We start from the raw sequence: 115,975 nt of genomic DNA, 5'->3' as shown, positions 1-115,975 counted from the left end.
TTAAAATAAAGAACAAGTAAATTTAAATCAACAAACTGACCAGTATTTCAATGGGAACTATGCTCCTCTCACTGACCACCAATGAAAGAGGTGCCCCTTCCGGAAGTGAGGCGGGGGCCGGATAAATGGCCTTGGGGCCACATGCGGCCCGCGGGCCGTCATTTGGGGACCCCTGGTCTAGGGCAAGACAGCTGGAAGTCTAATAATGGCATGGGTGAGCAGGCACAAGTGGAGGAAGTGGGGATATGGTCCCAGAGGCAGCTCCACCTGGGGCCTGAAGTGTGAGAACCTCCAGCTGGTGGTGGCAGGAACACAGGGCAGTGGCAAGGAAGGGATTGGGGCTGCCATACTGGCTATGCCCAGCAGGCCCAGTGGCCTTGGAGAAGTCATTCTCTCAGGGCCTCAGGTGTCCTGGGGATGATCAGGGTCTTGGGTCTGTGGCCTTCATCTACAGGCCACATTGGCTGCTCTGCAGGCAGGAGCCCCCATGAGGAGGTCCCCGCTTTTCCTGTGGGGATTCTCTTCACACCCAGGGCAACCTGCAGCAACCATGACATATATAACCCTCAAACCCCTGTGACAGCACCCAACCCCTCTAACTCCATGCTCAGCTTGGCCTTGTGCCTGGTCACTCTGTCCTCACTACAACCCTTCAGGAGTGATCACCTCCATTTTACAGATGCAGAAATCAAGATTGCAAGAGGGCTGAGCAGCAGTCTGCCCATGCACAGCTAAGCAGCAGTGAAAGTTTGGGGGAAATACAAAGGAAGATGGCTTGAGTTTAGTCTGGACTGGGCACCCACCTGGTATCAGTCCCTTCTTTCTCCAGACCACAGTTTCCTCACCTGTAAATAGGGGACCATCTTTGCCCTTCACTGATAGCACTGAGGGGCTCAGGGGTGGGGGTGGGAGGAAGATGCAGCCAGGTATTGGAGGCAGAGGTCATGCTGGTGCCTGTGAAGGGAAGGCTACATAAAGTGAGGTGTGCCCAGAGGGAAGGTGCAGGCAGGTTAAAATCAAGGCTTCAGGGTATGTATGTGTATAGATGTACAAACACACTAGAAGGGCCCTATCTTTTAAGACAGTGAAGCCTTAATTTTTTGTTTTGTTTTATTTTTTACTTACTGATTATAGCAAGGGAGGGAGAAAGAGAGAGAGAGGAATCTCCATCTGTTCTGTATGTGGCCTGAAGAAGAAGAAAGAAGAAGAAGAAGAAAGAAATATAACAGGTTGCCAGTTTGAGCCATGGTTATCGCACATACAGAAACATGTTTCAAATCAGCAAACTCTGCACTTTGGGACAATGCTCTATCCAACTAAGCCAGCCAGCCAGGGCTTAATTTTTTATTTTAATAGTACTTTCTGTACAATTCAACTTTTTTTACCCATGTGTATTTTTTACTTTTTAAATGTGAACAGGTATCTAGGCAGTGTAATTATGGGCCATGTGTCCTTTGTTTCTTATACTTTTCGATATGAAAAATGATTTTCTGTCATATAAATACCGTGCACTAACCTACTGCACCACTAGAGCCCCCGAAAAATGACTTTCTAAATAAATCTCTCCTTTAGTATAGACTGGACTTGGACTCACTTCCAAAGGACAGCAAGAAAAGACAACATTCTGCCATAGAGACACTACTGGACCCCACTTCAACCAGGTGATCAAGGTCAACCTCAGGGAGATGTCTTGTGTGTTTTGGGGAATCCTGCTGGGATATGACCAGAGGGCATCTCACACTGGTGTATCCTTCCCAAAAACTCATTATCCCAATTTATTCATGAGAACAGAGACAGGCTAGATTAAGGGACATTTCACAAAATGCCCCCCAAACTGTGAAGATCATAAAAAACAAAGACTTGAAGTGTCCTAGATTGTAAGAGACTAAGGAGACAAAATGACTAAATGCCATGTGGGGACTTGAGTTGGATCTCGACACAGATAAGGATGTCAGTGGAAAACCTGATGAAACTGGCATACAGCCTGGCATGTAGTTTGTGGGAATGCACACAAGTCTATTTCTTGGCTTTAATACAATGTGAACATGAGGGATGCTGGGTGAAGGGTAGATGGGAACTCTATACTGTCCTTGCAACTTTTCTGTAAACCCCAAACGATTCCAAGATGAAAAAAAAAATTTTTTTAAGTGAAAAGAGGGGAGATAGACTCCCCGCATGCGACCCGACTAGGATCCACCCAGCAATGCCCATCTGGAGCCAATGCTCGTACAACTGAGCTATTTTTAGCGCCTGTGGCTGAAGCACTCAGACCAAAGGAGCTATCCTCAGCGTCCAGGTTAATACTTGAACCAATAGAGCACTGGCTGCGGGAGGGAAGAGGGAGAAGAAAGAGAGGAGGAAAGAAGCATATGGTTGCTTCTCTTGTGTGCTGTGATCAGGAATCAAACCTGGGACATCCATACACCGGGCCAACACTATCCACTGTGCCAACTGGGCAAGGCTCCAAGATGAAAATTTTAAACGTGGACAGTGAACATGGGAGTCATTTAATGACCACATGATAGTAGCAGTTTATATCAGAGGCATTTCACAGTCTCATTGCTCTTGTCTGCAGCTTACCAAAACTGTCAATGTTGTGTTCTTTGACCCAGCAATTCCATTTCAAAAGAAGGTACCCAAAAAATATTCATAAAGAAGCAAGTATAAAGCCCTGGCCAGTTGGCTCAGTGGTAGAGCATCGGCCTGGCATGCAGGAGTCCTGGGTTCGATTTCCAGCCAGGGCACACAGGAGAAGCGCCCATCTGCTTCTCCACCCCTCTCTCTCTCCTTCCTCTCTGTCTCTCTCTTCCCCTACCGCAGCCAAGGCTCCATTGGAGCAAAGCTGGCCCAGGTGCTGAGGATGGCTCTGTGGCCTCTGCCTCAGGCGCTGAGGATGGCTCTGTGACCTCTGCCTCAGGCGCTAGGATGGCTCTGGTTGCAGCAGAGCGACACCCCAGATGGGCAGAGCATCGCCCCCTAGTGGGCGTGCCAGGTGGATCCCAGTAGGGCGCATGCGAGAGTCTGTCTGACTGCCTCCCAGTTTCCAGCTTCAGAAAAATACAAAAAAAAAAAAAAAAAAAAAAGCAGCAAGTATAGTGCGTTCTTCCTTCTGGGAACACACCTGTGTTTTTCTCTTCCTCTCCTTCCTCCACAGGCAAGCATATCCTAAACTCTAAGGGACTCCACAAGGCTTGCAATTAAGGGAGAAATGAACAGCAGAAGCTCATCCTGGACTAACTCCCTGAACTTATCTCCAAGGCCCACTTTTCTCTGGCTTTCCAGTGAGCTAAAAGAAGCCCCACCTTGACTCACTTTTCTATAACATTTCTGGAGAGCCAAAGCAGAGCATTGCCGAGGCTCTCCCCTGTTGCTTCTGTCCTAAGCCCTTCCTTGTTTCGCTGTCCTCAACTGGAAAAAGGAGGAGGGGAAGGAGAAGAAAGAGAAGGAGGAAAAAGAAGAAGAAAGAAAGAAGGAAGGAGGAGGAAGAAGGAGGAAGAAGAAGAAGGAGGAAGAAGGAGGAAGGAGGAAGGAGGAGGAGGAGGAGGAGAAGGAGAAGGAGGAGAAGGAGGAGGAGAAGAAGGAGGAGGAGGAGAAGGAGAAGGAGGAGGAAAAGAAGAAAGAAGAAAGAAGAAAGAAGAAGGAAGAAAGAGGAAGAAGGAAGAAGAAAGAAGAAGGAGAAGAAAGAAGGAGAAGGAGAAGAAAGAAGGAGAAGGAGGAGGGGGAGAAGGAGGAGGGAGGGGGAGAAGGAGGAGGGAGGAGGAGGAAGGAGGAGGAAGAAGGAGGATGAAGAAGGAAGAGGAAAAAGGAGGAGGAAGAAGGGAGGAGGAAGGAGGAGGAGGAAGGAGGAGGAGGAAGGAGGAGGAGGAAGGAGGAGGAGGAAGGAGGAGAAGAAGGAGGAGGAAGAAAGAGAAGAAGAAGAGGAGGAGGAAAGAAGAAGGAAGGAAGGAAGGAAGGAAGGAAGGAAGGAAGGAAGGAAGGAAGGAAGGAAGGAAGGAAGGAAAGAAAACAGGTTGCCAGTTTGATCCATGGTTATCGCACATACAGAAACATGTTTCTCTTTCTCTGTAGCTCACTCCCTTCCTCTAAAATCAATAAACTTTTTTTTTAAAGAAAGAAGCAAATATGTATAGTTGCACTATTTGTAATTGGGAAAAAAGAAAAGAAACTCAACATTAGTTACTAAGTTATGGAGAAAGTGCCTTCGGAGAACCAGGTCACAGGACAGAGTCAGTAGGGAAAAACCAGCTCCAACTCCCAAGGAGGCCTGTTCATGTTGTGATCTCTGTTTTCACCTGTATCTGCAATTTGTCCACGGTGGTTACCTCTGGAGGGGCCTGCAAGAACCTGACAGGGACATGGGAGGAGCAAGAGGGGACATGGGGGAGCACACTGGGTAGCACATATCCTGTTCTTCCAACTGCCTGGCATAAGGCATTTGCAGATGTTACCCTGACCACTCTGTGATGGTCCTGCTAGCTGCTCTAGTACAAATACAAAGTCACCCCCCTCATTGAGCCAACATTCCAGCAATGGATATTGGTGACAGAACATTTTAGAGATTAATGCACATTTTCCACTCTCTTAAGGCATGTTTGTTTCCAACATGTGTGAGGCTGCTTACTATGGTCAGGGGATCTCTCACACACAGAAGCTGAGAGCTTGGAGTGGGACAATGGATGAGGCCAGGAAGCAGCCAGCCTCAGGCCAGACCTAGCCAGATGGTGGGCATCTGACTGATTGACTGCTGGCACACCACACAGGATATACCAGTTCCCTGCTCAGAGCTGCTGGGGACAGACCCAGCACCCCCATTCCTTCTCAGGAAGTAAGAAGAGCAATATCTGGCTCTAACCTGGTGTTCCGTTACTTCCTTTCAAGTGGGGATTCCCTCCCCAGAGCTCCTTGACTGGCCCAGTGACCCTGAAAGTAGAAGCTCACAGAGGCACAAAGGGGTTCCATTTGTCTAGCTCTCAAGGACACCTCTGAAACCACCTCTCGCAGGCCCGTGTTCCTCTGGTCCCCACCTGATCTGCTGAAGGAGGAAAGCCAGCTTCAGGATGCCCTCATCCAACACAGGTCAGGGAGAGCTCTACTAGGCACTCTGGGTTCAGAGAACGGCCTCGGCCAGGCCCAGTCCCCTCTAAGTGTCACCTGTATGTGCTATGGACACACACATGGCTGTGGCCTGTGTCCTGCCAGTGCCAGGCGCTGGGTCTGGTGGCTTCATTCTCACTGTCCAGCAGAGGTTTGCCGGTAGCCCAAGACTGTAAGCACTACAGGAGCCCGAGGCCAGAGCCCAGGCAGGGTCCCAGGAACTGTCTCTGGGGGTAGCTTTGCCTGAGCTATCTCCCCTGTAAGTGGGGACAGGGGTTATGGTAAACCCAGCAGCCCAGGGTTTTCATGAGCAACCTAGCATATGGCAGGAGCTGTGAAATGTAAGGGGAGCCCTGATGCTGGACCAACAAACCCATCTGATGAATCCTATGGCCAACAGGTTGGCCTTGCACCCCAATCATGAATCAGATTAAGTGTTGCCCCAGAGAGGAAGGGGGTGCCCACACCTTAGACTGAAGGCCTCATCTCAGGGGCCTATGTCTGAGGTATGCCAAGCCATGACAAAAGGTTCCACGGAGCCATGGGCCACCCTCCTAGAGAAGGGGTTCATGCTCAGGGGGCTACTGGGCAGCAGAATGCCACTACCACTGCCGGTATGGACATGTGTCCGAGAAAACTTACAAAACGGAGAAGTGAAAATTGGCCCCTCTCCCAGGAGCCCTTGCCTATGGACCATACCAAATGAAAGGGGAAGAGCATGTTCTGGAATGTACCACTGGCTTCCCCCATCACTGCCCTTGCATGGTAACCCCAAATCCAGAGAAATGCCCAGGGTGAGCCCCATGGAGAAAGCAGTCTCAGCAGACTGCCTCACCAAGGTCAACATCATACACTGTAAATCAGGGGTCAGGAACCTATGGCTCGCGAGCCAGATGTGGCTCTTTTGATGGCTGCATCTGGCTCGCAGACAAATCTTTAATAAAAATAATAATAACGTTAAAAATATAAAACATTCTCATGTATTACAATCCATTCATTTCCTACCGCTCATGTTCATGGTTGTGGGTGGCTAGAGCCAATCACAGCTGTCCTCCGGGACAACACCAAATTTGGATAATGTGTAATGTACACTGGTGGTTGTATGGCTCTCACATAATTACATTTTAAAATATGTGGTGTGTATGGTTGTCTCAGCCAAAAAGGTTCCCGACCCCTGCTGTAAATAATGGGAGAGTAGGGTGAGGGCGTTGCTCATACTTAAATTTTCAGAATCCTTTCTATCTAGCATTGCATGGACTATGTGCAAGGCATCGACTACTATATTTATTATAAGATGACAGTTTTCTCTCAACGAATCTATAACTCTAAGCAATCCCACTTTCTGCAAAAAAAAAAAAGTCAGAGTGGGGGAAATAAATAAGCCTGCCTAAGGTTGACAACGAAAAACAACCTGCAGGAATGAGGAGAGAAGATGGCCCTCGAGACCTCAGTGATGAAGACAGTGCTAACTGGGATGATAACCTAGAGCAATCCACATGCAGGCAAGGGCTCGGCATGCCATAAAGACAATAAGTACTTCAGTGGGAAAAGATGGCTTTTTCAGGACATGTAGTTGGGGCAAACAATTTGGAAAAAAGCAGTTTGATTCCTAACTCTCTCATTCTGTGGAGTACCTTTTAAAATTAGACCAAATTTTAAATATATATATATATATATATATTTTTTTTTTTTTTTTAAAGAAACCATTACATTTCCAGAAGAAAGTATCAAATATAATCTTGGAATACAGAAAATATTTCTGAGCATGACACAAAATGCAGAAGCCACACATTAGAAAACTAATAATAGCCCTGGCCGGTTGGCTCAGCGGTAGAGCGTCGGCCTAGCGTGCGGAGGACCCGGGTTCGATTCCCGGCCAGGGCACACAGGAGAAGCGCCCATTTGCTTCTCCACCCCTCCGCCGCACCTTCCTCTCTGTCTCTCTCTTCTCCTCCCGCAGCCAAGGCTCCATTGGAGCAAAGATGGCCCGGGCGCTGGGGATGGCTCCTTGGCCTCTGCCCCAGGCGCTAGAGTGGCTCTGGTTGCAACATGGCGACGCCCAGGATGGGCAGAGCATCGCCCCCTGGTGGGCAGAGCGTCGCCCCATGGTGGGCGTGCCGGGTGGATCCCGGTCGGGCGCATGCGGGAGTCTGTCTGACTGTCTCTCCCTGTTTCCAGCTTCAGAAAAATGCAAAAAAAAAACACACAAAAAAAAACTAATAATAGCCTGATCAGGCAGTGGCGCAGTGGATAGAGCGTCAGACTGGGATTCCGAGCGACCAGGTTCGAGACCCCGAGGTCGCCAGCTTGAGCACGGGCTCATCTGGTTTGAGCAAGAGACCACGAGCTTGAACCCAAGGTCGCTGGCTCCAGCAAGGGGTTGCTCGGTCTGCTGAAGGCCCACGGTCAAGGCACATATGAGAAAGCAATCAATGAACAACTAAGGTGTTGCGATGCGCAATGAAAAACTAATGATTGATGCTTCTCATCTCTCTCCATTCCCGTGTTTGTCCCTATCTATCTCTCTCTCTCTGACTCACTCTCTGTCTCTGTAAAAAATAAATAAATAAATAAAATTTAAAAAAAACCCACTAATAATAATTAATAACTTTAAATGCGTGGCAAAAATAAACTTAAAAAAAATTATCCAGCCTGACCAGGCGGTGGCGCAGTGAATAAAGTGTCGGACTGGGATGCAGAGGACCTGGGTTCGAGACCCTGAGGTCGCCAGCTTGAGTGCGGGCTCATCTGGTTTGAGGAAAAGCCCACCAGCCTGAACCCAAGGTCGCTGGCTCCAGCAAGGGGTTACTCGGTCTGCTGAAGGCCCGCGGTCAAGGCACATATGAGAAAGCAATCAATGAACAACTAAGGTGTTGCAACGCGCAATGAAAAACTAATGATTGATGCTTCTCATCTCTCTCCGTCCCTGTCTATCCCTCTCTCTGACTCACTCTCTGTCTCTGTAAAAAAAAAAAAAAAAAAAATTATCCAAGTCAAAAAAAATGACAGATTAGAAAAAAAAACACTTTTAACAGACAAAGGGCTAATTGCCTTTTTTTTTTTGTGACAGAGACAGAGACTGAAAGTCAGAGAGAGGGAAAGACAGACAGGAAGGGAGAGAGATGAGAAGCATCAATTCTTCATTATGGCTCCTTAGTTGTTCATTGCTTTCTCTCTCATATGTGCCTTGACCAGGGGGCTACTGCATGCAGATTGAGTGACCCCTTGCTCAAGCCAGCAACCTCAGGCTCAAGCCAGCAACCATGGGGTCATGTCTATGTTCCCATGCGCAAACCAGAGACCCCGCGCTCAAGCTGGTGACCTTGGTGTTTCAGACCTGGGTCCTCAGCGCCCCAATCCAACACTCTATCCACTGTGCCACCACCTGGTCAGGCCTAAATGCCTTAATATTGAAAGAGTGCCTATAAAAGAATAACAACAACCCAATAGAAAAATGGGCAAAGAATATGAAATACAAATAGCTGTTAAATATAGGGATGTTTACAATAGATATAGATTTTTCCAGTTTCAAAATGGGAGAAATGATCAACATAAAAATATAAATCTTGCCCTGCTCTGTTAGCTCAGATAGTTAGAGCATCATCCAGAAACACCAAGGTAGCAAGGTTTTGATCCCCGGTCGGATGAATGCTTTTCTCTCTCTCTCTCTTTACCTTCATTTCTCTGTCTCTAAAATCAAGCAATAAATAAAAAACAAAAATCTGACAAATGCATTGAGATCCACTGTACCTCCAGGAAACACAAATAAAGTTATAATGAAACACTATTTTATGCTTACCAAGCAATGGGGGACACCATCTGCTTCCTTTGTTGGGAGGGGGACAATTTGGTATGACAGTTGAGAGATTATGTACCCAGTTAGAGATCTGCAGAAAGCATTTTGACTTGCACTTCTGTACCAAGGAATTCAGCTAACAAAAATATTCCTACTTGGCTACCAAGTACAGTCAACCTCGCATTGTTTGTTACAAGACTGAAAAGAACCTAAATTTCAAGCAGCAGGAAACAGGATAAATACACAGTACGAATAAAATATGGTATAGCCATTAAAACGAATAAATCCAAAGAAAACACTTTCCAAAAGGGATCACATGAACAGTGAATGACGTTTTGTACAAACGCTCTAGATATACATGAATAGACTTTCTCTGTTCATACATGACAAACTGGTTTATCTCTGCTCCAGGAGAGGGGGAACCCAGCCTTGGAGGCTAGGGGTAGGAATGACACCCTTCCATGCTCAGTTGCTTTGAGGTTGCTGTATTGTGGAGCCCTGACTCTCAGTATACTTACATTCTGATATAGAGTGAAAAGACAATATGCTCTGTGACAAGTGCAGGGCCAGAGGTCAGTGGATGCATGGGGCTGAGAGGTCAAGGACGAGAGTTGATTTGGGAAAGAAAGCAATTGAAGCACGAGACTGAAAGGAAGCTAGACTTGTTAAGAAAAGTTAGCTATGCTGGAGGCCTCGACAGAAGACCAAGGGTTTAGTGAGGGTATGTCAGACTCAAAGACCAGTCTGTGCACATATCCTGGGGTGAGAAGGGCAACTGAGAACTAGGGCTACAGACGTTCTCTACTCTAGTGAGTACACCTCTCACGTTCAGTTTGGCTTCTAAACGTCCCATATTATCACAAATGGCCCCAGACTCCTAACCAGAGAGACCCGTGGGGCTCGGGAGGGGCGATGGCACCAGCAGCTCCACCGCCCACTCCCAGACCAGAGCACTTTCCAGTGACGAGATTCCGTAGGCTCAAGGGTTGGGTTGCCCAGAGTGGCCAGAATACATGGGCAGGCCTGGACAGACAGCAGTGGTTGGGGTAGGTAGGAGGGACATCTACCGCGTGACCACAGCGAGTTACCTTCGTCTGACAGCGACACTGCAGCGCTCTTTATGCGCCCGACGGACCATTCTAATGAGCACCCAAATCCTTCATTCCCAATTACAAGAAACAAAAAGCTCTGTGAAGGAAAGTACTATGAGGCCTTAGGAGGCCAAACCCAGCCAGACGAACGGGGAGCGATCCACTGCCACCTGATCCCGCTCGATGTCAACAGACCGGAGGAAGCGCCGGAGACGGGGGAAAATGCGTGCCGCAGGATCCCCGCGGCAGCTCGTTTTGTATATAGGGAGGTTTGAGGCGCATGGGGACTGGGGTAGCCGTCCGGAGCGGCAGAAAGGGCAAGGCCCGGAAAGGCGAGGTCCGAGATACCGCCACTTACCGGCGAGGCCACGACCTCTTTCACCGTCTACCGCCTCTTCCGGGTGAGCGTCACACTTCCACTCCCTCCCGGCGCACTTGATGAGAGCTCCGGGTCTCCGCTCCCGCTCAGCGTCATCCCCACCCCTAGGCTGAAGCACCGCCCTCTTAAAGGGACCGCGCAACAGGCTGCCTCATACTATGGCCAGGTGGAAACAAGCAGCCCAGGGTTCTGACCACCACACCGCCCGGTCCTGCCACCCGACCTCGGGGTGGACTATAGGTCACTCTTTTCCGAGGCATTCCCGGCTCTAGGACTTTTCCCCTGGAGGTAGCAGGAGACATTCTGGTTCTGAGCCCTGCCTCCTCCAGCTGGGGTCCAAAAAGACCAGGGACCTTAAGAGCACCCCAGGAGAACACAGCTCAAAGGCCCCAGGGCGTGTTGTGGAAGCCCAGCCTCAGGTGGCCCCTTTTCCTGGGGGAGGCCCCATAGAACTCTCCTGCCACTCTCCTCCCCCCGGGCTTCAGCTGCCCCATTTGCAAAGGAAATAACCTGGCCCAGTCCCCCAGGACCTTTGTGAACGGTATTATTGTCCCACCCTGCAGCCCACCCCCCAGAACAGGTGGGACAGAAAGAACAGCCTTGTGATTACTGCGTCCTTAGCTACCATGGGAGCGACTGCGCAGTGTCCTTAACAAGGGAGCAGAATAAGGGTGCCTCACTGGGACCCCAGTACAGGCTTAGACCAGACCTCCTGCAGGCCACTCACCGCCCCTACCCACAACTGTCATGAAACGACAGGGATCCTACCACCCTCCCAGGAGGAGCGCCCAATCTGGACAGGGAGGGTCCTTGGTTCGAATGCTGCCCACCCTGCCATCACTATCCAGGAAACAAGCTTCAAGGGGTGCTATGGTTGAGATGTGAACCCTACCCTTCTTCCGCAGGAGAGTAATGGTAGCATCTGCATTTGTGCCTAACTTTCCTGGAGGTTTGGGGCAAGCCAAGCACCCTGTGAGAGCTCCTGAGCTTCAGGGAGAACACACATGAACCATAAAAGCGAGGAATGCTAAAATTTTAAATCTTTAATTTGTTTTCATGTTTTTCCTTTGTTTTACTTCCAAAAGGAAAGGAGAGCGTAGCTTTGTCGCTCATACATCGTCCACAGTCCCTGGGCCCGGGCACTTCTGACCCTATTACCCACCAGCTGCCTCAGGAGCCTGGGGCACCCGGGGGTTCACATGCAGCCCCCAGGGCCGGGGCTAGCACTGCCTTATTGCTAAGGTCTGTCTCGGCTTGGTTTGGGACACAGCAGCTCCACTAGGCGCGCTGGCTGGGCAGCTCCTGGGAGATGAAGCGGCGCAGTCGCTCCAGGTACTGGCTATAGAGCTCAATATCGTTGTGCCCAGCGCCCTCTACCCACAGTGGCTCCACCGCCTTAGGGCAGCGCTCATAGAGCGCCAGCCCATGGGAGAAGTCGATCACCTCGTCCTCCGTGCCGTGGATGATAAGCACCGGCGATGTGATCTTGGATACCTTTTCGATGCTGCAGGGTTGGAAAAGTCAGACCCCCACACCCTGCCCCTCCTAGGCCCCTCCCCCGCCCCACCCAGGTTCCCAAGGCACCCAGAGCTCACTTGGGGAAGGCATCGAAGCAGTAGGTCTTCTTGGTGTCTGGGAAGGCAACGCGCATGCCCGAAGTGAGGGGAGAGTGCAGCACCACTGCGGCGCACTCATACCGCGAGGCCAGGTCCACGGTGGGCACTGTTCCAATGCTCTGTCCGTACAGGACAATGCTGTCTGGGCTGATGCCGTACCTGGCAGCGGAGCAGGGTCAGTCGCAACTGCAACACGCCCACAGCCCGCCCTCCTTGGGCAGCCCCCATTCTCCTTGGACAGCCTCTCAGATCCTCCTCTGCCCCTCAACAGAGGTAGTACACTTCATAGAGAGGCAGGGCCTCTGACCCCTGTGAAGGTTGCTGTAATCCTCACCCCATAGCTGTAGTCCCAGGTCACCTGGCTCTACTCACAGTTTCTCTCAACAGGACCTACTCAGTCAAGTGTAGGCAGTACACCTGGTGAGGACCCCAGAAAGGCTGTTGGTGGAGGGTAGACTTGGGGCCTCTCCTGCTCCTCCTGGTCACCCTCTCAACCCTCAACCCTAAATATACTTGACCAAGGCCACACCCAGATTCTGCTTGGGGTTTTCCGGTCCCTACAGTTAGAGTTCCAGATGACACAGCCCTTCCTGGCAGCACTCCAGGAGAGGGGGGAGGGTGTCTTCCTCCCTGCACCCTTCACCTACCCCCTTTGCTGTGGGAAATCAAGGCAACTTTCTCAATGTCTCACCCTTTGGTGTTCCCCATGTCAATTAGGTGCTTAGTACAACACTGGTGAGTAGAATATCCTGCTGCTGTGGGGAGGTGAGTGGGTGCTAACTCCTCCTTGCACCTTCCCTACATAGTGGCCAGGTCCTGGGCTTCCTTCCTCAGCACCAACTCCCACCTTTGATCCTCAGCCCCTCCCCCTGCCCTGCTACCTCCCCATACACCTCCCCTAAGGGTACCCCCCAGCACAGCTGACCCAATTACAAGCCAGCTCCACAACCCCGACATGCCTGTTCCCAACCACACAAGGACCCACTTGCCACCCTCCTCATGCAGGCAAACACAAGGCTGTCCTCTAATACATCCAACCCCAATCCCAAAGGGATACCCCTCTTCCTGGTGGACAGGGACCAGGGCAGTTCTACATCTCATCTGGGGAACACACCTGGGAAACCAGACTCTACCTCGTCTACAGGGGCATCCCCATCTGTCCCTGTTCTGGTAGCATTCCAAGTTAACCCCTGCCTACCTGCAGGCTTCAGGGATGCCACCTGGCCATGTGCCTACCACCCTGGCCACTCCTCCCCAGCCTGCTCCCAGGCTGCCATGGCCATCACTGTTCTGGGCACCAGCACAGCCCTATCACCGAGCTCCAAGCAAGGACCTTCAGCAACCCCTGGACATCTCCACCTGTATAAACAGGTGCCAGACAGATCAGCTCTTCTTCCCCAGGCCTCCCCAGCCTCAGGCACTGCTTGGGCCCAAGCCTCCTGCTGCCTCTAAGCTGTTGGAGCAAAGGACCAGGTTTTTGGAAATCAATGCCAGTGGCAGGACAGGTGGACAGAGTTCAGAGCCCTCACACCACAGTGGGTATGATTCTGTCAGCAACCCCTGGCAGGAACAGGGACAGCAGGAAGGACTGAGGCAGCAAAAGGCAGGCATGTAACTATACCACACCACCCGACAGGTCCGCAGTGCTAGGGACCCTGCTCCCAGGGCCTGGCACAGGGACTGCCTGGTGCATCACTATTGGCTCTGTCTTCCCAGAACAGAATGACTTTTGGCCCTGAAGGAGAGGGTCCTGCAGGTCAACCAAGCAGGACTGAGGTGCAGCATTCCCCAGCAGACAGTGGACAGAGTGCCACCTCCAGGTGGGCAGTGCTAGGAACAGGGTGGCATGCTGCAAATGCTGGTTTAGAGACGGAAGGAATGTAATTCAATGAGGACTAGGGCAGGAGGGGTCTGCCTAGGATCTGGATGACCAGGATAGTAGCAGTCCGGAAAAGGAGTGGCCCAGAGCATATGGGTATATCCTCTGCTTGCTGACCTCCCACCAGCGACCAGAGCTATGCTGGGCACCAAGCTGCCCAACAGAACCTTCTAGGCCTAAAGGAGCCATACCCCACCCACTGACCCAAGAATGAAGTCAAGCTTCATGGCCACAAGTGTCTCATAGGCCCACCCCCCCAAACCTCAATGCGGCCCACAGCCCAGCCCCGTACTCCTCGGCATTGGGGCTCCTAGTTCATTCACACAGCCCTCACAGGCTACCTCTTGGGCCCAAGTCTTCTGCCTACTACTCCCTCCTGAGGGAACCTCCACTCCCCTGGGGACAGCCCCAGCCTGTCCTCGCCCCTGCCTGCACACCAAGCACGCCTGTTACTATACTGAGAGGACATGGGTCAGGACTCACCTTCTGGACCACTGGCCATTGATGGCTCCCTCTCCAGCAGGGCCACCCACCAGGACCTGGCCCAAGCTGCCTCCCTCTTCAGGGAGGCCAGCCCAAGTCCCTGGTGGGTGCCTTCCAACCCACCCAGTTTCACAGGATCTGGACCCCTCCAAGAGGACACTCCAGGTTGGCTAAGTCCCCAGCACACAGCTCACCGGGTACGTAGGGCCTGCCAGGCAGCATCGATGTCGGCATAGAGGTTCTTCTCAGAGGGCCTGCCCGAACTGACACCATAGCCCGAGTAGTCGTAGGAGAAGATGTTACAGTTGATGCGTGTGCCCAGGCCAATGTAGAAGCTGCTCATTTGGCCCAGGTCCACTGCATTGCCGTGTGAGAAGAGGACTGTGTACCTAGGAGGATGGGGGGAAACAAGTCAGAGGGCAAGGGAGGGAGGGGGCTACTCTTGCCTAACCCAGGAAAAGACAGGAATGTTGATGAGCACAAACCACCTGTGCCACAAAGTGGCACAGCTCCTCCCACCTATGTGATCTTGAGCAGGGGATAGCCGGTGAAGCCTCAAGCTCCCCCTCTGTGATAGGGGGCACTGAGACCCTTGCTCACGTTCTGAGCACAGGATGGGCCCAGTGGCCTCTCATTAGGTCTGTTCCTTTCAGAATGATTCCCAACAGCTCGAGGATGGCAGGCAGGCACATGGGTCTGCTGCTCAGAGCCTTCCTGAAGAATGAGACAGCTTCTCTATTGGCAGGGCTGCCCCTTTCCTGACAGCTAGCCCCCACCTCCACCCCACAAGTGAATAAAGCCAACCCGTTTACAATGGTGTGGGTCTCTCTTCCACAGAAAATGACCAGAGCACTCATTTCAGCCCTTGTGTCCCATAGGTAGCCAGTTGTAACAGGGCCTGCCAAGGTCCTGCCAAGGTCCTGCCAAGAACAGGCAACCTGGTGGTTCCTGGGCAATGGACTCATGAAGTCTTCTTCGAGCACCACTGAGTCTCAGCTCCCCACTCTGCCAGCCCAGCCTGGCCCAGAGAAAAAGCAAGAGCTTGTCCTTTGAACTTAGACCAGAAGTATAAATCTGCATGGTCTGAGGCAGAAGCACCTGGCAGGTCTGCCTCTGCCCCACCCCTCAGACTCAGGGTAAAGTTATGCTGGCAGGTCCTGAGGGACCCTGTTAATGGGAAGCCAGACAGCCTGAGTGACCAGCTAGCCTCAGGTACCAAGACTTCACTGGACACCAAGTGCCTGAGAGACCCTGCTCCTTGTTGAGTAGGTGCTGTGACATAGCCACTTAAAGCCACTTCCCTGAGCCTTGCTGGCTCTCCTCATCTGCAAGATGGGGTACTGCAAGGGCTCCTCAAAGCTGCACATTGAAGAGCACTTGGCATTAAGGACCCAGCGCCACCTGACCTGTGGTGGCACAGTGGATAAAGCATCGACCTGGAACACTGAGGCCACTGGTTCAAATCCCTGGGCTACCTAATCAAGGCACATATGGGAGTTGATGCTTCATGCCCCTTCCCCCTCTCTCTAAAAACAAATAAATAAAATCTTAAAATTAAAAAAAAAAAAAAAAAAAAAAAGGACCCAGGACAGCTGGGCAGCAGCCATGAGCAGAGTGAGGCCCACCCTTAGTGGCTCTGCATCTGGTGGCCTTTCATCCCATTCTGGCGCTTCAGGGACCCTCAGGAATAGCATAGGGCACTCCCCAGTCCTGCCCCCCTCCCATCCTTCCCAGCTCCGGGTCTGTCCAGGTTGAGTCCTCAAGGCTCACCTGGCTCCTGGCACACAGCGCACATACATGCAGGCAATGCGGTTGCCCCGGCTGCTCTTGGTCAGGAAGACCTCAACAGTGTCCAGCTCACGCTGGCTATACTGGAAATCAGAGCGCTCCATCAGGTGAAGCTTCCAGCGTCCAGGGGTGCCTGTGGAAGCCCGCAGGGACCCCAACGAGGCAGCCCCGACCCCACCAGGCCTGGGTTCAGGCTCAGGCACCAGTGAGTAGGTGGGCTCCGGTGGTAGAAAGGCGAGCTTGGCGGCAATGCGGCCAGGGCAGGGTGGGCAACAGAAGAGGCAGCAGAGCTCAGTCACCGACAGGCCGTTCATGGCGGGCACCAGGCCCCAGGGCAGGCCTTGCTCAGCAAGGGAGGGGTGGGGGTGCTCCAAGATGCAGGCAAGAGGAGGGCGACCCCCAGCCACTGCCCCAGACAAGAGCCCTGTTAGGAGGCAGCAGCCCAGCCCCATCTCGGTCCAAGCCGAGCCCTCGGGAGCCTCGCAGCCTCACGTCTCCATGTTGTGCACAGGGAAGCCCTGCAAAGAACAGCGACATGTGAGTTCCCCCAGGGCACCACCAGAGACAGGGACCCAATCTCACCCAAACCCTCTCCTGCTCAGACTGCTTCATCCTCCACACCAGTGGTAGTCAGCCTGGTCCCTACCGCCCACTAGTGGGCGTTCCAGCTTTCATGGTGGGTGGTAGTGGAGCAACCAAAGTATAAATAAAAAGATAGATTTAACTATACTAAGTTGTTTTATAAAGATTTATTCTGCCAAACTTAGCGAAAATCCGACATAAAGTACTTGGTAAGTAATTATTATTATTATATGCTTTAACTTGCTGTAACTCTGCTTTATAAATTTTATAAAGTAAAGTTACTTCCCTACTTTATAAATCACCATTACTGTGAAACCGGTGGGCGGTTAGAAAATTTTACTAACAGAGATACAAAAGTGGGCGGGAGGTATAAAATGGTTGACTACCCTTGCTCCACACCATGGACCTACAAGCCCAGCTTGCCCTCTGAGGGGAGCACACACCTCCCAAGTGATATCTGTGGGACCCAAAACTGACCTGTCCCCATCAGCTACCACCCTTCCTCACCTTCCAGTCACGGACTCTTGTCATTTAAGCCCTTTTGTCAGCCTGGCCACAGCCTGAGGCTATGCTGGACAAGCAAATGCTGGCCTTCCCCAGCTCTCCTCCTCCCCCTTCTGCTCTGGGTCCAGTAAAACCTTATTACCCCTCACCTCCCCCAATGCCTCTGTCCATAGGGCTAACCCAGACTCTCCTCCATGCCCATCCCTGCTATCCTTCAATGATTCAACTGCCACCCTCAAGTGACAGAGAGCAGCCCAGGCAAGGGCAGACTGTGGACCAGAGGGACCTAAGTATTGTAGGGGCTGGGCCCGCCTCAGGACATGCGGCAAGACTGTGATGTTGGAAGACAGAGGAACCCAGGCAGACAAAACACAATAAACAAAGGTTCTGGGAACAAAAGCAGGATACATCTCAGACTACTGAGCTGAACAATGGCTCTTCCCAGTGCTGGGGCCAAGCTGCTAATGGGGTGGGGGTCACTGTGACTGAGGCTCCTCCTCTAGCTCTGCCAAGGGTCTGGAACCTTGGACAAGTTGCTTAATGCTCCTAGGGCCTCAGTCTCTTCATCAACAAAGACACCACTCGCCTCACAGGGGGTATAAATGAGATGAGGAGTTTAGTAGTGGGCAGAGGGCACGGCTCAGAGTAGAAGCTCAAATGTTCTTTGTTTTGGCAGCTAATTGCTAAAGCAACTATAATTGTATACAGAGCTGCCAATGGAGAGAAAAACAACAACAACAACAAAAACCAGAGGTTGGAAGAAACCTGACCTCTTACTATGCTTTCCCTACAGATTGGACAAATAGACGGAGACACACACCACTCAGCCTTAGCAGAGAGCAGCTTGACACATTGTTTTGAGGTCACAGCACTCGAAAACCACTAGGCCAGGGACACGTGAATTCAGAGTAGGTCAGAACAGTCTGAGGCCCAGAACACACCTGTTCCCTCCAGACCTGTGACCTGAGACTAAGGACTAGAGAGAGCAATATCCTTCCATCACCTGGATTCAGGGCACACAGGGGAGAGGGAGAGCTGCAAAAGCCAAGCTAGGGACACAGATGGCTTCCAGGAGTCCCTGAATTCCCAGATAGGATGAGTAATTTATGTGAAAGTATTTTTCAGAGAAGAGGATCTATCATACCGGTTCTCAGATGCAGAAAAGTTTGCCTCCGTCAGGGACACTTGCCAATATTTGGAGACATTTTCAGTTATGAGAACTGAGGAAGGAAGCTCCTGGAATCAAGAATGGGGAGCCTGACCTGTGGTGGCGCAGTGGATAAAGTGTTGACCTGGAAATGCTGAGGTTGCCGGTTTGAAACCCTGGGCTTGCCTGGTCAAGGCACATATGGGAGTTGATGCTTCCAGCTCCTCCCCTCGTCTCTCTCTGTCTCTCCTCTCTCTCTCTCTCTCTCTCTCTCTCTCTCTCTCTCTCTCTCTGTCTCTCCCTCTCCTCTCTAAAATGAATAAAAAAAAAAAAAAAAAAGAATGGGGAGGCCAGGGATGCTACTTAACACCCCACAGTACACCCCCCAAAAAAGAATTTTCTGTCCCAAAATGTCAACCAACATTCTCAAAGAGGTCCAGGTTCCAACAGGTCTGCTGGTACAAGGGGGAACTGAAAGGTCTGATATCTGAGCAGCACTGTGAAAGCTGGCTGAGAGCTACTGAGCAGTTAGGAAGCCCCCAGCAACCTTGAGGATAAAGGAGTACATAAAGGTGGCCAAGCTCCACTGACCAATTCAGAAACCTGGATGTGGTCCTTGACTCTTCCCTGTTGGCTTACCCTCTCTTTAACTGCCACCTGGTCCTCTCTTGTGTCATCACCTGGACTTCAGCAGTCTCCTTCCTTGGTGGTCCCCCTTTGGCCACCATCACCCCACTCCAGGCCATTCCCCCCATCAGCAGCTGAAGGAACTTTTCACAACAAAATCAGATGACACCACCTCCCTTTTGGGATGCCCAAGTGGCCTTCCACTATTTTCAGGATTTAGATCAAATCCCTCCCCACATCCTGCCTGGTCAGCAGCTGGCTGGGGCCACCTCTCCAGCCTTTCATCTGGTACCCCACTCATCTCTCCCCAGGTAAGCCACTCTGCCCACTCATAACTCAGAGCCAGAGCCCACCCAGTTTCCTTCCTGAGGAAACCCTCTCCAATCGCAATTGATGGTCCTTGCTCTTGTCCTTTCCACCATTCAGATCTTACTTCGGTGCCCTCAGAGAGGCCTTACAAACCTGGTCAGGTACCCCCCCATCCCTGCACCCACTGTACTCTCATGGTACCTGGCTCCAATCAAAAACTCCAGGAAGGCAGGACCACTATTTGTTTTTACTCAATAAACAATGGCTGAACAAACAGACAAATGACAAAGGGGAAAAAAGGAAATGGAAACCAGGAAGCTACAGTTTGCCAGGCTTAACCGGGAAAGAGGACAGTCTCTTCTCAGTTAGTAGGCCACACACAGCTGGGACCTCCTGCATGTTATTTATTTACAGGTATCACTGAGTGTGCCTCAAGAGCCAGGCCTCAGACTAGGCAGTCCACATCCAGGTGCCTCACTCACTGGCACCCCACCCCCACCACTGCATCAAAAGCCCCAGGGATTCCACCCACAAGCACTTGTTAAGCACCATGCTGCCAGGCCCCATGTGGGCTGGTGGTATTAAGAGGACCAACTAGCTCTGGCCAGGTAGCTTAGCTGGTTAGAGCATTGTCCAGATACACAAGGTTGCAGGTTCAATCCCCAGTCAGCATACATACAAGAATCAACCAATGAATGCACAAATAAGTGGGACATCAAATCACTGTCTCTCTTTCCCCCATCCCTCCTGCCTCTCTAAAATCAACTTAAAAAAAAAAAAAAAGGGCCAATGAGGAGCCAAGGCAATTGGAATACTGAGTCTAGGACGACCTAAATAGAGACGACTGTGACGACACCTTATTCAGGCAGTCAGGGTGGGAAAGCTTCCTGGAAGAAGCAGCAGTGGCCGAGTATCAGGGGGACAGGGCAGAGAGAAGAGCACGGGCAAAAAAAGGTGAGAGCGCGTTCCAGGCACTGGGAGAAAAAAGAGAGCAGACGGGTCACCCAGAAGGCCAGGATCGAGCTGCGCCCCTGAGCCTTGCAGCAGACTGGGCTCCAACCTGGGAAAACAGGGAACCCCGGAGGAGCTTTGGGCCAGGTTAGGGGCTGTGGATGTCCTTTGAACTGAAGCAGAGGCCGCGAAGGGACAGAAGCGTCTAGGAGACGTTTAGAAAGCAGGGATGGCTGCGGGCTGCAGCGGCAAACGGACCCGGGTGTTGGGCTAGGGGGCCGGTTCCGGGGCAGGAGCCGAGTCCGCGACTCGGACTGCGCCTCCCAGAAAACAGGGGCCGCATTCCAGGAGGATGGGCATTCACCGCAATCGGAGGGCTGAATAGAAAGGGGAAAAGAAGTGGAATGGGCGCTCAACCCACGTCGTAAGGCTGACTGGAGGGCATACAGGGTTCTGTCGGAGTCAGGGACGGTGGCCCCGCGGTCCTCGCCCCTGGTCCGGGGTCCCTCAAGAAGGCACTACCGCCGCCCTGGGAATGCCGGGCCTCGGGGGCGTCATACCGGGCTACCCCGGCCTCGCGGCCAGGTCTGGCTCCCCAAACGGCCAGCGGTGGAACAGAAGCCGCCCCACGCCGCCGCGCCCGCCCTTGTTCGGCACTCACCGCCGCGGCCCGCGCACCCCAGCCCCGGGGCCACAATCCATGGCTTCCGGCTGCAGGTCCGTGAGTCCGTCGGTCCCTCAGCGCCCCAGCCCGGCCTCCTGCACCGCCTCCGCCACCTCCGCCGCTCCCCCGCGGGCGGAAGACTGCCTCGCTCCCGCCACCGCCCCGGAAGTGACGCGCAGGCGCGCACGGAGGCCAGAAGGACCCGGGGCCCCTCCCTCCCCGAGCGCGCGCGGCGGTGGCGCGCCTACCGAAAAGGGACTGGGTTCCTGGGGGCGGGTTGGCTTGTTGATAGGATGGGGTCGGGCTTGGAAGCCGGGCTAATCGTAGGGTACGCGGAACCGAGTTGTGGTTGGTCGGGTGGGTCTTGATTGGAGGCAGGGCTGGCTCACTGACTGGACGGGCAGGATTGTGGTGTGCAAGATCCGCAGGGAGTGAGCATAGACCAGGTTACACCTTTGGTTTTCAAGAGTAGAGTCTCCTCGTCAAGAAGCCTCCTCATCATTCAGTCGTTTGGGGGTATTTTTCGTCTTTTTGTTTTTTGTGACAGAGAGAGGAACAGGTAGGGACAGACAGACAGGAAGGGAGAGAGATGAGAAGCATCAATTCGTTGGGGCACTTTAGTTGTTCATTGATTGCTTTCTCATATGTGCCTTGGTGGTGGGGGTCAGGGGGGGCGCTACAGCAGCGAGTGACCTCTTGCTCAAGCCAGTGACCTTGGGCTTTAAGCCAGCGACCTTTGGCCTCAAGCCAGCGACCATGGGGTCCTGTCTTTAATTCCACACTCAAGCTAGCGAACCCGCGCTCAGGCCGGTGAGCACGTGCGCTCAAACCAAGTGAGTGCGTACTCAAGCCCGCGACCTCAGGGTTTCAAACCTGGGTCCTGTGTGTCCCAGTACACGCTCTATCCACTGCGCCACCGCCTGGTCAGTCTGTGGGGATTTTTTTGTTTTTTGTTGTTTTGAGAGAGAGAGAGACAGGCAGGAAGAGACCGTAAAAACATCGACTTATAGTTGATTTCACTTTTAGTTGTACATTGAGTTTCTTCTACATGCCTTGACCGGGGCATGCCAGGATCCCCTTGCTCAAGCCAGTGACCTTGGGCTTTTCATGCCAGCGACCTTTGTGCTCAAGCTGGCCAACTTTGGGATCATATGGGCAATTCCCCCGCTCAGGCCAGTGACCTGGAGATGATGAGCCCTCAGAGCCAGCAACCTTGAGGTTTCAAACAGGCAACCTCAGCATTCCCAGTGGATGTTTTATGCACTGGGCCACCACTGGTCAGGTATCATTCTTTCTTTTACTCATTCCAGGTTGAGGACTAAGCTGAGATGACGTTGTGCAAGTGCAGGGTCAGATCCTGCCTTTATTTAAAATCACAATATTTTTGTTCCTCCTAGGTTCTTTTGCACATGTTTCTCTTTTTTTTAGCGATGGAGAGAGATAGACAGGAAGAGAGAGAGATGAGACATAGCATTAACTTGTAGTTGTGGCACGTTAGTTGTTCATTGGTTGCTTTCTAATAAGTGCCTTGAGGGGGAGGAGGGGGCTTGGCTCCAGCTGAACCAGTGACCCCTTGCTCAAGCCAGCAACCTCGTGGTTTCAAACCTGGTCAGCATCCCTGGTTGATGCTCTAACCATTGCACCATCACCAGTCAAGCATTCACATGTTTCATCTTTTTAAATATTGCTTGAAAATACTTTGAATTTTGGTAGCTGAATTTTTTGGCATCCCTTAAATATTGTGCCTGAGGCAAGTGCGTTGTACTCCTTACCTTAGTCCCCCCCTGCTCTGCTTACACTGCAGGGAGACGATAAGGGTTGGGAACAAAATGAGGTATGGCTAAAAGGTGACTGGGGTGATCAAGGTAGACCTTTCTGGGGAGGTGACAGTGATAGAGACAGAAAGGCTGCAGAGGCTAACAGGGCCCAACTGGAGGAAGGACTGTGAATTAGTTGGATACTCTTGTCCTTCCACGCCTCCTATCTTTACATATGCCTTTCCCCCTGCCTGCATTCCAGCTCAAAGTGCCCTACACCCAGCAGGCAGTACCCATACCCACCCCCACTCTGGCTCCTCAGGGATGCTAATCTTTAGCTTCATTTACAGAGATAAGCTTAAGGCTCTGGGTTCCCTGGCTAGCCCTCTCCCCTCTCCCAAGGCCCATTCCTCCAGTCAGCTGCCTGGAGTCTCCCCATTCCCAAGGTCAGGAATGGACACAGCCCATAACTGGTTTTCAGCTATTTTTCTCTAGCCCTCAGCCCTGGCCCCCTGACCTGGGCCCAGCCATCACTTTCCCCACCATGTGCTTGAGGGCTGTCCAGGGGTGCCCCAGAGTCCCCCTGCCTCTGCTGACCCCCTCAAGATTCCCAGCATCAGCTGAAGTTCTCCTAAGGTCCACAGGTCACAACTTGGTCAGGTTCCTTCTGGTTTTCTTGTGACTTCTTCCAGCACTGGAACAGAAAGATGCCTGTCCACAGCCTCCTTCCACAGGTCCATCTTCCCATCCAGCCCCTCTTTCCCTGGGCTGGAAAGGGCCAGAGCTGCAGCTGCATCAGAAATTCCAACTCCATGTGCACCAAAGGGAACATTGGCAGATACTGTGAAGAGGCAGGGTCCAGGAAGTGCGGAGGGGGCTCAATTCCCATCTAAATATGGCTTGCCCCTGCCCTCACCTAGTTCACCCACTGACCAAAGGGGACTCTGCAAATATAAAGGCACTGTTATAAGCTTCCCACCACCTCAAAACAGTGTCCCACCCCTCCAGCCACTGGTCCATTTTTGCCCCCTCACCTCCCATGTCTTTTCCCCTTGCTTTTTCTGCCTCAGCCACATTGCATTGCCAGGTTTATTCCTACCTCAAGGCTTTTGCACGAGCTGTGTCTAATGCCTGGAGTAACCTGTCCCCAAATAGCTACATGGCTGGCCCCTCATCTTAAAGCACCCTCTCAAATGTCATCTCTTCAGAGAACCCTCCCAGACCACCCAGAGCTGAAATCCCTACTAAACCCACCCCTGTCCCATCACTCTATTTATTTCTATCAGAACTTGCCATCTGCCTGACCTATGGTGGCACAGTGGATAAAGCGGCAACCTGGAATGCTGAGGTCATCGGTTCAAAACCCTAGGCTTGCCTGGTCAAGGCACATATGGGAGTTGATGCTTCCTGCTTCTCCTTCCTCTTTTTCTCTTTCTCTCCTCTCCTTTCTAAAACAAACAAATGGCCCTGGCCGGTTGGCTGAGTGGTAGAGCGTCGGCCTGGCGTGTGGAAGTCCCGGGTTCGATTCCCGGCCAGGGCACACAGGAGAGGCGCCCATCTGCTTCTCCACCCCTCCCCCTCTCCTTCCTCTCTGTCTCTCTCTTCCCCTCCCGCAGCCAGGGCTCCATTGGAGCAAAAGATGGCCCGGGCGCTGGGGATGGTTCCTTGGCCTCTGCCCCAGGCGCTAGAGTGGCTCTGGTCGCGACAGAGCAACGCCCGGGATGGGCAGAGCATCGCCCCCTGGTGGGCGTGCCGAGTGGATCTCGGTTCAGCGAATGCGGAAGTCTGTCTGACTGCCTCCCCGTTTCCAGCTTCAGAAAAATACAAAAAAATAATAATAATAAAAATAAAGCAAATAAAATTTAAAAAGAAAAAAAGAACTTGCCATCTTACATTATTTTATTGAGCTGTTTTCTTGTTTACCATATGTCTTTTCCATATTTCATCTGTTTCCCAGGGCGGGGACCCGAGCTATCCTCCGCTATGTTCCCAGCTGTTCCCCATGCTGTTTGATGAATTGATTGATGCATAACAAACAGGATAGAGATAATCCCTGACCCAGAGAATGATGTTTTTTATGTGTGTATTGTTTTTTGTTTTTGGGGTTTTTTGTTGTTGTTTTGAGAGAGAGAGAAAGAGAGAAGCAGGGAGAGAGAAACAGGAACATGGAGCTGCTCCTGTATGTGCCCTGACCGGGGAATTGAACCAGCTACCTTCACGCTCTGGTTTGATGCTCTGACCTATCCAGTCAGAGCTTAATTTTTAGTGATTTTTAGAGAGACAGAGGAAAAAAGAGAAAGGGGAGGGGGAAGGGAAGCATTCATTTGTTGTTCCGCTCAGTTGTGCATTCTCTGGTTGCTTCCTGTGTGTGCCCTGACCAGGAATTTAACCTGCTACAACCCTGTAGTTTGGTGATGACACTTAACCAACTGAGCTAACTGGCCAGGGCCGGGAATGGCTTCTGTGAGAGTGGAGAGAGCTTCACCCAGCCTTTGAGTGCCACCCAGAACTCGGACTGTTGCAGGAACAAAGGAAGTGACTCACGGAGGACAAAGACACTCAGAAAACATGCTAGAGGAAGAGGATTTATAAGCCAGCGGAGCAGCATAGCTACTAGGCATCACAATACTCTCTGAAGTTAGCTTTTCTGAGCCTTATATACCTTTACAGCTTTAGCTTGCACATGAAAAGCACCTGATTTCGCCTGACCTGTGGTAACGCAGTGGATAAAGCATCGACCTGGAAATGCTGAGGTCACCGGTTCAAAACCCTGGGCTTGTCTGGTCAGGGCACATATGAGAGCTGATGCTTCCAGCTCCTACCCCCTTCTCTCTCTCTGTCTCTCCTCTCTCTCTCTGTCTCTTCCTCTCCTCTCTAAAATGAATAAATAAAACATAAAATAAAAATATTAAAAAAAAGAAAAGAAAAGAAAAGAAAAGCACCTGATTTCTTTGACTGTCTGCAGACCCACAGGACTTTCCTGTCTCCATGAGGGGAAGGGGTGTGAGAGGAGGTTCAAACTGTCCTTGACTATTCACATATCCTGTTTTCCTTGCTTGTGTTGCAAGTTATTTCAGGGAGCTGATAAAAGTACTGCACAGCTGTGGTTTGTTACTTTTTTAAACTAACTCAGTCAGCCCTTCCTCACTCAAGACTTCCTACACTTTCTCCTGATCTGAGACACTCAACCTGTCTGGAAAATAACTTGGCCACAGGAATCAGCAAAAAACCAGTGTCACCCAAAAAAAATTATTGGGTGACACTGGTTAAAATTATACAGGTTTCAGGTGCACAATTCTACAACACATCATCTGTACACTGCATTGTGTGTTCATCACCCCAAGTCAGGTCTCCACCAAAATCAATGGTCTTAGACTGACCTGTGGTGACTCAGTGGATAGAGCATCAGCCTGAAACATTGAGGTCACCGGTTCATAAACCCCAAGCTTACCCAGTCAAGGCACATAGGAGAAGCAAGCAATCAATGAACAACTAAAGTGAAGCAGTTAATGATCTCGTTCCCTCTCTCTCCCCCTCTTTTTGTAAAAAAATCAATTTAAAAATATTTTAAAAAATCAATAGTATTAAAAACATTCCCACCCAGGAGCCATGAATTCCAGCCCCTAGCTGTTCAATATGGAACCATTAGCCCCACATGGCTACTTATTAAATTTAAATGAAATTATTAAAAGTCAATAACATTTTTTTTTCCTTTTACAGAGACAGAGAAAGAGAATCAGAGAGAGGAACAGACAGGGACAGACAGACAGGAACGGAGAGATGAGAAGCATCAATCATTAGTTTTTCGTTGTGCGTTGCAACACCTTAGTTGTTCATTGATTGCTTTCTCATATGTGCCTTGACCGCGTGCCCTCAGCAGATCGAGTAACCACTTGCTTGAGCCAGTGAGCTTTTTGCTCAAACCAGATGAGCCTGGGCCCTGGCCGGTTGGCTCAGTGGTAGAGCGTCAGCCTGGTGTGCAGAAGTCCCAGGTTCGATTCCCGGCCAGGGCACACAGGAGAAGCGCCCATCTGCTTCTCCACCCCTCCCCCTCTCCTTCCTCTCTGTCTCTCTCTTCCCTTCCCCCAGCGAGGCTCCATTGGAGCAAAGATGGCCTGGGCACTGGGGATGGCTCCTTGGCCTCTGCCCCAGGCGCTAGAGTGGCTCTGGTTGCGACAGAGCGACGCCCCGGAGGGGCAGAGCATCGCCCCCTAGTGGGCAGAGCGTCGCCCCCTGGTGGGCGTGCCGGGTGGATCCCAGTCGGGCGCATGCGGGAGTCTGTCTGACTGTCTATCCCCGTTTCCAGCTTCAGAAAAATACAAAAAAACAACAACAGATGAGCCCGCAACTCAAGCTGGCGACCTCAGGGTCTTGAACCTGGGTCTTCCACATCCCAGTCGGACGCTTTACCCACTGCGCCACCGCCTGGTCAGGCAAAAGTCAATAACATTTTAAATTTAGTTCTTCAGTTGCAATGGCCTCAATTTAAGTGCTTAAGAGCCATATGGGACTGCTAGTTTCCATATTGGATAGCACAGATGGAGAATATGTCTATCACCTACAAAATTCTAGAAGCACCAGCCCTGGCTAGGCAGGCAGTTCAGTTGGTTAGAGCATTGTCCTGAAGTACAGACGTTGCTGGCTTGATCCCTGATTAGGGCACATACAGAAACAGATTGATGTTTCTGTCTCACTCTTTCCCTTCCTCTCTCTCTGAAATCAATAAAAAAAAAGTTGTTGTTTTTTTAAATACAGAAGCACCAGGCTAGATGGTGAGTTCCACCAACCATCTGTGTATGTTTTTTCCCAGTTTTGTCCCTAGTGCCCAGCTCAGGGCTTAGTATTCAGTAAGTGCTCAATAAATGTTGATGGACGGAGAGAAGGAAGGAAGGGAGGGAGGTATTCTCCTTTCTTCCCCTTCTTCCTCCTCCTCTTCTTCTTCCTCCTTTTTCTTTCTTTCTTTTCTTTCTTTCTTTCTTTCTTTCTTTCTTTCTTTCTTTCTTTCTTTTCTTCCTCCTCCTCCTCCTCCTCCTCCTCCTCCTCCTCCTCCTCCTCCTCTTCTTCTTCTTCTTCTTCTTCATGCATGTGTGTGTGTGTGTGTGTGTGTGTGTGTGTGAGACAGAGATGGAGAGAGAAAGACAGAGAGAAGGACAGAGAGACAGGAAGGGAGATGAAAAGCATTAGTTCTTCTTTGCAGTACCTTAGCTGTTCATTGATTGCTTTCTCATATGTGCCTTGACCCGGGGGCTACAGCAGACTGAGTGACCTCTTGCTCAAGCCAGTGACCTTGGGCTCAAGCTGGTGAGCTGTGTTCAAACCAGATGAGCCTGCATTCTAGCCGGCAACCTTGGGATTTCGAATGTGGTTTCCTCCATGGCCCAGTCTGACACTCTAGCCATTGTGTCACTGCCTGGTCAGGCTTATTCTTCTTTTTAAAATTTATTTATTGACTTGAGGGAGAGAGACAGGTACATTGATGTGCTTCTCTGCACATTGATGTTTGCCCTGATCTGGGATCGAACCGGCAACCTCTGTGCTTCTGGATGATGCTCTAACCAACCAACCTATCTGACCAGGGTGGAATTCTCCTTCTAAGGATCTAAGTTAACAACATGAAAGACAGCAAGGTCTGTCCATAGATTTTCATCCCTACATTACTGGAAATTTTAATGCACAGGCCTGACCTGTGGTGGTACAATGAATAAAGCATCAACCTAGAATGCTGAGGTCACTGGTTCAAAATCCTGGGCTTGCCCAGTCAAGGCACATAAGAGAAGCAAGCGGCCCTGGCCAGTTGGCTCAGCGGTAGAGCGTCGGCCTAGCGTGCAGAGGACCCGGGTTTGATTCCCGGCCAGGGCACATAGGAGAAGCGCCCATTTGCTTCTCCACCCCTCCGCCGCGCCTTCCTCTCTGTCTCTCTCTTCCCCTCCCGCAGCCAAGGCTCCATTGGAGCAAAGATGGCCCGGGCGCTGGGGATGGCTCTGTGGCCTCTGCCCCAGGCGCTAGAGTGGCTCTGGTCGCAACATGGCGACACCCAGGAGGGTCGCAACATGGCGACGCCCAGGATGGGCAGAGCGTCGCCCCCTGGTGGGCGTGCCGGGTGGATCCCGGTCGGGCGCATGCGGGAGTCTGTCTGACTGTCTCTCCCTGTTTCCAGCTTCAGAAAAATGAAAAAAAAAAAAAAAAAAAGAGAAGCAAGCAATAATTAAAGAAAAGCAACTATGAGTTAATACTTCTCGCTCCACCCCCTCACCCCTATCTCCTTTCTCTGTAAAATCAATAAATAAAAATATTTAATCATAGCCCTGGCCAGTTTGCTCAGCGGTAGAGCATTGACCCTGTGTGTGGATGTCCCTCATTCGATTCCTGGTCAGGGCACACAGGAGAAGTGACCATCTGCTTCTCCACTCCTCCCCCTCTTCCTTCTCTCCCTGTATTTCTCTCTTCCTTTCCTACAGCCATGGCTGGGTTGGACCAAGTTGGCCCCAGGCGCTAAAATAGCTCAGTTGCTGAGCAACAGAGCAACGGCCCCAGATGAACACAGCATCACCCCATAGGGGGCCTGCTGGGTAGACCCCATTGGTCGGGGCATATGTGCATGTCTGTCTCTCTGCCTCCCCACTTCTCATTTAAGAAAAAAATATTTTTTAAATCTTTAATCATAATGCAGTGAAAAACAGAAAAATAGTCTCGAAGTGCTATCTGAAGAGACTAGATATAAAGATTATGATCAACCCAATGTGCTCTCCCCCTCAGGAGCACACCAATGCCTTTCCCATTCCCCTCTTCTTTCCCCCAGGCTCATTACCTTTGCTTTTCCCTCTCCTAAACCCCAAGGGCCCTTCTTTATCTTCTGTAACTAGTTCCCTGAGCCACCTCAGCCCAGCTAGCTCATTTCTATTATCTCAGTAACTTTCTAAATAAACTTTGTCTTAAAATTTGAAAAAAAAAAGGCTCAGATCCTGTCATCAGCATTGCAGAGGAGAGGCAGCCAAGATGGCGAACTGCTGAAGGAGAAGCCAGTTTGTGCAGAGAGGAGGAGATGGGAAACAGAGGTGAATAAGGCTGGTGGGGCCTTTGATTCTAGGAATACTTGAATGAGTCAGTGGCTTTGGGAGCTCTGAATGGAAAGAGAAGTGTTTTCCCACTGTGTTTTGCTCACCTGCCAGGTACAAGCTAGGATTAAAGCTAATGGCCCACCAAAAAAAAAAAAAAGAAGAAGAAAATTTGAAAGAAAAAAAGATTATGGTTAACCCTTGATAGAAAAAAATGCAGCCCTGAGGTATGGAGACAATACAAGCTGTTGGTTCTGTTATTTTCTTTTTCTTCTTTATTCAGTGAGAGGAGGGGAAATAGAGACAGACTCCCACAAGCGTCCCACCTGGGATACTCCCAGCAAGCCCACTAGGGGGCGATGCTCTGCCATCAGGAGCATTGCTCTGTTGCTCAGCAACCAAGCAAGCTCTTCTTAGCGCCTGAGGCTGAGGCCATGGAGCCATCTTCTCCACTCATCCAACTACCTCCAATCGAGCCATGGCTGCAGGAAGGGGAGAGTGGAGGGGGGGAGGGGAGAGAAGCAAGAGGGGTAGGGGTGAAGAAGCAGATGGGTGCTTCTCTTGTGTGCTCTGACCAGGATTCGAACCCAGGAAATCCACATGCCAGGCAGATGCTCTACCACTGAGCCAACTGGCCAGGGCTGGTTCTGTTTTCAAAATAGTTTTACTGGCCTGACCTGTGGTGGCGCAGTGGATAAAGCGTCGACCTGGAAATGCTGAGGTCGCCGGTTCGAAACCCCGGGCTTGCCTGGTCAAGTCACATATGGGAGTTGATGCTTCCTGCTCCTCCCCCCTTCTCTCTCTCTCTCTCCTCTCTCTCTCTCCTTTCTAAAATGAATTAAAAAAAAAAAACCACACACACACACACACAAAAGTACCCTTTAAAAAATAGTTTTACTTTTATTTATGTTTTTTATTATAAATATACTATTTACATGGTTTAAAATCCAAAGCATCTAAGAGGGTGTTCATCAGGAAGGAGACGACCCCGTCCCAAGGGTGCCAATATCCCCAGTAGCTCCTGATTCAGTGCTTTGAAACCCAGCATCTGTATAGCCAGAAACCCTTTCAACAAACTCCATGCAGATATCACTTCTTCTGCTTTGGCCCATCTGTGATGCTCTCATGAAACTCCTAGTGCTGATTTACTGCATGCATCCTCAGTCCCCTCTTTTCTCCTTTTTTTAAAATTTATTGGTTTTAGGAAGAGAGAGGGAAACATCAACTTGTTGTTCCACTTACTTATGCATTTATTGGTTGATTCTTGCATGGGCCCTGACCAGGATCAAACCCGCAACCTTGGTATATAGGGATGATTCTCTAACCAACTGAGATACCTGGTCAGGGCTACTCAGTCTCCTCTTGGTGGACACGGAGATTGATTCTGGCTGGGGCCAGAACAGAAATGGCATGTGAGGCATTTCACCCTTGAGGGAGGGGACTTGTGGTTCCTGGAACCAGAGGCTTCTAATGAAAAGGTCTACCCAGTTGCACCCAGGAAACAAAAATCATAGGTCCTCTTTCTGAGAAAATCACACCACAGTGGGAACGGATCACATGGGGGAGATGAGAAGTCGGGTGAATTTTTCTCTTTTTCAGTTTGACATCTGAGTTTGTTCTGGCTTTGTTTGGCATAGAATGTGTTGCACTGCTTTGATCAGGCAGAGGCTGAAATAAAGCTACATGGCTAAAAGAAGGCTGGCTATGAAAAATTCTGCTTATGCTTCTCAGTTGGTTCCCAAAAGAACTGAAAACAGGGACTCAAACAGGGACTTGTACATGAATATTTGTAGCAGCATGATTCAAGATAGCCATGGATAGATGAACAGATAAACAAAATCTGGCCTGCCCACACAGTGGAATATTATTGAACCTTAAAAGGATGGCTAGGCCCTGGCCAGGTAGCTCAGTTGGTTCGAGCATCGTACAGACATGCCTAGATGTGGGTTTGATCCATCAGGGCACATACAAGATTACAAAATTCAACCAATGACGGCATGAATAAGTGGAACAACAAATTGATGTTTCTCTCTGTCTCTCAAAACAAAACAAAACAAAACAGAAAAACGGATGGACAGCTTTGGCCAGGTAGCTCAGTTGGTTAGAGCATTGTCCCCATAGGCCAAAGTTTGGGATTCTTTTTTTTTTTTTTTTTTTTTTACAGAGACAGGGAGTGAGTCAGAGAGAGGGATAGACAGGGACAGACAGACAGGAATGGAGAGAGATGAGAAGCATCAATCATTAGTTTTCCATTGCACATTGCAACACCTTAGTTGTTCATTGATTGCTTTCTCATATGTGCCTTGACCGTGGGCCTTCAGCAGACCAAGTAACCCCTTGCTGGAGCCAGTGACCTTGGTTGGGTTCAAGCTGGTGGGCTTTTGCTCAAACCAGATGAGCCTGCGCTCAAGCTCGCGACCTCAGGGTCTCGAACCTGGGTCCTCTGCATCCCAGTCCGATGCTCTATCCACTGCGCCACTGCCTGGTCAGGCAAGGTTTGGGATTCTGATCCCCACTGGAGGCACATACAAGAATCAACCAAACCTAACTAGGCAGTGATGCAGTGGATAGAGCATCAGACTGAGATGTGGAGGACCCAGGTTCGAGACCCCGAGGTTGCCAGCTTGAGCGCGGGTTCATTTGGTTTGAGCAAGGTTCACCAGCTTGGACCAAAGGTCACTGGCTTGAGCAAGGGGTTACTCGGTCTGCTGAAGGCCCGCGGTCAGGGCACATATGAGAAAGCAATCAATGAACAACTAAGGTGTCACAATGCACAATGAAAAACTAATGATTGATGCTTCTCATCTCTCTGTTCCTGTCTGTCTGTCCCTCTCTCTGACACTCTCTCTGTCCCTGTAAAAAAAAAAAAAAAAAAAAAAAATCCTGACCTGCGGTGGCACAGTGGGTAAAAGCAGCAATCTGGAACACTGAGGTCGCCTGTTTGAAACCCCGGGCTTCCCTGGTCAAGGCACATATGGGAGTTGATGCTTTCTGCTCCTCCCTCCCTTCTCTCTCTGTCTCTCTGTCTGTCTCTCTGTCTGTCTCCTCTCTCTAAAATGAATAAATAAAATCTAAAAATAAATAAATATAAATAAAAATAATTAAAAAAAAGAATCAACCAATAAAAGCATAAGTGGAATTGACCAATGAATGCATGTATAGGTGAACCAATAAATCAATGTTTCTCTCTCTCTCTCTCCCTCTCTCTTTAAATACCAATAAATAAAAAACATAGTTTTTATTAAAAAAAAATGAAATGGCCTGACCAGGCAGTGGTGCAGTGGATAGAGCATCAGACTGGGATGCAGAGGACCCTGAGGTCGCCAGCTTGAGCACGGGCTCATCTGGTTTGAGCAAAAGCTCACCAGCTTGAACCCAAGGTCGCTAATTCCAGCAGGGGGTTACTCGGTCTGCTGAAGGCCCGCGGTCAAGGCACATATGAGAAAGCAATCAATGAACAACTAAGGTGTTGCAATGCGCAATAGAAAATTAATGATTGATGCTTCTCATCTCTCTCTGTTCCTGTCTGTCCCTGTCTATCCTTCTCTCTGACTCACTCTCTGTCTCTGTAAAAAATAAATAAATAGGCCTGACCTGTGGTGGCGCAGTAGATAAAGCGTTGACCTGGAAATGCTGAGGTCGCCGGTTTGAAACCCTGGGCTTGCCTGGTCAAGGCACATATGGGAGTTGATGCTTCCAGCTCCTCCCCCTTCTCTCTCTCTGTCTCTCTCTCCTCTCTCTCTGTTTCTCTCTCGCCCTCTCTCTCTCCTCTCTAAATAAATAAATAAAATTTTTTTTAAAAATGAAAAGGATGCATGACCAGTGGTGGCACAGTGGACAGAGCATTGACCTGGGACGCTGAGGTCCCAGGCTTGAAACCCCAAGGTCACTGGCTTGAGTGCGGGTTCCCCAGGTTGAGTGCAGACTTGCCAGCTTGAGTGCGGGGTTGCTTGCTTGAAACCAAAGGTCACTGGCTTGAGCAAGGGGTCACTTGCTCAGCTTGAACTCTCCAGTCAAGGCACATTTGAGAACCAATCAATGAACAACTAAAGTGATGCAACTATGAGTCAATGCTTCTCATCTCTCTCCCATCTTGTCTGTCTGTCTCTCTAAAAAAAATAAAATGAAAATGATGGTCATTCTGACACCTGCTACAATGTGGATGAACTTTGAGGACATTAGGTGGAATGACATAAGTCAGAAACAGAAGGACAAATACTGTGTGATTCCACTCATAGGAGATTCCTAGAAAAGTCAGATTCATAGAGACAGAAACTGGATGGTGACAATCAAGGGCTGGGAGAAAGGGATGGGACAGAGTTCCAGTTTGGGAAGATCCTGGAGATGAGAAAGTTTTAGGTATGAGAAATTCTGGAAACAGATGGTGAGGTTAGTTGCACAACAATGTGAGTGTACTTAATACCACCAAGTTGTATACTTAAAATGGTAAATTTTATGTTATGTATATTTCACCATAATAAAATAAATTAAAAAAAGTTTATAAAACCTTGAAGTGGGGCAAGAACCCCAGGTGCTTGGGGAAGTGCCAGCTTCACGGGCTGTGACCTGTGCAGTCACCCAGGACTCTGAGCTCAGAAGGGCCCCACCCATGACTTACTGTCCTTTGGCTGCAATCTTAAAATTCCTAATGATTTTTTAACAAGAGTTTCTGTATTTTCACTTCAAACGGGGATCTGCAAATTATTGTGGCCAGTCCTAGTTTAGAGAGAGGATAGGGAGGCCCAAAGTCGGGATCTGGGCCCCTGGGGCTGTTGGAGAACCATCCCAAAGTGCAAGTTGTCTGCCTCACCCCAAGGGGAGAGAGTGAGACCTAGTCAGGAAGTGGGCTCCTGACACAGCCAGGAAGGAAGTGGGGGTGGAGGGCTCCTAAAATAGCATTTGCTAGCTAGTTGGATTGGGGTGAGTAGGGGAGACTGGACAAGAGTAAGCCAGCCCCAGGAGGCATAGGACTTTCCTGAGGAATCCTGCTCCTCAACCCAGACCCTCTTCCATCTACACAGCCAGAAATGTCTTTTTGTTCTGTTTTGAGAGAGGGAGAGAGAGAGAGAGAGACAGAGCGAGAGAGAGAGAGAGAGAGAGAGAGAGAGAGAGAGATATGAAGCTGTTCCTGTATGTGCTCTGACTGGGGAATCAAACCGGCAACTTCCATGCTCCGGGATGACACTCCAACCAACTGAGCTATCCGGCCATGGCTTAATTTTTGATTTTTCAAAAGACAGAGAGAGGAAGAGAGAGAGAAGAGAGGGGGAAGGGAAGCATTTGTTGTTCCACTCAATTGTGCATTCTTTGGTTGCTTCCCCTGTGTGCTCTGACCCAGGATGGAACCTTGTTGTTTCTGGACGATGCTCTTAACCAACTGAGCCTATCAGCCAGGGCCCAGAAATAATGAATGTTTAAAAAATTAAGATATAACTTGCAGACCTTAATGGGCACAAACCCTATTTGCACAGCTTAATTAAACTGCACACATACAGGTAAAACCATGGATACAGTAAAAAGACCAGTAAAAAGATGTTGGGAGTTAAGGGACAGGGATGAGTACATAGAGCACAGAGGATTTTCAGGGCAGTGAAATGCTCTGTATGACATTATAATGATGGACACATGTACATTTGTTCAAACCCACAGACTATACAACACCAAGAGCGAACCCCAGTGTAAACTATGGATGTTAGATGGCAATGACGGACATGTCAGTGTAGGTGCATCCTTGTAACAAATGTCACACTCTGGTGGGAGGACATAGATAATGGCAGAGTCTGTGCATATGTTGGGGCAGGGAGTATATGGGAAATCTCTGTACCTTTCTCTCACTTTTGCTGTGAACTTAAAACTACAAAAAAATCATTTTTAAAAATCACACACACAGCCCTGGCCGGTTGGCTCAGCGGTAGAGCGTCGGCCTAGCGTGCGGAGGACCCGGGTTCGATTCCCGGCCAGGGCACACAGGAGAAGCGCCCATTTGCTTCTCCACCCCTCCGCCGCGCTTTCCTCTCTGTCTCTCTCTTCCCCTCCCGCAGCCAAGGCTCCATTGGAGCAAAGATGGCCCCGGGCGCTGGGGATGGCTCTGTGGCCTCTGCCTCAGGCGCTAGAGTGGCTCTGGTCGCAACATGGCGACGCCCAGGATGGGCAGAGCATCGCCCCCTGGTAGGCAGAGCGTCACCCCTGGTGGGCGTGCTGGGTGGATCCCGGTCGGGCGCATGCGGGAGTCTGTCTGACTGTCTCTCCCTGTTTCCAGCTTCAGAAAAATGAAAAAAAAAAAAAATCACACACACATTTATACAAGCCTGTGTATAATAATCACTTCCAACCCCCAATCTCACCCCAGAGGCTCCCTCCTATCTTGTCTCAGTCCCTTCACTCCAAAACTCACTCACTACTAGTTTACTTCTATCACTGCTGATTCATTTTGCCCAGAGTTTTACTTTCTGTAAATGAAGTCATACAGTGTATTCTCTTTTGTGTTGCATACTTTTAGTCCACATCAGGTCCATAAGGTTGAGTCATGAGGTTGTGTGTAGCAGTCATTCACCTCTTTTTGTGTGTGTGTGTGACAGAGTGTCAGAGAGAGGGACAGATAGGGACAGACAGACAGAAAGGGAGAGAGATGAGACACATCAATTCTTTGTTGTGGCACCTTAGTTGTTCATTGATTGCTTTCTCATACATGCCTTGACTGGGGGCTATAGTAGAGCAAGGGATCCTTTGCTCAAGCCAGCAACCTTGGGCTCAAGCCAGTGACCTTTGGGCTCAAGCCAGCGACCATGGGGTCAGGTCTATGATCCCATGCTCAAGCCAGCGATTTAGTGCTCAAGCTGAATGAGCCCATGCTCAAGCCAGCGACCTCGGGGTTTCAAAACTGGGTCCTCAACGTCCCAGTCTGATGCTCTATCCACCACGCCACCACCTGGTCAGGCAGTCATTCACATATTGCTGCATAGTATACCTTTGTATTTTCTTTTTCTTTATTTATTCCTTTTTTTTTTTTTTTGAGAATGAGTTTATTAAAGCTGGGGACAGTGAAAGAAGTGGCTTGGAACAGGAGAAGCAACAGGAGAGCCTAGGCAGGGTTGCTTTGGCTCCCTGTGAAGTCAGAGAAGAGTGGGCCTTGGAGACAGGTTCAGGGGGTTAACCCAGGATGAGATGCTACTGCCTACTGCTCCCCTGGTTGCAAGTCTCTTAAGGACCTTTCGAGTTTAGGAGATACACGCCTATGGGGGAAGAAGAAGGAGAGGGGAAATGGAAAGGCACAGGCGTGCTCCCAGAGGGAGATAAATGTACCATATTTCTTGACGCATTCTCCTGCAGATGGACACTTGAGTTGTTTATAGTTTGGGGCTACTATGAATAAATTTGCTGTTAACAGTCATAAGTCTTTTACTGGACAGAAACATTCCCCACTTCAAAGACTGTCTCCCAATACAGTCACATCCTGAGCTTCAATTGTTAGGGCTACACTGTATGACTTGTGGGGGACACAGAGCAGACAGCTGTCCTTTCAGGAGCTGATTTGCTAGGTTAGAGAATATACAAGAGTTTAGCTTTAGTAGAAACTGCTAGAGCAGCTAGAGGTCCATTTCTCTCTATCCTCTCTCTAAAATTAATAAATAAAAATATCTTTAAAAAGATAGATAATAATAAGCATTGGGGAGAATGTGGAAACATTAGAACCAGCACATGAAGTAAGGGGCGTGTAAGGGGCAGTGACTGTGGGAAAGGTGCAGCAGCTCCTCTAAAGATTAAACACAGATTCCAGTCTACCTGAATCATTACCAGCTAGAAGCAGCGGTCATTGGGACTTGGACGTGAGCTGCAAAGTATAGAATGGTGACAACAATTCCAGTGCCATGTGGACTTTTCCTGGACTCCTGCTCCCTGTGACAGCTCCTAACAGACTGAACTGTGGTTGGGTTGCATTTTTCAGGGATTTGGCATGGTGATGGGGCCAACTTGGACTTGGTGAACATGTTAAGGACACTACTCTTTTATGGATTCTTGCTGTATTGGCCAAGAGTTTGCTTAAAGGCTTTTAATCACTGTAAAAAAAAAATAGAAGACTGGATAAAGAAGATGGGGCACATATACACCATGGTATACTATATTCAGCTAGAAGAAATGATGACATTGGATCACTTATAGTAGAATGGTGGAATCTTGATAACATTATGCAGAGTGAAATAAGTGAATCAAAAAAACCACAAGAACTGCAGAATTCCATACATTGGTGGGACATAAAAGCAAGACTAAGAGACATGGACAGGAGTGTGGTGGTTACGGGGGGTGGGGGGAGGGAATGAGGGAGAGGGGGAGGGGGAGGGGTACAAAGAAAACTGGATAGAGGGTGATGGAGGACGATCTCTCTTTTGGTGATGGGTATGCAACAGAACTAAATGACAAGATAACCTGGAAATGTTTTCTTTGAATATATGTACCCTGATGTATTGATGTCACCCCATTAAAATAAAAATTTATTTATAACATAAAAAAAAAAGAAAAAGAGAAAAAAAAAGATTAAACACAGAGGCCGCATCTGATCCAACAAGACCCTTGTCCAAGGTCCCCAGTATAACTTCCATATCTGCTTGACTCTAGGATAGGATTTTTCTCCCTTGGCACTGCTGACACTTGGGGTTGATGATTCTTGGTAGTGGGAACATCCTGGAACTGGAGGGTTGAGCAGCATCCATAGACCTCATCTACTCAATGCCAGGAGCACCCCCAGTTTTGATGACTACAGGTCTTCAGACATTGCAAATATAGGGGACCAAAGTTCCTGCTGGCCCCAGGGCCTGACCCTCAATTTTGAGCATGCACTGAAATCCTCTGGGTGCTGCACCCAGCCCTGCTTCCTATTCAGCTGGTCTGGGGTGAGGCCCAAGAGCTTGCACTTCTAAAGGACCCCAGGTGCTGCTGGAGCCTGCTTGGAGTCCCACTGTTGATGCACTGCCCCTGCCCCACAGGAAGCTGGAACCCTGTGCTGGTCCCTGGCTTTTTTTTCTTTTTTTGGTCCCTGGCTATTTTGGCAATGGTCAAACAGCAGCTGCTTGTTTTGTCTGAAGCCTAGGATTTAGTCATGCTGTCTTTGGTCGGTAAGTGGCAACAGTGACGACTTGCTTGATATTTGGACTGTCAAGGAAGAAGGTTGGCAGGGCTGGGGTGCAGAGATGCATTGGAAATTCCATTTGTCTTGCTAAAATAATAATAATAACAACACTGTCTGTTCACATGCACCAAACACTCACTCTGGGCCAGGTAGTGGGAATCCACAGTGAACAAAATTTCTAGCCCTCATGAATGAGACATTCTAGATAAATATTACCAGGTAATAACACGTGTTAGGAAGACAATAAAATAAAAGATGGTCCAGGAGAGGATAGGACTACTTGAGATGAGGACTACCCCCACACCCCAATCCCATGTGGCCAGGGTTTTAGGGAGAATATGTTGTGAAACTGTGTGCCTGGTGGGGTGTATTTCCAGCCCCCTGACCTGTGAAGGCTGCGGCACTTACACTGTCCTATAAAGTTGTAAGTGAAATGTAGAAAAGAAAGGCTCTTAACATAAGTAACTTTTAGAAGAACTTAATTTCTCTAAAACAAAGAGACTTTTAGCAGAACTTACTTTTTCTAAAAGACTCCCTTACCCCTGGCCTTGAGGCTGGTTTCCCAGGCTGTGGCCTTGGGCTGATTCTGCAAGGTTGCAGGTGTTCCCAAAATGTTTCTCCCTGAATTAATCCTATAGATAAGCGTTGTAAAAAAGCTTGTTTCACTACTTTGTTTTACTGCTAGGCTTCCCCTCTTCCCTATTCCCCAATCAGTGTGTGATTTTTGTCTTTAAAAGCTGACTTCAAACTGTGTTCGGGGCTGCATGATTTGAATGACTTAGGTTTCCGAGCAGTCACTGGCTTTAAAATAGACCCCTTAACTTGGCTACTTAATTGTGTGGCAAAAACGTCTGTTTCTCACTGTTCCAATACAACATAAGGATTAAATGAGATGATGTAAAGTGTTTAGAACCAGAATGATGTCTGGTTCCAAATAAGTACCTAGTAAATATTAACCATTATAATTAGTAATAATGGCTATTACCATTATCATATTATATTGTTATATCGTAAATAGACCTCTAGGACCAGTTTGGTTATTATTGTGTGCAAACTAAAGGTTAAAGGGCTTTGAGCAAAGAGGTTGAATTTTAGATTTTGGGAACTTGAGTTTGCCTGTTGGAAACAAATGTTTTCAGGCTAGGGGGATTGAGCGATGGTTGGTGGCTGATCAATTGTGTGTGTGTGTGTGTGTGTGTGTGTATGTGTGTGAGAAAGAGAGAGACAGAGAGAGAGAGAGAGAGAGAGAGAGAGAGAGAGGGAGGGGAAGGGAGGGAGAGATGGAATCTTGAAGCCCTCAAAGAGTCTGGGCAGGTAAGCAGGAATTCATTTCTCAAGAGATCTGCTGGGGGCAGCAAAGTGTCCTATAACCTCCAGGAAACAGGAGATAGTGTTTTTCCCCTCCTTGTTGAGTCCAGCAGGCTTAGATTGGCCTTGCTGGACAGTTAAAGGAAGTCCTCCCACCTCACCCCCTTTCTGGAGTATGGCCTGAGGATCACCACAGAAATGGGAAACACCTGGGGTCCACATGACTGCCCCTGGCAACCTTAGTGGTCAGCAGGATGATTAGCCAGGTAAACACAAACCACACTTGTTGGGAGAAATGTGGAGCTGGAGAGGCTTGTAGGAAAGCCCCTCACTATTCATGGACTCTTTATTTATTGATTTTAGAGGGGGAGAGAGAGAAAAACATTGATTTGTTGTTCCACTTACTTATGCATTCATTGGTTGATTCTTATACATGCCCTGACTGGGGATCAACCCCATAACCTTGGTGAATCAGAAATGAGCTACCCAGCCAGAGCCATGGACTCATTTCTTGACTGCCTTGCAGATAGGGTGAGTTTATGACCACCTTAGCCCGTGGTCTCTAGCTGCTGACTTAGACTTCAGACTGACTCCAGGGCACTTTCTGTTACCATTAAGCTTATAGTTAGGGAACTGATTCCACATATTTTCCAACCTTTGGTGCTGGACACAAATCTGTTGCCATGAGTTTTTAAGTTACTTGTGAAAGGTGCTAAATGATGAATGTCAAACAAAAGGGACTTGCCTGGGCTAGATAGCTCCGTAGGTTAGAGCATCATCCTGAAGTGCAGAAGTTGCTTGTCCAACCCCTGGTCAGGGCACATACAGGAGCAGCTCGATGTTCCTGTCTCTCTCCCTCCTTGCCACTCTCTTAAAATAAGTAAATAAATAAATAAACAAACAAAGGTGTTGTTGTTTTTTTTCCTTTTGTTTTTTTTTCTGAAGTTGGAAACGGGGAGGCAGTCAGACAGACTCCCGCATTCGCCCGACTGGGACTCACCCGGCATACCCACCAGGGGGCGATGCTCTGCCCATCTGGGGCGTGGCTCTGCTGCAACCAGAGCCATTCTAGCACCTGAGGCAGAGGCCATGGAGCCATCCTCAGCGCCTGGGCCAACTTTGCTCCAATGGAGCCTTGGCTGCGGGAGGGGAAAGGAAGGAGAGGGGGAGGGGTGGAGAAGCAGATGGGCGCTTCTCCTGTGTGCCCTGGCCAGGAATCGAACCTGGGACTCCTGCATGCCAGGCCGACACTCTACCATTGAGCCAACCGGCCAGGGCTATTTTTTTGAGAAAGAGAGAGATAGGAAGGGAGAGAGATGGGAAGCATCAACTCATAATTGTGTCACTTAGCTGTTCATTGATTGATTCTCATATGTGCCTTGAATGGGGGGGGGTTCAAGCCAGCATCCTTGGATTCAAGCCAGCAACCATTAGGCTCAAGCCAGAGATCATGAGGTCATGTCTATGATCCCACACTCAAGCCGGCGACCCAGTGCTCAAGCTAGTGAGTCTGTGCTCAAGCCAATAAGCCCATGCTCAAACTGGTGACCTTGGGGTTTCAAACCTGGGACCTCAGCATCCCAGGTTGATCTCTATGCCCTGTGTCACCACTGGTCAGGTTCAAATGCTTCTAATAGCAGCATGGCTGGATCCAAGTGCTTAAACGAGGTTGTCAATGTATGAACTGCTTTTTCTCTCTGGGATCTGCTCTCTTCAATCTTGGTTTCATTCACAGGCAAGCTCCACTGTTGGGTGGCAAAAATGATTCCTGGCAGCTCCAGGTTTACACCCTATAGCAGAGTGAGAGCAACTCTGCTTATAGTTCAAAGTCCAGGGATGATTGCCATTTGTCTCACTTGAGTCACATGTCTACTTCTGAACCAATCACTGTGTCCAGGGGTAAGAAAATGCTCTTATTGACAGGGTCCTGGCGCAGAAACTGAGAGTGGAGGGGGGATGATCTCTCACACAAAAACTGGGGTGCCAGGTACAGAAAGGGAGTTGGTGCTGAGTGGGCAGAATGAAGACATCACCTGTAGTGGGGCTTCCACTTCAGGGGATGCCAAATCACTTCCATTCCCACCCCAGTCCAAGTCCTGGAAACATAAACTCAGGTGGTTACCTCACCTTTTCCCAATCAGGACCAATGCTGAATAATATTCCACTGTGTGATGAAGCAGATTATGTGTATCCACTCATCTGTTGAGGATTTTTCTTTTCCCTGCAAAAAGCTTTATTGTTTCCACTTGGTTAAATGCATGGGGAAGGACTCCAGGGTGATTAAAAGAATGCCTAAGCCCTGGCCGGTTGACTCAGTGGTAGAGCATCGGCCTGGCGTGCAGGAGGCCAAGGTTTAATTCCCGGCCAGGGCCCACAGGAGAAGCACCCATCTGCTTCTCCACCCCTCCCCCTCTCTTTCCTCTCTGTCTCTCTCTTCCCCTCCCGCAGCCGAGGCTCCATTGGAGCAAAAGATGGCCCGGGCGCTGGGGATGGCTCCTTGGCCTCTGCCCCAGGCGCTAGAGTGGCTCTGGTCGCGACAGAGCGACGCCCTGGATGGGCAGAGCATCGCCCCCTGGTGGGCGTGCCGGGTGGATCCCGGTTGGGCGCATGCGGGAGTCTGTCTTACTGCCTCCCCGTTTCCAGCTTTAGAAAAATACCAAAAAAAAAAAAAAAAAAAAAAAAAAAAGAATGCCTAATGGTTTCAGGGAGAGGTTCAGACAAAAGCCAGACACCAAGGGAATGCAGAAGGGCCCCTCAAAGGCCTCTGGGCTCTCCAAAGGCTTCTAGTCATACTTGAGGGTAAGCATTTCAAAGAGATACTTGTCCACCCCAGCCTGGGGGCTGGCCAGCCTGGGGGCTGGCCAGCCTGTGGAAGTAGGTTAGGTGGTCGCCCATCTTCTTGATGAGTTTCACCTCCTCATCCAGGATGTGGTTCTCCAGGAAGTCAGAGATTAAAGTCTATGCAGGTAGAATCTAGGGCAGGCAGCTCCAAAAGGGCCTGGTTTAGGTTCTTCTCCATGGCCATGGTAGTTTCCATGGCAGCCTGCGTTTTATTTACCCCACTCATCTTAGGAAGCCTTTAGCATGTACTGGAAGAGAGTGCAGCCACTCCACTGGTTTTGCATCTTTAAAAAATCCTTAGTGCCCTCATGATTCTCCTCAGCTAACTCATGGAAAAAAAGTAGCCCATGCCCTCCAGAGCCACATCATAACCACTGAAATAGAAGCCCAGAGACAGGTGTAGGAGGCCCACAGATGCAGATTGACCAGGTGCTTGACGGCAGCTTCCATCTTGGTGGAATAACCCTAACGAATTTGGGAGCTCATTGTTGTTCGGCTATAAGGACTTAAGGTAAAAAACCAGTGTTGGTTGGTCTTGGAGGAGGCTGAGGTGGTTCCAAAGGTGGTGACTGAAAAAGAAGTTGGAGGATGATTGAAGGCTGGAAGAAGGGGATCCCCGGGTCTGTTTCATCCAAACACTGTGGAAGCACGAGACAGATCTGGGGACCTCTGAGGTCACTGCCTGATGAATATTTGTTTCTACTCTTTAGCTATTGTAGAGAATACCACTGTGAATATGGGTGTACAAATATCTGAGTGCCTATTTTCATTTCTGTTGTGTATATACTTAGAGGAGAAGAGCTGGGTCACAGCGTAATTATGTTTAACTTTTTATAGAACAAACTATTAAAAGTCTGCTCACTATTTTACATTCTACGTGTATGTCTTTATTGCATTTTTTTTTGTATTTTTTTCTGAAGCTGGAAACGGGGACAGACAGACTCCCGCATGTGTCCGACCGGGATCCACCCGGCACGCCCACCAGGGGGCAACGCTCTGCCCACCAGGGGGCGATGCTCTGCCCCTTCCGGGCGCCGCTCTGTTGCGACCAGAGCCACTCTAGCGCCTGAGGCAGAGGCCAAGGAGCCATCCCCAGCGCCCGGGCCATCTTTGCTCCAATGGAGCCTCGTGGGAGGGGAAGAGAGAGACAGAGAGGAAGGAGAGGGGGAGGGGTGGAGAAGCAGATGGCGCTTCTCCTGTGTGCCCTGGCCGGGAATCGAACCCGGGACTTCTGCACGCCAGGCCGACGCTCTACCACTGAACCAACCGGCCAGGGCCTGTCTTTATTGCATTTTGATAAAAACAGGCAGAAAATTACATTGAAGAGTTGTTGTTTTTTCGAGGAGTCATTTTCTTTTTAATATGCAGAAAATTTAGGCATGGTTTTAAACATGCCGATCAAAGATCACCATCAATTTTTTTTAACTGGTCACTCAACAGGGGCCCTTTAGGACCTGGATTTTTCTCTTTACTTAGCAGTGGGATTAAACTAGGGTTTTCCAATCTCTGCACTGTGGACATTTGGGGCCAGTTCTGGTTGAGGAGAGCGTCTTGTGCACTGTAGGGTGTTGAACGGTATCCCCGGCCTCCAGGATTCGACACCATTTGATGCCAGGTGCAACTCCTAGTCGAGACAGCCACAAATGTCCCCAGATATCACCCAGTACCCCTATGGCGTGGGGTGGGACAACTGCCCCTGGTTTAAAATCACTGGTTTAAATCTCTTTAACTACAACGAACAACTGGATTTGCTCATAAAATAAGCATGTTTTGACCAGGAGAGTCAAGAGGTCCCCTTTGCCTACTGTACAGATGGGAAAACTGAGGCTAGGAGTCAGCCAGGGCCCCAGACCAGAATTGAAAGCTGACTCCATCCTGTAGGACAGCCCTTTCGGAACTATGTCGCAACACTAAATAGGGCTCAGTGAGAGACTACACTGAGTGAGTCAGCGCGTCGTGCGCCCCTCTGACTCAGTCTTCTCAGTCTACCGATTTCCCAAAGGGCCGTTCTCCAGTAGGGTATTAAATCCACAACTCAGCGCATGCCTAACGCTCCCTGGATTCACTGCGCAAGCGCCCCAGATAACAGGAGAGGCGAAGCTGCCACGTGCCGCACTGCGGGAATTGTAGACCAGGCCCGCCGGCCCCGCCTCCCCCCGGCGCCGGCCCCGCCTCCCCCCGGCGCCGGCCCCGCCTCCCCCCGGCGCCGGCCCCGCCTCCCCCCGGCGCCGGCCCCGCCTCCCCCCGGCGCCGGCCCCGCCTCCCCCCGGCGCCGGCCCCGCCTCCCCCCCCGGCGCCGGCCCCGCCTCCCCCCCCGGCGCCGGCCCCGCCTCCCCCCCCGGCGCCGGCCCCGCCTCCCCCCCCCGGCGCCGGCCCCGCCTCCCCCCGGCGCCGGCCCCGCCTCCCCCCGGCGCCGGCCCCGCCTCCCCCCGGCGCCGGCCCCGCCTCCCCCCCGGCGCCGGCCCCGCCTCCCCCCGGCGCCGGCCCCGCCTCCCCCCGGCGCCGGCCCCGCCTCCCCCCGGCGCCGGCTCAGTTCCCGGAACTATATGCTCCCATCGGGCACCGCGGCGCCAGGCGCAGCCGGAGCTAGCGAATGAGCCGCGGTTGCTAAGCCTTGGTGAAGAGCATATCCTCACGCCTGTCTCCTCTGGTAAGCGCGCGGCTTCAGGGTCTCTGGCTCTTCTCTTCTAGACGCCCGTAGAGTGCAGGCGAGGACCGCCACCGGGCTCCGGGCTTCTGGGGGCACCGGCCGCGTGGGAGCGACGGGGCAGCCGGGCGGGAGAGCGTCGCGTGTTCCCGTAAGCACACGCGCACGGGATGGCCGGGCCTCGGGACACAGCTTTCTGCGCCCATCGCCCTTCTGCGCGTGCGTGCGCCCCTCAGGCGCGGCTGAGGGGCCCCGTGCGTCCAGCTGTTTCCGGCGCGCCCTGCCTTCGGATCAAGACTGCAAGCCCATGCCCACAGGCTGCCGATTGACCAGGTTCCTTTGCAATTTAGGCGAAGGTCCGTAATCTTTCTATACGCCCTCAACTTTGATGATCCTTTCTGATACCATGGAAAGTGAGTTTTCAAGGCTTTTTCATATCCCGATCTCAGGATAAGGGGTGTGTCGCCCACACTCCACAGGCCCAAAATTGTTGAATTTTTTCATGCACAGAAAGCTCACTGGTAGGGTGTCAAGTTCAGCAAATAAACACTCAGGACACACCTTTAAATTCGAATTTCACAAACAATGAATAATTTCTTTTTTAGTACAAATATGTCTCAAATATTGCATGGGACACACTAAAAAATTCTGCACTCATTTGGAATTCGAATTTAATGAGGGCGTTCTGTTATCTGTCAAATGCATTCCATCTGGGAGCTTGTTAGAAATACAGATTGCAGCTCCATCCTGTTTGTGGGGCCAGGTCCTAGGACCGTGATGGCGAATTTTTTTATAAAAACCGCCCACTTTTGCAGTGCTGGTCAATCTGGTCCCTCCCGCCCACTAATGGGCATTCCAGCTTTCATGGTGGGTCAATTGCTGCACCCTGTGGTTGCTCCGCTATTGCCCACCATGAAAGCTGGACCGGCCCACAAGGGACCAGGTTGACCAGCACTGTAAAAGTGGGTGATTTTTATAGAAAGATTCGCCATCACGGTCCTAGAAACTGCATTTGAAGCTGTGGGTGCTTCTGAGGCTCCAGCACTGGCTGTTCCTTCTGCTTAGGTCTCCCTACTCTGCTTTGCCTGCCTTCCAGGCCTTGCTGTGGGTCACCGTCTGTAAACAGTTCCGCTGCCACAGACAGGGCACTGGGAGCTATGGGGTTGTATACAATCCAGGACAGTGGATTTTCTCACTTTCTGCCCCTAACACCCTGCAAGATCCTCATCAATTCCTGCTTCACAAGGGGGAAGCTGCAGTGTAGTTAGTCAGGCAATTGGGCCAGGACACAGCCAGGTCCAAATTTTGGCCTGCAGAGCCTGACCCAGCTCACTGAATAAGTACCATTTCCTGTGTCCCTCCCGGAGCCAGAGTCCATTCCTGCTGAGACCTCAGGCTTGCTGTCTTCCCCTCTCCCCACGTGCTTCCTCCCAGTGTCCCCGGGAATTTCCAGCACACACAACTGTTTTCCATTTGGGTGCGTTGGAGGCAGGTGGTCTTAAGCTGCTGAGGCGTCCATCTCCCTGGTCTACCAGACCCTTCAGGGACTGCCAGTACAGTTGAACTCCAGTTGGCACGTAGGGCGGAGGCACTGCCACCACAGATGTGACCAGGTTGTCCAGACCAGTGGATAAAGTGTTAGCCTGGGACATAGAGGCCCAGGTTCAAAACCTTGAGGTCGCTGGCTTGAGTACGGGCTCACTGGATTGAACGTGGGCTCACTGGCTTGAACAAGGGGTCACTGGCTCAACTGGAGTCCCCCTTCTGCCCCCCTCCCCCCCCTCCCCCGTTAAGGCACATATGGGAAAGCAATCAATGAATACTAAGGTGCTGCAACAAAGAATTGATGCTTCTCATCTTTCTCCCTTCCTGTCTGTCTGTCCATCCCTCAAAAAAAAAAAAAAAGAAAGAAAAGAAACTTGTCCCCATTAGCAGTCACCCCCACCCCCTTCCCTCAGTCCTTGGCACCTACTAACTTTCTGTCTCCGGATTTGCTTGTTCTGGACATTTCACATAAATGGAATCACAGAAGCACAGATTATGGCCTTTTGTCTCTGGCTTCTCTGACTGAGCCTCATGTATTTAAGGTCCTTCTGCACTGCAGTGAGTGTCAATGCCTCATTCCTTTTCATGGCTGAGTAATAATCCAGTGTATGCGTGGACCACATTGTATTTATCCGTCATACATTGATGGACAAGGGTTGTTTCCACCTTTTGCCTGTTGCGAATCCTGCTACTGTGAACATTTGTGGACAGGTTTCTGTGTAGATACGGGTTTTCATGTTTCTGGGCACATACCTAGGAGTAGAGGGGAGTTACTGGGTAAAGTGGTGTCCATCCTGTGATTTTTTTTTAATGTTTGTTTTATTGACTTTAGAGAGAGAGGGAGGGGGAGAGACAAGAACATTGATCTGCTCCTGTATGTGCCCTGACCAGGAATTGAACTGTTAACCTCTGTGCTTCAAGACTATGCTCTAACAACCCAGCCACCTGGCTAGGGTTTCTGTGATATTTATCTGTCTCCTCTAGAAGTTGGTGGCCCAGCCAGAGGTGTCCCAAAGGCAGCCTTCTTTATTTGTCGCTTGTTTTGTTTTGGTTAAACAGAGGTTGTATTCTTAAAGGGACAAATAAGACTGTGTCTGTCTTTTGCCTTGCAGACAGTGAGAGCTTTTGTGGCCTGGGGCAGGCCTTGTGGGGTGTAGGGTCCTAGGCATGGTGTATGCTGGGAGCAGATTCAGAGTTGACACTGTGGACCCACCTGTGGGTCTTGCCCAGCATTGGCATTGTGGGCACATGAGGGACACCCTTCACGTGATCATTATCTCATGGCTGCCCTTGGCAGCCTGGGTCAGTATGTTTGTCAAACTTGTGACCTTAGAACAAGCTTTGTGGTGGGTGAGGACCTCACATGTCTTCTGAAGGGCCTAGCCGATAAACTGGAGGCCCATGGGGCTGAGGAGTAAGTCACGGGGCACATGATGAGCCGTAAAAGCCCACAGTTGTAAAATGATTTTAAAACTTTCTTCCACAGGGAAGAGGCAGGAGGGGCTGGTCCACTCCAAGAACCCAGTTGGGCAGTGTATTCTGGGTGGTCAGCGGCACCTGAGTTCCTCTGGAATACAGTTGAGATTTTCTGTGGTTGACCTCTAATGGTCTCCAAGGCAGCCCTGACCAATTAATATGAGGCATGTATATAATATTAAGTTTTTCAGAAGCCACATTTTTAGAAAGTATTAAGTAACAAGTACGGTTAACTTTAATAATGTGTTAACCTTCGACACATAGTCAATATAAAAAAAAATCAATGCGATAGTTGACGTTCATTTTTTTGTATTAAGTCTCTGTGATCCAATGTACATTTTGCTCACAGCACAATTCAAAGGAAAAGGGGGGGGGTCAGTGGGGTTTAAATTCTGCAAACCAAGAGTTGGTAGGACCGAGTGAGAGCATAGCTAGTGATGCATTTTACTTGGCCTGGAGCTCTCTGGTGAGCCCTCAGATTCGACACACTCCTAGGATGGACTCCTCAGCTCACCCAGACCTGCGGCTGACAGATGATGCTCTGCTCCGATCTCTGTCTCCCACAGTCGGAGCCCTGATAAGGATGGACCCCCTGGGTGGCATGGAGCAGTGTGAGGATGAGAAGGCTGCGAGCCCAAATCGAGAGCCTGTGCTGTGGCAAGCCCTTCCTGTCCTGTCGGAGCAGCAATCCAAGGATGTGGAACTGGTGCTGGCCTATGCCGCACCCATTCTTGACAAGCGCCAGACTTCACGCCTCCTCAAGGAGGTATCGGCCGTCCACCCACTGCCTGCCCAGCCTCACCTCAAAAGGGTTCGGCCAAGCCGTGATGCCAGCAGCCCACATGTGCTGGAGATGCTGCTATGCCTGGCTGGGCCAGCTGCAGGCACACCATCGCTGTCTGAGCTCCTCCCACAGCCAGCAGTGGATCCCCATGGCTTGGGAGAGCCCTTTGTGGTGCCTGTGCCTGCCTGGCCGCCCCTGACCAGGGGCCAGTTCGAAGAGGCACAGACCCACTGGCCCATATCTTTCCATGAGGACAAGCATGTGACCCGTGCCTTGGCAGGGAGGCTTTTCTCAGCACAAGATCGGGCCAAGATGCAGGACCATATGGAGCGGGCTGTGCAGGTGGCGCAACAGGCAGCCGCCAGGGGCCTGAGGGCTGTGGGAGCTGTGATGGTGGACCCGGCCTCAGACCAGATACTGGCCACTGGCCACGACTGCAGCAGCACAGCCAGCCCCCTGCTGCATGCCACTATGGTATGCATTGACTTGGTGGCCCAGGGCCAGGGTCAAGGCACCTATGACCTCAGGTCCCATACTGCCTGCTCCTTTGCCCCAGCCATAGCCCCCCAGGGCTTCCAGGCCATCTCTGTACACAAGCTGGGTGAGGACATGGACATGGATGAGGATGGCCTCCCCTATGTATGCACTGGCTACGACCTCTACATTACCCGTGAGCCCTGTGCCATGTGTGCCATGGCTCTGGTACACTCCCGTGTGCAGCGTGTCTTCTATGGGGCACCCTCACCTGATGGTGCCCTGGGCACCCGCTTCCGCATACACGCGCGGCCTGACCTCAACCACCGTTTCCAAGTGTTCCACGGAGTACTTGAGGCCCAGTGCCTCCAGCTGGACCCTGACACATAGGTGCCATGCTTGCTGGCTCAGACTGCCCTCTCTTCTGCCAGCCTCAGCCTCCTCTCAGGTCCACATGGGCCCTGGTTCCCTCATTGTCATCCAGGGACTGCTGGATTTCAGGGACATACCTCCAAGCTCGAGGGCCCATTTCTACATTATTCCCACTGGTGTGTAGGGCTGCATTTCTGCTAAACCACACTTTTCCCTGGGCTGGAGCTTAATGGGGGTCCAGCCAAGCCTCACCACTGGGCATTCAGACATCCCTCCTTTGGTTGCCTTCATCCTGAGCTCACAGGTCCACTGGGATTGTGTTCCCTTTGCCTTGAAAATAAACACAACCCCAAACCAGGTTGATGTCTGTTGGCAATTGTGAGGCTGCTTCCGCCAAGGGCCTGGGTGTGCACAGGGTGAGGGGAGCTTCTGAATCAAATGTGAGCAAAGCCCTACACAAGTAGAGGGTCTGGAAGGGTGTGGCTGGCTAGGGTATGGCTGGACTCAGCTGGTCAAAAGGCTCCTTTTGGGCTGTCCCATTTCCCATCCTTCTCAGGTGGCCAGAGGGGTCCCGAAAGGCTAATTGTCACAGAGCAGTCAGCACTAGAACCAACTTGTTTGTGTAGACTCAGAGCAATTCATTTTTCCATCCAGCAACCATGCACCATTTGACCACAAAGGCACTGCAGGGACTCTAGGACATCTTGTTCTAAGCCAACCATCAAGCCCCTGGGTATACTCCCATCCTGAGGGAACAGGGCAGGGGGTGCTTTACCTGGGAGCCAGTAAAGTGAACAGACATGGGTAGGGCATAGCCTGCCAGGCCTGTAGGGAGAATCAGCCAGGTCAGGACAGACAGGGTTTCAGTGGGGACACTGCTAAGCTGAGGGTTGGGCTCTGGGGAACTTGGCATCACTGGTACCTTTTTGCCTGGACAGTGTGTGAGAAACATTCCCAGTGTCTGGCCCCAAGTGTGGCTTCTGGCTACCTTTGGTACCAGGCATCCCCTAGTGTTTCACTTAGGTAGCAGTGGGGTCCTTGGCCCTATAAGGCTCATAGGAGAGGAAACTACAGACTAGAGAGATTGTGTGAACCTAGTCTTGATTTGAAAGTTGGGTACTGCAGCCATAATGAGATACTCAGAGGTATCTATGGATAAAGGGTCGGCGAGGGTGGGGTGGTTGGAGGGCAGTGGGAGTGTCACCAGGATCTCAGGAGTGGTCTGGCTCCAGGCTGACTTGTGGATGGCAGGAGGCTGCAGCCTGATCCTTCGGCTCCTGCCATTGCAGATGCTGCCCAGGGGGATCTGAGGTGAGGTGCTGACTGGGGTCACATGTTTGGGTTGGCCTTTCAGGCAAGAGCCCAGACAGCCTTGTGGATAACCTGGAAGTTAGGACTCTATCCATAGCAGCCACATAGGCGTGCAGCTTGTGTTGGGGTCCCCTGGGAGCCATGGGACTCCCTGACTGTTGCTGTTTCCCCTTCAGGTGGCTGCAGGATTCAGCCTCACAGTGTCACCACAGCAGAAATGTCAGGTGAGTCTGCTCGGGGCTCCAGGGGTTTCTGTGTCTCTGTTTCTCTGGGAAGTGTCCCCAGGTGGCCAGACTCATTATGACCACCTCATGATCTTCCTCCAACAGTGGCTGTTGGGAGTCGCCTTCCGGCAGTGAGCGCATGACAAGAAGGCACCCAGTTTCTATGAATTATTAGCCAGTGTTCCGCTGGGCCAGGCCTTCTGCCTGGAGCTCATTTTGTTGACACCACAGGTGGACACTGAGGTTTGATCACCTGGGTTCATGCCTGCCTGTCCACATGAGATGACACCCTCATTTCTTCATGGAGGCTAAAGTAAGCAACCAGGGTAGCCTGCCTTGTCTTGCTTGGAAACAGGCACAGTGTACAAGTGAAATTAGGTGGCTCATGGTCAGCCCACTGGTGGCAGAGCTGGGATTTGAACCCAGGCTCATAGGTTCTAAGTCAGCAGAGAACATTTCACCAAGAAAACAAGGTTTCAAGAGGCCTTGAGATTTTACTAATGGTTTTCATTTTTTTTTATTTTGTCTTTTTTTTTTTTTTTCTTTAAAGTGAGAGGAGGGGAGATAGACTCCTGCATGTGCCTGGACCGGGATCTACCCGGCAACCCCCATCTGGGGCTGATACTCAAATCAACCAAGCTAGTCTCAGTACCCAGAGCCAATGCTTGAACCAGTCGAGCCACTGGCTGTGAGAGGGGAAGAAAGAAAGAAGGGGAGAGGGAGAGAAAGAGAAGCAGATGGTCACTTCTCATGTGTGCCCTGACCAGGGATTGAATCCAGGACGTCACACACCAGGCCGATGCTCTGTCCTCTGAGCTAACTGGTCAGGGCGTTGCCAATGGTTTTCTACCTCCTTCCTGTCACATTGCTTGCTGATGGGACTGATTGCTAGAAACATCACCCTGTTCTTACTGTGGAGGTTAGACATCAGTCAGACAAGGAGAGGGATGCTGAGAGCTTAGGGACTTGGGGGTGGGTGGCTGGGTGGGATCTGTGGTCAGGGCCTGGGGTACCTGGTTGCGGGGCTTGGTCGGGGGTTATGAATGGGGTTTTTGGCCAGTGCATAGCTGGCTGTGTCCATACTGGGAAATCCCTCCAGATCAGCTCACTGGAAGGGCAGGAGGCTGGAAGCCTTACTCATGGTCTCGTGGAGCAGTCAAGCAGGGAAGCTTAGGACACTATGGGTTTCCTGTGTTACTTGGTAAATACCTGAGATTTTTCAGTGGTCAACAATGTTTGGCTGCCCCTACCTCCTTCCTCCAGCCGCTGTTCTCACTGCTCCTATACAGGTAGGATTTTACTTTGGGGTCTTTGCACTGGCAGCATCTTCCCCCAGAATTTGTTGGGCTACGTTTTTTACCTTGAGTCTTTGTTCAAATGCCACTCTTTAATGAAGTCCACCCTGACTGTGCTATTAAGTCACAGCTAATGACATCCCTAGTACAGTCCCTAGTGGTCCCCATCTTCTCCTGTAGTTCCTCTTTTTTAATTTTTAATTATTGATTTTTAGAGCAAGAAGAAGGGGGAGAGAGAGAGAGAGAGACAGAAACATCGGTCTGTTCCTATGTGTGCCCTGACTGAGGATTAAACTGGCAACCTCTGCATATCTGAATATTGCTATAATCAACCAAACTATCTGGCCAGGGCATCCAGTGGTTCCTCTTTACAGTACTCAGCTTGTCTCAGTGTACCACACAGTTACCCATCTGTCATGGTGGTCATTGGTCCCTCTTGTTGGGATGGGGTCCAAGGACAGGGCTCCGTGTGTGTTGTCCTTTCTCATCCTGGCAGGTGCTCAGAGAGTGTGCCCTGCCGTGGTGGGGATAAGTGGAAGCACATTGAGAGGCAGCAGGGCACCACTGATGTTACCCTATTGTTGGTTGAGTCATGTCCCCCCAAAAACATGTTCAGTCCTGACCCCCGGCATCTGGGAATGGGACCTCACTTGGAGATAGGGTCTTTGCAGATGTTATTAATTAAAACAGGGTCACAATGGAGTAAGGTGGCCCTAATAATAAAAGAGAAATTTGGACACCAGTGCACAAGAAGAAGCCATGTGGCCATAGAGGCAGATACTAGGGCTATGTGGCCACAAGCCACGGACTCCTGGAGCCATCAGGAGCTGGAAGAGGCAGAAACGACCCTTCCCTAGAGCCTTGAGAGCATAACCCTGAGTCACCTTGATCTAAGACCTCTATATTATAAGAGGATAAATCTTTTGTTTTAAACCCCTTAGTATTGTTGCAGGAACAAAGGAAGTGACTCCTGGAGGGTAAAGATGCTCAGACAATGTCCTAGAGCAGCGGTTCTCAACCTGTGGGTCGCAACCCCGGCGGGGTCGAACGACCAAAACACGGGTCGCCTAAAGCCATCGGAGAATACATATTTATTATACAATACATTTTTAAATAAAATATGTATTTCCAATGGCTTTAGGCGACCCCTGTGTTTTGGTCGTTCGACCCTGCCGGGGTCGCGACCCACAGGTTGAGAACCGCTGTCTTAGAGGAAGAGGATTGGATTTGTTAACTGGCAGAGCAGTGTGGCCTAATAGGCACCAAGACACGAGCTCCCCAAAGTTGGCTTTCTTGAGTCTTACATACATTGTACAGCTCTTACATGAAAGTCGCCCTATCCCTTTGTCTGCAGACCTACCTGAACTTTGCGTCTCTGGAAGGGGAGAGGGCGTGAAAGGGAGGTTTGAACTGTTTGTTCTTGACTATTCACAAATCCCATTTTCCTTGTTTGTGTTGCAAGTTGCTTCAGGAAGCTGATAGAAGAGCTGCATGGCTGTGCTTTGTTACTTTTTAAACTGAGTTAGCTTCGAATGCCCTTCTGTCCTCAGTATGTGGTTTGTTACAGGATGCTCACAAACGTCAAGTGCCAAAACCTTCCCTGGAGACACAGGTGTTAACAGCATCTGGGTTCTGCCTGTGAGTCTCAGTTTCTTGTGACGGCTCCAAAAAATCACCACAACCCTGTAGTGACTTAAACAGGGTTTATCAGGAGTGTGACACAGGCCTCATGGGGCTAAACTCTGGTGTGGGCAGGGCTGGTCCCTCCCAAGGCTCCAAAGAGAACTGTTTCTAACCTTTTCCAGCTTCTAGAGATGCTGTATCTCTGGCTCATGGCCTCTGTTTTCATTGTTACACCCAGCAGTGCAGCCTCTTCTATCTCTGACTCTGACTTCTCTCCTCCTTAAGAGGACCCTGTAAGGAGACTGGGGGCCCCTGGCGAATCCAGGGTCATCCCCATTCTGTGGGGTTTTTTTGTTTGGTTGGTTTTTTGTATTTTTTTCTGAAGTTAGAAGCAGGAGGCATTCAGACCCTCACATGCGCCTGACCGGGATCCACCCTGCATGCCCACCAGGGGGCGATGCTCTGCCCATCTGTGGTGTTGCTTCGTTGCAGCTGGAGTCATTCTAGCACCTGAGGTGGAGGCTATGGAGCCGTCCTCAGCACCCAGGCCAACTTTGCTCCAATGGAGCCTTGGCTGCAGGAAGGGAAGAGAGAGACAGAGAGAAAGGAAAGGAAGAAGGATGGAGAAGCACAGAAGAAGCGCTTCTTCTGTGTGCCCTGGCTGGAAATCAAACCCAGGACTTCCACACACCGGGCCAATGCTCTACCGCTGAGCCAACCAGCCAGGGCCATTCTATAGGGTTTTTTTAGATTTTTATTCATTTATTTTTATTGGAGAGAGAGAGGAAAGAGATAGAGAGAACAGGGGGAGGAGCAGGAAGCATCAACTCCTATGTGTGCCTTGACCTGGCAAGCCCGGGGTTTTGAACCAGTAACCTCATTGTTCCAGGTCGATTATTATTATTATTATTATTTTATTTTTTTTTTTTTTGTATTTCTCTGAAGCTGGAAACGGGGAGAGACAGTCAGACAGACTCCCGCATGCGCCGGACCGGGATCCACCCAGCACGCCCACCAGGGGGCGATGCTCTGCCCCTCTGGGGCGTAGCTCTGTCGCGACCAGAGCCATTCTAGCGCCTGAAGCAGAGGCCAAGGAGCCATCCCCAGCGCTCGGGCCATCTTTGCTCCAATGGAGCCTCAGCTGCGGGAGGGGAAGAGAGAGACAGAGAGGAAGGAGAGGGGGAGGGGTGGAGAAGCAGATGGGTGCTTCTCCTGTGTGCCCTGGCCGGGAATCGAACCTGGGACTTCTGCACGCCAGGCCAACTCTCTACCACTAAGCCGACCGGCTAGGGCCTCGATTCTTTTTTTGTTTGGTTGGTTTTTTTGTGTTTTTGAGACAGAGAGAGGGATAGACAGGGATAGACAGGAATGGAGAGATGAGAAGCATCAATCATTAGTTTTTCGTTGCATGTTACGACACCTTAATTGTTCATTGATTGCTTTCTCATATGTGCCTTAACCACGGGCCTTCAGCAGACTGAGTAACCCCTTGCTGGAGCCAGCGACCTTGGGCTCAAGCTGGTGAGCTTTGCTCAAATCAGATGAGCCCGCGCTCAACCTGGCGACCTCGGGGTCTCAAACCTGGGCCTTCTGCATCCCAGTCCGACGCTCTATCCACTGCGCCACCACAGGTCAGGCCCATTCTATGGGTTTTGACTTAATCCAGCAGCAAAGTCTCTGCTAAGTGAGGTAACGTGTCTACAAGTCCCAGGACCAGGACAGGTCATCTTTGGGTTTTTACTGTGCTGCCCCCAGCCTGATTTAGTCCTGTGTTGCTGTGTCCCCATAGGAAAGGAAAACAACTTCCCTCCGCTGCCCAAGTTCATCCCTCTGAAGCCTTGTTTCTACCAGAACTTCTCTGATGAGATCCCCATTGAGCATCAGGTCCTGGTGAAGAGGATCTACCAGCTGTGGCTGTGTGAGCAGTAGACTGGGCTGGGCAGAGCGGATGCAGGCCTTCCTGTACCACTGCAGAGACCCAGGCCAGTCCCAGGCCATGAAGCTGCCTTTTCTTTGGGCTGGGAAAGTCTGAGGTTTTTGTAGTAAATCTGATAAAATTCTGCCCCAGAGGCAGCATGGTGTGGTATACGGGCTAGCTGGGTGGGAACCTGTGTCCCCCTGAGCCTTCTCTGGCTCGTGGTCCCTGCACAGTGGGGAAAGGTGTCCTAGTGTCCATGCCCTAAACTCCAAACCCTACCTCAGCCTCCTTGCCTCCCCTCCCCAGTCTACTGTGCCACACTGGGGGTCAACCTCATCGCCTGCCTGGCCTGGTGGATTGGTGGTGGCTCAGGAACCAACTTCGGCTTGGCTCTGGTCTGGCTGCTGCTGTTTTCTCCCTGTGGCTACGTGTGCTGGTTCCAGCCCGCCTACAAGGCCTTTCGGTAAGTGGGGGTCTGGCCATGCCCCTGTGGGGCTTCAGGGTGTCTGCTGGCAGAGGGCTCAAAATTGAGTAGCTAGGATGCTTTCCAACAGTGTGTGCACATCTCCATGCTGATTCCTGTACTCGGGACCTGAGCCTGTTCTGCACCTGTCATCCTAGCCCAGGTGCTAGTAATCTCCCACTCTCTTGTCCAATTTGGATGATAGCTTGTATCAGGGTACAAGTAGTAGCTGCGCACTACTACCCGTAGATACCTGTTGTGTTATCTTTTAATAACTGTTGAATTATACTTAACATTTAACACAACTCACCAACCTAACATTTGAGTGTTTCTAGAGTCTTCTCAAGGTTGTACAACCATCACTGCCAGTTACAGAACATTCTTACTATCCAAGAAGAAGCCTCATCCCCCTTAGCAGTCACCTCTATCCCTTCCACAGCCGCTGGTACCCACGATATGAATCTATTGTACTTTGTCTCTGTGGATTTGCATGTTCTGGACATTTCATATAAATAGAATTAAATACTCTGTGGCCTTTTGTGTCTGGCTTCTCTGAGCATCATGTGTTCAAGGTCCTTCCATGCTATAATAAATGTTAGTGCATCATTTCTTTTCATGACTAATATTCCAATGTGTGCATGGACCACACAATATTTATCCATTCACCAGCTGATGGACACTGGGTTGTGTCCACCTTTGACAGTTACGAATCCTGCTATTATGAACATTTTGTCCCCAGACCTCCTGCTCCTCAGGTGTGCCATGTTTGCCCCTAAGTGCTCCCTAAATCTCATCCTTAGGAGGCAGGAGAAGATCTTAGACTCTTTCCCAGTAAGGAACCTGTTAGTGCAGGGTCCTCTCAAAGGGACAGTGTTTCAGCCCCTCAAGAGCCTGGTGTGAGCATGTGTGAAGTAATTTGTACATGTAAATGCATTTGTCAGTACCTCAAGAGAGGAGAACAGTTCTTTCTTTCTTTTTTTTTTAAATTTAAATGGGAGGATGGGAGAAAGACTCCTGCATGTATCCGAACAGGGATCCACTCTGTGACCCCCATCTGGGGCTGATGCTTTGCTCATCTGGGCCCATCACTCACAACTGAGCTATTTTCAGTACCTGAGGCAGAGATGTCATGGAGCCATCCTCAGTGTTCAGGGCCAACACACTTAAATCAATTGAGCTATGGCTGCACAAGGGGAAGATAGAGAGGAGGAAGGGAAGAAAAGCAGATAGTCGCTTCTCCTGTGTGCCCTGACCAGAGAATCAAACCCAGGACTTCAACACAGTGGGTTGGCGCTCTACCACTTGGCCAACTGGCCAGGGGCAGGAGAACAAATCTGTTGCTATCCCTGCCTCATGTCCTCCTCTGGGTCATTGTCACTGAGAGGCCAGGGCAGCCATAATGGTTGTTTCTTTCTCTTCCCAGGGCTGATAGTTCCTTCAATTTCATGGCGTTTTTCTTCGTCTTCGGAGCCCAGTTTGTCCTCACTGTCATCCAGGCTGTCGGTTTCTCGGGATGGGGTGCCTGGTAAGTCAGTGAATGTGGCCACTGTGTCATGTGTTAACTGTAGACAGGTGAGTGAATGCATGTTTCCGTCAGTGAAGGCTGAGTACTGTAACATAGACCCCAACTTCTTATGGTTGATGGAGAACAGATGTTTTGCTTCCTGCTCTCATAAATGCTCCAAGGAGATGCTCAGGTGAGGTGTCTATTTCACACCAGTACCCAGCCTGTGTGTGGAGGCTCTGCCCATGCTGTGCTGTGAGTGCTTGGTAACTGGCTACTGGGAGGCATAGGTCAGTAGTGCATCCTGGGAGTAAGTGTTCAGAGAACAGCCACATGTGACCACCATCTCGAGAGAAATCCGATCCTCTGTTTGCTTGATTTTAGGGTATCATATGATATTTCCATGGTTGCTGTAGGCAATTACTCACAAATTAGCGACTTCAAATGAAACATTTCTAATTTCCAGTTCTGGGGAGTTCGACATGGGTCTCATGGGACTAAACTCAGATTTGGGCAGGGCTGGTCCTTCCCAAAGGCTCCAGGGAAAAATAGTTTCCTGTCTTTTCTAGTTTTTAGAGGCACTGCATCCCTGATTCATGACCCCTTCTCCATCTTCACAGCCAGCAGTACAGCCTCTCCCATCTCTCTGATTGTTCTTTCTGGTTCCCTCTTAAGAGGACTCTGTGATGACACTGAGTCCCTCAGGGTCATCCCCATTTCAGGGCCTTAACTTAATTCCACCTGCAAAGTCCCTTTTGTCATGTGAGGTGACATGTCCACAGTAACCAGGAATAGGATGTAATTATCGGGGCTGTTACTCACAGGTCACAGGTGATGTCTTTGGTGTCCAGTGTTGGGTAGGAGGCATCTGGGGTGGCTCTTATCACCCATGTACTACCTGGGAATGTCCTGATGTGGTTGGCCTCTTCATTGATTTTTCTCTGAGTGTTAGGAGCTCATTCTGTCTGTAGTTATAGCTTCCAGTACAGGGACATTTTCTTGTATCACGTCCTTGAGTCCTCTTGCTCTACTTTTTTTGGTGTTTTCTGGGTCTTATTTTCTGGGTCTTATTTCCTTGTTGCCATCATGTCCATGGTTTTCCTCCCTGTCACTTCCCTATGTCCACTGGGAGAGCCACTGTGATCCATCCTCCTCAACAGTGAGAAATCATACAGTCTTGTTGTTTCTTGAGGCTCGTGTGGGTTTCTGTGGCCTCTTCAGCCCCCTCCTCTTAGCTTCTTCCTTACTGTCCATTTCCTGCTGTCTTCTGAGAGCGCTCTTCTATACGGAATCACAAAATCATCTGCTTTTCACCTGAGACAATTTCCAAAATGCATGTCCCTACATCTTCCTGTTGTTGCTCCTTCCCTAAATAGATCCTGAATATTAGGTTTCTTCTTGGCTGACGCCCTCCCATACTTGGGTCTGGAGGGCCGGTGACATGCAGTCTTGAGGTCCCCAGGACCATCCCAGTTGCAAGGACTCACAGGAAGTACCCCAGGACTCAGCAGATGGTTATCCTCTTGGCTATGGTTTATACAGAAACAGGACAACAAAATGAGCTGAGGGAAAAGGTGCATGGAGCAAGTCAGGGGTGATCAGGCTTAAGCTTCCCAAGTCCTCTCCCAGTGGGTTCCCACCGGATGCACTTAATCCCTCTAAAATGAGATGTGACAGTGTGCAGAAGATTCTCATTGGGTTTGGTCATATTGACTCCTCTGCCCTCCAGGTATGAGATCCTAAATTCCAGGACAAGAGTAGATGCTCAGTGTGAACTGTGTGTTTGCACTGATCTTTTAGGGCCAGGGAGCCCCCATGTCAGGGAGGGTAGTGAGAGCCCCCAGAGTCAAGTTCCCAGATGTTTTCTCACCATACTGGTTTCTAGTAAGAGAAGGTGCAGGCATCTTTTTTTCTACAGAGTTGAACAGTGAGGGAAAGGGGGGATGGGTGCCAAGCAGCTGGGGACCTTGGGGAAGGTACTGTCAAAGTGCTTTACTCTTCTGTGAGATTAAGAGGAGGAATATAGTAATGGTGGTGGTGGTGCTTGTGCAGGCAGGGTCTGAGCACCCCATGCGCTGACTCTTCTGGTCCTCCTAAAGGAGTGTTGTTATTCCTCATTCTACAGAAGAGGAGACTGAGGCCCAGGAGGGACAGGGGCGGTAGGAGACTGATATTCGAGGCCCGGTCACTTCCTTCGAGTGGATGGCCAGCAGCCCCTCCTGGCTCCCAGTGTTTTTTTCACTGAGACCTCTGAGCTCTGTGGAAGGGGCATGGAAGACACTGTGCCCAGCTCGTTGGCCTCCTCTGGGCACAGTACTGAGAGTGCTAGGCAGGAAGCTGGGACTCCAGGGTGCTACAGCTCTGGAAACTTGTACTTGCTCCCTTCCACATCTACCCTCCTCACTGCCCTGGCAGTCCCAGAGCTTACCACTTGGGGGTGTATAGACCTCAGCCTGCCATGGGGACTTCTGGTGGGGTGGGAGAAAGGACCAGTAGGGACAGTTTCCTAGGGAGACTTTCAGCTCATCCCCAAGCAAAGGGGATGGATGCTCTCAGAAGTGCCCCTGTCATAGTCACCCATTTCAGCCAATACTGTGACACATGGAGCTGTCACTCCCTGCACACTCCTTAGTCTGCTCTACATACATGTTTCTTTAAATCTATAAAAGAGAAGGATGCTTAGAATATATGAACATATTATATGTAAATACGACCATGATATTTCACACCTAAGATTCCCACCAGTGTTCCTTAACGCTGGCAGGTGTTCAAAATTGTTTGTACTGTTATGGGGGGCGTTTTTTGGTTTTGTTTTTAAGAGAGGAATGGGAAGAGAGAGAAAAGTATCAATTTGTTATTCCACTTTTTTATGCATTCATTGATTAATTCGTGTATGTGCCCTGACTGTAGATCAAACCTGCAACTTTGGTGTATTGGGACAAGACTCTAACCAACTGATAACCTGGCCAGGGCCTTCTTGTTCCTTTTTATTTTTTTATTTTTTGTTCATTTTAGAGGAGAGAATGAAGGGGGGCAAGGAGCAGGAAGCATCAACTTCCATATGTGCCTTGACCAGGCAAGCCCAGGGTTTTTAACCCAGTGACCTCAGCATTCCAGGTCGATGCTTTATTCACTGCGCCACCACAGGCCAGGCCTTCCTGTTCCTTTTAAAATAGGCTTTTAACCTTGGCTACTTACAGTTTACAGAAGGTATAGAGAAAGACAGAGTCCTGCCATTCACCTGTCACCCTAACACCTTTACCCCCACACAGACTTTAGGCTCCATTTGCATTTCTGCAACATTTCAGTGAAAGCCCTTTTTCTATTCAGAATTCCTTGTGTCATTCAGCAGTGTGTTGACATCAAACCCAGGTGAGCTTTACCTTCTTTGTGGGTTGGTGTCTCTCTGGCTCTCCCTGATCTGTGGGCTTTTCTGTCCTGTGCAGTGAGTATCCCACAGTGGGGTTTTTAGAGTAACAACTTTATGAGATGCATTCCACATACCAAATATTCACTCTTTAGGTGTACAAATCAGTGTTTTTAGTGCATCCACAGAATTGTGCAACCTCTAAGTTCAAAACATTTCATCACCCCCCCCAAAAGGGCCTGTTGTCATCAGCAGTCACCCCCATTTTCTCTCCCAGGTCCCATCATCAATGTACTTTCTTTCCCTGAGGATTTGCCTGTTCTGGACCTCTTACATAAATGGAATCACATATTATATGGCCTTCTGTGTCTGGCTTCTCTCACTGAGCATCATGTTTCAAGGTTCATCCATGCTTCCTTCCTTTTCATGGCCAAGTAACATTCTAGTGTGTAGATGAACCATACTTTGTTTATACATTCATCAGCTGATGGACATTTGGGTGGTTTTTATATACTTTTTTGGTATTGTTAGTAGTGCTGCTGTGAAATTTCTACCAGTTTGTGTGTGGACATGTTTTTGTATCTTTGAGTGTACACTCAGAAATGGCATTGCCATTTTAATATTAACATTTTATTTTATTTTTTTTATTATTTTTATTATTTTTGTTTTTTTCTGAAGTGAGAAGCCGGGAGGCAGAGAGAGACAGACTCTCACATGCCCCAACTAGGATCTACCCAGCATGCGCACTAGGGGGCGATGCTCTGCCCATCTGGGCCATTGCTCCGTTGCAACCAGAGCCATTCTAGCGTCTGAGGCGGAGGCCATGGAGCCGACCTCAGTACCTGGGCCAACTTTGCTCCACTGGAGCCTTGGCTGCGGGAGGGGAAGAGAGACAGAGAGAAAGGAGAGGGGGGAACGGTGGAGAAGCAGATGGGCGCTTCTCCTGTGTGCCCTGGCCAGGAATCGAACCCGAGACTTCCACATGCCGGGCCGATGCTCCACCACTGAGCCAACTGGCCAGGGCCAACACTATTTTAATATTAATCATCTGAGGAGCTGCCAGATTCTCCCCCAGATTTTGCAAGCTGCGTTCCCTGCTGTTCTTTCTCACGTTCTGTCCCCCTCTCCCTGGTTCTAGCCATGATCTGGGGGAGCACCTGGCACTCCCTGGTCCCTACCTTGTCCCTGCCCTCTGTCCCCAGGCCTTTCTCCAGTCTCCTGTTCCTTGTGTGTCTTGGGCTCTCTGGATTTGGTTGAGGTGCAGCAGGCTAATACCCTCATCCGTTTGTAGCTGATTGAGGCCAGTTTATTATTCATTGTTCTGAGTTACGTCATTCTGCATTGTAAATGAGCTTGTTCTTTGGGAAGCTGGTGGTTGGTAGTTCACTCCTGGGTGACAGTGAGGGGCAGTGCCTTAGAGCAAGCAGGCATCTTGTTCTACATTTCCACTTGTGGATATGTTCACTCTCCCAGGAGACTACAATCTTTGGGCTGTGGCCCCTCACCTGCTCAGCCCCTTGTTCCAGAGTCCCAGTTCTGGTGAGAGATCCCCAGCAAAGACAATGCTTCCTCCCCTTACAGGAGCCTGAGGGTGTTGTCACCTCCCTATAGGACAGCATCCAGCTGTCCCACCTAGCAAGGCTCAGCTTCCTGTCCATTTTGTCTAGTGTCCACCTGAGCCCTCCACTGCCCAATTTGTTCATACCCTTCAAGGTGCAAAGCAGTATGTGTAGATTGTTCTCCCTTTACTCACAGAGTGGGAGCAGGTACTGTGTTCACATGTGCCTTTAGTATACCTATGTACACATTTCTAAACAATCTGTGGAAGAATACATATCAGATAGATCATATTGGTTCCCTCTGGGCCGGGCAGGGTGGTTGGCAGGAGAGAGATTGTTGCATATTTTAAGTTTTCTGAACCTTGAACCATGTGGTTTTACTACTTGTTAAGGAAAAATATTCTCAAAAATACCTTGGTTCTTGCCTCTGCCTCCCAGAGGCAAGCATGGATAAACAGCTGGATGTTCTTTTTTTTTTTTTTTTTTGTGACAGAGACAGAGTCAGAGAGAGGTACAGATAGGGACAGACAGATGAGAAACACCAATTCTTCATTGCAGCACCTTAGTTGCTCATTGATTGCTTTTTCATACGTGCCTTGACCAGGGGGCTACAGCAGACCGAGTAACCCCTTGCTCGAGGCAGCGACCTTGGGTCCAAGCTGGTGAGCCTTGCTCACACCAGATGAGTCTGTGCTCAAGCTGGCAACCTTGGGGTTTCGAACCTGGGTCCTCTGTGTCCCAGTCTGACGCTCTATCCACTGCGCCACTGCCTGGTCAGGCACAGCTGGATGTTCTTTATGTGGGCCAATGATGTGCTTGTTTCATAGTACCTTGCTGTGCTGACTGAGCTTCAACTTCCTTTTCTCCCTCTTGTTTTTTTATCATCTTAGTATTCTGTGTGGCTGTAGCAAAATTTATATTCTTGTTGTTCCCAGCCAGTGGACATGTAGGGTACTCCTAGCTTTTTTTAAAACAATTGCTGTAGCATAAACTCTTAGAAGTAAAATAGTGAGGGTAGCTATGTCTTTTTTATGGATAATGCCCCATTGCCCTCCAAAAACAGTGTACACTACCGCTAACAGAATGGTGTTTGTATGTCTGTTCCATCATCACATGACATTTGTCCATATAATGGTAGGAAAGTGAGACTTGTTCTACCTTGCAAATCTTTATTGGTGTGTTTGAGCATAATTTTGTGAGTTTATTGGCCCTACAGAAGTCCTTGTGAGAATCTACCATTGTTTTGCAGGTCATTTACGTTTCTCTTATTGGTTTGTCAGAATTCTCTACATATGGAGGATAATGGTCCCTTGTCTGTCAGACATGCTGGCACCTACATTCTCTCTTGCTCCTTGCAGTGGTTGGCTGGCAGCGATTACGTTCTTCCAGACCAGCACCGGGGCTGCTGTGGTCATGCTGTTTCCAGCCATCATGTTCACAATGTCAGCCGCCATGATGGCCATTGTGATCATGAAGGTAAGTCTATGAGTCCTAAGACATCCAACTTCTTCCCATGTATCCTATCGCCTCACCCTCCTGGCCCCAGGGACTCTTATCATCCCAGTTTCGGGAGCAAGAGACTGAGTAGGAAGTAATATGATCTCTATCAGCAGGGAAGTCTCTCAGGGTCTGAATACTTGACTGCTCAGGCCAAGGGGACCCCACCTCTCCCACAAGTGACAGCCTTCCAAGGTAGATGGACTTGGGGACTGTGGGCTAAGGATGACTACACTTGCCTTTGGCGGTTTCCTCAGCACACACAGGTCCCAAAGTATTGTCTATACTGCCTGATCTGCCCACACTATCTACATGTTGTCATTTGTAGTTAAATTCAAATTAAGTTAACACTAAATATTCAGTGCATCCGGCTTATCTCATGTGCTCAGTGGCCACATGGAGCTTGTGTCTTCACATCAACTGTCTGCAGTGTCACAGCAAACTCCCCTGGATTGCACTGTTCCAGATATATGGGGGCTTCCAGTGAGAAACATTTGTGCTGTAGTCTTGGAGGCATTGGTCCTCGAGTGTTGTCCTGGAACCATGTGAAGGCCAATGGATGATGACAAAGTTGATGGTGTTTCTGCTCCAGCCTTCCTGAAGATGGCCATTTCTACTGCACGCACAGAGACACTGCTTAGGGAAGCTGGCCTCATGCTGGGCAGCAAGATTGCCACAATTTTTAGAACTGGGTTTGGAGTCCCTCCCAGCTTTCTTGCCATGTGGTTCTAATTGTTCTAGCATGCTTTGAGGCTGGTCTGTTTAATCGGTGTACTTCGCTGTCAGCGATGACAAAGGAATGCTTGGCTCTCCTACTTTGCATTCCACCATCCTTTCAGTTATATGGACGGTCTGAAGGGAAAAATCAACACAAACTGTGACTGTCCTTAGAGATACCACAAGTGAATCTTGGCAAGATTCCAAGGCAAAATCCACAGGGAAACTGGGGACGTGTCCACCAGGAGCTTTTGCTCAGCAGCAAACATAAAACAAGAAATACAAGCTGGGGAAAATACCTGCAAAGTACAAGAAAGAAAAGGTTAATGGGCTCAAAGAGTGAGTTCCCTCCCAAGAAGATAAAAAAACATAACTCCCTCTGTCAGGGTCCCGAAGGCCACACTGGGTTTGGGGATTTACCAGGAAGATAGTTGCATAGAATAGGAAAGATACATTCCTGTGGAAAACAATAAGACCATTCTTTTTCACAGGTAATCAAGAGCTTAGTGTTAAAACAAAGTGCCAGAGCCCGGCTAGCTAGCTCAGTTGGTTAGAGCATTGTTTTGATACACCAAGGTGTGGGTTTGATCCTCAGTCAAGGCACATACAAGAGTCAGCCAGTGAATGTATAAATGGGTGGAACAACAAATCAATGTCTGTCTGTCTCCCCCCTCTTCCTCTCTCTAAAAATCAGCCAGTAAAAATGTTTTAAAACAGTGCCACAAAGATGTGTTGGCGAGGATGTAGAGAAAAGGAAACCCCTCATGCACTGTTAGTGGAAATGCAGATTATTGCAGCCACTGTGGGAAGCACTATGGAATTACCTCAAAAAATTAAAAACGGAACTGCCTTATGAGTCACCGACTCCACTTCTGGGATATATCCATAGAAACCCAAAACACCAATTTCAAAGAATATATGTACCCTTATGTTCATTCCAGCATTATATACAATAAATAGCCAAGATTTGGAAACAGCCCAATTGTCCATCAGTAGATGAGTGGATAAAAAAAGCTGTGGTATAGGCCCTGGCCAGGTAACTCGGTTAGAGCGTTATTCCAATATGCTAAGGTTGCAGGTTCAATCCTGTCAGGGCACATGCAAGATTCAACCAATGAATGCATAAATGGATAGAACAACAAATTGATGTTTCTCTCTTTCCCTTCATCTCTGTCTAAAATCATCAATAAATTAAAAAAAAAATAGCCTGACCTGTGGTGGCACAGTGGATAAAGCGTCGACCTGGAAATGCTGAGGTCGCCGGTTCAAAACCCTGGGCTTTCCTGGTCAAGGCACATATGGGAGTTGATGCTTCCAGCTCCTCCCCCCTTCTCTCTCTTCTCTCTCTCCCTCTCTGTCTCTCTCTCTCCCTCTCTCTGTCCTCTCTAAAAAAAAATAATAATAAAAAAAATAAAAGTTCTAAAAAAAAAATAAATAAATAAATAAATAAATAAATTTTTAAAGCTGTGGTTTAGTTATACAATGGAATACTACTAAGTCATAAAAAAGAAGGAAGTCTAGACCTGTGGTGGCACAGTGGATAAAGTGTCGACTTGGAACTTGCTGGTTCAAATCCCTGGGCTTGATCAGTCAAGACATGTACAGAAAGCAACTAATATGAATTGATGCTTCCTGCTTCTTCCCCCTCTTTCTCTCTCTCCCTCCCTCTCCTTCCTCTCTCTAAAAATCAATAAATAAAATCTAAAAAATAAGTAAATAAATTTCAAAAAGCCTGATCTGTGGTGGCACAATGGATAGTGTCGACCTGGAACGCCGAGGTTACAGGTTTGAAACCCTGGGTTTGCCCAGTCAAGGCACATATGGGAGTTGATGCTTCCTGCTCCTTTCCCACTTCTCTCTTCTCTAAAATGAATAAATAGGCTCTGGCCGGTTGGCTCAGTGGTAGAGCATCGGCCTGGCGTGCAGGAGTCCCGGGTTCAATTCCCGGCCAGGGCACACAGGAGAAGCGCCCATCTGCTTCTCCACCCCTCCCCCTCTCCTTCCTCTCTGTCTCTCTCTTCCCCTCCCGAGGCCAAGGCTCCATTGGAGCAAAGTTGGCCCGGGCGCTGAGGATGGCTCTGTGACCTCTGCCTCAGGCGCTAGAATGGCTCTGGTTGCAACAGGGCGACGCCCCAGATGGGCAGAGCATCGCCCCCTGGTGGGTGTGCCAGGTGGATCCCGGTCGGGCGCATGCGGGAGTCTGTCTGACTGCCTCCCTGTTTTCAACTTCAGAAAAATACCAAAAAATAAAAAGAATAAATAAAAGAAGAAAGAAGTCTTACCTCTTGCAACAGCATGGATGGATCTGCTGGAGAGCATTATGCTAAGTGAAATAAGCCAGTCAGAAAAAGACAAGTAGCATATGATTTCACTCATGAAATCTAATGAACAAAATTAACTAACAAAATAGAGACAGATTCATTAGAGAGCAGGTTCACAGCTTTCGGGGAGGGGGTGCTGGTTGGGGGAATTGGAGGGATTGAGAAAAAAAGAAAAAACTCATAGACATGGAAAATAGTATGGTGATTGCCAGGGGATGGGGGGAGGTAAACGAAGATATAGCGGGGATAAATGGTAATGGGTGGAGATGACTTGGGGTGCAGAACACACAGTATACAGATGATGTATTGTAGAATTGTGCACCTGAAACCTGTAGAAGTGTTAACCAGTGTCACCCCAATAAATTAAATAAAAAGGAAAAATGTGTGCCATTTTCTTGGTTATTGGATTTGCTAGGATTTCTAGAAATAGTACAGCTGGGTGTTCCAGAGGTGCAACCAGGACTAGGTTGGCACAGGCTTTCCTGATAGTGGGGATTTAGTGGTCCATCCCCAGAGGTCTGCTGAGATGATCACCACTAGCATTCAGGGATGGTTATTTGTGCACAGTCTCGCCCGAAGCTCCCATGTCTGGAGGCCATCAGGTGATTGTCATACTAGTTTCTTACAGGTTTCTCCATGCTAAGCACTGCCTGCAGGTATCCAGTCACTTTCGAGGCACAGGTGTGGGGGCAGTCCACAGAGAGAATAAGCCCCAAATCCATGACAGGAAGAGCTTCTCTTTATGATAGATATGTTGTGGGCTTCAAAGGGCAACAGAGGTTGGCACCAAGAGCACCAGGGGCTGTGGCTCAGGGCTGGGTCTTCCAAGTTTACATCTTGGATTCTGTGCATTTTCTAACATTTAAACAAAGACCATTCTGTGGCTTTTGTAATTCCTTTAAGCATGACCTTAAACATGAGCAGCTTCCCGATCACTCAGACAAGTATTGATCTCTGCCCTCTGCTGACATCCTCTATCCTGCAGGTGCACAGGATCTACCGAGGAACCGGTGGAAGCTTCCAAAAGGCACAGACAGAGTGGAACGCAGGCACTTGGCGGAACCCATTGTCCCGGGAGGCCCAGTTCAACAACTTCTCAGGGAACAGCCTGCCTGAGTACCCCACTGTTCCCACCTATCCAGCTGGTGGTAGCCAGTGGCCCTAGAAGGAGTTGACTGGCCTTGCCATCTACCTGCCACCTCCAGGCCTCCGCCTCCTCCTCATTTACTCCTGAAATTATTTTGGGTAGTGAGGCCTTAAGCGTCTCCATTGCCCCTCACCCAGCCAGGATGGCAGCAAGTTTCGTGGCCACCAGGAGCTCCCCCAGCTGAGATGGCAGACCCCAGGAGCTCCTGGGGATCCATGCCCATGCTCATCTCACATTCAAAAGCAGGTCTTGTAAGTACTGCCCAGAAGTTGGCCAGCCCCACCAGCTGCCAGAAGGATGTTCCTCTTGCTCCTGAAAATGTTTGGTCAAGTAGTATCCACTCTGGCAGCCACATCTTTCTCCTTGGGGTTTTTTTTTTCTTCTTTTTTTTTTTACAGGGACAGAGAGAGGGACAGACAGACAGGAACGGAGAGAGATGAGAAGCATCAATCAATTTTTCGTTGCAACACCTTAGTTGTTCATTGATTGCTTTCTCATATGTGCCTTGACCGCAGGCCTTCAGCAGACCGAGTAACCCCTTGCTCGAACCAGTGACCTTGGGTCCAAGCTGGTGAGCTTTTTCTTTTTCTGCTCAAGCCAGATGAGACCGCGCTCAAGTTGGCGACCTCAGGGTCTCGAACCTGGGTCCTCTACATCCTAGTCCAATGCTCTATTCACTGCGCCACCGCCTGATCAGGCCCTCCTTGGGTTTTTAAGAGGGCTGACTTTGGGCCTCCCCAGAAAGTTGGAAGCAGGCTGGCTGCCCTCCCTCCTAGAGCTGGTGATGCTAAAAAGTGCTCCTTGAATCTACCCCATCCCCATCAGGGCCATCAGTCTCACCAGTGCTCAGGAAGAGGGAAAAGCCTTCTCAGCACCAGGTTCTTTCCCTGCTGATGATACAGGCACTTGATGCACAGCTGGGTCCTCGACATTCTTGTCTTCTTGAGTTCTGTGTCCGTCTGCAGCTGGGGGCTCATAGGGATGGACAGAGGTCAGTTCACCTCCTCGGTGCCATGATCTCAGCTCCCTATCCATCTGTCCCAGTTGCTTCCTGCTCATGGTCGCTCTACCTGGAGATGCTTTCTTCCCCCATAATAAGAGTTAGAACCCCAATGCCTGACTGGTTGCACCCGTGCTGGGAATACCAGCAGGATGTGTCTAGATCTAAAACTTAGGATGGAATCCTTTGTTGCGGGGGGAGCATCAGCTTCTCTTCCCCCACCATGCAAACAGGAAAACAGGTGCATCTCATCAGAGTATGTATGGCCTGAGGTCAGCCATCATCTGGAGGCCCGAGTGCTGGGCCAGCCACTCTGGCTGTGATCTACACCACTGTTTTCTGGATGTGCAGAAGCAGATCACATATCTCAGAACAGCGTTTTTGGAGGAAATAAGATGTGACAAATCTCTGTGCCTTACTAAGGAATCTAAACACTGTCACTTCTTTCCCCTGGGATTCTTCTAGCTCTTGAGATGGAGAAACCAGATGTCGTGTGGGCATTGCCACTGCATTTTTATGAACGGATGGGCCGAGGGAGGTTTCCAGTAATGCTGCCACTTGGCTGCTGACTCATGGTCCCTTGAGGCAGGACAGGAATTCACCCTTCATGCAGTGCTCAGCTGGGCTGCCATCTCCAGAAGCTCCAGCATGGCTGGAACATATTTTCACACCTGCTTGCTTTGGTTTCTTGTGCTGAATGTCATATGGTGTCCACAGATGGCCAAGGTCCCTAAGAAAGCACCTGGGGCTAGGTCTCTGAAGGCCAAAACCTGAACGTAAAATGCAAGCAAGCCTCGGGTTTCCCAGGTTCTCAGTAACATCCCCAGCCAACCTCCTGCGACTGGCAGGATCCACAGTGTGCTAATGGTGGTCTGAATCTCATGACTGTGATGCCGATGAATAACAGCTTGTTATCAACAGTAGGATGAGTATCTGCCCCGTCCCCACTCACCCCTCTGTACTTGTCATCTTTGTTACATTGTAGTAGCTTTTGTTACTTGAAAATATTCTGGAAATAAATCTTTTCTGCAGCAGGACTAAGCCTCCTAGAGGCTGTTTGTGGCACTTATGCATGTGTGAGTGTGCATTTGTTTTTTTCCTCCCAACCTGGGCCTTCCTCCTAACAAGTACCCCAGGTTGTAGACCAGGCCCAGCATGTACACATGTACCCAGGTTTCGTTGATGGTCTGCCCTTGCCCTTGGACCCTGCCCCACAGGCACTGAACCTCCCTGTGCACCAAGGCTGGAGCCCAGCTTAGTCCCATATACCCCAGGCATCTTCGCCCTCACATGATGTTCCCACATCCCTGTGATGTGGTTTCCTTCAGGTTTTTTGGGTTTTTTTAGATTTTATTTATTGATTTTACAGAGCAAGGAGAGAGACTAGAGTAGAATGATGTGTCAACTCATAGTTGCTTCACTTTAGTTGTTCATTGATGGTATGTGCCTTGACCAGGCAAGCCCAGGGTTTCCAATCAGTGACCTCACCGTTCCAGGTCAACACTTTATCCACTGCGCCACCACAGGCCTGGCTCTGTCTTTCTAAATTCAATACAGTTGGCCCTGGCCGGTTGGCTCAGTGGTAGAGCGTCGGCCTGGCATGCAGGAGTCCCGGGTTCGATTCCTGGCCAGGGCACACAGGAGAAGTGCCCATCTGCTTCTCCGCCCCTCCCCCTCTCCTTCCTCTCTGTTTGTCTCTTCCCCTCCTGCAGCCAAGGCTCCATTGGAGCAAAGTTGGCCCAGGCGCTGAGGATGGCTCTGGTTGCAACAGAGCAATGTCCCAGATGGGCAGAGCATCGCCCCCTGGTGGGCATGCCGGGTGGATCCCAGTCGGGCGCATGTGGGAGTCTGTCTGACTGCCCCCCTGTTTCCAACTTCAGAAAAATACAAAAAATAAATAAAATAAATTCAATACAGTCTTTAAAAAATATTTAAAAGTTGAATTGTGTTTCCCATCCAAATATCCTATGTTGGAAGTCAATCCCCAGGACCTTAGAATAGGACTGTCTTTGGAAACAGGGTCATTGCATGTGGGATTAGTTAAAATGAAATGATACTGGAATAGGGTAGGCCTGATGCAGTAGGACTGATGTCCTTGTAAAAGGGGAGCTGTGCACCCCGATACGCACACAGGGAGAACACCATGGGAAGACTGAAATAATGCTGCCACAGCCAGGGGAGCACCAGAAGCTCAGAGAAAGGCCTGGAATAGATCTTCCCCAAGTGCCTTCAGAGGGAGCGTGGCCTACTGACACCCTGATCTCCGGCTTCCAGCCCCCAGAATCGTGAAAGAATAAATTTGTCATTTCAGCCTCCCAGTCTTTGGAACATCTAGAGCAGGCATCCCCAAACTATAGCCCGCGGGCTGCATGCGGCCCCAAGGCCATTTATCAGTCGTCATTCTCCCCCCTCCCCCCCCCCCGCACTTCCGGAAGGGGCACCTCTTTCATTGGTGGTTGTGACATTCGAATAAAAAGCTATAAAATATATTAATAGGCTTTAGAAATAACTTCAAAGGAACTAGTCCAGTAAACAGGTGAGCCCAGACTCCCAGGATGGCTAGGAGCTGAAGAGTCCTTGAGATAGAGAAGTCGTTAGACTCCCAGGATGGCTAGGAGCTAAAGAGTCCTTGAGATAGAGAAGTCGTTAGACTCCCAGGATAGTTAGGAGCTAAGGAGTCCTTGAGATAAGGAAGCCACAAGAACTCCTAAGACAGTAAATGTAACCACATCCTAGGGGATAGATAGGGATATTTCCAGCTGGGGCTTTCAACTGTATGACGGGTTACTAAGGCACGTGACTAGAATTTAATTTAGGGGAGCCAATTGCTAAATGCCAAATTTGCTTCTGTATGAACTGCTTGCTTGCTACGCTATAAAAACCCCTAGACTGTAGGCGCTCGGTGTGGCTCTTGTTACTACCACTAGAGTCCACCCCTGCGCAGGTTTATTTTCCTTTGTTTTGTTCTCTAATTCTTTTGGCCATAAAGATTTGTCTTAAACTCTCCAAGCGTCTCCAGTGTCTGTTTTACCCGGCGAGTGCTACATTTTATGGGGGCTCGCCCGGGATTGCCCATTACGGGTATCTTGACTAGAGACAGGCGGAACAGCTGTTTAAGCTGGTGAGTATTTTGTTGTAGAATTTCTTGGTTTTGTATTCTGGCTCCGGAGCTCTTACAGTCTGTGGTGGCAGACAGGACGCTGTCAGTGACCCGCCCAGACACTCGGGCCAAAGGGCAGGACGCTGCCGGCCGAGGTTTCTGTTTCTGTCTGAAATCGATCGATCGTTTCAAAGTAGTGAGCTCACTCGCGCTGCGCCGCGCTGCTGTCTGGTTGTCTGTTTAGCCTGAATGACTGTGTGGGAAATTTTGTGTATTGCCCTCCTGGGATTTGCTGCATTGTTGTGTTTAGTGTTAATTTGTTTGCCAGTACAGTGTGATCAGCGCTCATCTATTTGGATTACCCTGCTTATAGGGTGGGGAATCCTGTGTGTTGTCTTTGTAGGACTAGAAGCATACCTGGCTGAGAAGAACAAGCACCGCGAGATGGGACAGCAAGAATCTACTCTTAAGTCCCCTCTTGATTGCATTTTAAGTAACTTCTCTGATTTTCAGAAGAGAGCTCAGGGTTATGGGGGACCTCCACCCGATCGAGAAACTCTCTGGACCTTAAGCCAAGTAGAGTGGCCATCTCTTAAGGTTGGATGGCCATCTGAAGGAACTTTTGATCTGCCCATAGTTTTTGCAGTAAGAGCTATTATATATCAGGTACCTCACCCAGACCAATATGTGTATATAGATATTTGGATAGATATAGCTACAGATAAACCTGGGTACATTAAGAGGTGCATAAAAGCAAATCAAAAGGTTAAGAGAGCTATTTGTGTGAGCGCTGCGGACATTAAGCCTCGCCCTCCCTCCGCTCCACCTGCACCTGAAAAAGAGCATCCCAAATCGTATCCGGTCCTTTCTGATGTTACTGAGGATATAGCAGACCCTGTAAATTATCCTCCTCCTTATCAGAAGCCCAGGGAGCCAGATTCAACTGTGCCCGAGAATGTCCAGAGTCCTCCCCACACCCGGGGGGGAACTCCTTATGCTCAACCTTCCTTTGCCGGAGGTGCCCCAATGTTACCTCTTAGGGAGGTGTTGCCCCCGCTAGATGAAGGATCACATGCACCGTCCCAAATGATTTATATTCCTTTTTCTACTAGTGACATTTATAATTGGAAACATCAGACCCCGCCATTTTCAGAGAAACCTCAGGGGTTAATTTCTTTGCTTGAGACTGTTTTCAGGACCCATCAACCAACTTGGGATGATTGCCAGCAGCTTTTGCACACTTTGTTCACAACGGAAGAAAGAACCCGCATCAGCCAAGAAGCTGAAAAAGTATTTAGGGAAGAAGGGGGCACTGAAAGGGACCTAGAGAGGACTCTCCCCAGGAGCCCCCCCCAGTTGGGATCCAAACAATGACAGGGATAGGGAATCGCTTACCCAATATCGCCAGGCTCTATTAAGGGGAATAAGGGCAGCTGCTAAGAAACCAACCAACTTTAGTAAGGTAGGTGAGGTAACTCAGGGGAGGGATGAGTCCCCTGCTGCATATTTAGAGCGGCTAATGGAGGCCTACCGGGTTTATACCCCTATTGATCCTGAGGCAGAGGAAAATCGCAAGCTAATAAACATAACCTTTGTCACTCAGGCAGCCCCAGACATTAGAAAGAAGCTCCAGAAAATAGAAGGATTTGAGGGAAAGAATAGGAGTGAATTATTAGAAATAGCACAGAGAGTCTTTGTCAATCGCGATGACCCTGAGTTAGGGAGAGCAGCTGTAAAACTACTCTTGGCACAGCAATCAAAAGGAAAGAAAGGGAAACAGCAGCCCTTTAAGGGAAAGAAGGAAACTTTCCCGCAGAAGCAATTAGATAGAGACCAGTGTGCTTATTGCAAAAAGAAGGGTCATTGGAAGAAGGATTGCCCTAAGCTACAGGCCGTAAATCAGGAACAAGGCTCACAAGTTTTGCTCCAATTAGATTGACGGGGCCAAGGCTCCATTTCCGTTGGCCCCCAGGAGCCTATGGTCACACTGTCAATTGAAGGGAAACCAACTACCTTTCTAGTTGACACGGGGGCCACTTATTCCGTCCTAAAGAGACCACTTGGGACATTACAAAAGGAATCCACAAAGGTAATAGGGGTCACTGGCAAAGCTGTCACATATCCTTGCGCCACTGCACGGATTACGGACCTGGCGCGAGGGACTATTACTCATTCTTTCCTGATTATTCCAGACTGCCCTTACCCGCTGTTGGGACGAGATCTGTTGCAAAAATTTCAAGCAACAATAACCTTCAACCAGGAGAAGGATGCAGAAGGCAAGGTATTAGTGACTGTGCCAATATCAGAAGAATACCTGATTGCCTCCCTCCCGGAAGGTAAGAGCGGGTTTAAGGGCGTCCCCGAGGAAGTAAAGCAGCAGGTTCCTGGAGTTTGGGCAGAGAACAATCCTCCGGGATTAGCAATACATCAGCCACCTGTAGTAGTGCTGTTGCGGAGCGATGCTAGCCCAGTACGCATCAGACAGTATCCTGTGCCTGCTCGGGCTAAACAGGGTATAGCGCAGCACTTGAGGCGCTTATTAGAAGCCGGGATTCTCCGGGAATGCCAATCTGCCTGGAACACTCCTTTGCTACCAGTACAAAAGCCTGGAACTCAAGACTATCGCCCAGTGCAGGACCTACGTGAAGTGAATGCTCGGGTAGAGACCATACATCCTACTGTGCCAAACCCCTATACCCTATTAAGTTCATTGCCACCGACTCATGTTTTCTATTCAGTATTGGATTTGAAAGATGCCTTCTTTTGCATTCCATTAGCAAAGCAAAGTCAGGAAATGTTTGCCTTTGAGTGGAATGATCCCGAGAATGGACTTTCAGGCCAATACACTTGGACCAGGCTCCCTCAGGGTTTTAAGAACTCCCCAACCATATTTAATGAGGCTTTATGCAAAGACTTACAGGAGTTTCGAGCCGGCCACTCTTCAATTGTACTGCTGCAGTATGTGGACGATCTCCTTATCGCGGCCCCAAACCAGGAGAGTTGCCAGGAAGCTACGTTAGAACTACTCCAAGAATTGCAACGGATGGGCTATCGAGTATCTGCTAAGAAGGCCCAAATTGTCACCCAAACCGTGAGTTACTTGGGGTATGACTTGAGGGGAGGACAACGTAGTTTGTCTAGCCAAAGAATTCAGACCATATTACAGATTCCTGAGCCTGTCAGTAAAAGACAAGTGCGAGAATTTTTAGGTGCTGTGGGATATTGCAGACTTTGGATACTGGGATTTGCAAAACTGGCCAAACCTTTGCATGAGTTAACACGGGGAAAAGAGGAACAATTTGTATGGACAGAGGAGGCACGAGAGTCTTTTCAAAAACTTAAGGAGGCCCTAGTTGCAGCCCCGGCATTAACCCTGCCAGACTTGTCTAAGTCCTTTCAACTATTTGTGACTGAGAAAAAGGGCATTGCTCTAGGGGTCCTCTGTCAAGAACTGGGACCTTGGAAGAGACCAATAGCCTATCTGTCCAGAAGACTAGATCCCGTGTCATCAGGATGGCCCAATTGTTTGAGAGCACTTGCTGCTACCTCCATCCTTGTTAAGGAGGCCAGTAAACTGACTCTGGGTCAAGACATTCAGGTCATTGGAGAGCACTATTTAGAACAAGTGCTGCGGGCTCCACCGGATAGGTGGATCTCGAACGCCCGACTAACACAGTATCAGGCACAGTTGCTGAACCCCCCCGCAATACAATTTTTGAAAACAACGGCTTTGAATCCTGCTACATTGCTCCCGTTGCCAGACTCATCGGTGATCCATGACTGTAGACAAGTATTAGATACCATTACAGGAGCCAGACCAGATCTACGGGATCAGGCCTATGAGAAGGTAGATTTAACCCTGTTCACAGATAGAAGTAGCTATGTTCGGGATGGGCAAAGGTATGCTGGAACCGCAGTGACCACTCAAGATACTGTGTTATGGAAAAAGGCACTGCCTAAAGGCACATCTGCACAACGGGCTGAGCTTATCGGACTCACACAGGCCCTTAGAATTGCTGAAGGGAAAAGTGCCAACATCTATACAGACAGTAGATATGCCTTTGCCACTGCCCATGTACATGGCGCCATCTACCGGGAGCGTGGGTTGTTGACTACTACAGGAAAAGAAATTAAAAATAAAAATGAAATTGTGGCTTTATTAGAAGCCATTTGGTTGCCTAAAAAGGTGGCAATAATACATTGCAAAGGACATCAAAAGGGGGATTCCCCTATAATAAAAGGAAACCACTTTGCTGATCGAGCGGCACGGAATGCAGCAGAAGAGGAGGAACACGTTAACCAACTGCTACTCATCCCACCCCCTACTCTGCAAATAGAACCGAGGTATGAGCCTAAAAAAAAAGAGAAAGGTGAGCAACTAGGGGGTAAGAAAAGTAAACAGGGATGAATAGAATTACCAGACAACAGAATATACCTACCACAAGGAGTGTTAAGACAAATAATTCAAGAAATACATAGCAGCTCCCACTTAGGACAACAAAAACTAGAACATCTAGTAAGAAAATATTATGAGGAAGCAGAAATCAGAGATATCATACACTCTGTTGTGTCTAGGTGTCAAGCCTGTGCCAAAGTAAATGCTGTCAATAAGAAATTACCTCCTCTCATCAGGCACCGAGGAAAAGCTCCTGGAGAGCTGTGGGAAGTAGACTTTACCGAAATGACTCCAGGGAAATTAGGCTACAAATATTTGCTTGTTCTAATAGACACCTTTACTGGATGGACTGAGGCTTTTCCTATAAAAGGAGAGACTGCTTCAACAGTTTGTAAAATACTTTTAAGAGAAATCATTCCACGATATGGCATTCCCATTGCTGTAGGGTCAGATAATGGACCTGCTTTTATGTCCAAAGTATCACAAGAATTGGCAAAAAAATTAGGAATCAATTAGAAATTACACTGCATTTATCGGCCTCAAAGTTCAGGGCAAGTCGAGAGGATGAATAGGACCCTTAAAGAGACTATAATTAAGTTAAAAGAGGAGACTGGCGAAAACTGGGTAGAGCTACTCCCTTTTGCATTATATAGGGTTCGAAACACACCTTATACAGGAAAATGGACTTCTTATGAGTTAAATGTATGGGCAACCAACTCCTTTAGTTCCACAAATAACAAGGGAAGAAATTGAGGGTTCTAATCAAAGTTTTCTAAAGTCCTTACAGGCATTACAACTGATACGTGCAGAAGTACGGGCGCTTAGAGACCAGCAGAAGGACCAACTCAAAGGACTTCCACTGCCAACTCCACCAGAGCCAGGACAATGGGTATGGATTCTTAACCACCGTCGCGGGAACCTTGACGCTCGGTGGCAAGGACCGTTCCAGGTACTGTTCAGCATGCCCACGGCTGTGAGAATAGCTGAAAATCCTTACTGGATTCATCTATCACATGTAAAGTTAGCTCAAAAACCGAGCTTGAAGGAAGCAAAATGGAGAGTCAAAGCGGATCCCCACAATCCCTTAAAAGTGCGGTTCTTACCCGAATTGTAGCAATAGTTTTCTTTTGTGTGTTGTTCAGTATTAAACCAGTACCTGCTTTCCAGGAAACCCTGAATCATCCAGAGAATTTATGGGTGGCTTTAGCACGCACCCTAAATGTCTCATCATTTTGCCTTGAACAGGATAGTCATACTCATTTCATGCTAGGAAAATGTCTACGCCCGGTATGTAAACCGGCAGCTGACATAAGGAATTTAACTTTCTTCTCCAGTATCCCTAATCTTACTGACACCACTTGTTGTTTATCTAGGATTGCTACTTTCTTACCTAATAAGAATGATTTGTTACTTCTTGAGCATAATACCACTCTTCGCAGTAGGCGTGCTGCCTCCATCCCTGTAGGACCTGAATGTCATGATGAAGTACGATTGTTGTCAGAAGCTGAAGGATATGCCATAATTTTAAGTGTTGTAGGGAATCTAGTATGGGGTGCTTACAATCATAGACAAATCCAGCATTTAGCTTGTAACTTAGCTAAAAGCATCAACGAAACGTCTCAAGCATTGACTCTTTTTAATAATGAACAGCAGCAATTACGTCAAGCTATTTTAGATAATCGGGCGGCTATTGATTATCTATTATTATTTCACCACCAGGGTTGTGAAAAAATAAAAGGAATGTGTTGTTTTAATTTAACTGATAACAGCAATGAAATCCAGAATAAAATAGATAAGATAAAACAGTTAGCAGAGCACATTCAGCAAAATAATGACAATTTAGATTGGTTCACTTCTATATTCAAACTGTCACCTTGGCTAACTACATTGATAACTACACTAGCAGGACCATTGTTAGTATTGTTATTGGCCCTCACTATTGGACCCGTAATCCTTAACAAGTTATTTGCTTTTATTAAAGAAAGAATAGAAACAGTTAATGATTTTATCTCAGCCGTACCAACTCCTTAGTGCAGCCGAAGAATCTCCGTTATAGTTAAGGATTTAACTAAGACAAAGAAGAGGAGGAAATGTGACATTCGAATAAAAAGCTATAAAATATATTAATAGGCTTTAGAAATAACTTCAAAGGAACTAGTCCAGTAAACAGGTGAGCCCAGACTCCCAGGATGGCTAGGAGCTGAAGAGTCCTTGAGATAGAGAAGTCGTTAGACTCCCAGGATGGCTAGGAGCTAAAGAGTCCTTGAGATAGAGAAGTCGTTAGACTCCCAGGATAGTTAGGAGCTAAGGAGTCCTTGAGATAAGGAAGCCACAAGAACTCCTAAGACAGTAAATGTAACCACATCCTAGGGGATAGATAGGGATATTTCCAGCTGGGGCTTTCAACTGTATGACGGGTTACTAAGGCACGTGACTAGAATTTAATTTAGGGGAGCCAATTGCTAAATGCCAAATTTGCTTCTGTATGAACTGCTTGCTTGCTACGCTATAAAAACCCCTAGACTGTAGGCGCTCGGTGTGGCTCTTGTTACTACCACTAGAGTCCACCCCTGCGCAGGTTTATTTTCCTTTGTTTTGTTCTCTAATTCTTTTGGCCATAAAGATTTGTCTTAAACTCTCCAAGCGTCTCCAGTGTCTGTTTTACCCGGCGAGTGCTACAGTGGTCAGTGAGAGGAGCACTGTATGTGGTGGCCCTCCAACGGTCTGAAGGACAGTGAACTGGCCCCCTGTGTAAAAAGTTTGGGGACCCCTGATCTAGAGCATGCTATGTGGCCAGTGGGGAGGACCCACGGCCATGCCTGGTAGAGCTGCTCGGAGCCGGCTCTTTACATCACATGCTGCACTTTCCATACTTCAAACAGGACTACTGGGGTGCTTAGTCTTATGGGACTGTTGTAACAACCACAAACAGGGTGGCTTAAAACAGCAGAAATTTATTCTCTCCTAGTTCTGGAGGCTGGAAGCCCAAGATCAATGTGCTGGCAGGGCTGAGTCCTTCTGAGGCCATGAGTGGAAATGTTTTAAGCCTCTTTCCCAGTTTTTAGTGGCCCCAGCAATCCTTGTCATTCTCGGCCTATAGATACATCACTTCAATCTTTGTGCCATCATATGGCTGCTTCTCTGAGTGTGTCCAGATTTCCCTGTTTATATAAAGACATCAATCATGCCTGACCCTTGGTGGCAGTGGATAAAGCATCCTGGAATGCAAGCAATCAATGAACAACTAAAGTGATGCAACTATGAGCTGATACTTATTCCTCCCCATACCTTTTCTCTCTCTAAAATCTATAAATAAAAATCTTTTTAAAAAAATCAATAAAATCTTTAAAGAAATATAGACACCAATTGTTACATTAGTGCCACCCCTCATCCAGTGCAACTTTATTATTTAAAAATTTTTTAAATTTCTATTTATTGATTTTAATGAGAGAGGAGGAGGGAGAGAGACAGGCAGACAGACAAAAACAGAGATCTGTTCCTGTATGTGCCCTGATCAGGGATCAAACCAGCAAGCTCTGCACTTCAGGACGACATGCTAACCAACCAAGCTATCGGGCTAGGGCTTATTTACTTATTTAAATATTTTATTTATGTATTTTATTTGTTTACAGAGACAAAGAGAGGGATAGATAGGGACAGACAGGAACGGAGAGATGAGAAGCATCAATCATCAGTTTTTCGTAGTGACACCTTAGTTGTTCATTGATTGCTTTTTCATATGTGCCTTGACCGCAGGCCTTCAGTAGACCGTAACCCCTTGCTGGAGCCAGCGACCTTGGGTCCAAGCTGGTGAGCTTTTGCTCAAACCAGATGAGCCCACATTCAAGCTGGTGACTTCGGTGTCTTGAACCTGGGTCCTCTGCATCCCAGTCCGATGCTCTATCCACTGTGCCACCGCCTGGTCAGGCTGTATTTATTTTTATTTTTTTTAATTTTTTTCTTTTTATTTATTCATTTTAGAGAGGAGAGAGAGAGAGAGAGAGGAGAGAGAGACAGGGGGGAGGAGCTGGAAGCATCAACTCCCATATGTGCCTGACCAAGCAAGCCCAGGGTTTCGAACCGGCGACCTCAGCATTTCCAGGTTGACGCTTTATCCACTGCGCCACCACAGGTCAGGCTGTATTTATTTTTAAATGTTTGTTGTACTGATTTTAGAGAGAGGAAAGGAGAGAAGGAAAGACAGGAACATCGATCTGCTCCTGTATGAGCTCTGTCTGGGAATCGAACCAGCAACCTCTGTGCTTCAGAACATACTCTAACCAACTGTGCTATCTGGCCAGGGCATTATTTATTGATTTAGAAGCGTGGGGGAATGGGCAACATCAACTCATTGCTTCTCATATGTGCCTTGACCAGGCAAGTGTGGGGTTTTGAACTGGCGACCTCAGCATTCCAGGCAAAGCTTTATCCACTGTGCCACCACAGGTCAGGTGTAACTTCATTTTAACTTAATTACATCAATAAAGACCCTATTTCCAGATAAGGTCCCTTTCACAACAACTGGACAGGAGGTCATGATTTCAGCTTCTTTTGGGAGAACACAATGCAATCCATAAGTGGCAAAATCTGGATCTATACCTGTATGGTTTTCCTGGAGCCACTGTAACAGCACCACAAACTGGGTGGCTCAAAACAATTTATCCCCTCATATTCTGGAGCCCAGATGTCTTGAGACCAAGATGTTGTAGGGCCCCACCCACTCTGGAACCCCAGGGGAGAATCTTTTTCGCCTCTTCGGACTTCTGGGGGCTCCAGTGTCTCTGGGGTTGTGGCTGCATCACCCATTTCTGCCTCTGTCTTCACATGGCTGTCTCCTGTCTTTCCTTTTTACAAGGATATCAATCATTGAATTCAGAGCTCACCCTAATTCAGCACGCTGTCATCTTAATTACATCTGCAAAGACCCCATTTCTACTATAGTCATATTTTAAGGTCCTAGGTGGACATGAATTTTTTTGGGGGGGATGCTATTTAACCCTCTACTTTCCTCAGGCCTTGGCCTCTGGGAGTGAGGTGGAGCTCCTCCTTGTGGCTCTCAGTTAGAGGTAGGACATTGCATATTCCACTCAGGTGACTGAGCCATCCCAGTTTATTGGGACTTTTGGGTTTTAGCACTGACAGTCCCAGGAGACCCAGGAAAATTAGGGTGCCTGGTGACCCTGCACTATATGACCATGGGGTAGGCAGATGCCTAAGAAGCCACCTGTGGCAGGATACTATCTAGTTACACTTCACAAGTCAGTTGCTTTCCCTTGCTCAGCAATCCCAGAGGAGGATCTGATTGGCACTCTGGGAAAATCAGAGATGGCTGGGCAGTCATATGGTACATACTTGGTTGCTAGGTGCTGTTCTCAGAGGATGGATAGATAGATCCTGGAGGTGGACATTTCACCCCAGGAGCTTCTGCAACCTCTGGACCTCTTTCTTCAAGGCTGCCCCACATCACCTCTCCCATGTGTCGTCTGGCCCCAGTTTTCTCTCTATTGCTCACAACTTCCAGAGAGAGAACTTTGACTTTTCTCAATCAGTTGTGTGCATATGGTGCCACACCCCACTTTGGGTTAAATGCCCTCTTCCATTGCAGTCACTGGGACTCCCTCAGAACAGTAGAAGCCAGCACTACCCACTGGTGGAAGACAGCAGCATTGGAGTTTCATGGCTGGGGGTCAGTGGGTAAATCCCTTTGCCTCTCTAAACCTGTCACATTTTGAAAATAGAGATGTGCACATCCGAATGAGTCTCTGCACCATATGGGGAGAGATCTGGCTGTATGGTACATTAATTCAATTCAACAAAAGTGAACCAGAGTTAGCCCTGGCCAGTTGGCTCAGCAGTAGAGCGTTGGCCCAGTGTGTGAAAGTCCTAGGTTTGATTCCTGGTTAGGGCACCCAGGAGAAGCGACCATCTGGTTTTCCACCCATCCCCTTCCCCTCTCTCTTCCTCTCCCACAGCCATGGCTCTAATTGTTCAAGCAAGTTGACTCCAGGCACTGAGGATGGCTCCATGGCTTTACCTTAGGCACTGAAATAACTGTTGCTGAGCAACGGTGGTACAGCAGCTTCAGATGGGCAGATCACCAACCTGTAGGGGGCTTGTCAGGTGGAGCCAGGTCGAGGTACATGGAGGAGTCTGTCTCTCTACCTCCCTGCCTCTCACTTAGTAAAAAAAGTAAACCAGGGTTCCTGTATTGGGGCTGGCACTGGAACCCAGGACGCAGCCCTGAGCTCATCCTGCAGTCTAAGGAGACTGTGAGGATGGACCTGCCTCACGTAAAGGTAAAAAAACCAAAAACAGAAAGGGGCACTTGCTGCCAGCTCCTCCACTAAATCCACAGCAATCTGGTACTTACTAGCCAGGATATTGTTTGACTTTCTGGGAAGTGGCAGGGAGAACAGCTCTTCCTCTGTACAATGTTATTATATAATAAAGAACCCCCAAGGGGCTGTTTCTCACCCCAGCTTTCCCAAATAGTGATGAAAGACAAAAGACATAGGAACATGTGGACCACGTATGAAATGGTTAAAAATGAGAAAGTTGGAAAGGCGGTTTGCTTTTTCAAAGATCCCAAGTGATTAGAGAGAAATATGTTTGAAGCCAAAGGTCCTATGCTGGCAGTTCTTTATTCATTAATTCATGGGTTCCTATGATATACCCCAGGGAACTTTCATTAGTCCTAACGAACAGATGAAGATATGGAAGACCAGAGAGGAGCATTAACTGGTACCCACAGTCACACAGCCCCTGGCTGGCACAATCCCTAACTTGGCCTCTCTCTCTGTATTCTTTTGGCTATACTAATCACCCTGCCAGTTAGAGGGGCAAGGCTGGAGTTTGGATTTAGGGCTGAAATACCTCTAGAAGTGAAGCCATGATGCTCCCTGCCTGCCTTGGGGGAGTTGAGTGCCTGAAAGCAGATTTTCCTGAATGTCAAGAGTGGGAGAGCAGAGATGGAACAGGGAAGTCTGAGGAAATAAAAATCCCAAGTTCTCCAGAATCTGGGAGGGCCGTGGAATTCATTTCTTCCTTCATTTGCCATAAACAGACTGAGCTCCTAGTGTACGTACAGGTACAGCAGTGATCAAAGCAGTTGCAGTCTTTGGCCCAACATGGCTGGAGGAGGAGGTTGATTTTAATTTTTTATTTTTTTTAAATTTTTTTTTAATTTATTCATTTTAGAGAGGAGAGGGAGAGACAGAGAGAGAGAGAGAGAGAGAGAAAGAGAGGGAGAAGGGGGGAGGAGCTGGAAGCATCAACTCCCATATGTGCCTTGACCAGGCAAGCCCAGGGTTTTGAACCGGTGACCTCAGCATTTCCAGGTCGATGCTTTCTCCACTGTGCCACCACAGGTCAGGCTTTTTTTTAATTTTTAGGAGGTTGATTTTAAATAAATACACACTTTATGGTAAGGCTCAGGTTAGAGAGGGTCAGGATGCAGTGAGAAAGGATAACAGGGGACATGACTTGGGCTTCCTGGCGACCGTGACACTGAAAGTGGAACTGTAGGAGGAGGATTGGGGCAGAATAGGCCTTAAAGCTCATCTCTCTGCAAGGGCCTGGCTTGGCCACAAACCCTTGCCTTTCCACCGTCCCATTCCCGTCTAATTCTCCTTCTCTACTTTTTCTTTGTACCCTCCATCTGGCTACTGGTCAGTGGGACAATAGTCAAGAGACTATGGAATTTTCCTCCCATTAGATCACATCTAGCGTTAGCCTTTATAGTGCGACCCTAAGTCACTCTGCGTCGCGCTACTTTATAACATCCTCTAAAACCACCGTGTCCATTTATTTACTGTCCTGTCCCCACTTCCCTCCAGTACTGAGGTCTTCCTAGCAAGCGATGCCAAGAGTTCAGCTCACCATTTTATTCTCAGAGTCGATGGCAGGCACTTAATAAATACTTGAATGGATGCGTCTTCAATGTTAAAATGCCCCCCGCCCCCAGGAGGCACGCAGACCATGCGGAGGAGCAGGCATCCTTTCTCCAGGCTCTGTCCTGGGTGGAGTAGGGCCTCCCGCGAGTACTTAGCCACTCCCTCCCCAGGCCTTCTCTTCTCTGTGCAGTGGGCATCATTGAGTGCCAGCTGCGTGCAGGGCCCGCTGCCTTGGGTGACCCACGGCAGACAAAGTCCGAGCTGAGCCTTCCTTTGCTCCTCGCTGACGTCAACACTTATTAGGACACTGCAAAGTCCGGCCACACGGCGTCCTGGAGTCCTTTACCCTTCCGGGTCCCACCCAGCCCGTCTCCCGCCGCCAGCTCCGGAAGCCAGCCAATACCGGCGCTGACCACGCCCCGACAACGCCCTGTCGTGACGTCAAGTGGCGAGACCGTAACGTCATTGAAGTGCGGCGGGGAGGCCACCACGCCTTGTCATGGCAACGGTGGGGTAAGCCTGAGCGGCCGACGGGAGAACCGCCCCCCAAAGGGTAGACGCAGCCCCGCTCCCGCCCCTCCTGCACGCGCCCCCGCAGCCATACGCCTTCTATGGCTCCGCGGATAGCGACCTGACCACCCAGGACTGGCCGCAAAGCGCGGCGGCCGTCGTTGGCGCTGCCAGCTGCCGCAAAGCTAGTTCCCACCTCACTCTGTGACGTTGACGCGCGCAGTACGTGCCGCGCCCTCCCCGCGACGCTGGTGGCGTAAGTGAGGGCCGCGCCGACGCTGCGAGAGGGGCGAGCCGGGCGCCCGCGCGGCGGGGACGGCCCGCGCCCAACATGCGAAGGCCAGCAGTGCGGGAGCGGGGGCTCAAGCGGGCGCCGGAGAGAAAGCGGGGCCCGGAGCGGGGGCCCACACTGCGCTGCTGAGGGAGACCGGGCCACCCAGCTCGGCCGGCTGGCCGCGGGGCCACGGCCACGGCGGAGGCCGAGAGGTAACGACGCGCGCACCCTCGCCGGCTGCTGCGGCCACGCGCTGGGCCCTCGGCCCCAACCCCGCGGACCCGGGACCGGTCGCCCCTACACCCACCCGACCCACATACCCCGCCCACTCTCATACCTCAGATCTCGCTGCCCCTTTAACCCGCACTTTGTACCCTAGATTTCTGTGCCCGTATAACCCGTGGACCCCCACTTTGCACCCCGCTAACCCCCACCCCACTAGCCCCGCAGTCCAGACTCCCTACTCCAACGCTTTCCTGAGCCCCCACATTTCGACTCCACTGCACTGTACTCCTAGACTGCTACTCATTTCTTCTTGCACCCTAGACCTTGCTCCTCCAGTGACCCCTAAACTTAGTTTTTGCCACCTTTCAAACCCACTGATCCCACATTCCAGGCCCAGCTGCCCCCACTGATCCCTCCGCTCCACACCCTGCGTTCCCCGATAACTCCTCACTCCGGACCCTACTGCCCCCACTGTCCATTTAGTCCCACTCCACCTCTCCCTAGTGATCAAGCTCCCTGCCCATTCCCTATGACACACACCTCTCCAACTCTTTCCCTTGGACCCCCGCTCTACTCACTGGTCTCATTGTTTCTCTCCACAGCGGCACACATTTTCCCTTCCCTTTATGGTCCTGAAGATTTTGGGAGGAGAGCCGGAAGGGAGGCTTTGGGTGGGGAAGGTGTGTGCAGCAAGGAGGGTCCTCATCTGGAGTGACCTGTTAAAGGGCTGCTCAGGAACTCCTGGTCGCGGCCTGGCTTCGCTTTACCACTGGCTTTGTTTTCTGGAAACACTTCAGATCCCCCCCACCCTTGGGGGTGGTAGGAAGTCTGTGCGCTACCTCACAGTGACCCACTGATTTCTACCCTGCCTCAGACAGCGCTTACCCCGTTCCCTCTGCCCCAACTCCCTTCTGGGGATTAGAGGCTTTGAATGTAAGAGAAAACCTGAGGTGATGACCAGGGCAGGCGTTGTTTGCAGAAAATGGCCCTGGAGGGTTTTCTGCGCGTAGGTGGAGTCTGGCATTTTCTCATTTTCTTCCACAAGGGCACCCAGGCCTGGCCAGTGTTTGGGACTCCAGAGGGGTGGCTGCATGTCCATCTGGTGGTGCTCCATCTGGTGCTGCTCTAGTTCCCTGGGTCCTCTGACCCTGCTGGGATAGGTGGGGCATGAACAGGCCCCCAGGCTTGTGGGAGTGAGATGATTGGGGAAGTATTAAGGTTCCTGTCCAGAGAAGAGCCACCTGCTAGGAGCTGCTCTGATCAGGGAATGAGTGGCTGCTGCAGGGGATGGAGTCACCTAGGTGAGGAACAGGCTGTGAGCGGGGCCCACAGGTTTGAAAGGGGGAAGTTTGCCAGTAGTTAGTTTCTGTTTTTCATTGTTTCTCCAACAAATTGTTCTCTGAGAAAGGAACCACTTTGGGTTCTGCAGACTGATAGGCTAAGGCTAAGGCTTGGTGCGTCGTCCCCAAATTCTGTGCTCAGGGGCCTCCCTGGATTCTCCAGGTGTTTGCCTCCCTCAACCCCCCTGCCATGGGTTCTGTGTCCTTGCCTCTCAGGAACAGAATGGGAGGGCTGCTTCGAGTGCTGGGGTGGGCCTGATCCCAGGTGAGGGGGTCAATTGTGTCTACTGCAAGGGTGGGGAAGCTGTCTAGAAGTAACTGACTGGACTCTCCACCCCATCACTAGGCAATGGCACAGGTCTGGTTTTTCCGTGCACCATTGGCAGTCAGCCCTTCTCTTGTAAAGTGGCTTCGTGTCTGGTGCCAGTTCCTCTATGTTCTCTAAAGCAGATGGTGATGGGCATCTCATTACCGGGCTCTGGGTGTCCATGCACTGTAATAACAACCCTGTGCACACTGACTTTTTTGAACTGCTGGTTTAGGTTCCATCTGATTGTCTTGATTTTATAGTAATTACTTCTGGGTGGTAAGAGGAAGCAGGTGAGAGGGGTGTGTATGTGTGTGTGTGTGTGTGTGTGTGTGTAAGAGGAAGCAGGTGAGAGGGTGTGTGTGTGTGTTGAGAGAGGCACAGAGAGAGTGAGAGAGTTCAGGAACATTCAGCTGCTCCTGTATGTGTCCTGATCAGGGAATTGAACCGGCAACCTCTAGGCTCTGGGACAATGCTTCACCCAAACAAGTTATCTGGCTCAATTTTTATTATTTTATTTATATGTTTATTTTTTTAGAGAAAGAAATAGGAAAGGAGAGAGAGGGGAGGTTAAAGGGAAGCGCTCATTTGTTCCACTCAGTAAGTCAGTCATTGGTTGCTTCCTGTGTGTGCCTTGACTGGGGATTGAACACGCAACCTTGTTGTTTAGGGATGATGCTCTTAACCTACTGAGCTAACTAGCCAGGGCCAGGTGAGGTTTTTTAAAACTGAAAATGTTCCTATGTACTCATCTTAGCTTTGAGGGGGTGCCAGCACACCAGCCAGTAATTTGGGAAGCAAGCCAGCCGAGAGGCATCTTGGACAGCTGTGGAGCCACTTGTGTCTGTGGGGATTTACTGTTGGGTCTGAGCAAGGTTCCTGCAAGGCCGAACTTAGGAACAATGACATCTTCCTTGGAATACAGCTTGTCCCATGGTTAATTCTGCCACCCCTTCTGGGCTCCCATGCTTCCCCAGGCCACCACAAGAGTAGCAGTGTTCCTGGTCGCCGTGGTTGTGGTAGGGTTGGGTCTCTATTTTGGTATATCCTTTCTGGACCCTGAAACCCAGCGGTGAATAGGCAGGACAGGAAGCTGGGCTAGGGACAGGAGAGGTGGGGCACCTTTGGAGCTGGGTGCACGGTGCAGTGTGGCCAGGGATCACCAGCCTTCAGTTAGTTCTCCGTGGTGTTGGGTGGGTCAGCTACCTTTGTTTTAACCCTGAGGGGGAAGTCAGGTCTTTGTGAAGGATCTCGGCATAGGTTGGTGTCTGGCCCTATGGTGCAGCAGTAATGGATTTCCTCTTCTATCAGTGGCCTCTGTCATGCCCAATGAAGTCCTTGCTGTTGTGAACTCCAGCCACCTGGTGGGGACTGTCCCTGAAGGCAATGTCCCCATTTTGGCACAGCTCTGGGTTCTTGAGCCAAGGCCTAGTTGGGCTGAAAGAACCCAGCCTTGGGCCTCTCTGCATTTGTCCTCACCCCCCTCCCCATTTTGAGAGCTTTGTGAAGCCTTGCTGGACACCCTCCTTGTATCCTTATGCACAAAGAGGAAGTTGAGGCCTGAGTGGCCTGCTGGAGTGAGGAGGATCTGGCCCTGATGAGGCTCCTTGGTAAACAGGGTGCCATGGTTCTAGGGCCCAGTCCAAGGTGTGCCTCCACCTGGCTCTGCTGTCACCTAGCTCCTCTCCACATCCTCTCTGGGGTCTTAGAACGACTTAGGGCAGCATGAGGCCCCCTCTTCAGAGTCTTCTCCCATTGGAGCCAGCCCCCTCAGGATGGATCCTTTCTCATCCAGGAGCTCAGCAGCATCCACAGTTAGAAGCCACGTCATGGTAAAAAGCAGTCTTATTGCTGTGAGTTCTTGTTGGCCTGTGTCCAAAGTCAAATGAAGTAGTGTACCAGACCCAGGCTGCAGCCTGCTCCTAGGTTATGTCCTCAAACTCCACAGAAGCATATTGACATGGAGGAGGAAAAACTGAGGCTGGTAGAGTGTGTGCTAGGCTAGAGAAGGTTCCCCACTGAGGGCAGGACAAGCACTGCTCACTTGGGGTACAGCCACCCCAGTAGACGAGGGCCAGAGGACACAGAACTCACTATGTTTGCCCCCTGCAGGGCAGGACTTATGTCCTTTCAGCAGCTCTCCCCTCCAGAAGCAAGAGTTCTGGTAGAATGTTCTCAGAAGACTGGAAGAGCTGCCTGTGGTCCTTGGACCTATATCACTCAGAACCTCTTCCACCAGCAACAGGCAGGCGCCACAAATGCTGGCTGGGTGCCCCAAATAGTCCTGGGTCATCTTGAGTTGTCCTAGGTCATGGAGGGGTCGAGGGCGGTCCTGGGGTAGGCAGTCGCTGTTTAGAAGGTAGAAATATGTATATTGTTGTGAGACCTTAGTTCATTGATTGCTTTCTCATATGTGCCTTGACCGTGGGCCTTCAGCAGACCGACTAACCCCCTGCTGGAGCCAGGGGCCTTGGGTCCAAGCTGGTGAAGCTTTTGCTCAAACCAGATGAGCCTGCACTCAAGCTGGCAACCTTGGGGTCTCAAACCTGGGTCCTCTGCATCCCAGTCCGACACTCTATCCACTGCGCCACTGCCTGGTCATAGAAGGTAGAAATATGTATAAAATGTCATTATGTGCAATTAATTTTTAAGAATTTTACTTACTGATTTTAGAGAGAGGGGAGTTGGGAGAGAGAAGTATCAACTCAGAATTGCTTCACTTTAGTTTATTGATTGCTTGTCATATATGCTTTGATTCGTCCAGCCCAGGTTTTCGAACCCGCGACCTGAGCGTTCCATTTCTATCTACTGCACCACCACAGGCCAGTCTGTGTAATGATTTTTTGTTGGTTATTAACTCATCTTAGAGCCTTAAAAAAGTTGTGCTTAAATGTTACCTCTTATCCAGAAACCTTCCTCAGAGGACTTGGGGTTTCAGGGCAGCTCTGCTCTCGGGCTCCCAGCCTTCACAGGGACCTTGTCTCAGGTAATCCTGGTATGGTGAATGTAACTTGTCCATCATGAGGGCCTCTGCTCATTGTGATCCTGTTAGGGCCAGGCTGATGGCACATGATAAAGTGCTATATAGTAGGCACCCAGTGGCCACCCCTGGGAGCAGGCCTTGACTGCCAGGCAGAGAGAGAGCCGAGCAGCTCAGAGGCCTAGGAGTGGAGTCCTAGACCTCATTCCTCAGGTTAGCCGGTGCCTCTCAGGTTTTCCCAAGTTCACCTGCACTCATGGGCGCCTCAGGGTCTAGGAATTCCACACAGAACATTATGGCCTGGGGGGCTCATGGAGAGACCCTCATTGCTTTTAGAAAGGTCCCTATACTTGTCTTTTTTTTTTTTTTTAATTTATATATTTTGTGACAGAGAGAGGGACAGACAGGAAGGGAGAGAGATAAGCATCAATTCTTCGTTGGGGCACCTTAGTTGTTCATTGATTTCTTTCTCATATGTGCCTTGACCAGGGGGCTACAGCAGACTGAGTGACTCCTTGCTTAAGCCAGCGACCTTGGGCTCAAGCTGGTGAGCCTTGCTCAAACCAGATCAGCCTGCGCTCAAGCTGGCGACCTCAGGGTCTTGAACCTGAGTCCTCTGCATCCCAGTTCGACGCTCTATCCACTGCGTCACCTCCTGGTCAGGCTCCCTATACTAGTCTTTAAAGAAAGAGCCTTTCCCACGTGGTGCATGAAGCCGTCCTGGGTCTGAAGAACCTCCCAGGGCTGGGACTTGACTCACAGCAGCCCCAGCTGTGACACTCACAGATATCCCAAGGTCTCAGGCCTGGGTGCAGAGAGGACGTCTCATTCTTGCCCCCAGCAACTAGAAGTCTAAGGAAGGAGGTGGCGAGGGGACGAAGCGGGCTGTTTCTCCCAGGCTTGCTGCTCTGTTCCTGGGAACGAGGCCCCTGGTCTCCTCTGTGCCCTCCTGGTCTGGTTCCTGCCTCCAGGCCAGGGGTTGGTAAACTATGGCTCACGAGCCAGATATGGCTCTTTTGATGGCTGCATCTGGCTCGCAGACAAATCTTTAATTAAAAAAAAATGTTAAAAATATAAAACATTCTCATGTATTACAATCCATTCATTTCCTACTGCTCATGTTCATGGTTGCGGGTGGCTGGAGACAATCACAACTGTCCTCCGGGACAACACCAAATTTTTATTGGATAATGCCTAACGTACACCGGTCGTTGTATGGCTCTCACGGAATTACATTTTAAAATATGTGGCGTTCATGGCTCTCTCAGCCAAAAAGGTTCCTGACCACTGCTCCAGACTGTCAGGGCAGAGTTACACATATGGCCCTGCTTTCTCTGGCTTCCTATACAGGCTGGGTACTTCATCCCATGGGACACCTGCTAGATGGGAGTCAGCTGGGGAGCTGATTAGGGGACTTCCCTGCTTGTTTTAGGATAGCAAAGGGCACAGTAGACAGGACAGTTTCTCTGCTGTCCTCCAAAGCTGGGAGTCCAGCCCTGCCTACCCCAGTGCACTTTGTGGCTTGTGCCCCTCACTTTGCAGGCTACAGAGAGATGCCAAATACCTTAACCCTGGGCCTCAGCTTCCCTGTGTGATATGGTCACAATGGTACCTGGTTCATGGGCAGTGACAATTGCTTGGAAGGGACAGATTCTTAAGACCCCTGGCGATGCTAGTAGCCCAGGACATGAGCGATGTGGGTAGTTGACAGTATGCCAGTAGCCTCGTTAAAAAGCAAAAAGCAACAGCCCTGACCAGATAGCTCAGTTGGTTAGAGTGTCATCTCAATTTGCGAAGGTTATAGGTTCAGTCCCTAGTCAGGGCACATACAGGAACAGATTGATATTTCTCTCGTGCACACCTGCGTGCACTTTAAAATCAATACATTTTTAAAAAGTAACAAATAAAAGTAATTTTAATATTTTGTTTAACTTGATATGTTTAAACATTTAAAATATTCTTGAAATTCTTTTTTTATGAGACTTAATAATTGATTTTTTTTAAGCCAACAAGGAGGGGCGGGGGGGCAGATAGGAAGGGAGAGAGATGAGAAGCATCAACTCATAGTTGTGGTACCTTAGTTGTTCATTGATTGCTTTCTCATATGTGCCTTGACTGGGGAGCTCCAGCCGAGCCAGTGACCTTGGGGTCATGTCTAGGATCCCATGCTCAAGCTGGTGACCTTGGGATTTTTTATTTTTTAACAGAGACAGAGAGAGAGTCAGAGAAAGGGATAGATAGGGACAGACAGACAGGAACGGAGAGAGATGAGAAGCATCAATCATCAGTTTTTTGTTGCGACACGTTAGTTGTTCATTAATTGCTTTCTCATATGTGCCTTGACTGTGGGACTACAGCAGACCGAGTAACCCCTTGCTCAAGCCAGCAACCTTGGGTCCAAACCAGTGAGCTTTGCTTAAACCAGATGAGCCCATGCTCAAGCTGGCAACTTCAGGGTCTCAAACCTGGGTCCTCTGCATCCCAGTCTGACACTCTATCCACTGCGCTACCGCCTGGTCAGGCCTTGCTGACGTTTTAAACAGCTTTATTGAGATACCACATACTCGTCTATCGCAGGGGTTAGATCCCAGAACCCCCTGTGATAGGCGAAAATGTGTGAAGTAGCGACCTTCTATTTATTTTATTATTTATATATATTTTAAGGCCTTATAAACCCTCACCACACTCTTATAAACCTTTCCCACACTCTTATAAACACTTTCTATGCTCTTAAACCTGTTAATTTTAATAACATAAAATTTGATTAGGTACTCACCAGTGAATATACTACAACCTGAATGATGAAGATGATGATGAATTAACGTGCAGTACTGATAAGGATGAAGGTGATGACGATGAGATGAATGTACTGCACAGCCAAGAAGTGCATTACAGCTCTTCTGAAGGCGCCTCTTCATCAGGTGCTTCATCAGGTGGCGCAGTATTTTCGCCCTCATATATAACTTTCATTTTTGCTAAAGGCATAGGTGTAACTGGTGTCTTCTAATGACTGAGGAAAATAGTTATGGGCAGTTGCTGGTGCTGCTTTTTCTTCTGAGTGAAAAGGTTTTTATAAACCGACATGCCACCCTTGATTGTTTTGTTGTTGTTGTTGTTGTTTTTGTATTTTTCTGAAGCTGGAAACGGGGAGAGACAGTCAGACAGACTCCCGCATGCGCCCGACCGGGATCCACCCGGCACACCCACCAGGGGGTGACGCTCTGCCTACCAGGGGGCAATGCTCTGCCCCTCCGGGGCGTCGCTCTGTTGAGACCAGAGCCACTCTAGTGCCTGGGGCAGAGGCCAAGGAGCCATCCCCAGCACCTGGGCCATCTTTGCTCCAATGGAGCCTCGCTGCGGGAGGGGAAGAGAGAGAGAGGAAGGAGAGGGGGAGGGGTGGAGAAGCAGACGGGCGCTTCTCCTGTGTGCCCTGGCTGGGAATCGAACCCGGGACTTCTGCACGCCAGGCCGACACTCTACCACTGAGCCAACCGGCCAGGGCCCCACCCTCGATTGTTTTTGAGGACTGCAGCGAACGAAGTATCTGGGGGTCCTGTTCTTGAGCCACTCACTGAAGTTCTTTGGCCATTCTGACCATGGTTGCGAGGTGTTCGACTGTTAGGCCAACCTCCTCTTCTTCAACCCCTAGTTCCTCTTGTTCTTCTTCCTCTTCTTCATTTGCTGACTTCATTATCTCCGTCAGGTCTTCATCTGTCAAGGATTATGAGTGGGCATAGTGGGCATCGATCAGGTCATTAACGTCATCAGAAGTCATATTGAAGCCATCTCCTCCCTGTAGTTTTGCCAGTTTTATTTTGATTTAATATTCTTTTAATATGTTTTAATTAATATTTTTTATGTTTTCATTTTTTTAGTCTGGAAAATGCTTATTTTACCACAAAAACAATTAAAATAATAAATATGTAAAAATACCTATGCCAGACCTGTGGTGGCGCAGTGGGATAAAGCGTCGACCTGGAACACTGAGGTTGCCGGTTCGAAACCTTGGGCTTGCCTGGTCAAGGCACATATGGGAGTTGATGCTTCCTGCTCCTCCCCCTTCTCTCTCTCTCTCTTTTCTCTCTAAAAAATCAATAAATAAATATTAAAAAAATAAAAATACCTATATACCGCAAAATCCCGTGATATAGCAAAAAATCCACGATACAAAATTAGGTGTATACAATTTAAAAATTTGTGATACAGTGAGACTGCAAAAAGTGAACCACAATATGGTGAGGGATGACTATACTTCCCTTTTTTATTTATCCGTCATTGGTGTCTTTGTTAAACTTTTTGAGGACCTACTGATGATTTCCCACAGTGGCTGCACCATTTTCTATCCTACCTGCCATTGATGAGGGTCTGTTTCTCCATACCCCTCAACGATTTTCCCCCCTTCTCCCGATTCACGTTTTAGTGTCTATGCCCTGGCTTCTCTTCAGGCCAGTTGTCCTGTCCTGTCCTGTCCTGGGCTCTGACCCTTTATTGTGGCATCTCTCTCTGCTCAGAGTCCGTGAACACTGACCAGTTTCCAGAACCTTGTTTATTCGCTGCCCTTCTAGAAAGCCAGAAGTTCTAAGTGAGTGTCAATGCACCTGTCACTTTGGTGGCACAGGGCTAGGTCCTGCACTTTGAGACTTTCATAGAAGACAGCGAGCCAGCCAGTGGCCTTTGGTCATGGCGAGTTTTGCAGCCAGGCATCCTTGACCACTCTCCCAAGGAGTGTCTGGTGCAAGTGACCAAAAGGACCAGGACCTGGTGTTCCAGCAAATGAAACCACAAAACCAACATCCTGTTCTTGGTATTTTTAAGTAGCAAAAACAAAGTGTGCATGTTGAAGAAAATGAACCTTACAGCAAAGCATAATGACTGCTTTTGAAAAACCACTCAACACCTAAGAGGTAGGCATCATTCATACTTGAGATCTCTCCAGACACCTGAAAACAAAAGTAAGTTTATAAATGGGACCTGGCACACTATACACCTGTGCCCCCTGGGGAGTGGCCATGGGCCCCCTCCATCCCAGGCTGTGCTCACTCCTGCCTATCAACTTCCAACCAAGTTGAAGTTCAGTCCTGAAGTGGTGCTTCTGAGAGCTCTGGATGAGGGTTCTGTGAGAGTCTGGGAGGGAGGCCCAGCTGGAGGGTGCTGGGCCGCCTATCTGGAAGGATGGCTGCCTAACATGTCCTGTGTTGACTCAGTGGCCACCCTTCTGGCTTGAATATGTCCAGTTTTGGGGGATGTGTCTGATTTGAAGGATATCTTGTTACCTAAAGGAAGCTGGCTGGCTCTTTCTCCCTCCTGCATGTGCTCATTTCCCTTGATCAGGGCTGGCCCTTAGGGATGATTCTGGGTCTACCCCAGGAAAATCGGGGAACTGGGTAGTGTCGCTTGCTGTGCAGGTGCTTTGGGGTTCCTTTCAGTTCCTCAGCATAGGTTCCACCAGAACTTCTGGTCATGAGGGTCTCCAATCCAGCATGCACCTGAGCTTTGCATCTGTTTGTACCTACTCTTCTCTGACAGCTCTGCAAGGGGAGGTGGGAGCCGGAGAACAACTTCTCACCTACCTTTCCCCACCGTGACTGAGTTCAGAATACATTGTTTTCATTTTGCTCACTGAGAGGGAGGAAAGTAGATTCAGGCCTAGGAAAGGCGGGGGGGGGGGGGGGGGTGGCTGCCCTGGAGCCCCAGCCCGAGGGACCATTTCGTGAGCTCTTGCCCACCTGCAGGGACAGCTTTGTAGGGCTGCACCATCTGCCACTTCCTCTCCGTTGCATGGGTTGTTTGGGGTTGTTTCGTAACTCTGCAGATGATGAGTGTCACTAATCCTGCTTTGGCCATTCCTCTGGGTTGTGTGGCCTGGATAGAGAGCCAGTGTTTCGTTTAAATCAAAGTTCCCATTCCCCACACTAAAAGTTACTACTACTAAAAGTTACTCTTCTAACCCCAACAGGCTGGGAAATAAGAGCGTCTCTGTTATTTTATTTTGCTTTATTTTATTTTAAGAGAAAGAGAAAAGAATGTGGGGAGGAGTGGGAGGCATCAACTTATAGTTGCTTCTTATATGTGCTTTGACCAGGTAAGCCTGGGGTTTTGAACCAGCAACCTCAGCATTCCAGGTTGATGCTTTATCCATTGAGCCACCACAGGCCTGGCAAGTCTGTTAATTGAATTAGTGCATTATGCTAGAGAGCCAGAGCTTTGTGCGTCTATGAGGCCATCTATGTTTATACCTCTTCTGTAGCTTTGCCCACTTTCTCTTGGATCTGTTGGTCTGCTCTGTTCCATATCATTTGTTCACTAGTCTCTTGAGTTCCTGCATGGTGCCCACACAAAAGGCCTTGGGTGTCCTTGAGGAACTCATGGTTAGGGGGCAGGCACATGGTGACTGTATTCAGGCGTCCCCAAACTACGGCCTGCGGAGGCCCGCGGGCCGCATGCAGCCCCCTGAGGCCATTTATCCGGCCCCCACCGCACTTCCGGAAGGGCCACCTCTTTCATTGGTGGTCAGTGAGAGGAGCACTGTATGTGGCGGCCCTCCAATGGTCTGAGGGACAGTGAACTGGCCCTCTGTGTAAAAAGTTTGGGGACCCCTGGTGCTGCCCCATGATGGAGGGATTTAGGTGGGTGGGATGTGTGGTGGGCTGGAGGGGCAACCTTATTGGTGACATCTGAGTAGGGACTGTTCATGAGTACCATACACATGTGCTTGAGGGAGGGACAGGAAGGTAGCACCAAAGGAGATGGGAAATTTTTTTAAAATAAAATTATTTAGAAAATTAACTTTTTCTGTGTGTGTGTCAGAGACTGGAGAGACAGATAGGGACAGATAGACAGGAAGGGAGAGAAATGAGAAGCATCAATTCTTTGTTGCGGCACCTTAGTTGCTCATTTGTTCATTGATTGCTTTCTCATACGTGCCATGACCAGGGGTTACAGCAGACTGAGTGACCCTTTGTTCAAGCCAGCGACCTTGGGTCCAGGCTGGTGAGTCTTGCTCAAACCAGATGAGCCTGCGCTCAAGCTGGAGACCTTGGGGTCTCGAACCTGGGTCCTCCACATCCCAGTTCAACGCTCTATCCACTGCGCCACTGCTTGGTCAGGCTAGAAAATTAAATTTAATGGCAAGTTTTAGATTTTTAAAAATAAACTTTATTTTAGAGCCATTTCAGAGTTACAGAATTACTGTGAAGCTGATGCAGATTGCTGTGTCTCCACACCTGGTCCTCCTGTTCATACCAGCAGTCAGTGTGGTACCTTTGTCACAGCTGATGAGCCAGGACTAAGATGTTATTAATAACTAAAGTCTACATTTACTCAGATTTCTTCAGTTGACCAATGGCCTCTGCCCCAGAACCCCATCAGGATCTCACATAACACTTGTCACATCCCTTAGGCCCCTCTGACTGAGATGTTTCATGTGTGGATGCCCTGAACTATTGCAGAATGTCCCAGTCTGGGTGTTCTGGTATTCCTTTATTTGTTAGTTTATTTATTTTATTTTAGTGAGAGAAGGGGAGACAGAGAGACAGACTCACACATGCACCCTGATCAGGATGCACCCGGCGAACCCATTGGGGGGCAATGCTCTGCCCATATGGGGTTGTTGTTCTGCTGCTCAGCAACTGAGCCCTTTTTTTTTTAAGCGCCTGTGGTGGAAGCCACAGAGCCATCCTTAGCACTAGAGGCCTACTCTTTTGAACAAATTGAGCCGTGGCTGTGAGAGGGGGTGAGAGAGAAGAGAAGAGGAGGGGAGGGGAAGGGAAGGGAGGGGAAAGGTGGAGAAGCAGGTGGTCGCTTCTCCTGTGTGCCCTGACCAGGAATCAAACCTGGAATATCCACACACTGGGCTGACGCTTCAGCACTGAACCAACTGGCCAGGGCCTGTTCTGGTATTCTTTTTCCATCGCACTGAAGGACGTGGCCCTGCTCATCTGTCACCTTGGTCCCTGTTGTCCCCACAGCTCCTCACTGCTGACACTGACTATACCTCCCTGCAGGGGTGCTGGTCAGATGCCTCCACTGAGAAGTCCTTTTAGTCAGCCACCTGAAATGAAGGTGTTGAAGGGTCGTGCTCCCTTCTGAGGCTCTAGGGAGAAGGGCAGGATTCCTTCTGCCTCTTCCAGCCGTTGCCCAAGTTCCTTGACTTGTGGCCGCATCTTTTCTGTCTCTGCCTCCATAGTCATATGATCTTATTTGCTTTTGTGTCTCTGTCTCCTCGTCTCATAAGGACACCAGTCACAGATTAAAATCCACCCTAATTTGTAAATAAGGTCACATCCCCAGACACCAGTGATTAAGACTTATCTTGGAGCCGTGAGTGGGTATTTCAGTTGGTGGTTGGTTAGAGCATTTCTAGATACGCAGACGTTGCCAGTTCAATCCCCAGTCAGGGCACATACAGAGAAAGATTGATGTTTCTGTCTCTCTCTTCCTTCCTTTCTTTCTCAGATCAATAAACAAATAAAAGAAAAAGAAAAAAGACATCTTATTGGGAACACATCTCAGCCCACACTAAGAACCGATACAGTGTTGTAAGCATAGTTACATCAGATAGCAGAAGTGCCCAGGAAAAGCCTGGTTTGACCAGGATGAGGAGCCTGCAGGGACCGTTGGTCACATGGGGTTGGGACACGCCTGCCCCCTTGAAGGACAGTTAGCTTGCTTGAGAAGATGTGAATGAGGGTTTGAGGTGTCTGTAGGGCCTATGGGGAGTGGCCAGTGCTGTCAGGAGTGCACTTTGAGATGGTGGAATGTGCCAGTCATGCTCTAAGAGGACCATGTGCACCAGCCCCAGGCAGTAACTGTCTCATATCCCAGGGCAGGAGCCTGGGTTCCCCGCTCTTGCCCAGCCCTCCTTGTTTTCCTTCAGCTCTTTAGATGGCCCGGTGTGGAGAGTATAGAAACCCCTAGTAGCCTGTGACCTGGCTCAGATTACCAACATTTGCCAACAAACTCAGTTCCCCCATGTGTTCTCTGCAGCATTGCAGCAGGTCTCAGTGGAACCCCACATCACTAGTCTTGGCCAGTGCCTGCAGTCAATGCCAGTTCCAGAGCTGCTATATGCCAAAGCCATTCCTGTGTCCCTAGCTATCTAGAACAGGGGTCCCCAAACTATGGCCCGCGGGCCACATGTGGCCCCCTGAGGCCATTTATCCGGCCCCCCACCACACTTCCAGAAGGGGCACCTCTTTCATTGGTGGTCAGTGAGAGGATGCATCCTGTACTCCTGGAGTACTGTATGTGATGGTGCCACAGTACTACTTCCGGTGACGCGGGACGCACGCTTCACGAAACGCGTCATATCCCTTGTTATGGCTAGCAGTGACAAATATGGAACCAGACATTGACCATCTCATTAGCCAAAAGCAATCCTGTAATTCCCATTGAAAAACTGGTCAGGGCCTGACCTGTGGTGGCGCAGTGGGATAAAGCGTCGACCTGGAACACTGAGGTCGCCGGTTCGAAACCTTGGGCTTGCCTGGTCAAGGCACATATGGGAGTTGATGCTTCCTGCTCCTCCCCCTTCTCTCTCTCTCTCTCTGTCTCTCTCTCTCACTCCTCTCTCTCTAAAAAAAAAATCAATCAAGAAAAACTGGTCAGTTTGTTGATTTAAATTTACTTGTTCTTTATTTTATTTTATTTATTTATTTTTATTTTTTTGTATTTTTCTGAAGCTGGAAACGGGGAGAGACAGTCAGACAGACTCCCGCATGCGCCCTACCGGGATGCACCCGGCACGCCCACCAGGGGCGACGCTCTGCCCACCAGGGGGCGATGCTCTGCCCCGACCAGAGCCACTCTAGAGCCTGGGGCAGAGGCCAAGGAGCCATCCCCAGCGCCCGGGCCATCTTTGCTCCAATGGAGCCTTGGCTGCGGGAGGGGAAGAGACAGAGAGGAAGGGGGAGTGGAGAAGCAAATGGGTGCTTCTCCTATGTGCCCTGGCCGGGAATCGAACCGGGGTCCCCCACACGCCAGGCCGACACTCTACCGCTGAGCCAACCGGCCAGGGCCTGTTCTTTATTTTAAATATTGTATTTGTTCCCGTTTTGTTTTTTTACTTTAAAATAAGATATGTGCACTGTGCATAGGGATTTGTTCATAGTTTTTTTTATAGTCCGGCCTTCCAACGGTCTGAGGGACAGTGAACTTGCCCCCTGTGTAAAAAGTTTGGGGACTCCTGGTCTAGAAGATGAACTTTTATGAGCCACACTGACTTGGTTTTTGATCACCATGGTCTGAGGTTGCAGAGTTTTTAGCAGCAACCTTACTTTTTTGTAATCTTAATTTTGAAAACATGGCAAGTCTGTTGAAAGCGTGCAAGAAAAGTACCTGACCCCCTCTGTTCTGCATGGGCTCACTGCCACCTGTGCTTATTTTTGCTTTTCCTGAACTGTGAGCATCCTGCCACCTTCCCCATCCCCAGGGAATCTCTAGCCCTCTCCAAAAAGCACAACTGCATCTAGTCCATCTTTCTGTGATAGGTGCAGTGGTAACTGTCCCTTCTCACAGGCCTGCCTCCTTCCTCCACCCAGTCCTAGTCAGGACATGAGGCAGGAACTCTGTACGCCCTCTGGAGTGACACTGACTGATGTTCACACCCCAGATCACTGACACGTGACCTCGGGTCACCTGCTTGGCACACTCAGTCCCATGTCTGTGCTGCCTGCTGATAGTGCTTCCCACAGGTCTGGCCATCTCCTCTCCCTTTATCTGTGACTTGGTGCATTAAGACCTGATTCTGCTTAATCCTTTTCAACACTGATCTCGTCCTAGGGGGCTGGGCAGCTGGTTCCTGTGCAGTCATTGTGGGGCACTTCCTTCCTCTTTGTCACAACATGATATTGCAGGTGCCCTGGTATTTGTCAGCTGTGACTCCAGGTTGGGCACACCTCCCTGGTCTGGGTCCCTCAGGGAGTAGTGCACAGACTCCAGGACGAGGCGCACTGTGTGTTCATGGTTCCTGGTATGCCATGTTGCTAGGTCTGGATGGATCCTGGGGAGGAAGCCCTGCCTCTGCGTGTCACCAAGTTCCTGGGCAGAAGTGGGCTCCTGCTGTGGGGAGATGCATGTGTCTTGGGTTGCCTAGAAGGGGTATAGCCAGGATCACCTGGGTCCTGGTGCCCCTGAGGCTATACTAACAACGGAGTCCACCATGTGCTATGAGGCCAGGTAACCTGTGAGGGGCCATCCCTCAGGGAGAAAAGCTTCCTGCATCTTCCTCAGACTTGACCCAACTCTGGGCTGGAGCTGTGCTGGTGATGTCAGCCAGGGACTGTGACATCACTTCCTGGAGATGGTCAGAGAATGGGGCCCTTACAGGGGAGCTAGCCCCTGGCCCTGGCAAGATGGTGGACCCAAAAAAGAACAGGACAGGTAATTCACCTGAGGTGTGCATTGGTGGAGCAGCATGACCCTGACATAGAGTATTCTCTGTGAGACCCACTCACGATGGACATGGGCGGAACAGCAGCTTCCAGTGGCCGCCTACTGATCATGTCAGTGCAGAATTGAATTTGTCCAGGAGTGTCCATGCGGAGCCCTCACCACTGGAGGGCTTCCCTTCTGTAGGGGAGGCTGGGGGTGGAATTGGGGGCCATGCTGGTGTGGTGTAGAGCAAAGGAGGAATGGGGAGGTCTCTTCTTGCAGGATAATTACTTTTAGCTCCTGGGCCTGGACTATGGTCAGACACTCCATTCTCTGAGGCCTTAGGTCACCTGCTTCCACCCAATGTGCTGGGCTGGGCGTTCAGCTCTGGTCCCAGCCCTACCTTGGGCTTTCTTCCTTTACGCTGGTGTGTGACTTACTCTTGCTGTTCCTCTGCAGGTCCCATCTGGCTCCGAGTGTCCAGGAGAGGACCCAGAATGCCCCCTGTGTATCTGGTGGGTGGTGGGGTGAAACTTTCCAGAGTTTTTACAAGTCTGTGCTGCCCACTGAGTCTGGGGTGGTAGCTCTTGTTTGTAGTGTGAGCAGACCCTGATACCCTTGGGGTGGGCTCACCAAGGCCCCTCGCCTGCCTCCCACTGTCCACTGTCCCCTGCGGGTGGTGACTGCATACCTGCCCTGTGTAAGGGGGCTGCGTGATTCCCAGACACAATGCAGTAGGGGTCACTGGAGTCATGTTGGGTGCTCAGATGGGGCAGCATGTGTGCTGGAATTTTTAGTCCTGGCTGGCTCCTGTCTCCCTGGGGCAAGCCACCATGTCTGCCATGTATATAGAGCTTCCATTCTCATGCGGCCATGCCCCTTCTTCTTGTTGGCTGTGCCCAGGCCCAAGGGTCACATGCAGATCAGGTACCTCCTCATGCCTGGTTATGCATTCGGCCCTTCTGGAGAGGACTGCCTAGCATGAGGGAATGGACACTTGAGGTGTACACAGGGAGGGGTGTGCATGCATGTGGGTATATAAGCACAGGAGGGGGTATGCATATACATGTGTGAGAGAACAGGAAGATGTGTGCATGCACTGTGCCTCTGGGTCCTTGCTGTCTTTTGGTCCAACCTCTTCCGTAGTATGTGGCTGGGATTCCCATCTGTGGGGTGCCTTTTCCTGCCTCTGAGGCTCAGGCCAGCTCTGAGGCCCCAGAACCAGAGCCAAGGGCTGACAGGCAGTGTCATTGGCCTGGTTCTTACAGACCCCCCATTCTTGTTTCTTTTTGTCATCTCCGGGGTCCCGTTTCTGCCTTGAGGTGAGAGAGCTCCAAGTCATGGGTTGAGATTCCCCTGGGATTCTTGCCCCCAAGGTCTGATGCTGTCACTGTGTCCAAATCATTACTACTCCCATCCATGGCTGGCCAGACCCTTGATCAGTGGCGGTGGCTCTCTGTGGTCTGTCCTCTTCCCTTTTCAGAGGAACAACCCTTTGGCTAGGGGGCAGGGGCTGTGGGTAGGGTGACTCCCACTCCTTTCTACACCCAGGTTGGGGCTCTCTGCCAGGTTCTGGGGCCTGTCACTTGATGGCCATCTCTCTTGCCAGTGCAGTTGTCCTCGAGATGTGTTGTGGGCTAGCCCACAATAATGCATATCTTATACCACCTTGACAGGTGGAATTCATGGTAGTCTCTACCCCCCCCCCCCCCAAAGCCACAGGTCACACTTCTACATTCAGAGATCTTTTCAGAATGCCTTCTAGCTGTGCCACAACTGTCAGTTAATGCCACCCTGCTGGGCTGTTTTGTGGGCAGGAGGGTGGGTGGGTCTCAGTCTTCTAAACTGTGTCTCTGTTTTCCCCCCAGCTGGGAGCCACAAGATTGGAGGTGGCAGGACCTATTAGCAGAATGTGTCCTCCCCTTGCGTGCAACCCCGAGGCCACCGAGATGACTGCTGCAGCCTGGCTCTCATGAGCACCCACGTCTCACTAGCCAGGAGTCCACCAGGCGCCATGGTGTTCTAGCCCCTAAGAGCTGCCTGTGACCTCAGGTCTCCACAGGCCTGGGATTGGTACAGCAGCAAAGTCACCGTGGAGAGGCCGGGGTACCACAAACTTATGGATTTTGACAAGAAAGGAGGGAAAGGGGAGTCGGAGGAGGGCCGGAGAATGTCCAAGGCCGGCGGCCGGACCAGCCACAGCGTCCGGAGCACAGGGACCAGTTCTGGGGTCCTGATGGTAGGCCCCAACTTCCGGGTTGGGAAGAAGATAGGCTGTGGCAACTTCGGGGAGCTCCGGCTAGGTGAGCTCCACTCATTTGCATTCAGGGGACAGGGTGCGGGGAAAGTTGCCCAGTGGGGTCATGGCCACTCAGACGGCCTCCCTGATTATTGCAGCCAGGATGCAGGTAAGTGTGTGTGAGTTTCTTTTCCCCAAGGAGGAGGTTGGGCAAGAGGGATAGATTCCTGGCTCACTGTTTGTCCAGGGAACACCTCTGTTGTGGGATCCAAGCCCACACACAGGAAGGCTGACATAGAAGCTGCTAGTGTAAGCTGATGCACTTATAAGCTCAGCTCCTGCTTAGCATTTGGCCATCAGGAGCTGTAGGTGGCCCCATGTTTGGGGTTCCTGAATCCATGCAGTGTCACGGGATGAGGCCCAACTCTGCTGTTGGGAGGGGCATATAGGGTGAACACTGGGCTGTCACATCAGTGACTAAGACTGGTAGGCAAGGGAGAGGGGCTTTCCCAGAGCATAAGGCCCCTTGTGCCCAACCTAGTCTACACAGAGGGGCCTGAGTAGCATGGCAGCCAATTTTTCAGGTTCCTCTGGACAGAGCTACCCTGCTGCCCCATTAGGGTGTGCATGAATGTGTCTGTGTGCACACACAAGCATGAGAATGCATACACATGTTCCTGGGCCCAGTCATGATTTGCAGCCTTTGGGGACTTAGAAAATGTCTTGGGTCCTGTTCTTGGAGTTAGGAGCAGGAGCCTAAACAGTTCAGGTCTGCGCAAACAGATGAGAGGTCATGTTTAGGGGATCATGGGATGTGGTGGCTTTTGAGTTGAAACATTTTTTGAAAACTGAGGTTTGTGTTCTTTTCTGCTTGGCTTCTTTGCTCAGCACGTTTTTGAGAGTATCTGTGTTGTCATGTGTGTCAGTAGCTAGTTGCTCTTTGTTCTCTGTTCATTTGTATGACTGCATCCCAGTTCCTTCATCTGTTCTCGTGCTCAGGGATATTTGGCTGTGCCCAGATTTTGGCTATTGCAAATAAAGCTGCCCTGAGCATCCTTCTCCAATTCTTGTGTATGAGTGTTTTTGTTAAAGCACTGGGTCACAGGGGAGGTATGTTTTAAGAAAAACTGCCAAACCGATTTCTGGAGTAGTTGTACACTTTAACCTCCTGCAGGCAGCATATGGGAATTCTGGGTATCCTATATCCTCACCAACACTTGCGGTTGTCAGGTTTTTCTTTGTTTATGAGTATGAAGTGGTATCTCTGGATTTTATTTGCATTTAATTGATAACTAATGTTGAGCATTGTTTGTCTATATATAATGTGTCATTTCTGTTTTTAAGATTTTCTTTGGTTTCAAATTTTTATTCTGCCATCATTTAGGTGTGGTTTCTTTGTGTTTATCCTGCTCGGGATTCGTTGGACTTGGATCTGTATGTTGACACTTTTTCATTAAATTTGGAGCTATTTCAGTCATTATTTCTTCATATATTTTTTCTGCCTCAGTTTATGTCTTTATTCTTAAGACTCCAGTTACACGTGTTAGGAGTATTTGGTGCCCCCAAAGTCATTCAAGCTTTTTTCTGTATTTTTCAAAGTTTTTTTATCTCTTCGCTTCAGTCTAGACAGTTTTTATTGCCCTGCTGTAAATTCACCCTTCTTTTTCTTTCTTTTCTTCTTTTTTTTGTATTTTTCTGAAGTGAGGAGGGGAGGGGCAGACAGACTCCCGCATGTGCCTGATTGGGATCCACCCAGCATGCCCACTAGGGGGCGATGCTCTGCCCATCTGGGGTGTTGCTCCGCTGCAACAGGAGCCATTTTAGGGCCTGAGGCGGAGGCCATGGAACCATCCCCAGCGCCCGGGCCAACTTTGCTCCAATGGAGCCTAGGCTGCGGGAGGGGAAGAGAGAGACAGAGAGGAAGGAGAGGGAGAGGGGTGGAGAAGCAGATGGGCTCTTCTTCTGTGTGCCCTGACCAGTAATCGAACCTGGGACTTCCACACTCCGGGCCAATGCTTTACCACTGAGCCAACCAGCCAGGGCCTTTCTTTTCTCTTTTATTTTGAAAAAACAAAAAGTTTTTTTTTCTTTTTTTTTTTACAGAGACAGAGAGAGAGTCAGAGAGAGGGATAGACAGGGACAGACAGGAACGGAGAGACGAGAAGCATCAATCATTAGTTTCTTGTTGAGCATTGCGACACCTTAGTTGTTCATTGATTGCTTTCTCATGTGTGCCTTGACTGCGGGCCTTCAGCAGACCAAGTGACCCCTTGCTTAAGCCAGTGACCTTGAGTCTAAGCTGGTGAGCTTTGCTCAAATCAGATGAGCCCGCGCTCAAGCTAGCGACCTTGGGGTCTCAAACCTGGGTCCTCAGCATCCCAGTCTGACACTCTATCCACTGCGCCACTGCCTGGTCAAGCTGAAAAAACAAAAAGTTTTAAAAAGCTTTATTGCCTGACCAGTAGTTGCATAGTGAATAGAGCATCAACTTGGGGCACTGAGGTCCCAGGTTCAAAACTGGCTCAGGTTGAGCTCCCCTCCCCTGTCAAGGTACATATGAGAAGCAGTCAGTGAACAGCTAAGGAGACACAGCTACAAGTTGATGCTTCTTGTCTCTCTCTCCACCATCTCTCACCCTTCCTCTCTGTCTCTCTGCCTCTTTCCCTCTCTTTCTCTCTTTTTATTTTCCTCTCTTTCTCTTAAAAAAAGAAAAAAAAGCTTTATTGGTTCTCCAAGATATCAATGCCGGGAAACAAATAGTCCCTGTCTTCCACCCCGGGGGATAGTACAAGGCAAGGCATGGTCCCTCCAGTCCAGGTTGAACTTCTAGCCCCTGGAGTCCCCTTCATTCAAGGTATTGTTGGAGCCGTCCAGTGAATTTTTCATTTTATACACAGTATTTTTCATTTCTATTTGACTCCCTATTTCTCTTTTGAGATTTTCCATCTGCTTGTTCATTTTACCCTACTTTAAATCCTTGAACGTACTTGTAGTTTTATAAATCCCCATGTATGTGGTGCCTTTGCCTTTGTTTATCCTTGTATACAGTCTTTATTCCTCTTTGTTCATGTGTCTAGTGATGTTTTATTGTATGTTGGACATTGTGGGTACCGCATGTCACAGATTTTTAAGTCTGGGATGAGATTTGTCCTGATGACTTGTCTTGACTTCATCAGGGACTGATTTTGGCTTTTTTAGGGCAGTCTGAGAGCCCATGTTACTCATTGTCTGGAGTTGCCCCTCTCCACACATGTGGGCCTTCTGGGTTTTCAGCCTAAGGTTGGGGGTGTTCATGGAAGCCTCTCTTTTCTTGATGACTGCACCTCTAGCATCTTCCCATCTTGTGTGGACTCCAAAATCTTCCTGCTTATAGCCCCATGGGAGTTGTTGTATTCTAGGCCTTGCACACTTTGCCTTTTGTATGCTTAGCTAAAACATAATGTGAGCATTGGTGAAGCTCTCAGAGCCCAGAGCACCTGAACTCTTCTAGAAGTCTGTAAACCCACAGACTTCAGATGCCTGTGTGTGTGCATAAATATACACGTGTACGTGTTCATTTTAAACTGAGGCTGAACTCCAAGGACTTTGGCTCTCCTAGAACTTATGTGCAGTCAAAATATGAGGTTTCTTCAGTAAGACAGAGAATAAAAGGACCATTTACCATAAAGGATCATGACTTCATGACTGTTTAAAATGCCTGTTAAGAGTTGAATAGGCAACCCACAGACTGGGAAGAAATATTTTCAGAGCACCATTTAACAAAGTGCTGGTATCCAAGATACATGAAAGGACAACTTGATAATAAAAGGATAAACAAGGCCTGACCTGTGGTGGTGCAGTGGATAAAGCGTCGACCTGGAAATGCTGAGGTCGCCGGTTCGAAACCCTGGGCTTGCCTGGTCAAGGAACATATGGGAGTTGATGCTTCCTGCTCCTCCCCACTTTCTCTCTCTGTCTCTCCCTCTCCTCTCTTAAAAAAAAAAAAAAAAAAAAAGGATAAACACTCCAATTAAAAGTGGGCAAGAGCCTGGCCAGATAGCTCTGTTGGTTAGCACATCGTCCAGAAGTGTAGAGACTGCCGATGTGATCCCCAGTCGGCACGTACAGGGACAGATCAATGTTCCTCTCTCTCATTCTTTCCCTTCCTCTCTCTAAAATCAATAAAATAAACATTTTTTTTAAATAGGCAAGAGTTATGAACAGTTTATATAAGCAGACAGATAAATAGCCGGGAACACAGAAGACACCCAGCTGAGTTAAGCTCCACATTTGCAGTACAAGCCTGCAGACCTATTAGAGAAGTGACTAACCTGCCCACAGAAAGGCCCATAGTCAATGTTTAATACAGCTCTGCTTATAACAGAAGACAAGAAACAAGCCAGGTACCCCCCATGCTGATTGGGTATGTCCCCTTGATGGGTTAGGGTGCCTGTCAGCTGGAACCACAGACATGTCGCAACACAGGAATCTTGAGCACATCATGCCATGTGAAAGGAGCCAGGGAGGAGAGACGATGCCAGATGATTCCACCTCAGTGCAGGTGGGGTTGGATCAAGGAGAGGTGTGAGCGGTTGGGATATTCTGTGTCTTGATAGGGGTGCGGAGGGTTGCACAGGGTCACACATTGGCCAAAGCTCATTAGATGGCACACTTCAGATGTGTGCATTTCACCGGTAAAAGTCACCATCCACAGGATAAACAGGAACTATAAATACACATTGCACTTGATCTGCAGGCTGAAGTGTTTAGGGGCTGGGTACTGATATCTGCTGCTTGGAGATGTATCTATAGATCAGAGAGACTTATGACTGACTGATAGATACACTGCAGAGCTGATAGTAGTTTGTTCATTTTCTAATCTCGGAGGTAAGGATATGGCTATTCACTGCAGTTCTTTCTGTTTTTCTGTGTTGGAAACTTCCGTAATTAAATGAGGGAAAAGCACAAGAGGCACACTGTTTGTTTTTTATCAAAGCCCAGGAACCAGGACTAGGAGGAGGCTTTCTTTCCCTGCTAAAAGGTGTCTGTGAAAAGCCTTATGTTATAACAAATGGGCACCTCCTCTCACCAATTCTCAACAGTGGCAAGGAATAGAAATAAAAGGCAAAGAGATTGGGCCCTGGCCAGTTGGTTCAGCGGTAGAGGGTCGGCCTGGCGTGCGGGGGACCCGGGTTCGATTCCTGGCCAGGGCACATAGGAGAAGCGCCCATTTGTTTCTCCACCCCCCCCCCCTTCCTCTCTGTCTCTCTCTTCCCCTCCCGCAGCCAAGGCTCCACTGGAGCAAAGATGGCCCAGGCGCTGGGGATGGCTCCTTGGCCGCTGCCCCAGGCGCTAGAGTGGCTCTGGTCGCGGCAGAGCGAGGCCCCGGAGGGGCACAGCATTCGCCCCCTGGTGGGCGGAGCTTTGTCCCTGGTGGGCGTGCTGGGTGGATCCGGTCGGGCGCATGCAGGAAGTCTGTCTGACTGTCTCTCCCCGTTTCCAGCTTCAGAAAAATACAAAAAAAAAGGCAGAGATTGGGAGAGAAGAAACACAGCTGTGACCAGTTCCTGATCACACCTGTGCAGCAGCCGTAGTAATCTCAGTAAGCAAGTAGACCGGGGTGAGTTTAGGAAGGCTGCGGCTTGTACCAGCACACAGAGCTGTATTTCTCTACCTGAGCAACAATTGGATAATAGAGATTTTAAAACAATGCCAATCGTAAGAGGCCACAACTCATCAAGTGTTTCCAGAATAAATCTAACAAAGGCTGGACAAGCTCTCTGAGAGCCACAAAGCATCACTGGGAGTGCATTCACAGGGGTAAATGGAACAGTTCAGTATGAGATGTCATCTCCAGCTCTGCTGCAGACTCCAGGACACCCTGGAGGGTACTGAGAAAGTCAATAAGCTGACTCTGAACCACAGTGAAAACCAAGACCCTAGAATAGCCACAGCAGAGTGGGAGACAAACACCTGCTGCTGAGTGCCCCATTGTTGGACACCTTGGCACACACCAGGATGGGGTGTCCAAGACTATGGAGGACTAAAGTGGTGGGGAACTCTGGCCTCAACCTCTGAGGTTGAACACAGTGGTGTCTGCTGCCACATGAGTGGAACAGGAATAACTAGAGTGCCAATGTCACCCAGACTGTCCAGCTGCAGCAGGCAGAAAGTAAGTTGAGGACTAGAGGTGTGGACACATGGTGTGGGGCCATGTTTGCAGTGTACAGGACCTGGTAATGGTCCCAGGACAAAGTCAGAACAGGACGACAGTGGGAGGGGCTGCTGGACCAGCAGTGATTGTGTGGGTGTACACAGCACTGTGCACAGTAACTTGCAAGTGCGCATGAGGAGCTGGGGCGGCTCCTTGTTTATGTGGCAGGTCACCTGCCAGTGGTGGCTGGACCATCGGGATCTGCTAGCCTTAGAGACTGTAACAGGTGAAAAACTAGACTTCATCAGGTTCTAGAACTCATATTTGCAGTTCTGTGAGTTTGGGCATGTTGGCTCCTTCTCTGTGGGTACCTGGAGGTCCTCCTGATGGGTGGGCTCAGCAACTCCTTGCCCTGGTGGTCTTTCTAACTCAGAGTGCAGGTCCCCTACCCTGGCCTGCTGGACTTTGTTGCCTGGGGAAGCCAGCTTGGGCTCTCTTGTCTGTCAGCACTGTGGTCAGGATCTCACCTGACCTAGCCAGCATGGGGGATCCCAGCACTAGGGTTGGGGTGCTAGAGGAGGACGCAGGGCACCTGTGGTGAGTCCTCTGTATGTCATGACAATCCTCCCAGAGTAGAAGTAGAGTCTTGGCCAGAGATCTTTATCCCACAGTCATGGTGGAAATGGGGGAAGAAGGTACTGAGGTAAACCATGGGAAGGAGGCAGGGTGCAGATCTCCCCACTGGTAGGAAGGACCCACTACTAGGTCACCAGAAGAGGGACATGGGCTGGTCCGGGCTATTTCCACTGTCTTCAGGTCCCATGTGGAGGCGTTGAGCAGACTACACCCATGAGGGTCCTGGGGATTGAGCAGTGGGGAGGAGGAAATGCTTAGGGGGTATGGATGTCTTCAAGTTCCCTTCTCGGCAGTGGGTGCGAGAATGGTCATCAGTCATGGGGTCTTTGTTCCATTTTCAGTGGGAGAATTGGAGCATGTTGGTGTGCTTGTGGAGAGGATCCCGCTAAGTTAGGGTAGCTGCTTTTATAGGTGGAGGCAGAGTGAAGGGGAATGCCTGGGTGAGCTTGGAGGGCTGGTAGGGGGCTGGGATCTATAGTACATAGAGGGTGGTGGGTGGGGGCTGTGGAGGAGAGGGCACCAGTAAGAGGTGGGAGCCCAGGACATGAGGGTGCTGGGCAGATGGGGATATCTAAAGGAGTACAGGTATCTTGTGGGCATCCTTTTTACTCCCAGGACCTGGGAGGACAGGGCCAAGCTCAAGGGAGACTGCCAGGGAACAGGAAATGCCTCTTAGAGGTGGTAGGTCACACGAGGTCTCCTACCTGCTGTGGGGAGAGGTGAGAATGGGGGCTGAGTGGCCCTGCTATGCTGATTCCTCTCTCCTCCACAGGAAAGAATCTCTATACAAATGAATACGTAGCTATCAAATTGGTAAGTCCAGGTTGTTCCCCACAACAGCAGATACTATCCCCATATGGAACCCATTTAGGTGTGGTCTGGGGCAGAGGGAGGGGGCATGCTATGCCCCAGGTAACCCTCAACCTAGTCTGCTTTGTCCCTCCAGGAGCCCATCAAATCCCGGGCACCACAGCTACACCTGGAGTACCGCTTCTACAAGCAGCTCAGCACCGCAGGTACCCAGCTGGGTGCAGTGGGCCAGTGTGGGTCGGGCACAGAATCAGTGGGCAGCATTGGGGGCCTGCTAAAGGCCTGGGTAAGCATCTGTGCATGCTTTGGCCGCAGAGGGTGTCCCTCAGGTCTACTACTTCGGCCCATGCGGGAAGTACAATGCCATGGTGCTGGAGCTGCTCGGGCCCAGCCTGGAGGACCTGTTCGACCTGTGCGATCGCACGTTCACGCTCAAGACTGTGCTCATGATCGCCATCCAGCTGGTGCGGACTGTGAGACCCCTGGCTGCGGGGCTGGACCCTTGGCAGGGATTGATGTGGGGGGTGGAGCCTGGGGATGGGGCCTGGGGGAGGGGCCGTGCAGGGCCTAAGCAAATGGGGACACTGGTTCACCCACTCCCAGATCACGCGCATGGAGTATGTACACACCAAGAGCCTCATCTACCGTGATGTGAAGCCCGAGAACTTCCTGGTAGGGCGACCGGGCAGCAAGCGGCAGCATGCCATCCACATCATTGACTTCGGGCTAGCCAAGGAATACATTGACCCTGAGACCAAGAAGCACATCCCCTACCGTGAGCACAAAAGCTTGACGGGCACAGCGCGCTACATGAGCATCAACACGCACCTGGGTAAAGGTAAGCAGCACACGGGTAGGGGTTGGGAGGGTTGGGGGAAGCACGCTGACCTGCTCTTCCCCCGCAGAGCAGAGCCGCCGTGATGATCTAGAGGCACTGGGCCACATGTTCATGTACTTCCTGCGCGGCAGCCTGCCCTGGCAGGGGCTCAAGGTGGGCCAGGGTGCGCAAGGTGGGGGTGGAGGGTGTTCATGCCTCCCAGTGATGGCACTGACCGCTCTCCCCGCAGGCCGATACGCTCAAGGAGCGCTACCAGAAAATCGGGGACACCAAGCGGGCCACGCCCATTGAGGTGCTCTGCGAGAGCCATCCAGGTAAGGGCTGCTCCTACCTGGTGCTCTCTGCCCTCAATGCCCTGCTCCCACCCCCCACCCCCCACGTGTCCCTCGCCCACGTCCACTCCCAGCTCTGCTGGCTCTTCTCAGAGGAGATGGCCACGTACCTGCGCTATGTGCGGCGCCTGGACTTCTTTGAGAAGCCGGACTACGATTACCTGCGCAAGCTCTTCACTGACCTCTTCGACCGCAGCGGCTTTGTGTTCGACTATGAGTACGACTGGGCAGGGAAGCCCCTGGTATGTGGGGGCGGAGTCTAGGACTGGGGCGGGGCCTAGGTCTGGGACAGGGCCCTGGACCTTGGGAGCTTTACTCTGGTGAAGAACTCTGAACATGAATGGTTTTATCTTGGATATGGGGAGTCCCTGGATGTGAGGAAGGTGGGACCCTGAATGTCGGGGTTGGGCATGGGGCCTGGACATGAGGGGGACCCTGGGTATGGGGCGCTTTACCCTGCATGTGATGGGAACCCTGGGATGTGGGGGTGGGACCCTGTATCTGAGAGTTGTGCCTGGACGTGGAGGAGGACCCAAGTACCCAGAGCCTTGGTGCAGCTTCAGGTGTGACCGTGGTTCATGTGGGTGTAATGGTGCTGGGTCTCAGCAGCCTGTCCTGCCTTCCCTGCAGCCAACGCCCATCGGCACAGTCCACACAGACCTGCCAGCGCAAACTCAGCCTAGGGAAAAAGCCCAGCTGTACAGCAAAAACCAGGTGAGGTGCCAGGCCAAGGACCTCAACAACCTTGTGGGGGTAGAGATCATGGCCCACATGACTGCCCTGCCATCCTCCCACCCAGGCGCTGAATTCCACCAATGGGGAGCTGAATGCCGACGATCCCACCGCTGGTCACTCCAATGCCCCCATCACAGCCCCTGCAGAAGTAGAGGTGGCAGATGATACCAAGTAAGACCTTAGGAAGCATCTGGGGGCAGAGATGCCTTGGGCCCAGCTGATTTATCCTTCCCAACCTATGCCCACCTCTCATGCTCTTGCCCCCTCCAGGTGCTGCTGTTTCTTCAAGAGGAGAAAGAGGAAATCATTGCAGAGACACAAATGACCCTGGCGGTGGTGCCCTACACCCTCCTGCTGCAGTCCCTGGGGGAGCTTGTCTTGGTGGCCACAGCCAGGACATAGACTGTGGCCCTAGCTGCCCACCCCCACATGGGTTACTTCCTTCACATAAGACTTTGGCCGAAATTTCTACACCTGTGTCTAGTCCTCCCTTCCACCAAGAGCATTAACTATTTAAAATAAGGAAAAGAAAACAGTGGCCACCAGCCCTGCGCCCCTCCCGCCATGTCTGCTGAAGTGAGTAGTGTGACCTGGAGGCCCGGGCCACCCATGCCGTCTAGCCCACCCTGTTAGTGTCATAAAGTCTAGTTTGTCTCCCTCTATCCAAAGGCCATTTTCTCGAGGGGGTGCTGTAGGACATTGTTGCCTGGGGTGGTGGTTGAGCCTGCCGTGGGCCTCCCCAAACCAAAGGGGGAGGTGGGGTGGGGGTGGCACCCCAACCAAAATGCTGCACCAAAGCTTGGACAGCGTGGCCCCGCAGGTGCTCTGCTGCACCTGCTTCTGAAGTCTGGCGCGGCCACCCATGTGGCCACAGGGCTGTGCCCGGTGTGGGGGCTTCTTGTGTCCACGCTCAGGCTGCTGAGCCACAGGAGACAAGCGCCTTAAAGCCCCATCTCAGCCCACAGGTGCGGCGGAAGCCAGGTAGTCAGGGTTGGGCGGGCAGAGCTGCTGGGGCGTTTGCGGCAGCTTGTGCGTCTAGGTGTTGCTTTACAAAGTGTACAGAAATGGCACTTCTGTTTCTCTGATGCTTCCTGGAAGCCATAGAACTTAGGGGCTTTTTTTAAAAAATAAAGGAAAATGAAACTAGTTTTGAGTCTAGTGTCTGGTCTTTCTTAGAGTCTTGGCTGAGATGAGCAGCAGCTCAGATGCCTATGTCCTTAGGAAGGGGCAGGCTAGGAGGAGGTGGTGACAAATCAGGCCTGGGAGGGAGTGTAGCCTGGAAGGAACGGAGAGTGAGAAGCAAAGTAACAGAACTAAAGCGAGTGTAAGATCTGGGTTTGATTGTGTTCTTGGGAGGTGAGCAAAGGAAAAGTTAACCAAATAACAAGAATGGGAGAGTTTACAAATAGTCAAACTGCAGAACATCAGGTGACCTTGCTAATTCCATATACATAGAATGAAGCACCTAACAGCACTAAGTGGAAAGTGGCTGTGAGTATAGACAGCACAACTGGTCTCCTTGGTGCCTATGGACTAAATGTTTCATACATTGACACCCATCTCCCCCAGGGAATAATGTTAGGACAGTGGTCCCCAACCTTTTTTGGGCCACGGACCGG

General features: G+C 49.9%; 3 protein-coding genes across 12 annotated transcripts; 2 read left to right on the top strand and 1 right to left on the bottom strand.

Moving 5' to 3' along the window:
• Positions 1 to 11,388: 11,388 nt before the first annotated feature.
• Positions 11,389 to 21,060, bottom strand: ABHD17A (abhydrolase domain containing 17A, depalmitoylase). The gene is made up of 5 exons (XM_066277085.1): positions 20,908 to 21,060; positions 16,109 to 16,644; positions 14,533 to 14,727; positions 11,956 to 12,135; positions 11,389 to 11,864 (listed from the first exon to the last, which is right to left on the bottom strand). The coding sequence occupies exons 2-5, from the start codon at positions 16,576 to 16,578 to the stop codon at positions 11,639 to 11,641; spliced, it is 1,071 nt and encodes a 356-aa protein (XP_066133182.1). The 5' UTR covers positions 16,579 to 16,644; positions 20,908 to 21,060; the 3' UTR covers positions 11,389 to 11,638.
• A 24,464-nt stretch (positions 21,061 to 45,524) lies between these two features.
• On the top strand, positions 45,525 to 71,308 carry LOC136335851 (secretory carrier-associated membrane protein 4). Of its 8 annotated transcripts, none has more exons than XM_066277048.1 (7): positions 45,525 to 45,645; positions 51,781 to 51,828; positions 56,536 to 56,664; positions 56,971 to 57,127; positions 58,551 to 58,652; positions 64,916 to 65,033; positions 69,078 to 71,308. In XM_066277048.1, exons 2-7 carry the CDS (start codon positions 51,822 to 51,824, stop codon positions 69,255 to 69,257), a joined length of 693 nt encoding a protein of 230 aa, XP_066133145.1. In that variant the 5' UTR covers positions 45,525 to 45,645; positions 51,781 to 51,821; the 3' UTR covers positions 69,258 to 71,308. The 8 variants fall into 8 exon arrangements, with proteins under 8 accessions (XP_066133145.1, XP_066133172.1, XP_066133132.1 ...); XM_066277035.1 differs by lacking the exon at positions 45,525 to 45,645 and adding an exon at positions 45,654 to 45,998; XM_066277041.1 differs by lacking the exon at positions 45,525 to 45,645 and adding an exon at positions 46,034 to 46,055.
• A 14,839-nt stretch (positions 71,309 to 86,147) lies between these two features.
• Positions 86,148 to 115,502, top strand: CSNK1G2 (casein kinase 1 gamma 2). 3 transcript variants are annotated; one of them, XR_010731319.1, is made up of 12 exons: positions 86,148 to 86,623; positions 104,502 to 104,936; positions 112,414 to 112,454; positions 112,588 to 112,657; positions 112,767 to 112,924; positions 113,055 to 113,289; positions 113,357 to 113,442; positions 113,519 to 113,603; positions 113,715 to 113,838; positions 114,252 to 114,335; positions 114,421 to 114,527; positions 114,627 to 114,654. XR_010731319.1 is itself a non-coding variant. In XM_066277007.1 (12 exons), exons 2-12 carry the CDS (start codon positions 104,753 to 104,755, stop codon positions 114,679 to 114,681), a joined length of 1,254 nt encoding a protein of 417 aa, XP_066133104.1. In that variant the 5' UTR covers positions 86,154 to 86,623; positions 104,502 to 104,752; the 3' UTR covers positions 114,682 to 115,502. The 3 variants fall into 3 exon arrangements, 2 of the variants coding, with proteins under 2 accessions (XP_066133104.1, XP_066133113.1); XM_066277007.1 differs by having other exon boundaries at positions 86,154 to 86,623; positions 113,715 to 113,863; positions 114,627 to 115,502; XM_066277016.1 differs by having other exon boundaries at positions 86,161 to 86,623; positions 112,767 to 112,915; positions 113,715 to 113,863; positions 114,627 to 115,502.
• The last annotated feature ends 473 nt before the right edge of the window (positions 115,503 to 115,975 follow it).

Source organism: Saccopteryx bilineata, chromosome 1, assembly GCF_036850765.1.
Source record: "Saccopteryx bilineata isolate mSacBil1 chromosome 1, mSacBil1_pri_phased_curated, whole genome shotgun sequence".
In the NCBI taxonomy this organism is placed as follows: domain Eukaryota; kingdom Metazoa; phylum Chordata; class Mammalia; order Chiroptera; family Emballonuridae; genus Saccopteryx; species Saccopteryx bilineata.
The sequence above is the reverse complement of the archived record's forward strand: the minus strand, read 5'-3'. Positions and strand labels throughout refer to the sequence as shown.

Excerpts from the sequence above, each read along its gene's own strand:
- CSNK1G2 (XM_066277007.1), top strand. The coding sequence starts at position 104,753 with ATGGATTTTGACAAGAAAGGAGGGAAAGGGGAGTCGGAGGAGGGCCGG. Across the intron at positions 104,937-112,413 it reads CTTCGGGGAGCTCCGGCTAG|GAAAGAATCTCTATACAAAT; the intron begins GTGAGCTCCACT and ends TCTCCTCCACAG. Across the intron at positions 113,604-113,714 it reads GCTCTGCGAGAGCCATCCAG|AGGAGATGGCCACGTACCTG; the intron begins GTAAGGGCTGCT and ends GGCTCTTCTCAG.
- ABHD17A (XM_066277085.1), bottom strand. The coding sequence starts at position 16,578 with ATGGGGCTGGGCTGCTGCCTCCTAACAGGGCTCTTGTCTGGGGCAGTG. Across the intron at positions 14,728-16,108 it reads CGCTGTGTGCCAGGAGCCAG|GTACACAGTCCTCTTCTCAC; the intron begins GTGAGCCTTGAG and ends CCATCCTCCTAG. Across the intron at positions 12,136-14,532 it reads TGGCAGGCCCTACGTACCCG|GTACGGCATCAGCCCAGACA; the intron begins GTGAGCTGTGTG and ends CTCCGCTGCCAG.
- LOC136335851 (XM_066277028.1), top strand. The coding sequence starts at position 45,950 with ATGCCCACAGGCTGCCGATTGACCAGGTTCCTTTGCAATTTAGGCGAA. Across the intron at positions 45,999-49,229 it reads CCTTTGCAATTTAGGCGAAG|TCGGAGCCCTGATAAGGATG; the intron begins GTCCGTAATCTT and ends TGTCTCCCACAG.